Source organism: Felis catus, chromosome A2 (genome assembly GCF_018350175.1).
Source record: "Felis catus isolate Fca126 chromosome A2, F.catus_Fca126_mat1.0, whole genome shotgun sequence".
Lineage (NCBI taxonomy): Eukaryota > Metazoa > Chordata > Mammalia > Carnivora > Felidae > Felis > Felis catus.
Window position 1 is genome coordinate 124,982,309 of NC_058369.1, and position 121,896 is coordinate 125,104,204.

Sequence of the window (121,896 nt, forward strand, 5' to 3'; positions counted from 1 at the left end):
TTGACTCTTTCCTACATTTACAAAGAAAGAAAGCTTGTCAGGTATTAGATCTCTATAGCTCATTTTCTTTGTCTCTCTAAATTAGTCACTTTTCATAATTACGAAATTGTGGAAGTTAGGAGAGACTTTTGAAACCTGACAAGAGTACGAGAAATATTACCCCAGTCCAACCATCACTCATTAATAAACTTCCAAAGTAAATTAGGACTCTCAAGTCATTATTTTTCCTTAATGTGTATTATTATTGTTACACAGACAATAATGACTAAATGCAGGAGGGCCAGACTCTGACAATAAATGCAAATCCATATCCTCTCAAGCAGAATCTCATTTACCCTTAAGTTTTTGGGAGTTACCTATGATACAGTAAAATGCCAGAGCTTCAGGGCAAATTGCCTCATTTGTCAATGGGAGGCCACCTCAGAAACTCAGGTGATTCTGAATTTAAAACTGTGTTCTTTCTCCTTGTCACAGCCAACTTAATAAGGCCACCAGAGTCAAAAGTACTAAGCACATATTCATATCGGGGTGTCTCAAGGGTCTCTTGATTCAGAAGCACTGATCTCGGCTCCTCATATAAAGAGACCATATCTTATCCAGGTCCCTGTGGGGTCAAAAAGTCATAAGTAATAAGAAACAGACAAGTGAGCTCTTATGTTGACAATCACTTTTGACAGTCAGTCTCTTTAAAGAGAAGCAATAAAATCATTATCCTATTAACCCCAGGACCTTTATGATAACTAGAAGAAAGGCTTTCTAAAGTGTTATTATTGCCCTGTTTACTATTATTTTTTAATTTTCACTTTGGTCAGCTGTTATTTAATACCTTGGAAGCTGTGGGTCTCTGAAAAGTCTTTGCACAGCACAAGCCAAACTTGCTTCAAAAATCATTTTTCACCCAAAACCAGAAGGTTGAGATAGAAGACGTTCTGCCAATTTGGCATCAAAAAGGTTGCTGTAAGGCCAGTTAAAAGGACACTCTGCTAATGTAATAAATGCAGGCCATCCTAAGGGGATGAAAAAGCATTTTCCAGAACTTTTATTCGTTGTGTTAAAGATTTAAGCATAAGCCTCTGAAAATCCCTGAGAACGAAATTTCTACCTTCAGTGCATTTCTTTGTTATGGTTTTCCACTTTCTTTTTTCTTAAGAAAGCCTTGAATTCATTTACCCTATCTTATTAAAACAAAACAAAATAAAACTTAGAGTTACGAAAGGTAATTTAAAAGAAATTATCCCATTATCTCTATGCAATGCTATTCATATTTGCATCTCTCTGTCTCTCTCTGTCTCTCTCTGTCTCTCTGTCTCTCTGTCTCTCTGTCTCTCTCTCTCTCTGTCTCTAACAGACCTTCCCTGTTCAAAGGGGAGGAGCATTTCCAGAGCAGATTCTCTGTGGGTGGGAGGGTGGCCAGTTGATCTGGGATTTATTGTCATGAGTGGGGAAAACCACCTTGGGTAAGTGTGAAGATAATGCCTGGCATATATTTGGTATTCAGTGAAAATTTGCTGGCTGGCTGGATAGATGAATGTATAACACAAAGAAGCTGAGTGTGATGGTTAATTTTATGTGACAATTTGGCTAGGCAAATGTACCCAGATATTTGATTAAACATTCTAGATGTCTCTATGAAGGCATAGTTTAGGTCAGATTAACATTTAAATCAGTAGACTTTGAGTAAAGCAGATTACCGTCTGTAATGTATGTGGACCTTATCTGACCGGTTGAAGGCCTTAATAGAAAAAGACTGACCTCCCTCAAGAAAGAGGGAATTCTTCTAGCAGAATTGCCTTCATGAACTGCAGCATCCTTGTGTCTCCAGTTTGCAGTCTACATTGCAGATTTTGAACTTGCCAGCCTATACAATCTTGTGAGCCAATTCCTTAAAATAAATATCATAAATTTCAGTCTTTCTCTGGAGAACCCTGACTAATACAGTGAGTATAGGGGAATTTTCTAGATGAGTATACACATCACTGGCTAGGATTGCTAACACTTAAAAGCAGCAAGGGATGTATGACACAGGCTAAATCCAATGTTCAAATCACATGTGCCAGGGTACCTACCTAGCACCCATAGCAGAGAACAGCAGTGCTGCTCAAAAATCAGATGGGCTGAACATCTTCCAGCCAAACACCAAATTATGTCTACATGGTTGAAATGTAGTGGTACACATGGGATATATGGGATTTTATATTCTGCTTTTCCTCCTAATAAAACATCATTCAACATTTTCTCCTTATGCTACAGAAGCTTCAAAATATTTGTAGTGGTTATAAAACATTTCATCATGTTCTCTATTGTTGGACAGATGTTTCTAGATCAACATTATAGATAATGCTTCATGGAACATCTTCACGTACATATGCTTTCTGATACCTTCATTATTTCTATAGGTAAACAACCAGTAATAGAATTGCTGGATAGCACAGTAGCAAGATTATATTGTCCTAAAGAGAATAGAAGAAGGTAGGAAATAGAGAAATAAAGAAGAAAAAACATTATAAATAGAAAAGATAAAAATATGGAAGCAAAAGTCCAGCTAGATCAGTAATTGGAATAAGTATAAATGAATTAAAGTTGCCTATTAAAAATTACAGACTCTAGGGGTGCCTGGGTGGCTCAGTTGGTTAAGTGTCCAACTTCGGCTCAGGTCATGATCTTACAGTTTGTGAGTTCGAGCCCTGCATTGGGCTCTGTGTTGACAGCTCAGAGCCAGGAGCCTGCTTCGGATTCTGTGTCTCCCTCTCTCTCTGTCCCTCTCCTGCTGTCTCTCCCTCTCTTTCTATCTCTCAAAAATAAATATTAATTTTTTTAATTATTGACTCTAGAATTGTATTTCTAAAAAAGTAGTTATATATGATATATGTGGTTTTCAAGAGGAATACGTAAATGAATGGCACAGAAAGATTGAAAGTAGAGAAAATGTATCCTAACGGTTCCAATGAAAGCTATTATAGCAATAATATGAGGTAAAATAAAATTGAACATGCAAACGATGAACATATGATGTTAGAAACAATATGATAAGAAGATATTATAGTCATGAACCTGTCCATTTCCAATCACATTGACTTCATACATCCACCAAAAATTGTCCAACAGACAAGGAGAATATAAGAGCTCCTTAATCATAAGAGAATATTTTAACACACGATAAATGTGTGTTAAAAGTTGATAAGAACGCAGAAATTTGAACAATTGGAATTAAGCGTGATTTAATCAACATATCCAGAACTCTACATTCAAGAAATGGAGTATACATTTATTAGAGCATACATGGAATGTTGTAAAAAATGTTGTAACAAATGACATTTATTAGACTCCAACAAGTCTCAATGTGTTCCGAAGATTGACATAACATCCAGGTAGCAAATCTATCTATCTTTCTATCTATCTATCTATCTATCTATCTATCTACATGCTTACAAGAATGCTTATTGAAGTGTTTTTAATAGTAGCTGCAAATTGGAAATCTCTATTGCCCGTGATTAAACTGAATGATCTAGATCTAGTGGTGTCAACATGCATAATTTTTCAGAACACAATATTGTGTAGAAAAACCAAGTCCAAGGGAGATATACAGTGTGGTACCATTTGTGTAAAATTAAAAAGAATACCACATATTATTCATGGATACAATTATATATAGTAAAAATATAGAATTATTATAAAGAAAGAATAATCATTTGCCTTGAGAAGAAAGGAAAGGGAATGGAATTAGGGATAGAGGAGATCAAAGAATTTCCACTATAATTCTAATGTTTTCTTCCTTTTAAAAACCTAAAACAAATACAGCAGAATGTTAACATTATTGAATTCTGAGTGCTGGGTACATAGCTACTTGCTGTATTACTCTCTGTTCTTTTCTGTTTGAAATATTTCATGATGAACAAAAGTTTGAGTTACTTGCCCAGGGAAACGGAGTTAGTATTTGGTATTTTAGTTTCAATATTTTGGTGTCCTTACTTTTTACTGTACAAGAGTTCTTAATGTTTATGATTTCCAACTGAATTCCTTCCATTTTTCTCAAGTTTATTTATATTTAAAGAGTGACTTGATTTTTGGTCTTCTACTCTTAAAGTTTATTCTTTGTTTGCATTCTTACTCACTTTTCTCCTTGGCTCCCAAGTGTTTTGGTCATGATTATTAAACAATAAAGAATCATAGAGTCATCCTTCATTAGGAGAACACTTAGTTGTAAGGACAAAATACAAATCTGCCCTTATCACTGACTCAACTCTGAATTAAGCTTGATTGCCATTCAGTGAGCATCGTAACAGGACTTCAGAAGAAAGCAAGTCTTCTTCTTTTACTTTTCAGTCAAATAACAATCACAGTTACTAAGAATCTATGATATAACCCAGTGCACTGTGTGAAATCTAGAGCACAGTGGAGGACCGAAGAAATATGGAACAAGGACTTTTCCTGCACTTAGAAAAGATGGCAGTCTTCCTTTGCTTATCTACAGGAAGCTAAATGCCTTCTTGTAGCAAGGATATAACAGAACTGGAAGGAACAAATGAAGCCTCAATTATCAGCGTTTTGAAAGAAAAGAAAAGTCTTTTTGCCACCAACGGCTGGCCTCAGAAACTCCATCCCTGACTCCCCAGACTGAGTTTAAGCCTCCTCCTCAGTGCTCCCTAGTTCAGGATTGGGAGTCAGGGAAGGTTCATCCTACAATGTTCTTTGTAGCTCTTACCATAGCCCTTAACATGCTAAGGGTCTGATTACTTAGCTGTTCCCTGCCTAGCTCTAAGCCCCATAAGGGTTGGGACTAAGTCTGCCTGGCCCTGTGTCCTATCCCGGCCTCACATATAGGAGATGCTCAATGCATGTTTGTTGAGAGAGGGAGGGAGTAAATGAAGCACACAGTGAACTCCTTGAGGGATGCAGCTGCATTTTCCTATACAATGAAATCACCATGAAAATATGGGAAAAATTAAACTTACCAATAACAATGATAATAGTATTTCAGAGATATGCGCATCAGAAGTTGTCCATCATTGTGAAGGTTTGCTTTTAATACTCTGCAGACATCTTTACTGGGGACAGGGGTGGAAAAGTGGGACAGGACCCAAACTCTTTAAAGTTTATTTGTTTTTTGAGAGAGACAGAGACAGACAGAGGCAGAGACAGAGGAAGGGAGAGAATCCCAAGCAGGCCTCACACTATCAGCACAGAGCCCAACACAGGGCTTGAACTCATGAACTGTGAGATCATGACCTGAGCTGAAACCAGAGCCACTTAACCTACTGAGCCACACAGGTGCCCCTTCAAACTTTTTATTAAAAAAAAAAAAATAGGAATTAAAAGTAGGCTCTGAAAAAAATTAAGATTGAGATTTGAAACCCCTGGATTTATCATTTTATTCTGAAATTTCTAAGGAGAACCCAAGGTCCATCATCAGATGATGAGACGATCTCAGGCTATGGCATAGATGATAGGCGATGTACCATTCTTTCTGAAGCTGCAACCCCTTCCCTTTCTTTTCCATTTAATTCCTACTCAGCCCAAACTATCCATTTTCAGAGTGTAAGTGCTCTGGAGTTAGGGGTGGGTGGAACAAAAACCTGCCCCAGACCACTGCTTCACAAACCTGGCTGTGCAGAAGAATTACCTGTAGAGGTAGGTCAGATGCCAATTCCTGGGCCCCAGCCCCCACCCCCACCCCCAGCATCTGATTGAGTTGGTCTGGAATGGAGTCCAGTAATTTGCATTTCTACTCAACTCTGGGTGATGCCAAAGCTGTCCTCTGACTGCATTTTCTGTAGCTCATTTCTAGACCAATACTTCTCAAATTTCAATGCACGTTCAAATCCCTTGGGATCTTGTTAAAACACAGAGCTCGATTTCATAGATTTTGGGTAGGACTGACATTCTGCATTTCTAACAAACCCCAGGTGAGACCCTATGTGAGGTCAAGGCTGCTGGTTTGATGGAAGGACCATGGGCACCGAATTCATCTGGACCTTTAGCTGCTTAGTGAATTTTCCTGCACGTGGACACCAGTCAGAGCAAAGACGGAGAAATGCTTTTGTTAAAGAGAAAAGTCTTGCTATGAGAAATCTCAGGCAATCCTATTATTTGCCCTTAACTCTTTCCTCTCTTTGAGAATTTTGGTTTTTTAGTGACTTTCTACTGAAAGCCCATTGTGAGTACAGAACTTTGAGAAAGATTACAGTTCTTTCTTTGGAATGTTTCTAATAATGACCCAGAATGTTCATTTGTCTCCGAGTTTATGATATGTACACAGGGATGATTTTCTTCAAAGTTCTGAAATAACATTTGCCTCTGCAATTACCTGATTCTTGTGTAAAGGTTAATGGGCAAACATAATGTTCTCAGAGTGCATAGAAACTCAGGAGTCAGTGTTTATAGTGCATTCTTTAATATCATATTCTTTCTTTCTAGACTATGGCATAGAAGGATAAAGTTATAAGAGCTCAATGCCAATCAGTATTTCCAAATTTAAGTAAAAATTATTTTGATGAAATTTTAGGGGGAGCAGGATTATATTTTGACCCCCCCAATTTTATTTATACAACAGAGATGGAAGAAAATCAACAGACTATAATGTGCTTTTAGCACTTTTAAGGTTGGAAAAGCCATTTAGCTTGTAGAAGATTGTAAAAAATCTGTATCTTAGTTCCCCTATTTTAAAAAAGTGAGTTTATTGACTATGTTGGAAGATTCCTATGCAGAATTAGGGGCTAGTGGGGATCTGTGACCCCGAAGAATAGGGCTTTCTTAACAGTAACTATTTAGACCATGAACCAAGATCTAGCTAGTGATGAGGATCCAATTCTGGGCTTCTCCATTAGAGCTGCACAAGGGAGTCACTCTAGGATTTTCTGGTACCCTGGCCACACGAAAGCCAATGAAGTCAGAAACTCTGAAGCTGAGACCCCTGGCATCACTGAGACTTAACGTTCCCTGGCAATTTTAAGGTGCAGTGAGGTTTGAGAACCAGTGTTCCAGGGACCTGAGTCCTCTTCTACTTCTGAATTTCATTCTGTATTATAATCCTCTTGGATTATGATTCTGGCTTCTCTGAGTTTGCTCAGTCTGAGCCAGATTCACTGATCAGTGTTACATCTACCATTCCCTGCAGTTCTATGTTCTTCTTTTCCATTCATTAAACACATTTAGATTCTCCTCTGACTATTCATTTGAAGGCATCATTTCTTCATAATTTCCACTAATGAAGTTCCATATTGGATTTTATTTTTGTGTGAAAGAAATACGTGTAGGTTTCTTATGTGTTGAAATGATATCTTTTAATGCATCCTCCTAAGAGGATGCTGAATTGAATGTGTGTTCTCATTTAATTATCCATGGTTTCTGGTCTCTAATTTAGTGCCTGACACGTAAAAGGTACTCAGCAAATATTTGTTGAACGTACAAGTCATTGATTCTTCTCTCTTCTTTAACTCTTATGCTCAAATAGTCAATCAGTTTCTGAATCATATTGATATAAGCTCTTAAACATATCTAAAATCTATTTTCTTGGTTGACTTAGTAACCATTGTTACCTTGGTGTAAATTACCATTATTTCTTTGTGTTTCTAGTTTCTATACCTCCTCCCTCAGCTGCATCCCTCTCCCGCAGTGAACACTAACCCTGTCTCCACACCCTAGCCCCCACTGAGCAGCCAAAGAGGTTTTTTTTTCTTTTTTTTAATTTTTTTTTCAACGTTTATTTATTTTTGGGACAGAGAGAGACAGAGCATGAATGGGGGAGGGGCAGAGAGAGAGGGAGACACAGAATCGGAAACAGGCTCCAGGCCAAAGAGGTTTTTAAAAATTATTTTTTTCACAGGGCGCCTGGGTGGCTTAGTCGGTTAAGCTTCTGACTTCAGCTCAGGTCATGATCTCATAGCTTGTGGGTTCGAGCCCCGCATAGGGCTCTATGCTGACAGCTCAGAGCCTGGAGCCTGCTTTGGATTCTGTGTCTCCCTCCCTTCCTCTCTCTCTCTTCCCCTCCCCTGTTCTTTCTCTCTCTCTCTCTCTCTCTCTCAAAACTAAACATTAAAAGAATTTTAAATTATTTTTTCAAATTTATTATTTTGATTTGTATCACATTAATACTTACACAATGCAGAACTTTTTAAAATAAAAATAAAGTGTACTATATTATCCCAGGAAATCTCTTTTTGTTTATATATTTTATTTGCTTTATATAGATTCTGTATTTTTTAAGTCTCATTTCTTCTACATTGACTGGTTGGTATTGTGAATTGGATCTTTTTATAGAGTGTAGTTCCTAAGCAGTTACTGTTGGCATTTAGTAAAACAGTTTTTAGAGCTTCTCTTTTTCTGAAGTTTCCTAATTATAGACAATCACATAATTTGCATGCAAAGTATAATTTTCCTCTTTCCTTTCTAAAATCTTGTCTATTGTTTGTCTTTGTGTGTGATTTTATTTTTTTAAAAAGATTTTTGTTTTTAAGTAATCTCTACAACCAACGTGGGGCTTGAACTCATGGCCCTGAGATCAAAAGTCACATGCTCTCCCGACTAAGCCAGCCAGGTGTCCCATTCTTGTATAATTTTAGAAGGCATAACTTTAGAATATCATTACTTAATAATAGTATTGAAAAGCAGCCTTTGCTTTTGAATTTACTGACATACCTCTAATGTTTCATCACTAAGAATAATTCTGACTTCTTACATTGAGATAGACATCATTCGTTGTGTTAAAGAAGCATTCTTTCGTTTCAGTTTTACCATATTTGTAAAGTTTTAAAACCCAGAATAAATGTATAATTTATGATATGTTGTATTGCATCTGTCAACATGAATACATAGTTATTCTTGTTTCATGTACTAATGTGAAAATTATATCATTAAACATCTTGGTATCAAACCAACCTTGCATTTCTAAAACAAACACCACTCGGTTTAATATGTTATTCTTCTAATGTACTGTTGGGTTCTGTTTAATGATACAGTATTTTTTGCCCTTATTTTTGTAAATAGATAGTCTGTAGTTCTACTGTCTGTGCTCTCTTTGTTGTATTTTGATAGGTCCTTCCTTGCGTATATGCAACCGCTCATGCCATATAAAATTACACGCAATTCCCTAAGTAGGTACTGTCATTTCAGGACTTAATGGCTATATGTGTTTCAAACTTATGCAAAACTGAGATCACTGGTCAATATTGGTCCCCCTTCAATGAAGTTTGCTCAATATACAGCTCACATTCTTAACTTGACTCATCATTCTCCCCTCTGCTGCTTGTCCTTTCTTTAATATCTCTATTATAAAGCTGATCATATGGCATAAAAATTCTTTTTATACCTGTTGCTCTCTATTTTATGTCTTTAAGGGTGGAGATTTTGACATCTTGTCTGTGTATCAGCACAATGCCTCTGTGTAGTAGGTGCTTCGTAAATGCAATTTAGAGCAATGAGTGACTGAAGGGAACTCATACTTACATTTACCTCACCTTACTGCAAGGCTTCATGGGAAGTACTGTGAGTTGCTCTTAGTATGTCACAGAAAAGTCAGCACATATAACCTCAGTTGTGTTTCTATACAAGACCCCAAGTCACGTATTTAAGTTATTTAATCTGCTGTGTGACTTTAATGTGGCATTCATGGCAGGGGAGCATTATACTCAGACATAATGGAGGACAGGATGGTGGAGACAGGACTAGTCATTCTTTTGTTTTTCTTTCATGAAAGTATGTCCAGTTAAATGTGAGTGGGAGCATTCTTCATCCCACAAATGTTTACTGAGCACCTTCTACATGCTAGCAACTGTGCTGGGAGCTGGTGAGTCAGCAGGAAATTAGACAGACAAGAGCCTTCACAAAGTTTGCATCCTCATTGGGGAATGCAAACAAAACTAAACTAATAATCAATGAGATAGAGTAGAGTATGTGTGAGAGGGTGATGAAATGGAGATGGAGGGTTTTTGTAGATACTGATGATCAGAGAAGGAACATCTGAGGATGTAGTCATTGCTCAGAAAGTTGAGAAGGTGCAAGCCACTCCTCCAGGACATTGGAAGATCGTTTCAGCCAAAGGTAGCATCGAGCATGGCATGTTTAAGGAATGGCAGGGAGTCTAGTCCCATCCAAAGGTAGCGAGCTAAGGCTGGAAGACAGAGATGAAAATGTAAAGCAGGAAGGGCTTAGATCGTCAGGGGCATGTGGACCACGATTAGGGTTTATGTTCATTATATTTTTAATGTGACAAGGCATCTGTGGTAACTTTTGATTAGAGGAGCGACGTGATTTATTTTATATTTTAAAAAGAACATTTGGCTGCTATGTGAGGAATGAGGAGTTTATGTTCCCCTAAGTATTATTATGAGAAGTGTTTGCACAAAACACATGAGTGGCTGCTGTGTCCGGAAGAAAGCATATGAAGATATCCGTGCTATCACTGGAAAGATATGGGGGAGAAATTAGAATTTTTCACTGCTGAGTCATAGTAAAGTCTTTTTTGACCACTCATTATCCCTCATCCCTATCTTCTTCCCCAGTGCATGACTTTGAATCACTGTGTTAATACGAGCTATCCACTTTCCTCACCTTTTAACTTTCTTATTCCAATGCCTTACCAACTTCATAGCATCACTGACTGCCCCAGTATTAATCAGTCTTGTTGCTAGATTTTTATACAATCTTAAAAGAGATAGTTTATAGTTTTTTTTAAGCCAAATTGCATCCTATGATTGACTGAGCAGCATTATTATGAGCCATTATAAAACAGTAGACGGCCCAGAGGTACTTGTGAAGGTGGCAGTGAAACAAAGCAACCTTTAAATTGATTTAGCAAAACACTTAGTTACTATTTCATGCTAGGCAAAACAATAATAAATCTTAAAGGAGGAATCCTTCTAGGATATTATGAAAAATAAAACCGGCATAAACTCATTGGTTGCTGTCAGCACTCATTTTTATGGTGTTTACATGAACGTTGGTAACGGAGAATGAGATAATTTATTTGGGACTTTTGGCTGACGTTAGAACACATCAGTAGGGATGCTCTGCCTGTAGCCATGGTGTTAACTTTGTCTCACACACACAAAATCACATTTTGTTTACTGAAAAACAAGGAACCCTCTTGGCTCAATGTATATCTCCCCTCTCCAGCGCCTGTTACACATTGTTAACCGGGTGTAGCCAGCTGGAGCTGGCTTGAAGTGGCTCTCTAGAGGCAGTTGTTAGACTCTCTTCCCAACACCATGCTTAGGGATCAGGGAAGTCATGTGGGGAGCCTGAAAGCAAATACACTGGGAGAATTTACACAACAGAAATTGGAATAGGCTATGCGTCAGGGGTTCTATTCTCCCCAACTCCCCAAGAGCCCGTTGCTAACCACTTACCATCCCTTCACTGCCCTGATGTTCTACTGGAAATTCCGCGTTGTTTAACTACAAACTCCTTGCCTTTCTTTCCTCTTGTTGCCGACAGTCTCTTCTCTTGCATTCTTTATTTGGTGACAGACTTTATAAACCCAGGCTCAAATCTCCAGAGGCATATGTGACCCTTTCTCTTCCCTTTTGCCTGGCATGAGATCCCTTTAAAAATTCTACAGGGTATACCTTCTTCTATCCCATGGGCTTTATGTCTCCCCTCTGGTTCTACTGGCACCATCATCTTCTGCCCCCAAAATCCCTGCTTGTGTCTTTTTTGCTCTTGTAACCTCTCGTTGGGTCATCCTCAATAGGTGCTTGACCCCAGGGGTCACTTCATCAGCTCACTTTCCTGAGGTACGTTTTCTATTCTATCCTTTGTCTGCTCAAACCTGTCAGTGACTCCCCTGATCTCCAAATAAGGTTCATGCTTCATAGCATAGCATACAAGGCAGTCCATTAAATGAGCACAACCTACCTTTCTGGTAATTTCCTAACACTTTTGTTCCTCCTCTTGATGATCAGGAATTTTCAAGTGGCACATGTGGCATTGCAAACAAAAGTATTTTGTACTTTTTTTCTTATTTCTTAAATAACGAGTTTTCTGAAAAGCTCTTCCTTCCTCTTTGGGTAAAACGAGCTCTTTCTTTTAAGATGTAACTCAAAGGAAACCTCCTCCTTGAAATCTTTTCTAGCTTCTCGCTCCCTACCCTCCTTGCCAGAATAATCTCTCTCCTTGCACTCCCCTGGTAATACTGTAATGCTTTTTATAGCACTCATTGATTTCCTCCTTTTATTACAACTTATTTTAGTACATTGTGTAGTTGGAGTAGAAACCCTATCTTTTTCATCTTGGCCTCTAACTTGGAGGTGAGCACAATGTCCTGCTCAGCAGAGATTTGTTGAAAGAATAAATAAAAGGGAAAGGAGGTTTATACTTAACTCGAATGCCCTTTAGCTGCTAGGTGTAAAGAAAATAAAAGCACAGGAAGTAAAAAAAATGGCCTAATAGGCATATTTCTGGAAGTTCCCCAAAAGTCAACTCTCAGGGGGAACATTTTTACTTTTGGTAATGTGTTTGAGGAGGATATCATATGGAGGCCGGAATAGAATAGAACAATGTAACAGAAGGTAGAATCTGAACAAATGGGTGGAAGCTACAGAACACGTTTTCCTTTAATATATAAGAAAACTTCCTGAGAGATAGAAGGCTTCATTGTTTATCGCAGGAATGATACTCCTAAAAAGCTACTGAGCTATTATCACCGACATGATGCAGATGTATGACCATCTGTCAGGGATGTTATAAAAGGAATTCCTGCAGGAAGTAGATGTTCACTAAGGTCTTTTAAGACTCTCGATTCTATGGCTCTGTGACTGTTTATGAGTCATCCAGCCTATTGGTAGGACTTCTGAGCACTCACTGTCCTTTACCAAGATAGATTGCCATAGTGGCTGCTGTTAAGACGTACTATTCAGATGAGAAATTAAAATATTTAGGAAGAAAAGCATCTAGAAAAGCCTCACCCTAGCCCCACAAAAAAAGTGGTGTCTAAGTGTCAGGTCCTCTGACTCGGGGGAAAGTGTTCCACCACTAATTTTATAGAATTAAATTAAGGTTTAAGAAACCTGCTGTATTGTGTTTTTCTCCACAGGAGCTAAGGACCAATTTCTCCAGCACTCAATTTCTGGCTGATTAAAACTCTGGCTTAGTTTTATTTTAGTTCATTTGCCATGGGTCTCCAAGGTCATGGATGAGATAGAGTGGAACTCTTATTCTCCAGAGGTGGGAATCTTGCCCCTCATCTGTAGTCCTTCCTCACCTGGAAACACCATTTGAAAATTTCATTAAATTCTACCCCCTTCTCTGCTAGGTATTTGCACCGGGTTATTGATCTTTATTCAACTGCTGATTTAGAAGGTAGCCTTGATTTTTTTTTTTTACCCCTTACCCTACTCTGATTTGTATAAGCCAAAGGACGTGTGTGTGTGTGTGTGTGTGTGTGTGTGTGTGTGACTTTTTCCAGAAATTTTTTCAGGGATTTACTAACAACTGTAAGTGAAGAGAAGGACAACGTTTCTCCTACATTCTTGACCCCATCTTTACCTATTTTCTTCGTGACATTACTCTATCAGTTACCTAATCCCTCCATCTCTTTAACTTCAACATCTTCTCTTGGACTTCTTTTTCCTCCGGTGCAAAATGTTCAAGTCTCTTTGATCCTAACACACACACACACACACACACACACACACACACACACACAAATGCACAAGAGTTGCCTCTGGCTTCCCTTCATTCTATCATCCCATTTATGTCCTCCTCTTTACTGCCAACCTACTGAAAGAATGGTCTTCACTCAATGTCTCATATATTTTCCTCCTTCGATACTTCTGTCTCTGCCCCATGAAACTATTCCTACTAAGAACATCACTGGCCTCTTAGTTGCCTAATCCAGTGGCCTGTTTCCAGATCTTCTTCCCCTTGGTCGTTGGTTGTACTTAAACCCATGGGATGGTCACTCCTCCTTGAAACTTTTTCAGGCCATTTAACCATCTCATTCTCATTGTCATCTTAGAATTCACTTTATCTTGCCTTGCCTGTATAAACATCTATAAGTGACTCACTCAGAAAAACAGGTTTTGAGCCTTAACTCTTGACCAGGGCTGGTGAAAGATGGCAAATAAAACCTGCCCTCCCTGGAGGGAGGATAGAGAGGTGGATGGAGTGAGGGATAAATCAGACAAGAACATAGTTGCAGGCTGTGACCTGGGTCACTCAAGAACACCATGAGAATGTTTAATAGCAACCCCACTAGTTTGGGGATCTCAGAAGCCTGCCCTGAGAAAGCTATTGGCCTGCATATTGAAGGAGAAGTAGGTTCTAACCAGGAGAAGGGGTGGGGGAAACAGCATGTGTTGTATTAGGCAGTGTGTTGTAGGAAAAAGAACATGGACCTAGCTTTGTCACTTGCTACCAGTGTGGCGTTTAAAAAAAACTCTGTGATCTCTCTGGGTTTAAGTTCCCTCTTCCGTTAAAAATTTTGCAGTCGAAATTATATGTGCTTATATAAGCAACACACCTGGCATACAGCAGGCACTGAGGAAATGTTGCCTTACCCCACTTCTTCCACTTTCAGGGCTATGAATATTCTGGGGCTTTCAAAGCAATATTCTCAGTTGCTTCTAGGAAACAGGCCTCACTTTCCATCTCTCTGGGGTTTATATGAGGATGCTATCATTCTAGCAGAGGGTGGGAAGCTGCAAGAAGGTGGTTGGCCCATGGTGTTTATGGTTTGGGTTTGGGGAATGTCTGGTTTCTGAATCTCTTTTCCATGATTTGAGAATGGCCACGCGCCATCCCCCCGTTGATGAGGGTGCGGTGGGCCCCTCAAGAATAATTCTCCTCTTAGGTCTTATGGACTGAGTTTTCCCTATACAGCCAAGCTGCACAGAGTATGGAGCACAAAAAACCCCGTCCCAGCGCAGTGATTGGATGTGAATACTGGTTTGCTGTGGAGCCCAAAGCAGGAAGATGCTTGATGAAAGGCACCCAGCATCTGAAAAAGTTCACTGCAGCGATGCATCCTCTGGGGGGCGTGGCCACCACTGCTGCCCTTTTATTAACGCACGTAGTGGAGGGTTTGTGGACTTGGCAAGCCTCCACTGCCTAATGTGAACAAGGCCTCTGGAAGGATCGGCCCCTTTGAAGCATCTGGGCTGGTGGTGGCTGCTGCATATGGCTGGGGCGTGGCCTCCAGATGCTGGGCGCCTTCACTTCCTTGGATTTTCCTCACTGCCAACTTGTGAAGGCGCGCTCCCACTCATACCCCTCAGCAGGCAGCCGTGGTCTAGACCCGCAGACCTGTCCCGGCACGCTGGGCCACCAATGGCAAGATTTCATAGAGGACTGCTGGGGCTGGGAGTCCCCGAGGATGGCGCTGAGGGGGATGCCACCCTGGAATGAGAGAAAAAAACAAAGCTCCACTTACGCACCCTTCTCCCTTTGCGCTTCGGCGGGGCAAAGCTAGGAGACCCTGGTTTCTGCCTGGCGCCCACCGCTAGCCCGCATGCGGCTGTTCGGACGAATTTCTCTCTCCTCTGTCACAACCGGACAGTCTGTTTTCTCACTTGACTTTTCTTGAGAACACTCTGAGCGATGATGCGGGGGAAACCGGCCTAGAAAGGGGGAAGGCTGTGCCCCAAGTAACCCAGGCGGCGTTTCCCACAAGTGTGGGAACTCCGCAGCGCTTTTTGCTGCCCCTTGCTGCCTCCCTCTGCGGACTCCCTGATGGCCTATCCTGTGGGAGCACTTTCCTCTCCCCCAGGGTCCAGAGATGAGCAGGGTGCCCTGGGAGCACGGCTGAAGGAGGAGCTCCCCCTAGAGTGCCGTCCCGCACCCACAGGAGCCCCAGACTGAGCCTCCTTAGTCCTGCCGCCTGTGGCCTTGCCCAGTCTCGCCCTGCCCTCCCCATGACTCTGTGAAAGTCCCAAGCTGAAGGCAGGGTCTTCTTTCCTTCTGCATTTCCACAGAGCCCGGCCTGTGTTTTTGCACACGGCAGACAGTGTTTGTCAAGCTGAATGGAACGATTTCAAAGGTGACGTGCGTCTATGTCGGGGGTAGAAATAGAATGAGTTGGGCTTGCCGCACAGAAGAGATATTGAGACTTTATTTTCTCTTTTGTTTTTAATGTTCTTTATTTTTGAGAGACAGTGAGAGAGCATGAGTGGGGGAGGAATAAGGGGGGGGAGGGACAGAGGATCTGAAGCAGGCTCTGCGCTGACAGCAGGGAGCCCAATGTGGGCTCATGACCCTAACCAAAGTTGGACGCTCAACAGACCGAGCCACTCAGGCGCCGGGAGATTTTTCTCGGTAAAGAGCGACCTCTCTTTCTGGAAGATCTTCCAAGTGTGAATATCACCTAGTGTTAAGGCTGGCTGAGGGCTGGGCAAGTTCACATTTAAATAGAGTCCTAGAATGCCAGTACTACAGTGATTCCACCATTTTACTAATTAAGAAGCAGGAACATGGCTGAACATTGTCAACACGCTGCGCTTTTGGCCTCTGATTGTGTTACCACCTCAGATGTGGTACCTCCTGCTTAGGGGCAGGGTCGGGTGCTCTTTTGTATTTGAGATTCTTTGCAAAAACAGAGTATGTGAAGCTAGATCCAGTGCATGGGTAAAGTGAGATTTTGCAAAAAGTACAAAAGCTGAGATTTTTCCCACCAATGCGCCACCTCACCTGCCCTCTGGCAGGGAGTGCCTCAGCTCTTCTAGCCTCTGTGGCAGAAAACCAGGAGACTTTTAGATTATGTGGGGATTTAGTCCACCAGCCAGCCTCACAGTTGTTTTACAGTGAACGTGACAGTGATGAGTTGAACATGTTTAAGGGAAAAGGAATCGGTTTTCTGACGAGCAGCCATTTTTATGTTCTGCTTTATCAGTCAGCCTCCCCCTCAAAAACAAGTAGAGTAAGAAGCAAACGTTGGAATAAGAATTAAGGTTACTTGGCACTCTAACTCTCAGCCACTAGAGGGGGGTAGTGACCAGGCTTCCTCTCTCCCTGGCTGGATTGTTAGCCGTCTTTGCCCAAACTGAAGTAATGAGTTATCCCTGGGAGAGTGACAACCTAGCAAATGTTTGCTAATCATGGTCATCTTTTCCCTCTGTGGAGCCAGTGTTTCATACTCTAGCAAAAATATCTCATTTTTTCCCAAGAGGAGTGTTTTCTAACCATGTTAGTCTGTCCAGCAAATAGCAGGATGGTGCACACACCTTCCCCAGCCATAAGGTACAAGACAACTTAACTATGAGCCGTGGGGAATATATTCTCCACAGATGGTCTTATAGATGGCTTTATCAAAGGAGGAAATATTTCAGGCTCCAGAACATGCACGATGATTGTTTGGTCTCTGCTCAGAGCAAGTGTAAGGGATTCCTGTTAAAATTGGCATCTATGGAAAATCATAAGCATTGCTATCTTTATTTATTTATTTATTTATTTTTAAAGGAGGTGCTTTTTTTTTTAATTTTTTTTCAACGTTTATTTATTTTTGGGACAGAGAGGGACAGAGAGAGACAGAGCATGAACGGGGGAGGGGCAGAGAGAGAGGGAGACACAGAAGAATCGGAAACAGGCTCCAGGCTCTGAGCCATCAGCCCAGAGCCCGACGCGGGGCTCGAACTCACGGACCGCAAGATCGTGACCTGGCTGAAGTCGGACGCTTAACCGACTGCGCCACCCAGGCGCCCCAGCATTGCTATCTTTAAAGGGAGTCTCTGTGCCTGCTGTGTTAGCCACAAAGCAATCTCTAGCTCTAGAAAGGTGTCCAAGGCCGAGGACCATTTCTGGAACTCCTATGCCACCCTAGTATCTGCCAGGCAGGTAGCACCTTTTGCCTCCTGGGGAATATAACCTTGGAGAGTTAAAGCAATCAATATTTTTCAGTATCTAGAGAGTGTAAATTAGGTAAAAAATGTAGAGTCCCTAGGTTTTAAACCGGAACTACATACATATAAGTAGGCAATGTATACGTGACAAGAACAGAGTGCAGGCAATCAAGAAAAGGGGTTCATTGTGAATAATTATGAAAGCAGTTCAGTAGGTTTTTCCCTGTTACTTTGGTAGTCGGATTTTTATTCTTGTCAAGGCAGAAAGAGCAAACGCCCAAGGCCGATGGGGGAGCTTGGGAAGATAACTGAAAAGTCATCATGGGCACAAGCACGCTGACTGATTCTGTGTGGCACCTATGAGTGTCACACCTATGAGTAAGGTTGGAAATTATGAGGATTTGGATCCCTAGAAGAAAGAAATGGGTTTTTTTGTTTGTTTTTTGGTGTTTTTTTGAGACAGAGAGAGACAGAGCATGAATGGGGGAGGGGCAGAGAGAGAGGGAGACACAGAATCGGAAACAGGCTCCAGGCTCTGAGCCATCAGCCCAGAGCCCGATGCGGGGCTCGAACTCACGGACCGCGAGATCATGACCCGAGCCGAAGTCGGACGCTCAACCGACTGAGCCACCCAGGCGCCCCGAAAGAAATGTTTTAACAACAGACCTGATGTGCTGCCTTGTGAGGAAACGTGGTCTTCAGAAACAGGTTGTGTGACTGTCATGGGCTTTTTGTCTTGTCTCATTTTTTAGTATTCGAGGTTGGACCACATGAGCATCAAATCTGAGATCTGGTGATTTGGAAACTCTGCTTTTAATCAGGCTTCTCCTTTTTCCTGAAATTCCCTTTTGCTCATTCTGTAATGAAGCAAAATTCTACACTTCCTTCACGACCCAGTTCCCATGTCTCTCCTACTCTGCAAAGACTTCTAGACACCCTTACCCACCCCCATGGAATTAGTCTTCAGTATCCCATTGCACTGACTTCTGGCCCAGAATACCCTTTATGTCATTTGGAGTTGGAAGGTGTGTCCCTCTGTTCACGTCTGTGCCTCCGTCTGAACAAACAGGGCTCGGTGAGTTCATTCTTCTTCGCACTTAGGAGTGGAATAAAGGTGTAATGCATGTGGGTCTGTGTGGGAGATCTAATGAGGCTGGATTGCAGATAAGTTCAGTATCCACAACCAGAGAAACAGGTAGACTCCCAGATTCTCCTGCCCCGTCTCCTTAGATCGAGTTTGTAAAATAAATAAGCTCATCCAGAAATACCTGGCCTTGCTGTGCTATCCTGGAAACCTAGGCAACCATAGAGCCAATAGCTAAGCCAATATTTGATATCAGATATTCTCGCCAATATTTAAGCCACCATGGTGTCAAACTATGGCTGGCTCAGGGAGGATCTGGAAGGAGCAGTACAGACTCCCTACCAGCTGGCTCTGCGGGTTTGCCCCACGCTTATTAACAACTCAATAAAGCAACCTCATGTGTCCCATTGTTGAATCTTTTGGCCCTATTTTTTTTTTATGTCAAAATGCTGTTTTTATGTGAATTGTTGAGGGTGCCCATGTAGTATTGAGAAGAGCAGATGTAGGCACTAGAAAGCCAGGGATGAAGTTATTTCCTTAGGTCTAATGTGGCATGGCTATCCCTTCTTATGGCTACCTCCTCTAGTAACTTCCATGCAATTCAGGTTAGGGAGGTCGGGGCAGAATTTCAAGGATTAAAGTATAAGTGAATTTATTAATAGTCTCTATTGATAGTCTCTTGGTAGTTAAACACACTTCTGTCCACCCAGCCAGGACTATTTCCTGAATTCTCTCCCTTCCCCTTTTCCCAGGGATGCCCAGGCACTAACCAACCTGAGATGCTTTCGCCTGATTCTGTGAACTTCCTAGATACATGGAGCAAGGAAAGCCATATGACCCCAGTGTGGTGTTCTAGTGATCGTCCGGATGTAGCCATGTTCTACTGTTGTTCTCAGGAAGGCTGATTTCCAAATAGAACAACGTAGTGCAGCCAAAGACCCTTCCCGGTGGCAGAGGGGAGAGCCAAAGCTCTGCCTCTGGCTCCCAGATGGTGCTGGCCATGGCACCTCTTGGCTTGCCCTTCTGTTCTCCCAGAAGCAGCATGGAGAGTTCCCAATGGTTAATCTATCTGTCTTTCAAAACTCTGGGTAGCAAACGCATGCACGCTTACCTCTCTCTGACAGGGGTGGCCTTCATGCCAGAGAAAGCAGAGGGAAAACTACTCGGTCTGCTGTTGCTAGGAGGCAGAGAGATGTTTGATGTTTTGATTTTAGCAGTATTGGAGGCTTGCCTTTTTAATAACACGAAGAGCTATAGGTTGTTCTTATGATATTGAATATATGCTTTTCTGAAACTGTGTCATGAAGGCAGACTTCTCTGATCAAATTCTTTATTCTGCCATTCATTAAATTAAAAAGAAAATCCCCTGGGATACAGCAGAGGAGTGTAAGAAGTTGAAAATGAAAATGCAAGGTTCCTGTGGAAGCAGCTTAGTTCAGAGGTTGCTATGGTGAGCAGCCCCAGGTGGAGGGCTGGGATAGGCACTGGCCGAGGACTGGGGCAAGGGTGGAATTCACGCTCTTCAAATATCAGTGTCCAACTGTGGCCCTGTGGAAGCTGGGCAGAAGTTATCAGACTGTTATTCACTCTTTGGGTGATTTACCGCATATTTACTGAGCTGCCTGTTCAAAGCACTGTTTGGCTGGATGAACGAGATACAGTTCCCCCGCACAGAGGAAGTGGTAATTAGGATTCAGAGGGTATGTGCTAGGATAAAGATGTAGAGGGGATAGGACCCAATAGGAAGGGGCTAACTTTTCTTGGGCCAGTCAGGAAGCGCCATGGAGCAGCTGAACTGAATGTTAAAGGATAGACATCAGATTCTTCCAGTGGGGAAGAGAAGGAAGCACATTCAAGGCAGGAATGGCTAGGTGGAAGGAAGCCTGAGGGTTAATGAGACATTGCCTATGCCCAGGTAAAAGAATGGGTGGGGAGGAAAAAGGGATGATCTAGATCGCCAGGGACCTTGAATTTGAACTTTCTCTGTAGGTGCCCAGTAAGAGTAGGAGTGAGCGTGATCTTGGTATCACTACATCTACAAACCTCTCTGAGGAGAGCGGGAATGGTTTCCCAACACAGATGGAGCTGCACCATCCATTAGAACCTTCTGCCATGACGGAACTTGTGTAGATCAGCACCGTCCAGCATGGTGGCCACTAGCCACACATGGCCATTGAACACCTGAAACGTGACTAAGGAAGTGAATTGAAAATTTTATTTCCTCGTAGTTAATGTAAATTTCCACTTAAACAGCTCCGTGTGGCTAGTGGCTTCTTTCTAGAGCTTTGCACGAGGCAGTGGTTGTGACCTAATGGAGGGGAGAAGACGATGCAAGCTTCCCTGCAGGTAAATTATGATAAGCTGGGTCTCAGGGAGGGAACTGACCCCAGGTGGGTTCTGACAGTATTGTGCTGGACACAGTGAGGAGAGGCCTTTGAAGAGTCTTATTGAGACACGACAACCGTACATGAAATAATTAGAGAAGGGGTCAGCTGGTGTGTGACAAAGTGCTGCCCGGCACGGCACCAGCTCGGGAGCACCCTGCCGTGCCCCTTGGCATCCTGTCTCCATGTCGCTGCATTGCACAGCTACGTGTGCCCCAAGGAACAAGAATCCTGCCTGTACCTCTCTGCTGTCAGGAAAGGTGCCAGGAGCAGGGTGGATAAATCAGAACATCATTTCTAGATACATTCATAAGCTCCTGTGACAGAAAGCCTGCTTTAAAGGGCTTGCATAGGCGGGCCTTTATTCTGTATTACCTGTAGAGCTTTCCTGGAAAAGCTCTATTGTAATGCAACCTGTGTTTTCCCCCTGGAGCGCCGGGCAGCTGTGTTTCCTGACCAGGAGCTCAACATCGAACAGAACATAACTGGGACAGAATAATGCCATGAAAGCAGGGAAACCAAAGCCATAAATCTTACTAACTACTAAGAGTGATAAAATTCTCCTACACATCCTATAACATGAATATAAATGCGCAGTATTGGTGCACACGGACTAGGGAAAGAACAACAATCTTCCATTAACATATAAAAATTCAATTCCACTGTGTCATAAATTAGATTTTTTTCTCATACTGAACTATTAAGTGTGATAAACGCAAATTGAACACTTGAATAACAATTGCTTTGCCCAACCCTGAAATTTGAAGTGCATTTGAGGATGCTTGCTTCTCTTAATAAGTTCCTTCTTCTTAATAAATTCCTTCCAGCAGAAGCATACCTAATTATCCCATTATCCATTCCATCCATCTGGATGTCAAGTCCATAGCATCAGTAGACCAATGAGGTGGGAGTCTGAGAATAACACACGGTGAATAGAATCAACACCTGAGTCGGAGGCACAGACCAATACAGACTAGAAAGTGTTAGCTGGAGAAATATTCAGCAACTAAGACCTACAAATGGATATTTTAATTTCCTCCCATTCCTTATTCTTTATTTTCTCACTCTAGTCCGTAAATTCTGATTGAAATATTAATATGTCTCATGTTACTCTTTTTGTTGATTTATCATTTTAGAAAAGTGATATGTGTTTATTATAGAAAATTCGCATATGAAGAAAATAAAAACAGCCACAATTCTACCACTTAGAGACCGCTGTGAACATTTGGTCGTATCTGTTTTCAGTTACTTTTGTTTTCTTACTTGTTTTCACGCAATACTGAAACACAGTTTTGCTCTTTTTCAGTCAATATTTCCTCCGTGTTTCCTCGTATCTTAAAATGTATTTCCAGAACATCATTGCAATGTCTTCAGGATATAGAGGTCACCTAAATGTATTTAACTAGGCCTCTATTATAGGCAATTTAGGCAATATATAGGCAATTTATTAGAGGCCATCTTCCTGCCTTCCTTTTTATTTCAAATAGCATTATGATGAAAACCCCCGTCTATAGAATCTTTGTCCACATGCATTACTATTTTCTTGGGTGCGGAATTTCCCTGCCAAAGGGAGGAACTTTCTTAGGGCTATGTATAAGTATTGCCCAATTGTCCCCTAGAAAGATCTTCTAATGCAGTCGTCGTTATTACTATGGGTGTTGAGATGAGAAGGCCCTGAAGTACAGTCCTGGTTTTGCAGATCCAGATCTGTCATCAGCCGTGTGACCTTGAGCAAGCCAACACCTCCAAGCTGCAGTCTCCCCAGATGTTAAGTGGGCCAGTAATAAGACCTGCCTCACGTCCCATTGCCGCGTGGACTAGATGAGACAGTCCGCGTAAGAGCTGACGACGGCAAAATGCCCGATGTGAGAGCTAACAATTACATACCCCACCGAGTAGGGACCATCTATTTCTCCATTCTTTCACAAACCCTGGGTACAATTTTGTGTATAAAACTCATCAGCTTGACAAGTGAAAAAAAGACATCTTGTAGTTTTAACTTCCGTGACAAAACACATCTCTCAAGCCTTTAAATATATGTGAAATATTTCAAGCGATGGGTGGCTTTGACACATGCTTTTTCCTCAAATGTTGTTCCTCATGAGTGCCAAGTAATAGAATAAGCTCGAGTCGTCCTTAGTTTTAAAGGGCAGATACATTGTTCACTGCATCTGCGTAGTGAGTGGCATATTGTGGAGGTGGAATACTTATATGCAGTGATTAGTAAATGTGTGCTTCAACATTAAATGCGTGCCTACCTCATTTTCTCCCAACAGTCTCCATGAATTGGATGTAGCTGCCCGCAATTTATTTTAAATTGTATAAATAGCTTCCTAAGACAACCGGTAGAAATAAAAAAGAAGGAAAACATTCACTTCCCTCACCCAAATTAAATTTTGTTTACTGTCCATACAATTTTACAGAGTCACGTTAGATGCTTTTTCAAATCGGGGGACACGTTTCCTCGTGTGGAGACCACCTCCTTCCCACACAAGGACCGTCATTCCACCAGGCCCCCTCGGCGCCCGCTCTATCCCCGTCACATCAGTGGGAGTCATGCCAGAGAAAGGGACCCGCACCCTATGGGCCAGGGAAGAGGGTGGATGAGAGAAGTCCTGGGAGTGAAGCAGAGGTGGGCTGAGAGGTCAGCACCAGCAGCCCAAATGTGGCCGTAATGTGAAGTCTGTGCCGGAATGTGACGGGTGTGGGTTGGTCTGAAATAAAAATCAAAACAACAAAGGCAATCGCAATCGTGGCGTTCAGGAGGGTTCATAGTCAGACATTTAGAGGCCGTCGTCATTTTAAGAACAGGCTTTCGTTTGCCTTTGTCAGAAGCCTGGAGGCTCTGCACAAATTTAAAGGCACAGTGCGGTGTCGGGTACCAGAAAGGGTTTTCTAGTGAGCAGGATTCCATGGGATTTCTGTAATGCACGTGGGAGGAGGTATGAAGATACACAGTCTTGATTATTCCGGAGAAGAGAGAGATCTGTTTTCCTGTCCTGTATCAGTCATTAAATAATTTTCTGTCTTAAGTCATCAGTCACCAAATAATCTCTCACTTGATGACATGGAGAAGGCTCCTTAGGTTTCAGTTCGGTTCCTCTTTTGTCCCTGTTAGTTCATATTTCCAAGGCTATGTCCTCGAGAGTTGGGCTGTAATACCTTTGCAGGGAGACAGTGAGTCTATTGATTCTTTAATATGGTTTCTGCCATTTAATTCTTGTTTGGAGCAGGCAGCGCTCCAGCCCTTACACACAGCTAGCTGGCCGCTCTCTGTAATCAGATGTGTACACACGTCCCATGCCAAGAGAAAATGCTGGCATATTCACAGTGGATTATCATTATCTGGTCACTTTTCAAGATCATCCGTGCTGTTTGTAATCTTGAGTATTATCATTAATTGTTTTTGCTTTCAGCCTTGAATTTGGTTCTGCAAGGAAGAGGTTTTGCTGGCAAGGGTCATGAAAAAAATAAGGGCAGCTTCACGTTCTTAATCTTGAGGGCTTCTTGCATTACTGTTAAGTCAGAATTGTTAGGGAGTAAACTTGCTGGAAGGTGAAGATGAAGGTGGTCCTGTGGAATAACAGGAAGAGCAGTAGTCTCAGGGGATGTGATTTAGTCCACCCTTTTGCCTCTTTTTAACGTGACTTTGGGCCCATGTATTCATTTGTAAAATGACCTGTTTATTTACAAAATAGGGACTGTGCTTTGTCCTGTGTAGCACTCAGTGACAGACTGCATGTGGAAGCATTTTGTAAACGATAATACTGCACACCAATGTAAGGTCATCACTGTGTCTTTGCGGTCGACACGCTTGAAAATTTGTTGGTTTATGTTGAAGCCTATTTCAGTTCTCTTCATGTCCTGGCCCATCATTTCCACATTTGAACTTAAGCTACCGGCGCTTGGGTGGCTCAGTCAGTTGGGCGTCTGACTTCAACTCAGGTCATGACCTCACGGTCTGTGAGTTCGAGCCCCACGTTCGGGCTCTGTGCTGACAGCTCAGAGCCTGGAACCTGCTTCTAATTCTGTGTCTCCCTCTCTCTCTGCCCCTCCCCCACTCATGCTCTATCTCTGTCTCTCTCAAAAATAAATAAACATTAAAAAAAATTAAACTTAAGCTATGAAGACCTTGGCTCAACCTTCTTTATCTTTCGGTCTAATTCGAGGCCTGGACGTTTTGCTTTATTTGGAATTTGTCACCCCACATTCTAAAGAATGAGCATCAGTATTTCTCAAGAGACTAAGATTCTAAGATATTGCCAAAGCGAATCTTAATTGTATGTCTTCAGAAAGCCCTGGGATCTTATACTTTTATCATACTGGGCACTATTTTGGTTATATTGTAGTAGAAACTATTATTCTTGTATTAGAGCTATTCACAAAATGGCAGCACTTTGAATGATGACTGTAGTCTAAGAGCTGCCTTTCCAACATGGCCAACCGCTAGACATATTGATTATTCGCATCCCAGTCAATTAAGATTAAATCAAATAAAAAATTTGGTTCCTCACACACACTAGATACATCCCAAGTGCTCAACAGATGTTGGTCATGGAGACTACTTTGGACAGTGGAGATTATAGCACATTTCCGTCTTTGCAGAAAGTTCTACTGGACAATCCTCTAGAAGAAAGGGAACCTAATATCACCTTCTTCAGAGGTACCCAATAAGGTTTCATGAAGAACTTTTATGCCATTTTTGGATTTCCAACCTAAATTAGCAAACTTTCATGGTCAATCAATGTTTGACATCCCACTTACCTACCCCTTCCTGCAAGTCACGTTTAGGGTGTTTGATAATTTGATATTTTTACATGTTCATTTCTTTCTGTTGGGTTCCTTAGGTCCTGTGTGACAGACATGTGTGAATGTCCAGTCCATAAAAACTGTTACTGCGAGTCATTTCTGGCATATACCCGGGCCTGCCAGAGAGAAGGCATCAGTGTCCACTGGGAGCCTCAGCAGAACTGTGCAGGTGAGAAATTCCTGGTGGACCCATCCATCAGAAGTTCACTACAATCCCCAAAATAGCAATGAAAGAGACTCGCTGATACGAACGGCCACATTCCCCCTTGGCCAAAGGTAAATTCCATCAGTAGTCCAACTGGATTGCAACTTGATAAAACACAAGGGCTTCCCACTAGGCAGGATAGAAAGCACTTAAGAGAAATGCTTTGTGACAAGCACATTTGAACAATGTAAGGATTTCCACTGTTGCAAAATCCTCTCAACCTCAAGCTATCAGCTGGATGTACTTAGCACACGGACAATCACAGCTGTGGCTAAGGTTATATGTGGTGCAAAGAATATTCATGATGATTACAGTCATTTAAGGTCTTCAGGATAAGTGTGTGTGTGTGTGTGTGTGTGTGTGTGTGTGTGTGTGTGAGAGAGAGAGAGAGAGAGAGAGAGAGAAAGGGAGAGATTGTTAAACCCTAGCAGAATATTCTTTTGCCTCTGAGAGATAGATTTTTATAATACTTGTTATAGTCCTTTGATCTCAGGCAAGTTAATTAGCTTATTGGATATCTGTAAAATGGACTTCTTTGTTCATTCAAGAAATATTTCTTACAAAGTGTCTACGTGCTGGGCATTGTGCTGAACACAGTGAGTACTCTGGTAGCTTAAGAGATGAAGCCCTTGTCACTGAGGTGCTGGCAGTCCAAAAGGAGAACCAGGTGAAAATAGTAACTCTGCAAGAAAATACTGGCTAAGTATGTTAAGTGTGATGTAGGAAACAAACAAGGCAGAGCAACAAAAGACAAATGGAGAGGGAATGGGTGGCTATTTAGATGGTGACAAGGGAGGGCTTCTCTGTGGTGATGATAGGAGCCTTGAAGGATTGAAGGGAGTTAGGGCAAGAATTCTATGCAGAAGAAACATATTTTATGACCATAAAGCAGGAATAAAATAGCATGCTCTCGAACTGGAAGGGAGTCAGTGTGGCTCAAGCATGGTGGGCAGGGGAAAGAAGCATAAAACGGGGGTGGAGTAGAAACAGGAGCTGGATCGTGCAGGGCTTTGCAGGTCTTGGGAGGGTGGTAGCCTTTATTCCAAGAGTAGTGGAAGCCACTGATGGACTTTGAGCAAGCCTCATTCTGCTTTCTAAACATCACCCTGTGTCCAGGCTGCTGTGTAGAGAATAGATTGGCCGGGGCAAACTGAAAGCAGGTGACCAGGCAGGAGTGTGGTGGTGAGCAAACAATGGTGACTTGGATTAAGATGGAGGCAGTATATGAGGAGAGAAGAAGAGAGATTCCCGATATATTTTGGAATTTTACAATATCTGTGACGCAGAATGATACGCATCAGTGATATGTATGTGAAACATCTGAAAGAGTGTCTACCGCATAGAAGCTACTGCTGCTAATTAGATCTGGAGAGGAGATGGCTGAGTATTTGTCACTTACTTCAAGGGTTGGCAGACATTTTTCCGAAAAGGGCCAGATTTGCCTGGAATGAAGACACAGGCGGGTTGCACTAATTCTACACTAATCCTAATAACCTTAGCTCTGATATTAGAAAAAAGGCAGTTCTTGGCACTGCTAACTCCAGAATGTCTATATTGGTGGAGGTCACCTGGTTGGAAGAGAGGTCAAGAAGGATTGCCTTGAGGCTGTGTTTTCATTGAGTGGCCATCTTGTTTACTCAGACCAGTGAGTCTCAGTCTGGCTGGGCATTGGAGTCACCAGGGAGTTTACAAGATAAAAAAGAAACCTATGCCCAGATATCCTGTTTTAATTGGCCTTATATAGCTTTTAAAACTTCTCAGGTAATTCTGACTTGTAGCCAGAGTTGAAACCACTGAGTTAATTTTTATTCCTACTTGGGTGGCTTTGAGGGAGTAGGATGACAGGTATTTGGGGGTTACTAAAACTTCTCCAACCTGCCCCTTGACAAAATCACTTGTCTGTGTCCATGAAAAGCACTAAGCCCTTTTACCTACTTCTAACTTCCATTTTGGAATTTGCTCTCTTCTCTGCAAACCCAAGTCCAGTCTTTGTATCTGAGTTCACTTTCTACAGCAAGAATGTCTATCAATGTTGCCCTTATGAAAGGAGTATTGATTTGATAAAAATAACTCACAGTGATACTGGTGGACTGGGTCCGAGGATGCAGAGGGGGGTCCTGCAGGGCCAGCCAAGAAGGTCCTTGGCTTCACACAGGATGGAAAGCAAACTCAAGCCAGCAGAAAGTGAGAGCAGAGTTTATTGAAGATACAGAGACAGCAGATACAGACAGAGCATCCGGGAGACTCAGAAAGGAAGTAGAAGATGAATCTCATCTTTGCTAGGGGTCTGGAGTTTTTATTGATGATTGTGGTCTGCTGCACATGTCCTCTTGGGCATACGGGAACTGGTCAGAACAAGGACAGTGTCCTGATATCCATCATAAGTCATGTATCCCCTGAAGCCAGGGGACCTTGGCATCCTCAAGATGTCTAGTGCCAGTGATCCGGAATATGAACATGATGGCTTCACCCTATCATTCCTTAGGTATTATCTATTGTGTTGAAAGATTCCAAAGAAATCATTAACTCCTCATCCCTTACAAGGAGGACATAAAGTAAGGCATGTGTAGGGCAGGGGTGCAGGTCCTAGCAAGAATAGAAGAAGGAAAGGGAGCAAAAAGTAGATTTTTATGGAGTCCTTCAGGTTCCCTATCTCAATAACATGGTGTGGTTGAGGATCCTAAAAAGTAAGACGGAATGGCTTACCTCTCACCTAATGCATCAGTGTGGGGTAGCATAGTAAAAGGGATGTTTTTGTGGGACCAGGTCCTTTTAGTACACCTTGAATATTCCTAGCTCGCTTTCTCTCCTTTGAGTCCTCCTTCCCTTGAATCTATCAGAAAAAGACTGAGCTATACGGAGCCACGTCCCATCCATCCATCCTGCTGTAATTTAGGGCTCTGCAGAAACTTATAAACTTCATTAGCTGTGGTGGTGCTGTGGTAAAGCTTATATTAGATACAGAATATAGGAGTCCTCTCTTCCCAGCCCACAGCTATACTTAGCACCGTCTGAGTGCACCATTTGAGGACTATGCATTCCCCTTGATTTCAGGGACCAAATCTCAGGAGCTAAAATTACTTTTCTAATGGACGAGGAATATGGCTCTCGAAAGATTTCATTTACCACTTAAAATTAATGGAGCCATCTGAGTGAAGTATAACTCTGTGCAGTTGCAGGGGAACCTTTACACAAATACACACACACACACACACACACACACACACACACACTATGAACTTGCACAGGTTGACAGTTGGCACATGAAAAATAAATTTACGGAGACATGCAGCATCTTTCAGTGGATTCATTTCCAATTGATCTGGAATATTGAAGACTATAAGAGTACCCTTTACTTATTTTTAGCTCCCAGATCTTTTTGACTTATGACAGCACGTAAGGGCACTTAATACAGAGAAGAGAAATTTTCCAGAGTAAAAAGCTTGGAGGTTGAACAAATAAGAAGCCAGCCAGGCAAGAAACTCTGAATGAGCAAGTGACATTTCCAAACGTAGCCTGGATTTTAGCACTATCATGACTACTAGCACAAAGCGTATGCCCACTGCGTGTGGCAAAAAGGACTGACGGAGCTCAAGCTTAGCATGTGAATTACTGAATATAATATACTATGCAAAGGACCATCATAAAGGTCTAGAATAAAAGTTTAATAATGACCGTTTATATTAACATTCACCATTTTCTAAGCACTTCCTTTGCCCCAAGGACTACACTAGCACTTTTATGACATTTTATGTTGTTAATTCTGCATTATAATCTATATGGTAGCATTCTATTACCCACACTTTACGGATAAGGACATTGAGGCTTGGAATATTTAAGTGATTTGCTGCAAGCCACAGAGCTAGAAAATGAGTAGGTTGGGAATGAAACCCAGGTAAATTTGCCTCACAGCCTCTGTAGTTAATCCTTATGGAAACAGACCAGCAAGAGCACTGTGGAAAAATATAGTCAAATATGAGTATATATTTATTTGCATATTTACATAAGCATCAACTAATTTATTCAAATATTTGTTATGTAGGTCTTTCCGATTTCTATTCATTTGTGCCTTATCACTGATAGTTGTCAGTTGGTAGTCTCTGACCGTAACTTTGTTATGCTCTTGCCCTCGCATCTTACCTGGCCATTCTCGGCAGATTTCCTGACACCTCCCTGTAGCCCACACTAATTGTCAGTGCACTTTCAGTAATGCATTTTATAAGTGGAAAAGCATCTGGGATACTCAAAGTGGCGTGTGTCTTTCTATAGCACATCAGATAGCCTGCTGGGTTCTATGAGCAGGTTTTCCTCTGTCTCTATAAATTCCAGGTGCTTCTAGCCCTTTGCTGTAGCAACGGCTTTAATTATACACAGTGAGCTTCTCCTTGGCCAACTGGGTGCCTCCTGTAAAGGATTAGGAGATAAAGTCAGTACGGGGATCTTCAACACTCAGTAGGGGATATGGAGGCAGCGGGGTTCCAGAGGGCACAGAGCCGTGCTTATTGAATTTATTGATAAAGCTAACACCCAGCGCTTTTCTGAGTTACCGCATGAAGTAACACATAATGCTGCTTGGACACATTACACAGTGTCTGCTTGTGTGTCCCCTAGAGAACAAATGCATGCCAACCCTAATCACTTTGGTAGTTGGCTGGTTTTTCTTTTTTAAATTATTTAACCAGATGAATCCTTCTTTAAATGCATATGTTCAAATTGGTCACAGTTAGGTTTTATTTTTATCTTTTTATTTGTTTAAGTTTATTTATTTGTTTTTAGAAAGAGAGGGAGGGGGCAGAAAGAGAAGGAGAGAGAGAATCCCAAGCAGACCACACTCTTAGTACTCCTGACATGGGGCTCAAACCCACCAACCGTGAGAGCATGACCTGAGCTGAAATCCAGAGCCAGATGCTTAATCGGTTGAAAATAATATATCTTTTGTCTTTTATATATATGGAAAAAAAACATTGAATTCACAGAAGAGTCAAACAGGGTCGGAGTCAGTATTCACTTTCTAGAATCATGTAACAGTTGATGATCAATTTGAAGGCAAATCTAATCATGGCATCCCTTAGCTAAAACCCTTCCAAGACTCCCCCTTGCCTAGATTCACAGCCCCTGCCTACTTGTCTGCCTTTGTCTCCCCATCTCTCCCTCCTCAAATTCCGTGCTCCCACCTACCAAATTGAGACCCCCTTCCCCTGATGGAGCCGGGCAGTTTATTGTTGCCCGCATCCCACACTTGCCGTCTCTCTGCCTGGGGAGCTCTTCCCACCACAGTCTGTCTGACAGCTGCTACTCACCTTTTAAGACCTAAGTGGGCTCTGTTCTCTGAGGTCTTCCTAGATGCTGACATCCCCTCAACCTCAAGTTGATGTCTCTCTCTTACTCCTCCATGGTACTTTGCTCTCATGATCTGATATAGTGCATCTTGCATTTTATTAAGAATCTGTTTAGGGGTGCCTGGGTGGCTCGGTTGGTTGGGCATCCGACTTCGGCTCAGGTCATGATCTCACAGTCCGTGAGTTCGAGCCCTGCGTCGGGCTCTGTGCTGACAGCTCAGAGCCTGGAGCCTGCTTCAGATTCTGTGTCTCCCTCTCTCTGACCTTCCCCCATTCATACTCTGTCTTTCTCTGTCTCAAAAATAAATAAACATTAAAAAAAATCTGTTTATGGGCCACCTTTACCTGTTCGGTGGTAAACCCAGGCTCCTGTAATGGGAGGTCAGAGATGATACCTGATTCACACTTGATTCCTTGGCCTAAGAGAATGCCAGCCACGTGGCAGATACGCAGGACATGTTTATTAATTGAAATGGAAATGGCAATGGTGTTTGTTCAATGAGAAAAGACCTTTTTTCCCCCCTAGTGGTTCTGCATTTTCTACGTTCTACTTTCTCCCCGTAGATCGTGAGAGAAATAATCAGTGTTCAGTTGGCCAAAGGTGAAATGTCACAGCAGAGCATCAGGAAGTTAAGTGGTAGAGCCAGAAGGAAGAATTGAGAGGTCAGAGAGAGGATGAGACATGGGAGAGCTTGTGTCTATGAGAGAATGTGGGGAAAGGAAAGAACATGGGTAGGAAAGAGGAAATTCTATCAAGTTTTTGTACTGCAAGTGATCTCTGCACGGTTTCAAGGGAAACAAAGTATCTGGAGGGTGAAGTGAGTTCAAAGAGGCTTTCTGGAAGCAGCTGAGTGGAAAATGAACTCAAGGCCAGCCAAATGTAATCCACACTGGGAAATGAGATGATGGATGGAGCATCATTAAGATTAAGTCATCCTCCAACAGGCACTAACATTTAATAAGCTGCTCCTGTGTGCTTGGCCCTGTGCCAGAACTTTGGGTCATGGTAGAAGGGACTCTGCCCACAGGAGCCTGGGCCTTGGCAGGTTACCCTCTTCCACCGGGGATGATTGTCCTAGTGACCCCTGGAATTTAAAAATCTACAGCTACTTGGGCCCCAATGCAGAATGAGAGCAAAAATCTTCAGGGAATGGGGCTGAGAAATATCTTTTAAAAGATCCTCAGGGGACTCTTATAAGCTTCTCTGATTAAGAACTACAGCTGCACTGGAGATGGGGGATTAAAACAAATAAATAACTGTAATGTGAAAAGTGCTGTGGGGTGCAGAGGGAGGAAGGACATTCTGGGGGAGATCCAGGAAGCTACTTGGAGGAGGTGCCATTTGAATTAAGACTTGGAAAATGATAAGATAGATTGGGAAGAGAATCAGAACTAGAAATTAGAGATGAAACTGTAGTAACTGATAGAGAGAAGACAAAACAAGGTAAGGGGAAGAGTCTTGGAGGTCATCGGAACTTGTAATGCCAGGGGAGTAGGCAAGGAAGCCCAAGAGAGAGGTGTTCTCCAAGTGTTAGCAGAAGAGCCTGGAGAATTCAATGTCCAAAGATAAAGTAGACAATAAGGCCAAATATTTTTGTGGAGAGGTTATAGGAGAATGGGGATGCCGGTGGATATAGTCATGACTGAAAATGTTGGTGGGAACTGCTTCAGTAAAGTGGTAGGTGAGAAAGAAAGACAGATCACCCATGTTGATTAATTGCAGAGGAATTGGATATAATGACTGTGAAGTCTTTTATGAAGTTTGGAGGTAAAAGGAAGAAGAAAGTAAGTCTGATAAGAAATCTTTTTTTGTCAAAGATTAGTGTTGATCTGAAAATGTTGGTAATATTTGGAAGCGGAGCCAACAGAGATTAATGTTCAATGAGAAGGACAAAGAATAGAGCAAGTTCCTGGAGGAGATGGGTCAGAAAACAGGAATGGCCAATCAAGGATGGGTGCAGATGTGGAGCAGGGGCAGTGGGGAGATGAGTTAAGGGTGCTTGTGCAGATGACCTAAAATCATCGATGAGGAAGGGTGGGCACTCTGAGGCTGAGGATGGGCTCCAGTAGGGTTTTAGGTGCAAGATGATGGGAAACAGTAGGAGCTTCCATTGTGCACTTACCTCCCCTTTGGAAATAGTTGCCTTCTCATTTGCTAAAAAGACACGAGTCTCTACTGTGACTGAAGTATGAATGTGAGGGTTGTTTATAGGATTAGTTCTCAATTCTGACTGCATATTAAAATAACCTGGGCTAGGTTTTTTAAGGGGGTTGTCAGGTATCGGGAAGTTCCCTGATGAAACTGATTTTCAGTTTTGAACACCATTGTTCCACGGAAACATAACAACACATGGATATAGTTGTTGTGTGTGAATATGGTATTCAGCTAGGATGTTTCCAAATTATTAGGCATATACAATGTGTAGGGTATTCTGTTAGCCACTGAAAAGCAAAAAACAAAAAGCAAAACAAAAAAAAACAACTTTGAAGGGATCTATCAAAAGCCAAAAGATTATCCAAAAAGCAAGCAAGATTTAAAGGAATAGTTATGTTGATCTACCCACTCACTCATCCATATATCGATGCGGGTCCTCTAAGTACCTACTACACGTTAAACACCACACTACTGCTGAAAATAGAGAAACAAAATAGCCTTTCCCTCTCGTAGCCTAGATTAAGCTGGAGAGAGGATTATAATTTCATGTTGCAAACGCAGAAATGGAGGTGGGCAGTGGGTGCTCTGTGAATACAGTCAAGGGACAGCTCACCCAGGTAAGAGAGGTGGGAGAAAAGGTTGGGGAGTGTCTAGAACAGGGGAAGTTGGGGTGGGTGTATTAACATTCACCAAGCTAGGTGATGGCTCTAGATCAAGGCAGAGCTTAGGTCTCAGGACTGACTTTGCTACAGGCAGTTCCTGGTAGCGTAAGAAATATGATTAAATTGTGAAAAGCCGAAGCAACTTAATACAGTTACACTGTAGAGGTGATGTTAGGGAATGTAGCATTAATGAGTAATACTAAGTTTTTACTTATCTACTGTATCATTTGGGATCCAGGCAGAAAACAAATGGCACACTCAAACTTACTAATGGAAGTAAGTTTAATAGATGGATGTCTTATAAAGGATTAAGTAGGATGTAGGAAAATAACAAAGAAAAGCCCAGGGCCCTGGAAATGAGCTGTTCTTCCTCACAATATTTTGATACCAGATGTGTGGGGCTTTTTTCTCATATCAACCAATTCTCCAAAGTTTCAGAGACCAACTGGATGCCCTGCAATTCAATTCAATTCTGACACTACACAGAATTAGCCCAAGGCTGCACAGGCTTAAGGGCTCAGTGTCACAAGACTGCCCTCGCTTCAGATGCCAGTTGCAAGTAATGGGTCCTCAGGTTAACCTCACTTCTGTGTGCCTTGGCTGCAAAGCAGGGGGAGGGAGGTGTTCTTACTATCCCCCTTCCCTTTCAGACTTAACAGTTTTCTAGACTACTTCACTAACCTCTGGAAAACACTGTGTTTACTATTACTGGTTTATTATAAAGGATACCATTGAATAGACGAAGAAGTGCATACAACAAGGGACAGAAGGGTCCTGACATAGGAGTTTCGGTCCCACCACCCTCCCAGTACTCTGATATGTTCTTCAGCTCTGAAGTTTTCTGAACCTTGTTGTTAGTCATTTAGGAGTTTTTATAAGGGTTTCATTATGCAGGCACGATTGATGGAATCGTTGGCCACTGGTGATTAACTCAACATCCTCCCCTTCTCCCCTTCCTGGAGATTGGGTGGTGGGGCTGAAAGCTCCAGCCCTCTAATCATGCCTTGGTCTTTCTGGTGACCAGTCACATCCTGAAGCTATCTAGGGTCCCCTAGCCACCAGTCATGTCATTAGCATACAATAGACCCTTAATGCTCTAGAGAGTCCATGAACTTTAGGAGCTATGTGCCAGGAACCGGGGACAAAGACTAAATATTTATTTTTTATTATATCATACCCTGTGTCATAACAGAGAGGCTGTTATCATTCCTGGGCCTAAGGAAGCAAGGGAGGGGTTGACTGTCAGAAAATGGGGACAGAGAGAGCTCTGTAGAGTATAAAAACTACTCATTAGGAACAGTGGCATTTGTTTGAGGGGTGCAGTGGCCCGCAGTGATGCCAGAAGGAGAGGGCTAAGGAAATCAGCAACTGGACCTCACTCTTCTCCTTTCCTCCAATTGCCAACTAGTGTTCACCATTCAAAAGTGAGCCAGTTGAAATCATCCCTAGAGATCAACACAGAGCACAGACATAGAGCAGGTTCAAGAAATAAAGAGAGTAGGTCTAGAGGGGCAAATGGAAAGTGTCCAATCCGCTCTCTGGTGTAGTTAGATCTGTTTCATAACTCATTTGTTTTTTTTTTTTTTTCAGCAAGTATGTATTGCTGGCTTCCATACCTAACGCCCTTTAGGAGCTAGCGATGCAGTAGGAGACTCGATGAAAACTGTGCCCTGAAGGAGTGTATATTCTAGTGAGGGAAGACAGAATAAACATGTTACAAATGATAGAAATGGTAGTGATATGTATAAAGAAGAAAAATATGGAAAAGGAATCGAGAATGTGAGGCTACTGTTTTGGATAGGAAGTTACCTTTGAGAAAACACCTCAAAAAGGGGAGAGTAAGTCAGGCATAGAACCAATAAGACTACATTTGATGTTTCAATATAATTGGCTGGCAATAGCTTCCCGTAACCCATCCCTCTATTGGTATATCATGTCATGTATCTCTACCAAGAAAGCATCATATACAGTGGCTTTGTTCAAAACAGGTGGTTGGTAACAGTTTAGTTTATTTAACAGCTTAGGCAACTAGGACAAGGATAGAAATGCCAAAGCTTAATATGGAAATTAGAATCTATACAGAAAAATGATAATTATAGAGCCAAGTATTATAAAGTAGGTTTCACTCAGATGTCTCTCAAAATTCTGTGTTTCATACAGTTCAGGTTTTTAATAATATGGAAGAACTTGTGAGTGATAATTGACTACTCTTTACACAGCACCCCTTTTCTCATTTGTGTTTAACTAGTGTAATGGGTATTTGAGGAGCCTTATTGTAAGTTAGATGTGGTCAAACATGAATGTTCTGTGATAACTCTATATAATTTGAAAGATTCAATATAAGGCCCACTTGCTTGAAAACCAGTCCTATTTTTCAGTTTTACAATTACATTCTTTCCAATCTTTGCAAGGTATTATTTTGCAAACTGCATAAGCTATAATAGAGGTGTTTAAACTGATACTCTTCCATTGTTATTAAATTTGTTTGGAGCGACTTCAAATGAAGGTTAGATTGTTATTGGTATTCTTGGAAAGTCCTTCTTCTAAATCCCTACACGTGTCAACATTCCTACTCATGAGAATAAAGGGTGGCCTCTTTGTCACTGGAAATAACTCAGATGGGAAAATTTGTATGTCATACAACTTCCAGAATGTTTGTTTTCCTGACAAATCTATTCATGGGTTTTCAGGAACTCTTAGAATATTGTCAAAATCATTCTAGCTCTAAGCAAACAAAGATGACAAATTGGTTATGATTTGGCTAGCTTGTCATTTTTGTATTCTCTGTGGCCAGACAGCCACCTACTTCCCTCTCTCCAGTCACTTGTCTCATTTTTCCCTATTTGGTTTTACCCCACTCTTGCTTTAATTTGCCTCAAATTGATCACTATGATTAAAATATGTCGTGTATTTCCAGTAAGCTTGGTAGGGTTTTTTTTTTCCTGTATGTGTAATTCTGTGTATTTGAATATTGATGGGGCTGCACAAAATATTCCTATTTATCACAACTTGATAGCCCTAAGCACAATTTGGAGTTGATTTTTCATACTGTTCTCAATAACCAAATAACCTCATAGACTTCCCGGTAGCGTCACTAATGGGTAGTTTGTCTTCCCTGGGAGTAAAAAGCTTTCCATTTTATTTTACTTTGAAGATCACTAGCCCAGAAGGTGGATCTTTGATGTTGTTTTTTCAAGGGCAGGTGATTCCCAGAGTGTTTGAGGAACGTTGGATGTTTGCTATTTGGACGAGCCAGTGCAGTGGGTGACATGAGCCTGCAGAATGGCATTGGGCCGAGGTTGAATCTACGTGGCTCTTTCTCCACGTCTCACCCGTGTCTCCTTTTCTCAGCCACCCAGTGTAAGCATGGAGCTGTGTATGATACCTGTGGCCCGGGATGTGCCAAGACCTGCGACAACTGGAATGAGATCGGTCCATGCAATAAGCCGTGCATCGCAGGTTGCCACTGTCCCGCCAACCTGGTCCTTCACAAGGGAAGGTGCATCAAGCCAGTTCTTTGTCCTCAGCGGTGACCTTTGTTCTGCTCCTAAGACTTTGAAATCTGGTGTCTTTGACACTGAAGTGGAAGAGCCAATGAAGGACTGCGGTATTTGTGTGCTGATTCTTCAAATACACACAGAGTATATATGTGTACATATATAGATATATAGATATATTCAGAAACATTTCATCATTTATATAAACTATAGGTGGATTATTATATGTATATTTTTTGCTATAAGACATGTATTATTTCTAGGATCCTAATCTGTAAGCCATTGGATACATTGTATAAATAAGCCAGGTGTTTGTAATTTAATAAGGCAGCATGCAGACATATTGGATGGCTTTAACATCACATACATTTGTCATTTCTAAGAAGTTTTCTAAGAGACCTAAATTGCCTGCCTGCATTAATTTTAGCTTTGAATCAAGACTTGCAGTTGAGTGGAAAATGTGTTTCTCTGGAGAAGGGCAGAGTTATCTAGGGGCATTTCATGCTTCCAAAGAAAGGAGTGTATGCCCTAGGGAGATGACTGGTGATTGGTGACAGGACCTAATGGTGCATGTAAAGCAAGGGATAGGTTGTTAGACTTTATTGGGTCATGGTCCAATATTATTTCCAAAACCGATTGGCTAGTTGCCAAGAAATATATATTTGTCAGTAGAGCATAACCAAAGAATTGAATGGTTTCTTGCCATCTTTGCATATTCCTTGAGTCACCTAATTATACATGTGTGTATGATGGATGTGTCCATTTATATGTCGCAGTGAGATTAAAGAATGTTTGGGTGACATGTCAGTTTTATTGAGCATGAGCAGATATTTAGGGAAAGTTTTGCACAACATATGAAAGAATAGCCATTTCTCTGAATCTTAGAGCAATTTAGGATGGGCCAATATGATGAGTTCATGTAAGCCATCTATGTTTTGTGACTATTACATGTGTAAAATGAAAACCATTAATTATTTCTAGAGAATTCCTAGCCCAGTGCTATTTGGTGACTGTTAATACGTCATGATTCTACAAAAAGAAAGCCTTTTTTGACCAGTTTATTGAATATCAGTCCAAACAAAGACTGGTCTCTGTATTTGCTCTAATTTACTGGTAGTTTACTACTGGTCATCAGATGAATTTCCTGACTTTTTTTTCAGTTGAATAAATGAAAATGTCAACAAAACAAAACCCACTAATGTTTCATTTCAAGATACTATGTTCCACAGTGTAGTCAATAAAGGGCTCAATATTTAAAACAATGCATTTTCTCTTTCAAGATGTGCTGTGTTATATTTTATAAGTAAGCTATATCAACTTCAAATTGGCCAATTTTTAACATCTTTATTTGGATATAATAGACAATAGGAAACACCCCAATTTTTTATGTATATATTTTCATCTTTTCTCCCCTCAGAAAGTCCCCCTTAAAATTTCTTGCAGGGCTGGTTTAGTGGTCACAAACTCCTTTAATTTTTGTTTGTCTGGGAAACTTTTTATCTCTCCTTCTATTTTGAATGACAGCCTTGCTGGATAAAGAATTCTTGGCTGCATATTTTTCTGATTCAGCACACTGAATATATCCCACCACTCCTTTCTGGTCTGCCAAGTTTCTGTGGATAGGTCTGCTGCAAACCTGATCTGTCTTCCCTTGCATGTTAGGGACTTTTACCCTTGCTGCTTTCAGGATTCTCTCCTTGCCTGAGTATTTTGTGAATTTGACTATGATATGCCTTGTTGATGGTCGGTTTTTGTTGAATCTAATGGGGGTCCTCTGTGCTTCCTGGATTTTGATGTCTGTGTCTTTCCCCAGGTTAGAAAAGTTTTCTGCTATGATTTGCTCACATAACCCTTCTACCCCTATTTCTCTCTCTTCCTCTTCTGGGACCTCTATGATTCTGATATTGTTCCTTTTTAATGAGTCACTGATTTCTCTAATTCTTAAATCATGCTCTTTTGCCTTAATCTCCCTCTTTTTTTCTGCTTCGGTATTCTCTATAAGTTTGTCCTCTATATCGCTGATTCTCTGTTCTGCCTCGTCCATCCTTGCCACCGCTGTGTCCATCCATGGTTGCAGCTCAGTTCTAGCATTTTTAATTTCATTCTGGCTATTTTTTACTTCTTTTATCTCTGCAGAAAGGGATTCTAATCTATTTTCGACTCCAGCTAGTATCCTTATTATCGTGATTCTAAATTCTGGTTCAGACATCTTGCTTGCATCTGTGTTGGTTAAATCCCTGGCTGTCATTTCTTCGTGCTTTGTTTTGGGGTGAATTCCTTCGTTTTGTCATTTTGAAGGGAGAAAAGGAATTAATGAGGTAGAAAAATTGAAATGAAAATAAATTAAAATGAAAATATTAAAATGAAAAATGAAACACACACACACACAAATCGAATAGATGATGCTAGATCCTATGTGTGTTTTGGTCTGGGTATTGAAAGTGGTTTGACAGATTAGAGAAAAAAAGTGGGGGGGAGGAAATCATTTGAGAATTTGAAAAAATGAACACACTGAAGTAGAGTAAAATGAGATGATGGGGGTAAAATAGAATTTGAAAAAATATACACAAAAGTAAAGAAAAGAATATAGTAGAAAAAAATAAAGAAAAATATTTTTAATAAAAATTAAAAATATGTTTTTTTCTTTTTCTGTATTTAAGAAAAAAGAAAAGAAACGAAAAAGAGAAAAAAGATAAAAAAGAAAAAAACAAGAAAAGAGAAATCGTTTCAAAATGTGAAAAAGTGAATGCACTGTAGTAGACTAAAATAAAACGATGGAAGTAAAATAGAATTTGAAAAAATTTACATAAAAGCAAAAAATATAGTAATAAAAATTAAATAAAAAAATATTTTAATAGAAATTGAAGGTAAAAAATGAAGTTTTTCTCTTTCTGCATTCAAGAAAAATAAAAGAAACAAAAAAGAGACAAAAAGAAAAAGAAAAAAGGAAAATTGTTTGAAAATTTGAAAAGGTGAATACATCGTAGTAGACTAAAATAAAGTGATGGAAGTAAAGTAGAATTTGAAAAAAATTACACAAAAGTAAAAAATATAGTAATAAAAATTAAAGAAATATATTTTTAATAAAAATTGAAAATAAAAATAAATTTTTCTCTTTCTGTATTCAAGAAAAGAATTGTAAAAGAGAAAAAGAAAAAAGAAAAAAGAAAAAAAAGAAAGAAAATTGAATAGATGAACCTGCTAACAGATTGAAGTAGGACTGAAATTGCTTCGTTTTCCCCTAGAAGTCGGAGTATGTAGCCCTTTAGAGTCCATAAATTAAGCCGGCAGTGAGACTTGTGTTCTTGAAGAGCAAAGTTGGCCCAGTTGGGCGGGGCTCAGTGTAACAGCACCGCTTTCCACTAGATGGCGCTGCTAGCCTACTGGGGTGGATTGTTGCGGCATTCGTAGGTGCATATACGCATGCGTGGGAGTGGAGAAAATGGCGCCACCCAGCTACCCAGGCTGTTCTCCGGGATCAGCAATCGTGCACCTGTCGTCTGTTTTCAGCTCTCGTCCACCCCCCACTTTTTCACTCTCCGTGACCAGTCCCTAGTACCTCTCTCCCGAGTTTCATCTCAGATGCGGCTGTTTCCCAGGCCCCTTACTTACAAAGGACTGTGGCTTTGACCCGTTCCGCCCCTCTATGGGAGGGTCTCACTGAGCAATGGCCAAATATTGGCTGCACCCAGGAATGCCCACTGGACCCTGCTGCTGCTGGTGCCCTGAGACTGTGGCCAGGTGCCAGCCCGCCCCAGAAAAAGTTCGCAAGACAGTGTAGCAGCAGTGTTTCAGGAAAATCACACCACACATCTGGCACCGGGCTTCACCCTTAACAACCTTGCCCTGGCACCAGCGACTGTGGCCGCCTTCCAGGGTCTGCTGGGAGCAGGTGCCTTCAACAGTCTCTACCAAATGTCCTTCCAGCAGTGGAACCGCTTTGCCCTGTGTGTCCCGAGAGCCTCCCGGACCCCATTCTGTTCCTGGGGATTCGTCCTTCCCACCAGAGCACTGCCAGGTATCGAGCTGAGGAGTTGCAGACTTTGCGCTCCCCTTGTTTATAGTCTTAATGGAATTTAAACCCTCTCCTTTCTCCTTTTTCCCTTTTTAGTTTAGTCCCTGTGGCTATTTCCAATTTTCCACTTTCTCTCCAGCTGCTTTTGGGGAGGGGTGCTTTTCCCGTAGTCTTCCCTCCCCCCAACCCCAGTCTCCGTCCTCTCCCCACCTGCAAAAGCGGCTCCCTGCCTGCCGCTGGCTTCTCTCTCCCCAAGTTCACCTCTCCACACCATGGTACCTGCTGAATTCTGTGGTTCAGGTTGTGCAGATTGTCGTGTTAATCCTCCAACCAGTTTTCTAGGTGTGTAGAATGGTTTAGTGTTGGTCTGGCTGTATTTCATGATGTGAGACACACAAAAACTTCCATGCTGTTCTGCCATCTTGGCTCCTCCCCAGAAACCCCCAAATTTGTTACAATCAGCATATTGCCATTGCCTGTTACAACATTTGTGTTCCTTTTACCTATATACATGACAGCTAAAATATTAATTTGGATTTTTTACTGGGACATCTTTAGTTGTTCGAGTAAACTGAATAAGTACAGAGTATAATATTGACTGGCTGGGAATGTGTTCTGTGGAACCACCAGAGAATGTGGTTATTACTGTTTTCCGTGGGTCCTAAACATCTTAATATCTGGGACCCAAGGTAGCCAGGTCATTGCTTTAAAGCTGCACTTGGAAAGGGAGTTTTTTAAGGGACTTGGGTTCCAAATATAGTTTCTGAACTTGTCCACACTGTTTAAGCACTTGGGGCCACACTTTTGCTTATCTGTCACACAAAGAGGCTGAGTAGCATATAGGCAGGGTTAAGAATCAGGACACCTAGGCATCCTGCCTCTGGTGAGATTACTTGCACAGACATCTGAGACACTTCGAGTTTGCAAAACTTTTACATTTATAATCTTATGTATTTTCCCCCTGTACTGAATGGAGGTGTGGGGCAAATCAGTTGACCTCTCCTGGTTGGTTCCTTTTTAGATTATCTTTAATTTTTTTATATCATCTTTAAATTCCTTTCCAGTTCACTCTGAGTTTTCCCTCTGTAAAAGAGGATGCAGAAGGGAAAATTGGGAATGGTTACTGTTCATGATTCATCCAAAGACTGAGTGGCTTTGCCCAGTAATGCTTAATAGCCTCTATCCCAGCATTTTTAATTACACCTAACTATGGTAAATAAGATAAAGACGCTTCTTCATGGACCAACTCTGTCAGTTTGGGTGGCATCATTACAAGTGTGTGTGACGTACTTTATCCATGACTAGTTTAACCTTTGTACATTTTTTCCATTCCTAATCCTAGAAAAAAGAGAAGGTAGAAAGGACAGAGGGTTATTCAGGCCTACTAATTCAATCAGGCAGCTGTCTGATGGGGGGCATGGGGAAATGAGCTGAATGGTCCGTTTGCCATGTTCTGGTTTTGGCCATGGGCTATAGGTGAGCATTGGTTTTGTCTAACGGCTGATGATAATGGAGATTAACCAAGCGCTTTGGTGATAGTAGCCCCGCCTTATTTACATGGGGTACTTTCAATGGGTTCTCAAAGGCTAACTCCTATGGAGTTAGAGACTTTGAAATGAAAATGTTGTATTTCGCTCTTCAATGTATATACCTAAACTAGCTATTCATGTTGGTTCCATGGCATATATAAAATTAAAAGATGGGTTAGTATCACTCTGCCTACATACATAGAATCCCTATTTTAATGATGCTATTAGCTATGAATATTGAATTCGATGAGGGACAACGCCGTTGATGAAGAACAGGCATAATTATGAGTCTGATTACATGTAGTAGGTGCTTAGTAAAAGGAAGTCCTTTCCTCACTCCCTGTGAAAATAGGAATATTTCAAGACCCTGAACTAAAAGTTTTGAGCTGGAAAAAAAAATGAATCTTTGACACTGACAGTAGCAATTATTCATTAAAAAGGTGGTACGTTGAGAATCGTCAACTCTTCAGGTGGAAGGTCTCCCTCTATTCACCTGAGCACCTGACCACCAGCTTGTAAAGGGCATCTCTAATGAAATGAGAAGGACCCAGTGGTCGACTCTTCCCCAGCTTTCGTCGAACACGGATAAACCATTTTGACGGGAAAACTTTTTCTTGTTATGAAATGTTTCAGACATATAAAAGATTTAGAGAATAATGGTGCAAAAACACCACAAGTACATTACCCTAATTAAGAAAAATAACCTGGTAGGTAGTCAGTAAATTTTTCTTACATAAACAAAATCAAGCCAAGCCTCACGGTTGCAACAGCTCTGTGTGGAATCATTCCTTGTTGAGTTTCTGTTCACTGACTGCTCTTTGTCACTCACATCCATATGGATCTAACAAACGCTAAAGATGTGAGCTGAAAAGCTCTTGGGAGAAGGAGAATGCCTTAGGGGACAGGTGCCAAGATATTTTAATTAGCTATCTCTTGCAAACATAACCCGCAGGAACAAGCAAAGATCGTCTCCGGTTCTAAATCCTGAAGTGAAAATCTTTTCAGAAACCAGGATTTTAATTCTGAAAATTGAGAATGTTCAAGTGGCCAAGAATGAGCAAAAAAGGAGAAGAAACCAATACTGGTGATTATGCTGACCCTGCATTCATAATCCAGACGTCTAGTCCTCTAAGGGGACCTTTTGGGCTTTAGAGCCATGTCGCTATATTGGGCTTCACTAAACCAATCGAATGACAAACATTTGCATGAGATCCATTTTTTACTATGGTTCCCTTTCAGATTAATTTTGAGAAAGTCAGCTACGAAAACATTACTGTGGGGGAGGAGGTTGGGAAATCTATACGCAAACTTGAGCCTTAAAGGGGAATTCAGAGCGAGCCTGGCTAAGCAAAGTGAGAAACATGTTCCAGGTACAGGGAAGGCAAAGCATTGAGGCTGTGCTGTAAGAAGTGTGGTGTGAAGAGAAAGGTAAAGCACCATGAAGGGAGGGCCTCCTACACATGCCAAGGAGTCTGAGCTTTATTTATGGGGCAGCCATTCCCAAAATGTTTTATGCCATAGTGCAGTCAGAAAACAACATTTGTCTGGGGTGCCTGGGTGGCTCAGTCGGTTAAGCGTCTGACTCTTGGTTTTGGCTCAGGCCATTATCTCATGCTTTGTGAGATAGAGCCGCTCATCGGGCTCTGTGCTGACAGCACAGAGCCTGCTTCAGATCCTCCCTCTCCCTCTCTCTCTCTTTCCCTCTCCTGCTCTCTCTCTCTCTCTCCTTCTCAACATAAATAAATGAATATTTTTTAAAAGTTGGGGTAAAAATTCAGAGCTGTTTGCAGTAGCACTTCCGTGACTAGAGCTTTGTCTCAGCGGGTGAAATGAGGTGGGATTTGCAGTGGAAAGGGCAGGTGGGAGGTCCCTGAGATAGTCCAGGTGAAAGGTGAAAGACCCCCAGAACTCGGAGGTAGGAAGGAAAAAGCAGAGAGCTGTGTCACAGACTGAATGGCAGTTAAGCAAGTTTCTGGCTTGAGTGATGGGCGGTGACTATGCTAGTGTGTCACGTAAGGAACACTGGCAGGGGGCAGGTTTACGGAAATTTCTATTGTAAAAAAAAAATGTTTTCTTTACTTCCACAGACATCCTGAGCATTCAGATGCAGACACGGTCCTTAAGACAGTTACAGTCTAGAACCTGTGAGTTGTGGTAAACCAGAGGAGCACAGAGTTGGCCGTGGAACCTCGGAAAGCCCAATTTGGGGTTTTCTGCTTGGGTATAGGTCAAGGAAGTTTTGCTAGAGAAAGTGACTTCTCAGATAAGCATTGCTAGGCTAATTAGGCTCTACTTATTCCTTCCTAGGCTGAATGCAAAATAGTGCATGTGTGCGCACGTGTGTGTGTGTGTGTGTGTGTGTGTTGGCGGGGATGGTGCGGTCTGGAAGTTTAAGGCACAAGTCACAGCGCAGATAAGGAAAAAAATAAGCAGGCAGCCTGGGAGTGCAGAGAACACCAGGTTTTCGGTCCTGCCGGGGTTCAACAAATTCACGGAACTCTTCTGAGCTGTGCCAGTGTAGCTCACACGCTCTGAGAGACTTTGCAAGCTTCCTTTGATTTCTGGTGGGGTGAGCACGAGCAGAGACTGAGGAAATGTTGGCATTTTGTTATAAGCCCTCTTTGCTTCCTGCACCTAGGTGTGTTTGAGTTTCCTTGATGTGTCTTCTGAGCATCTAGAAAGGGAAAGAAGAGGGAAGAGGCTTCTAATGAGACCGTTCTATCTGACCTTCCGTGTTGAACTGTATAGTGAAGAGGGCCTTTCAGACCCTCTAGGCACTGCTTGCTTTTGTAGACCTGGTCCAAGCAGTAACCACGGCTTCTACTGAGCTGGCTGACGGTAGGAACAGAGGATGCTTAGGGTCCACACAGTGTCACAGTCCTAGTGTCAGCAGGTCTGGTCACACCTACGGGTAAAAGGCCTGGAAAACATAGCTTGCCTAGAGTTCTGGTTGGAACGATCTTGTCATGTTGTAGCCACATTATGTCATAATCCAGCTTATGCCTTAAAAGCTGACATAAACTTCTCTGCTTCCTCCAACTGGAATTTGGCTTACTAAGTAATTCTTCTGAGGGGTTCTTTGAGCGGTGAAATTTTGGGCTTTAGGAAATGTTTGTGGTGATGAAAAAGTTTCACTTTGGCTCCGGGAGTGTAAATACCATTTGTTATATTGCCATTTTCACCATGTTCCGACATGTAATTTAAAGAATTGGATCCTGAACAGCTCCTTCTGGCTCGGGTGCTTAAGCAGGCATGAAGGGGCGAGGAAGGCAGCAGGAAGCTTGGCCAGATCCCTTCCTGCACTGTGCAGGCTGCTTCGGGAGCCTGTGATGTGAGGTGTTCCTGCTGGATCACCTGCACACTTCTGGAAGAAGGCGGTTCAAAAGGATTCTCAGTACAGAGTCCCACTGCCCTCCTGGAAACAGCCAGACTAGGGGCGCTCAGTCTACGGAACTTGCTCGCTCACTTAACTTGTTCTCGGAACTAACTGGCTGTGATAGGAAATTGCAGTGGGAAGAAAGAGAAGATTAAAAGGCAGGCTTATCCATAGCATCTGCCACTCCTATCCAGCCCGAAAACCTCAGGGAGGACGTAGGACAGGCTGCTTGATCGCGCTGAAAAGCATTCTCCACTCTGTTTCCTGTGACGACATTCCGGGAATATCTGTTTTCATAGTCAGAGCAGCCCAGCCTGAGCGATTTCATTTCCATGATGGATCCACACGGCTATGCTAATTTTGTGATTCCCTGAGATGCATGGGGGAGAATCCTCCCAGTGGTCTGCTAATACATTAGGCCATCCCGTTCAAAGGTGCTGGCAGGGGAATTTAGACTCTAAACCAGTTTTGGTTTGCCTGTTGAGATTCCCCCATCATTTATGGCATGAATGTCTTGCCCTTCTTTGCTCTGTCGTTGGCTCGGGTCACAGACTGGTAGGGTTGCTTTGGTTAAAGGAGATAAAGATAGCGGCCAGAGGAGCATCCCAGAGGAACCAGAATGTCCAGCGGAGCTGGGAGGTGTTTGCTGTGTCTAACTGTTCCTGAGGATCGGAGTGGATCCATCGGCTTCACCCTTCTGTTTGGGAATAGAGACGGCAGCAAGGGAGGGAAGGCTTTTTCTGTGATGATTCTCTGAATTTGCTATTTATTTCCTTCAGTTTTACTCTGAGGGGAAAAATATCAAGGAGCAATATGGTATACACATTTTAGTATTTTGCACTAAAATAACTTGGGTAAAATAAAAATTGTTTTCAAATTTTGGGAATTTTATATTTCAATGGATTCAAGTTCTACCCAGTATAATTTATTGAACGTTAAAATTTTCATATTTAGTTGATTTCAAGTGCATACATTCTGAATGCAATTTTCCAAAGTAAAACTTGTTTTCCTTGAAATTGGTTCCATGATTTACTGTCCATATGACTAGTTGATTGGGACGTCTGTTTTGTGACAGCAAATGTATGGAAATATCTGTCTAAATAAGGTATATGCATATTATTTTTCTCCTATAACGGCATTTATTCTCTTTTCATCACTAATGCATGTGACTTCATTTGTTTCTGCTCTTCCAAGTACAAGTGCACAATCCCTTCTCCTGGGAGGGAAGACCAGTAGGAGACAGGGTGAGGCTGTGAGGCAAACTGCAAACATGCAACAGATACAACCGTGTATGTGTACCTTTCTGCAGCACAGCCCAAGAAGGGCTGCAGCATGCAGGAATCATGCAGGGGTAGCCTAACCAATGTTACCATCAGACAAATGGAAGGAAATAATATCCAGTTTTGAGATTCTCATCCTATGAACTGCATAGCCTGACCCACATTATCTCTGGGAATGTGCCTTTTATGACACAGGGGAACAGAGTCCCCATGTCTAAAAACCACCACTGAGCTCCTTCAAAGCTGTAATCTGTCATCTAGATGGCTAGGCTGTTAGGGGTAGGAGCAAAAAGGGGTAAGAGGGCCTGGCCCTTCTGATGGCATATGCTGGCTGGCTGGCAGGGATTTTGTAGGCCTGGGCCTACCTGGTGCTTGGACCCTGGGTGTGAGCAGGTGCGCCAGGTAAGCCACCATAGGTCATGGGCACAGGTGTGTACATGTCTGGGAAGGGGTTCCTGCCAGATGTCCCCTGAGCCTGTAGAAGTGGCCTCCTGCTTTCTGCTCATGCTTCTTCCCTGGTAGAGAGGAAAGTTTTCCCTCACAGATCATGGGATCTCAGCGTTTCCGGCCAAAGATCCCAGAAGCTGGACTAGAGCATGCAGGGCCAATGGCAATTCTTCCTTGAGAAGAAGCAGATAACGGTGTGGCTTCCAGAGAGGTTTTACCGGGAATGCAAATAAACTATCTCGTCACTATTGACTTGTGTCCCCTTCCCTTCTACAGGAGCTCCCTCCTCTCACCTTTCAGTTTTGTCCCTTTATCTTACTTCTCTCCTCCTCTCCCTAAATGGAGTTTTCCCGTGCTTCCCTCTCCTTCTCCCTGATCGCCATTCCAAACTGGCCTGCCCTCCTGGAAGCATCTTATGTTCCAATACCTTCCTGGCACTTTTTAAAAATGTAGCTGACCTAGGGTCACCTGGGCTGGCTCAGTCAGTTGAGTGCCTGACTCTTGGTTTGGGCTCAGGTCATGACTCGGGGTTCGTGGGTTCGAGCCTCACATTGGGCTCTGTGCTGCCAGTGTGGAGCCTGCTTGAGATTCTCTCTCTCCCTGTCTTTGCCCCTCCCCTGCTCATTCTCTCTCTCTCTCTCTCAAAATAAATAAACTTAAAAAAATGTAGCTGGCCTCGTTCTGTTCCCTCAGGAATCAATTTTTTGAAAATATATTTAAGCTGCTCTGAGGTCTTACCCATTATCAGTGTTAGGTACCATATTTCCATTTTCCTTATCTTCAGTCCTCTGGCATTTAACATCTTTAAGCAGTAGTCTATTTCTAATGTAGGCATTTAAGGTGCTATATCAGATCAGAAGGGAAGATGTTTAGAGAGCAGGAGAACATTCTGTTGCCCCCAGCAGTGTAGATGCAGTGTAGACACTATCTCCATAGAGGACTGGCTTTGTTTGCCTTAGAGACCTTTTTGAAACTTATTTTGGTTGTAGAGCATTCCTTCCGTTTTTATGCAGAACATCTATAAATTCTGATGTCAAACATTCATCGAAGAAAGAATTATTCCACTTGCTCCATTTTTGTGTCCTGACCCGCATCCTCCTTCTGATGAACAGTGGCCTCAATTATTTCCCTACAGCAATATGAGTGAATTTTGCAAAATTTTTCCTTCTAAGGATCCTGGATGAAATTCCAAGGATATGGCATCACAGTACAACTCAGTAAACACAATTTTGTTGCAGATCATAAAGATAACGTAGTTCAATCAGTTTTCTCATCCAAGAATAATATATAAAAGTTATTTGCTGTCCCTAGAAAGATGGCTGATCTCTTGAGCCAACTCCAAGTAAATTTGAGTGGTTATTTCTGTGCTGTATTGGAGACTGCAAAGCCTTTCACGTACTCTGTTGGAAAGAGGGCCATGAGCTAGTAGCAAGGTCTTCACAAGAGGAGGACCAGTTTTATTTGCCCTCCTGGACCTCATTGATGGGATCGACTCCATGGCTACCCAAGATCACCATTTAATCATCAGTAAAGACATTCTAAAACACACACACACATACACACACACACACGCAATGACAGAAGTTCACTACTCCTTTAGGAGTCTTTCAGATAGAATTTTATGTTCCATTCGACCTTTTGTTTGAGATCCAGAAATTCCTGAACATAAAAATGTAGTGAAGCAGCTCAAGCTGCTTGTCAAATTGCAAAGTGGAAACCTCAGCTTACTACAAATTGGTCTAATTAAGCCTTATTAAAATTGGTACCCTGGGGTGAATTTTTATCCCCTGCACAAAGGATGACATTGCAGATTTCCACACACTATGCAAGCAAGTGTGATGCTTTTATGGGTGAATTTTCCAAATGGGGGTGGCAAATGTGTCAGGGACAGCATCCCTGAAGCACATGGGAATGTATAACTGCTCAGTAATTGCAGTTTTCATTTGGGCAAATTAAATGGAAGTGAAACAAAAGCCAAGTCCTGTCTCTGCAGTGTCTGTGCAAGCCAGACTCAGGCTGGGGACCGGGGCCAGGCTGTCAGAGGTGCTCCAGGGAACACAGCTGATCATTCTCTCCACCACCTCCCACTGTCCCTCATCTCACTTGGTCTTCTCCTTCCCTGAAAGCTCAGGGGGGATCTTAATGGAGGGAAGAGAATCCCATCAGACAAGGTCCCTCTGCAGAGGTGGCTGCACTGACTTTTTCCGACAAGCTTTCATTCTAATGTGACTGCTCATCTGCTGTGAGGACACAGTATCTGCTGGAGCTAGACCTAAGAGAGCATGGGGAGCTGTCATCACAAGACAGGACACGCCACTGTCTGCTCCTTCCACGGAGCCCCACTTCGTTGTCTTCTTCAGCTGCCCTTCAGGGACAGGAACAGAGTCACCCACCATGGGAACAGTGAGAGATGGAGACTCGTCATAGAGGGGAGTCCGTGAACATGGGGCACTACACCCGACACAGGACCACTGCAAACAAGTAGCCTCGTCTCTTCTGCACACTGTGTTCTCAACCCCAGGCTCAAGCCATCCAGCTGCCTCCTCACCACCTCCACTTGTAAGTCTAACTGGCATCTCAAACTAAAGCTAAACTCTTTATATTCGTTCTTCTCTCTAAATTCTCCTCTCACAGTTCCCTACAATTCAGTAAATGGAGAACGCTTCTAGTTGCAGAGCCTCAGGCAAGGGCTTACTTGGAGGAGTTTTATTTTGGAAAGAGAACCCAGGGAACAATAGCAAAGGACTGGGAAGAGTCACATGGAAAGAGGGAAATCCTGTCCAAGGGAGTACGGCTGAGCTGGTTACTGCTGTGGGCTCCTGGGGGCTTACTTTCAGTGGATTCTCTCTAAAGAGGGTGCATATTACCCACCTGTTCCAAATCACCACTGGCCAAAAGTTGCCCTTGTGGTGTGGACTTCCTGGCTTCCAGGCGGATCCATCCTTCCTGGTGGATCTTCCAGGCTTCCACAGGTGCCCGAATGCCTGGGGCAGAAAGGGCAGGAGATGCAAAGTGCAGTGAGGCCAAGGTGCTGCCGGGCTACGCCCACTGCAGTTAGTTGCCATAGCAACTACTGGAACAAAAAAGCAGGTGGAAACGTTCAGAGAAGGAACAATAGCTTGGAGCCGTCTTTGACTCCACACTCTCTGCATCTCATATTTCACTCATCGGTAACTTCTGTCAACCCTACTTTTAAAATACACCCCAAATCTGACCATCTCTCACCATCGCACAGCTCCTGCCCTGGTCCAAACTGTCAACATCTCTTATTATTGTAAAAGTTTGCTGATGATGCTCCCTCTCCTACCCTTGCTTCCCTTCTCCCCACCCCCACCCACCACCCAATGCACCCTGAAAGCAGCAGCCAGAGTAAACCTTTAAAAGCTCTATCAGAGCATTGCTTGTTTCCTTTCAAAACCCAGCAGCTACTCATCTCAGCTGGAATAAAACCCCAAATCCTTCCTAGGATCTACAAAAGCCTGTATGTTTTGGCTCACTGCCCCCTTTCCCATCTTATCTTATCCTTTCCCCCTCTAGTCCTGCTCCGGACATTCTGCTCTCCATAGACCTCTCTGCTGTCTCCAAATGCTGGACAGGTTTCCAGTTCCGGGCTTTTGCACTTGCTGTTTCCTTTTCCCAGAATGCTATTCCCACAGCTATTTGTATGTTTCATTCCTGAGACGGTACAAGGTGCATTGTGTCACACAGAGGGCTTGGGGGTAGAGGTGGGAGGGAATACCAGACGACCCGTGTGCCTTCCCTGTGAGATTGTCCTCAGGTTCTCGTCTCTTATGTTTTTGTTGTCATTGCTTAGCTGTGCCCATCCTTTTTCTATCTCTAGAACTCAGAAGACTCATTTTTTGTTTTGTTTTCTTTCTCCTACTCAAAGCACCCCTATGTATTTCCAGTGGCATCCGTGGGGTTCCTATAGCCAGCACCAAGAGCATGGGATTTGCAGTTAGGGAGAGCTAGCTTCATATTCCAGGTTCCTTATTAACATGCAGTGTGACCTTGAAAAAGTTGCTTAATCTTTCTGAACCCCTGTTTCATCGACTGTAAAATGAAGACAATCCATCCTCATTAAATTGTCGTGAGAATTTTAATGAGATTGTATACCTCCCCGCCCACCACCCCTTCTCTGCCCTTTGTAAAAATAGATCACTTACAAATTAGATGTTTTAAAGTCTGAGGCAGCCTATTGTCATTTTCAAGAGATAAATCCCTGGCAGGCGAGATGTTTGATTTTTTTAACTGTATATATATATATATATATATATATATATATATATATGATATGGGGGAGTTTATCACACTTCTTTTAGAACAAGCTCCCACAGGTCTGAGGTTGTTTAAAACAGAAATGTATTTAAATACTGACATAGATCATAGGAGGACAAAATTCTCACATGGAACCAGATGAAAGTGTATTCATTTAGAAAGCAGATAGCCAGGAATCCCTAGATGCCCCGGGCTTTCTCTCCATTGTATTTTCTCTGGAAGCCCTGTGCCAGGGGAATCACAGAGAAGCCAAAGTCCCTATCAGAGTAAACTGAAAATTCTATATACAGGAATGAATCATTTTTTGTTTGTCAGAGAACACTTCTGCTTCAATGGCTGTGAACCTAGGACTGTGATCTAAAAGCCTCTAACGGGATATTAACATTCTGTGGGACATGCCGTGTGCATCATCCATTGGAGGGAGCCCTCCCCACTGGCAGATAAGCACACTGAGGGCTAGAGAGGTGGAATGACCCGCCCAAATATATGTAGCTAATAAATGGCAGAGCCACGAATTAAAAAGTCCATTTGATTCGCATGACTTCCTTAGCCACCATGAAGCCCCGATAATCTGGACCACAAGAAGTAGATATTCTACTGAGTTCAAACATCCTGTTTATTACCCGAGGGGGGAAAGAAGATGAGGAGGGTTAAGCCATCAGCAGACACTGCCACGGAACCGGAAGACAGTTGGGGAACCCATCCCCTTACGTGGGGTACCAAAGCACGGGTAGGGAGTTTGGATCGATGGGACATGGGAACATGGATGTTAGAGAGGGAAGACGTAGTGCGTCGAAAAGGAGGACATCAGAGACATACTCTCTCTTCGTCATTGCCCCTTCTAGTTAGAGAAGACAGAGGCTATGATGCTGTACCCTGAAAGCCTTGGTGGACCATTTTCCAGCTGTGGGACCCAGGGCACAGGGTCTGCAGGGGTCGAGTGCTTCGGGGAAGGAGCTGAGGGGACACAGTAAGAGGTCAGCCAGGGAGGTGGGCAGCGCAGACTCCTTATTCGGATGGGATTGGAGGGTTCGTTCTCTACCAGAGCCATTAATGTGCTCCACGAGAAAGAGCTAGAATCTGGCTACTTGCCATGCCTTCTACCCAAAGTAGAAGTAAAGACAGAAAGCACTGAAAGTAGCTGAACGGATACTACAAATAGCACTAGTTATGTAAAACAGGATTTCTGTCACTTTTGCTGTAATTCTCTTGCCACTTCCCTGTCCTCACCCCAGCTGACCCTGAGTTGCCAGAGTCAGAGACGAAGCAAGGGAAAAATAGCTGTTGGCCTTGTGGGTACAGGGCATTAGAGTTCCAAGGTATGAATGAAGGGGGGACACGATTCAGTCCCTAACAGCTGGCTTCCTCTGACACTGCACCGGCAGGGTTCTCTTGTTCCTGCCAGTGGGGAGGCCATGTCTCCACTCGGCCTCTACTCACATCATGGGTGCAGGGGCAGCTCATCGCTACTGCTGGCAGGAGTGGAGATTCAGGCCTCCCACTAGACCTCTGCTGATACCACCAGGCTCAGAGAGGGGGCACCTTGTTGTTGTTCCCCACATGGCCTCCACTGACACTGCAGGGGCTCTCCTTATTTCTACCAGGTGGGTCAGAAAGTCCTAGTTCCCCACTCAGCCTTCTCTAACGCCACCCAGGCAGGAGAGTGAGGCATCTCGTTACAGCCTGATGAGTATAGAAGTCTATGCTTCCCAGCCAGTCTTTGTTCAAAAGTGGCATCCCATCAGTTTTGCTGTATTCTCTATGTTAGAAGCAAATCACTAAGGCCTACCCCACATCTCAAGGAAAGGTATTACAAGAGCAGTCAGAGATCACTGGGAGCCATGTCTGAAATGGCCTACCACAGGGAGTAGAGCATTGGTGAGTAGTGCTTGACTAAGGAATTGCTTAAGTCAGAACCAGTAAAAGGAGATAGGGATTTCCGGGTACAGGAAGCACATAATATGGAAGCAGGAACTTAGGCTATTCTCTCATCAGATGCATCAGGGCATGTCAGGGCATCTCTGCATCTCTGGTCTCTTCAGCTATTCCTAGCCATTTGGCGACTTTTAATTAGTCTTGCACATGGTCCATTAAGGTCTATGTGCTGGCCGCCATATGCTCAATTTGCCTTCTAGATCAGTTCTTATTCTTTCTCATCCTATTTTTCCTCCAGAAGTCTATACCAAAGGGTTCCCTTTCTAGGTGGCTTTAGATGGGTTTGGCTATTATATAGGACTGGCCAAAGACTGGGGAGAAAAAACGGAGTAAGATCTGGTACTTACTTCTCAGTAAACTTTTTGTCTGCCAACTGAAGGGCACATGGCTGTGTTCGTATAACTCTAGATTCTAGTGACTGCCCCTCTCTTACATTTTCTTACCTTTCGTTGGTGATGGTGTCTGAAATGACTAGACCTAGGGTATTGCATTATTCCTTATGGTTTTCCTACCCTGACTCATACATTTATAAATAGCCCATTTTAAAAACTGTCCTCAAAATAATTGATTTGAACATGCCATCTGTTTTTCTGCAGAGACCCTGATCAATGTAGCCTTCTTTGACCTCAATCTACCTCTTGACATTAGGGAGTCAGTTTCTTCTGACTGAATCTATGAATTTCTCTTTCAAATCTCTAAAAGCAGAATCTAATTATTCCAGAAATATTTTTGATTGCTTCTGCCACTTTGGCGTCAAATCTCATTCCTAGTCTAATTAACCCTTGGCTGCAGATTGCGGATGGGATGGGGGTCTCAGGTGCCATGGGAAGTATAGGTTGCCTTAAAAATACAGATATGCTAGAAAGGACATTATTGTCATCGCTATAATGCGGTAAGGGGGCTGTAAGATCCCGTGTGCATAAAATCTTGCTTTCAGTGGCATCCCTGATTTGACTCCAGTCGACATCCTGTCTACTCTTTCTGCCCAATGATAACTGCAGAGAGCCTTTCATATCCTTCGTTTCTCTGATCCTCATCAAGAATCAAGTAGAGCAGCTGTGTTTCTTTGTCTACAATGAGGAAAGTAAGAATCCGATCGGAGATATATCAAACCTAGAATTATACAACAATTAAATGGAAGCATTGGAATTCAAGACCAATTGAACTTATTACTGTTAGTATTTAACATACCACAGATCCTTCTCATATTCTTCACCTTGATCGCCAATTTGTGGAGGGGGGAGGGATGTTATCATTTCTTATCTCTCTCAGGGTGTTTATGTGTTAGTGTGGAATAAAACCCAAGTGGTGAAAAGATGAAGCTACACTGGTATAAATTTAAGGGGAGAGAATTTCTCCTGGGGCTTTTGACATCTCAGCAGATGGACAAGTAGTTGGTTATTCAGGTCTGCTCTTGCCAGAGAGGTAAAGAGAGTGCTCTCTTCTATTAGCGAAATGGTGAAGAAAGTTTAACATCGACAGTTTGAGTCCTGAGGATGGATGGAAGACAAATTCTAAAGCATTCCTTTAAGGAAGGCTTCTCTTATTTTCTGAATTGGACATTGGTGCCAATGTTTTTGTCTACTCCCAACTGCACCAACAAATTTCTCTAATACAGATTTATCATTCTTCGGGTTAATTAATGGACTTCCATAACTAATGAATCAGGAGCTCCATGAGGCCCACGATTATGTTTTGCTCATTTCTGTAACACTGAGGCACCAAGTAGTATCCCACAGATGAATTTGCTCCACGAGACCAGTCAAATAGAGTAGTTCCAAAATTCCCAGGCAAGAAGACTTTGATTATCACAAGCAAGTCATTTCAAAACTTAACCAGAAGAACGTGGCTTTTCAAATTACTTGAGAAATTAGAAGAAATCATAGGTGAATTTCCTAAGGTGGCAGAGACAGCAGAAGCACAGATTTCAAACATCAGCTTAAACAAACCTCATCAATGCCTAGACAATTTCAAAAATGAGCACGTCACATGTTATAAGCCTCCTCCTATATACAGAGGATTATGAAAAGCCTAAGTAGAAAGATGGAATGTAAGAATTGAAAAGAATACGTGCTATGGAGTCACAGACTTCATTTAGACTTTAGTAGCTATGTGACTTTGGCCAACTAGCTTCCCTTTGAGCCTGGTTTTCTTATGTAATGGGAATCATGCTAGCTAATCCCACTGGAAAGATTGGTATAAAATTTATGCAAGTTACTTTGCATGGTGGCCAGCACATGTTGTTCCTCAGTAATTGGGAGATATTAATTAGTGTCCACCGTTGACAAGAAGTGGGCTACTGCCTCTAAAGAAAGCTGCTGGGGACATTATCAATTTCTATCCCATGGTCAAGGAAGGTCATTGTTGGAGGCTTCTCCTATTAGAGATTTTATGCCTGCCACCACATGAACAGAAGTATTTTGGGGTTTTTTTTTCCTTCCACAGCTTCTTTCTCCAGGAGTCTCATGGGACTGAAGCAGGATGGTACAGATTCCATCTCTTACTCTGTTACTGCAGAGCTCATTGTTGTTAGATGGGCCACCTAACCAAAAATTTTCCCAATAAATATGCATTTCCTTCTGATATGACTTTTCTGTACTTACAAGATGCTGCATCTTTGTGTCTGTTGCAAGAGGATTTATTTTCTCATGGAACCCTTGGAGGACCTACAATCTGTGCTGTATTTAGGGAGAAAAAGACATCTGTAAAATCTACATTTGGAATGCTATAGGCATCTAGATATGTTTCAGTTTTGGGAGAAATGAGAAAACAGATGGTTCCAGGAAAGAACTAAATAAACCAATCAACCAACCTCACCTTTCCCCTGTAATACCACATGGAGAAACCAGTACAGAGATGACACTGTGTCACTTTTTCTGGATTTGCATGTGTTTTCTAGGGTATCAGAATTAGACCACTTATTTGCTCTATCATTTACTAGTTATTTGATCTTGGACAAATGACTTGAGTTCTCTGAATTTCACTTTTCATCTGTAAAATGTGTGTAAAGGAAACATGATATGACCCTTGAAATTTGCTGCATAAAGAAAACACAATGTTTTTATGGCAAACCCTTCTTTCCTTATTAATTCTGCACTATTTTCATATGCTAGCAAAGATTTCAACTGACAGAAATGGTTGGGGCAGAGCAGAGAGCTATGGACGTATAAGGAGAAGGGAGCCTCTAATATACAAGGAACCAGATCTTTGCCTAAGAATTTCATCTTAACTTTAAAATTTTCAAGGAAATCTATAATTTCAAAAGTTCAGAGTTTTTTTGTTTGGAGAAAATTTTCCACAGTCTCTACTGATTGTAAACATTCCTATTCAAAAATAGGCCAATAGGGGTGCCTGGGTGGCTCAGTCGGTTTGGCATCCGACTTCGGCTCAGGTCACGATCTCACGGTTCCTGAGTTCCAGCCCCACACTGGGCTCACTGCTGTCAGAGCAGAGCTTGCTTCTGATCCTATGTCCCCCACCCCTCTCTGCCCCTCCCTGCTCTAGCTCTCTCTCAAAAAAAATAAATAAACGTTAAAAAAATGCCAAAAAATAGGCCAATATATCTTCAGGCATGTAGCCTGGTTTCTCATATTATTATTTGGATAATAAATACATGGACATTCCTGATATGCTAAATAATTTGAGAAAACTCAAGTGACCCGGATACCCCAGGAAGAAAAATAAAATTAAAAATAAATGAGTGGAATGTGGCTTATAAGTACAATGGAAGTTTGGGGGGCAGACCAGTTTTTCTGCTAAGGACAAATAAAACAATCAGGATAAAATATGAGAATAATTAGTTTAAAGGCAGTAGGGATCTGTTGAAGCAATGAAGATTGAAAAGTGGAGACTAGAGAGGTCAGAACTGCAGAGAGGTGAGCTGAAAATCTGTTGCTGCTTTTTTCTTGTGGCCATTTGCCTGATTCTGGGCAAGGACCAGAGGCTGAACAACCAGCTGGACTCAAGCAGAGACACAGAAAAATGGATGACAGACAAGCGGGAGGTGCTTTTTGTGGTCTTCGGGGCTAGAATGAAAAATTGGAGATAAGATAAAAAACATTTGAACAGTAGTCTCGTTGTGCTGAGAAAACAGTTGAGTTTAAGACTCACTTGCATAGGGGCGCCTGGGTGGTGCAGTCGGTTAAGCGTCCGACTTCAGCCAGGTCACGATCTCACGGTCCGGGAGTTCGAGCCCCGTGTCGGGCTCTGGGCTGATGGCCCGGAGCCTGCTTCCGATTCTGTGTCTCCCTCTCTCTCTGCCCCTCCCCTGTTCATGCTCTGCCTCTGTCCCACAAATAAATAAACGTTGAAAAAAAAAATTTTTTTTAAAAAAGACTCACTTGCATAAACGCACTAGACTCAGTTAAAAGCCCCGAAGAGCTGTATACAAGAAACAAGGGTGAACCAGAAGTAGACTGAGCCTAACAAAACATGCAGAGTAGCCCAGATTCATCTCAGCTAGGACTGGATTAAGATGATCAGCACCACCTCCCCTTTTCCAGCAAAAGGGAGAATAAACTTTCTTTGGGACTCTACATTCAAAAAAGAAACATTTGAAATTTTTACCAGAGTATTGAACATTATTTTCAAAAATTAAAATGAACATTCTAGAGCTTAAGAAGATCAATGTCTGAAATTGTGAACTCTAAGATAGAAAAAGATAGACATGACAGAAAACAGGATGAGTGAACTAGGTCATTAGAAAATATCCAAATTGGATAATAATGTAGGAACAAGATGGCTGTCCTAAACTCTAAGGCAGGCATTCTTATCTCTTGGAATATGGTCTTTTTTATTTAGGAAAACTCCTTAAAGGGCCTCATGAGTATGGAACGATAAGTTCTTGAGCTGGTCTAGATGGGGGAGAAATGAGAAAACAAAGATATCATTTTCTTTGGAAGTTAAAGGTAATCAAACAAGTCCTAAAAAGAGGGATGGTAAAAAGAAGGCAGGAGGCCAGCGACCCACAGATACTCTGTGGCCGAGTTTGTATTATCTTCACGCCTCCACCAAACACGTGAGTGTAGGTGAACTGGGGAGGAAAGGCTGGGCCTGACCCAGCAGAGTGAGAGCAGCAGCGCGGGAGCTGGGACAGTGAGGAGCTGCTGAGTTTCAAAGCTAGAGCTGGAATTCTCAGCAAGCAGACCCTGAGCAAGCCAGCACCCTCTGGGAAATTGCCTGACATCGCCATGATTATGTACGTGTTGTGGGGTGACGGGGTCACTGAACTTCCCTTGGAGCTGGGGGCTGAAGCCTTTTCATTTGGAGACTAAATTCCCCCATAGAACAGATTCGGAGGCGCTGGCTCTGTGTGGAAGGTGCTCCTGCCCACCGTGGCCATCGGTCAAGCCCACCATTGTCATCACAGCCACAGCCATGCACAGAAAATGTAGTGATGTTTGTTCAGTTCTTCCGTCCCCTCTAGCCCTTCCCCAAACCCCACTTCTCCCTCTGTAGACTGAATGGAGGATGTCAGGTTAGGGAGGGTTATCTGGAATTGAACGTGGAGACTTAATCACCACAGACAAAAACCACTAGTGAGGAAAACGCGTTATTCACACACGAAGCTGTTTTGATGGGATCTAACTTACGGCAAGTGCTCTATCCTTCGGACTCCTTGATAAAAGGCCTCTGTCCTCACGTGTTCTCACTAGCCCCCCCCCCCCCCTCCATCACTTCTTTTTCGTTAGCTCAATCTCACAGGAAATCAGAAACAGGACATAGTGCTTTCCACACCTTTTATGGGAAAGGAAGCGATGAGGCAGCAGGGTTGGCTCCAGGCGAGCTCGCCAAATAGCAGTGCTTTCTTTGGGAGTCTCTCACTTTTCTTCTTGGCTGCCTTTCTCTCGTATCTTTCTCCTCCTCTCTCCTCCTCTCATTGCCATTTACTCGCTGGCTAGTTGAAGTTTCCCTTTCACCCTCACCAAATTGACCGTCTTCCACACTCTTTGTTTACTTATAATTAAGGATCTGACCTGGGCTAGGGTGCGGGCAGCCTGGGTTGGGAGCGGGAGTTTCCCTGCCTACAGCTGAGGAAAGGACAAATAGCCTTCAGGAGGTGGAGGTGGGGAGGTAATGAGAGTCAGAAAGCAAAGCCTGAACACGCAGAAAACCAGCCGGTGGGGGGACTTGCCAGTGCTATCGCAGGAGAGGTTGGGAAGCGCCAGCCAGTGACCAGGATGGTTAGAGAAATTAACCATCTGTTAATTCCATATTGCTGTTTTCATATCGCTTTTCTTCCCCAAAAGCTTCCCTGTAGAATCAGCAATTAAGCCCACACCCTGGCTTTTGTAGCCACCGGTGGGCTCGCCTGAGGTCACCGTGTTCCGCACCAGTGCCCCGCTCTGGAGGGGACCTCCCCAGGTAAACTGGAAGCTGGCTGCTCTGGAGAGGGAGCAGGGGGGTGGGGGATGCCCAGTCTCCGGAGACTGTGACATGGAGAAGGAGGGAACTTTGTCTAGGGCTAGGCAGTGCATCTCTTCTTCCAGGCTGAATCCTCCAGAAAAGGGTCATATCTTTTATTTTTGTGTTCTCGTTTCCTTCACAGGTTTTGACGACAGGGGCTCAAACCTGGGAGTGCAGTAAAAGAATAACGGAATAAATACATAGAGATATCTTCCTCCTAAAGTGATTTATGCCAATATTGCGGCTGGTATGTGCAATGGCTCTTGGCCCCAGGGGTTTGCACACGGTAGCTTCCTTTACCTCTCTCTGCTCCCCTCTGTGTTGACAAGCTGTCAGAATGAGGGTGACCGCTGCATTTTGTGTGTCTCTTTTGGAAGCAGGGGGCCTGGCTGGGGGCAGGAGTCCAGGACGACCATAGTAGAAGCCAAGAGTCTGGGGAGTCTGAGGGCTAGATAATGGAGGGTGAGCTGGAGAGCGCTGGTGGTCTCAGTCGGGGCCAGTTTGGACATGGCAGGTGTCTGGGGAAATGCCATGGATTCTGCCACCACCAGGCTGCCTGACCTTGGGCTGGTCACTCATTCCTTGTCAGATGAAGCCACAGTGGCGGTGGCAATGCAAAGCTCACGTGGGGGCCGAGACCTGGAAGGGACGTGTTTCATGTCACGTGCCGCTCCCCTCAGTTTGTAGTGGCCAGCTGGAGGGCTGGACTGATTCTGTAGGTCAGATCTTGACAGGAAAGGGGACTCTGATCCCTCCACAGAGCCCTCCCTCGGAGGCGAGGAGTTGCCCTCAGGCTGCGCGTCTGCTGATACCGTTAAGCCTACTGAATGTCCCTTAGCGGATTCAGGCCGCCAGATCCACCCAGATCCATGTGTGGTTGTATTTGCTAGTATTTCAAACATCAGACAGTGAGTTCTTAATGAAATGACACGTGAGTGGTGAATAAATCAATTCCACTTTCCCTTCGCGGTGGGCAGGGAGGCAAAGAGGTCTAATAGTTATCAGTATTCCATTTAGAGCTAATATCATTTTCTTTCTTTCTTTCTTTCTTTCTTTCTTTCTTTCTTTCTTTCTTTTTTAATTTTAGTTTCCGGGTAGTTAGCACAGTGTTGTATTAGTTTCAGGTGTACAATATAGTGATTCAACAACTCCGTACAATACCCCGTGCTCATCTTGACAACTGTGCTCTTCACCCCCTCCGCCTTCTTCACCCTCTCCGCCTACGTCACCCATCTCCCCCACCCTACCTCCCCTCTGTTTGTTCTCTGTAGTTAAGAGATCATTTTCGTGTATAAGAAGAAAGAGCCCCAGAGATGAACCCAAAAGGGGCAATGCTCAGAGTTCTCCCAGGACAGTCCAGAGCCTGCTCTCTCCCCGCTGTGCGAGTCCTGCTAACAATAGTTACTCACAGCGCTTATCATTACTTCCAGATTGCTAGAGAGAATGCCGGCTTTACCTTTCTTTAGTTCGTGTTTTCTTTTTTCAGTGGCCCAGTGAATAGGCTTCCAGAGGGAGAACAGTAAAGCGCGGCTCTTGTTGCTGGATGATCACACAGCAGCTCTGTTTTTCCAAACTGATGGCCTGGCTTGCCAGGAATGAATTAAATGTTTCCACAGAAACATTTGCTTTGCTCCTAATCAGATCTTTGAAGTATTTTCCTTTCTCCCACTAGTTTAAGAGGGATTTATTGGCTCCCTTGGTCAGGCAACTCAGGCGAGGGCTTTTGGGAAAGGGAGAAATAGAAAACTATGAGAAGCCCTTCTAGAAATCTAGGGGAGAATGGAGAAGTCTGGGCTGATTGCAGGCTTGGCCTCAGAGCAGCAGACAGAACAGAAAACACATCAGTGCTCCTCCAGGGCTGTGGTGACAGAGATACTGGGAAGCAGGGATTTCCAGGCCATTGGCCCTGGGGGACAACAAAAAAAAGTCACCAATGGGAATCACAGATGCCAATTCCATGACTTGCTCCTGGAGGAAGATCCTAGTAAGCTATAGTTCCTCCAAGCCCATTACTCTGGCTTAGAGGAGAGACTTCCTAGGGTAGCTCACTCGCTGTGACCTTCCACCTGTGGCCTTCTGGCTACCAGTTGCCATGGTGAGCATCTGCGAATGCCTTGGCAGGTCTGGTTACCAGCATCACTGCTACTTTGATGCTTCTCTCTTCTCTGCTCTGGGAGACCCAGTTCTCTTTTCCAGTCTAAAGGTCCCATACCGAGAGAGTGAGAACTTCTGTTATCCCCAAGAGGGCCGTTCTCTCTCTTGAAACACAAAGAAGCACTACCTATGTGTTTTCGTGTCCAAATTCTTTGGCTCTGCTCTCCCTTATAGCTCTCTCTTCTGAGGACTCAGGTGGCCTAGTGAGAACCAGGCTAGAGGCTGCTCTGAGTGTCATGGCATTGGGCTGCAGCCCATTGTCCCTCATGTCTGTGCTGGGGAGCAGTCCCTCACTGGAATTTGCACATGGCTCTCTCCATCAGCTCAGCACCATTCTCTATTGGGACATTATTTCAGCTTGTTTTTCTCCTGCCACATAGGGGGTCATTTTGGGATGAGGTCGACTGTGACTTTCAAAGTATTAAGGACGCATCTTTCTCTAAAACGTCCTCTTTCTCTCGTATGAACAGATCATCACTGGGCTTGTCCTACCAGTACTACATTCCAGACATCTATGAATAGCAGAGGGTTCACGAGCTGGTTAAAGTTGTGTCCTATGGCACTTACACCCTGGCACCATTCCAACTTCTGGAACTTATGGCGGTCATGGCTAATGGAGCAACTCTTTCCTAGCGAGCCTTAGAATCCTTCTCGACACCACGCATCAGACGGATACTTCCAGTCTGCTGGAGTTGGTTCTTAGAATGCCACCTTTCCGTCTTTCTTAGCATAAGCTTCCCATTGAATCTCCCCTCTCTCCAGCCAACACACCTATGAATGGTCACAAGTAACAGATACTTAATGCCACACTGACCCTGATAGGATGTGCTCTCTGCCTGGGGGGAGGAGGGACTTCCAATTTGTCTCACATGCATTAACAAGATATAAGCATGCTTGATTGAGGGCAGGGGAGATGTTAGAGCACAACTCTATTAAAGAGAGAATTTGTCCCTTTCCAGAGTTGATGAATGCACTTCTTCTCACTATTCGTTTATCTCTCCCTCACTGTCTAGGTGGAGGGAGGTCATATTCTAGAATTTATTGGTCCGGACAAGCTGTAACTGTCCTGGGAGGTAGAGAGGGCAACCTGAGACTTATCCAGCAACATCTCTCCTATAGTAAACCCTGTCATAACCGGGCCAACCCCTGGCCATGAGGGCAGCAGTCATAACTCAGGTCCTGCCATGTGGACATTTTTTCCCTGACACAAAAGAAGAGGAGGTGATGAATTGCAGCTCTGTTATTTTTATGAGTTGCCTTGTATACTGGATTCATTAACAGTTATCAAAGGTGTGTGTGTGTGGGGGGGGACTAAAGTAAATGAAACTGGAATTTAATATGTGAAGTAGCTAAAGGATATGTTTTTCATTAATGCACCAAATGAATAACTACAAAAGCAAGGAGAAATAAATAAAATAACATCCTCAGTTTTAGCCTGTCTTATAATCCAAGACTGAATTATGTAACTCATGACTAGGAATCCATTCCTTCTGATTTACCCCCACCATCTCATTACTACATGGGTTCTCTAACCTGATTATTTGGGACTTTAATATTTGATTGCATTTCTTCCCATGCTTTTTCATCTCCCTTAGCACTTGTTTGCAGTTTGCTTGTTTTGCTTGGGCCGCTGCAGGCCAGTCCCATGCTGTACTCAGAGATCATAAGAATCCCAGGTCTCAGGTCTACTGATCTTCCTTTGACATTGGTCCTAACTGAACACTTGCCTAGTCCCTCCAGCCCACAGCACTGTCCCAGGCCTTGTAACACAATTCCTACCTTGCTTCTCTACCCATCAATCCAGATGCTCCAGGGTTGGGGGTCGAGTAAACTTTCTTTGGCCGGGGGCTGAATCTGGAGTCATTTCTCTTGCAAGTGGTAGATGAATGTGACAGCCACCATATGGCTTTACATTCAGGAAGATCTTGGTATAGCTCTTAGATGGACTCCTCACTAAATGCATGGACCTAGAAGTAGTTTCTTCAGTGACTCTCAGTTTCTGTACAATGGGTTAATGGCAACTGTCTTATATATGGATTTAAAGATAAAGTAAGATAATATATATAAGGCTTTTGACTTGGAATAGTTCAGTGAAGTCTAGTTTGCTTTTCTTCATCTTTCCCTAATGAAACCCACAGAGCATGCCAACTCTGTTTCCAATTCCTCTCCTTTAAAGGGAAGATGGTCTGTGATCTACCACTCAGTATTCTATCTTAAAATGGATTTCTGATTTTGCATTCCTAACATCTTCCAATGTACCAAAAGGGCCGAAATTCAATACATTAAGTGAAGTGCTTTTAATGTATGAGACTGAAAGAGAGATTTAGCGTATAATCCAAATATGCAGGAACATGAGGTGCATTCAGAGGAAGATGCTGCTAGATGATAAGAGAGAGAAATATCCATTCTGGCTGGGGCATAATAAAGTGGCTGAGAAGATGGCTAATAGTTTTAGGATGAAAGCTTTTGGCTCCAGACCACCAGTTTTCATTCCACATCGGAAGCTTGGGTGCCCATTGCTGGCTGCTGAGAGAGACTGGCCAGAGCCAGCTGCAATGTTGCAGGGAGTGTGGTCTCAGACAGAAGTCCCATGTCCTGCAGTCAGTCTCTCACACTTGCTCAGCCTCAGTTTACTCACCTGTGAAATGGGTACAATGATAAGTACTGAAAAGGGTGTGAGGACAATGAAATGAGAAAGTAAACAAGGAGAGATGCACCCAGTGGCTCAGTCTGTTAAGTATCTGACTTTGGCTCAGGTTATGGTCATGGTTCATGGGTTCGACCCCTGCATCAGTCTCTCTGCTGTCAGCACAGAGCCTGCTTTGGAGAGAGAGAGAGCTCTCTCTGCTCCTCCCCTGCCAGCGCTCTCTTTCTCTGTCTCTCAAAAATAAATAAACATTTAAAAAAAGGATTAAGGGGGCACCTGGATGGCTCAGGTGGTTGAGTATCTGACGTTAGCTCAGGTCATAATCTCACAGTTCTTGTGTTCAAGCCCTGTCTCGGGCTCTGTGCTGACAGCTCGGAGCTCGGAGCCTGGAGCCTGCTTCAGATTCTGTGTCTCCTTCTCTCTCTGTCCCTCCCTCCCTTGCTCACGCTCTGTCTCTCTCTCCCTCTCTCTCAAAAAATAAACATTGAAAAAGTAAAAAATAAAAAATAAAACAAAGTATGAAAAATAACAAAAGGAAGGAAACCAGGGGGGCTTGCCAGAGGCCTGGCAGTGTGTGACCAACTGATACGAGCTGAAATGCGTGAATGAGTTAGTTTGATTTGTCTTCTTCAAGAATGTGAACCGAATCTGGAAAAGCATATGCTCCTGAATCTCTTCTTTTAACTGTGACTAGGTTTGCCTGTAGAGCTTGATAAAAATGTCTTGTTTTTAGAGTTTTGGGGCCCACGTATTTAACACCACTTGATTTCCAGAGAGAAGTTCAGGGGGACCCAATAAGCAATCCCTAGCACCTTCATCAGGCCCTCATCTGGCCTCAAAAGACACTAGCTTTGTGGGACTTTAACAATTGTTCCTCCAAAAAATGGGATGCATGCTCAAATGTCATTGGGAATAGCTGAGTAAATAAAATGGAACAGATTTCTGACTGCCCGGCTTTCCAGGTATTTAAACAAACCACTCTACACACATCTCCAAGATGGGGCCATGTCACATACATTGTCTCTCAAATGTGTTTGACCATGGTCCCCATACTTTTTGGATGTGGGATATTTTTAGAGACCAATGGTCCTTGGCAAGCTTTGGCAAGTGGCCTTCTAATAATTTTTAGGGATTTGGAAAAAAATGTTTACATTGTAATATTAAGTGAGAAAGCAAGCTACTAAATTTCATGTACTGTAAAATCATGATTATGTTAAAATGTATTTAAGAGACTGGCAGGAAATAGATCAAAAACGTTAGCATATTAACCAAAAACAGTAATCTCAGGAGGGAAGAATTATGGGTAGCTTTTCTATTTATTTTACTTACCTATATTTTCCAACTTTTTCTACAATAGCATGTATTGCCTTTGTAATCCAGAAATTTTAGTTTTCTCTTTTTCCTTTGGCCAAACGATCTCAGGAGGGATTGTTTCTTTTCCAAGTACAATGTTGGATCCACCTGAATGAAATATGCCTTTCACTGCATCCTGAGAAGATGGAAGAAACATAAAAAGCCTTTAGAAGCCCTTGAGGAATTTTGAGGGCAGTAAAAGCAAAGACTGTAAACCAAAGAAAAATACACAAAGCTGTAAGAGCAGTAAGAGAAAAGTGGGGGCAAGGGATATTGAGTATCTAAAGAGAAAAAATAAGAAATGTAGCCTTTCCTGGAAAGGAAAAGAAAGTTTGTGGTAAAAAACAACTGTGGGGTTTCTGTGAGAACATACCGAAGTAAGGAAGGAAGAAGCCAGCCAATGAATAGCCCACAGCCAGATGGCTGTAAGGAGGTTCCTAGCCCACAACCCACCTTCCTGCCTCCAGCAGGACCACCTCTGAGTCATCACAGGATTTGTTTACTTAAGGACAATGTCCCGGGTTAGTTTACACGTGGGTTCCTCAAACCCCTGTCTGGATCCCGAATCAGTGAGGCCTGACAAGGAGCAGAGGGTGGAAGAACAATCTGTGGATAGGGCTGGATGAGGAGTAGGGAGGTGTGAACAGTTTTGCAAGCCCCATGGATTCCAAAAGCGGCAGTTTAATATACTCTGGAAGTTGACCGTCTGGATTTAAATCTTGGCTCCACCATTTACACTTGTGTGGTTTCGGATGCTTCTCTTAACCTCTCTGTGTGAGCCTGGGTGGGAGAGGGGTAGAAAGAGAGGAGAGAGGATCCCAAGCAGGCTCCGTGCTGCCAGCACAGAGCCCGACACAGAGCTCAAACCCACGGACCGCGAGATCATGACCTGAGCCAAAACCAAGGGTCTGATGCTTAATCGACAGAGCCACCCCGGTGCCCCTAAAATGAGAATAATCTTAATAACGATCTCATTTTGGTTTTTTGAGGATTCAGTGAGGTAATATATGCAAGGACTTAGCAGCAAGCCCTTTGTAAGTGGCAGCATCAGTATTAATAAGGAAGTGGATGGCACCTGTAAATAACTGAGCGTTTCCTAGATTATAGCATATGGGAATGCCGTCTGATTTCTGGACTTCAGATTACTTATATGAGTGACTCTGTCAGCTGATACAGACCATATTCAGGCAACACTGAGTGAGGGAATTTCTTGACTCTGCATACTATGCATGTGAGTGCAAGTATCAACTGAGTTTAACTTCTTGTGTTAGGTTTTGTGGCAATAATGCTATGTAACAACCCCAGCCTTCCCATAGAAGCAATATTTATTTCATACTTACAGGTTTATGAGTGAGCTAGGATTCTGTGGTGTTTTTCTGGGCTCAGCTGGGCTTGGTTTCAGGATGTAGGTTGGGTTTAGGTCTGCTCCATGGGGGTCAATTTTGTCAGTTGAAGGTCTATTACTCTCATAATTTTTTTCTTTTTTGGCAACTGCACAAATATATATACATTCGTGTGTGTGTGTGTGTGTGTGTGTGTGTATACACACACATGTATACACGTACATAAATGCACATATATACATATATATACATTTATATGTGTATATTTATATATGTACACTTTTGCAGAGGGTTATTCGTTCATCTAATAATTTATTTGTTGGATATTTTAAAGAGAAATTCTTCATATACATATATACATGTATGTACATATATGTACATAATTTGTTGAATATTTTAAAGAAATTCTCCATATACATATGTATACTTATATACATGCATATACATATATGTTTGTATACATGTACATATACATGTACACACATGTATGTATATATATGCATGTGTATATATGTATATATATGCATGTGTATATATACATACATATGCGTGTATATATATATGGAAAATTTCTCTTTAAAATATTCAACAAATAAATTATTAGATGAATGAACGAATGGCCTTCTGCAACAGTACATGATGTAGAAGCCCACGAATACTGACTGCATTTGGGAGGCATGAATACTGGCCCGTGTTTTCTAGACTCTTCTCTGATACTCAAGTCATTTATCTGTGATTATTTCCTGTTTCCTGTATCAGTTTTACTCCTCTTTCCTTACCATTCTATTTGTCCCAAAGATAGAGTTTAAAGCTGTGATAATTTCATTCATCCACATTTGCATGATTATTTACCATTTAAATGAGTAAATTGACCCTACTTGGAACATTGTTATTCTCTTTCAAGTTTCCTTAGGGAACAATTCTTCTTCTGGGCAACATCATTTGCTAAGTTTAATCCTTATAAACTGGAAAAGCACACATCCCATCCTGGGGGAAGAAGTTCATTTCCTGCCCCTGATATCTGTCCATATTCACTGTGGGCCTGTTTTTCCAAAGCACTGTGTAGAGGGGTGGTCTCACCTCCCAGTGCCGGGATATGCTCAGGCTACTTCTTCTAGAACCATCACATAAGCACTGCATCTCCTGGCTAATGGCTGCTCAGGCCAGCTTGTGAGAGTCACGTCTGTGTTATGCAAGCAGACAAGGTGAATTATTGAACTAACAGCTTTCTCAGGTATGGGCTGTGCAGTGTGATCAATTATGTATAATGTTCACTCAGGCAAAAAATGAAGTGGCTGCAAGCTGGAGTGCTTCAAGGCTGCTGGACACATGAGGCTTGCCAGATACAGTGCACTTCTTTCTGTTTCGGTGCATGTGTGGTGTCTGTCCCCGCACGGCCCCTTTGTAAATTTCATCTGATTTTATGATTTGCCTGATTTGTCTGATTATGGTCATGGCACATAACAGTAACAACGATAGCAACAATGACCATTTTATTGAGTGTGTCAGGTGCCCTGTGTGTGATTAAATCCTCCTAACAAGTTCTTGAAGGAGGTCCTGTTAGAAGCCCCATTTTACAGGGGAGGGAATGGAGCCTTGGAGAGGTTGCATAGCTAGTAAGGAGAAAAGCCTAGTCAGCCTGGCCCTGGAGCTTACATTATACTTTACTGTATACTGCTCTTCGGCACATTTTAATTATTGTTGGCTGAGTGGATAAATGGATGCATGAATAAATGTCAGACTAAATGGTCTCATAGAGGGGATGTGAAGGCAAAATGTTCTGTCTGGAAATGGAAAAAAGGTTTATATTCTGTTTGAATTTGGAAGATAACAGCAGCTGCCACATGGCCCCCAACCATGTGCTCTTGGAAGTGAAGGCAGAATAAATGGAAAGTTCAAACCTCAGCTTTGTTATGAGGATATATCAGTCACAACATATCTCCTGCTTCCCGCCCAATGGCTGGTATAAACCAGGAGTTGAAAATATCTGATGAATAGATGAATGAATGAATGAATGAGTGAATAAATGAATGAATGAGGTTTAGGAAATGTCCCATTTCATAGCCCCAATCAAAAACTATATATAATTTCCAGGTGGAGTCACATTTAGACCTCTGGGTAAAGGCATTTGCCACATACAATATCCTGTTTTTCAGAAAATCAACTTTATTTATTTTTTTTCAATATATGAAATTTATTGTCAAACTGGTTTCCATACAACACCCAGTGCTCATCCCAAAAGGTGCCCTCCTCAATCAACTTTGGAAAGATTTTCTTCCTGCTTTATGTTGGGGTGAGGATCATTGGAGAGCCCTCTCTCAAAAGATTTCTTGCATCTCCAGTGGCTCTTGAAAAGATTTGTTTTAGGGGCGCCTGGGTGGCACAGTCGGTTAAGCGTCCGACTTCAGCCAGGTCACGATCTCGCGGTCCGTGAGTTCGAGCCCCACGTCGGGCTCTGGGCTGATGGCTCAGAGCCTGGAGCCTGTTTCCGATTCTGTGTCTCCCTCTCTCTCTGCCCCTCCCCCATTCATGCTCTGTCTTTCTCTGTCCCAAAAATAAATAAATGTTGAAAAAAAAATATTAAAAAAAAAGAAAAGATTTGTTTTAAACTTTAAGCTAATGAGCAAGACACATGTGGAGCCTATTTCCCATCAATTTCACATGGGCTTTTTTTTTTTGAATGAGTTTATAAGCTTGGCAGAGTATCCTGAGAGCTTGGCTGACCCCCAAATATTCAAAATATGAGTTGAGTTGTTTGCCCAACCTATCTTGTCCTAGTCCTGAAGGACTAGGGGTGGACAGGGAGGTTTCATAACTAGCTTTGACCCTAAGAAGCCTAGAGCTCTTCAGGTTGTCTTTGATTTTTTTGTGTTTTTTGTTTTTTTGTGGGTTTTTTTTTTTTTTGCTGTTATCATTAATTTTCACTGGGTAGCCAATTAGAAGTAGCATATATATCATTTTACTAAGATTCGGTGCTTTATAGCTCTGTCACTTAAATTATCTGAGCCTTGGTGTCCACTTTTATAATAAAATGAGTGTCAAGTACCTACTTCTTGGGATTGTGGTATTACATTACTAGCTAGTGCCAAGCACAGAGCCTGATGGATAGGCTCTGGTCAATAAATATCCCCCTTCTCTCTTCAGCTATGCAAAGCAGTTCAGTCCTGGGTTTGTTGCATAGCATCATCCCAGACTGGGCATGACCAAGCTGGGGGCAGATGTTCAGAGACAGAGCAAGGGTAATGATGTACATGTGCTCTGCGTGCAGGAGACACTCAATAAATGCCTATTAAGCAGCCAAATGAACAGAGCGGTGAGCCAGATTACGAAAAGGCAATGAAGGAAGAGTCATGCTGTTCGTGCACCAAAACATCATGGTCTTCTTCAATTCCACATCACCGACTTGTTTTATATGAGACGCTCTAATCACGAGGATCTCTTGCAGCAGTAGCAGAACTTACTAGCAAGACCTGGGTTTGAATCCTGCTTCTATTATAGAGTCCTATGAATTCTGGCAAGTTGCTTGCCTCTCTGAGTCAGTTTATTCATATGTAAAATGTGCACAGCAGGACCCCTTGCGTTGTGGGAGGATTCAGGAGTTAATTCAGAGTGTACAAGACACTCCCTTCAGTGGAGAACCTTTAGTAAGTGCTCAATAAATGCCAGTTACCAACTTCCTGCTCTTCTCTTCCTCTCTCTTTTTCCTCATAAGTAAAATGGGAATAATTGTAGGGCCTTGCTTCTAAGAGTTGTTACTAAGATTAAATGTACAACATTCAGAGGTGTGCCTTACCAATAGTAAATGCTGCATCGGTTGATGTTAATTTGTTTTCATATGGTACTTCTGTGATGGAAACAGGGTGAAACAAGTCCGTATTAAAAATGTTTTTCTATGTAGATCTAGACAAGAACCACAAATGAAAGGAAATAAATAGCTCATGTATCTTAGCTGCTTTTTTTCTTTTAGGGTGTTAGGGGTTTTGGTTGTCTTTTCCGAGGCATTTCAAGGTTGGTCAGCTTAATTTGGAAATATTTAAATAAACTGTGATGGAAAACATTTTCCATCCTGCCCTGGCCAGATTCTCCACTCTAGGGCGGATCCCAGATGCTACTGATAGCCTCAGTTCAGAGCAGCACTTCACTCACTGACACGCAGTGTCTGAAACTCAAATACGAGAAGACGCAAATGAGGAAAAGGTGCCCGGCATGCACGTGGCCTGATCTAAATGACTTCCATGCTCAGTATGGAAGACTGATCCCTGTATGACTTCCCTATGTGTTGCACAGCTGCCTGATCACGGCTGGCTCCCCAGCGTGGCCACGCAGACTCATTCCTACCTTGGCATGGGTGTAATGGGATTGAGGGATTGATTCGGAGCCCCTGGTTCCATTTCCTCCAGGTTGTATGAGCTCAGATGAGTCAGCTCCTTTCTTGAAAATGTTCGAAAAAACACCTACCTCCAGGGTCTTCCTGAAGACTAAATCAAGGAAATATAGGAAAGCACATAGCAGATTGTAGAGTGTTATGTAAACATGGGACCTTTAATTCTGTGCACTATTTAGATATGTTGCTTGTTTCTGCCTTGGCTTTCTGGCTGTCTCCCCACTTGTGTGTTTCCACAATTGCTCAGAAGTTTCTCTGAGCAGATCCCTTTTTCCTTCTCCTCTGTGGCCCTGTCTCACTCTGAGGTTCATTGGCTGAGGGACTGGGAAGGGCAGAAGCTGAGACTGAAGACGGATGAGAGGCTGGACTACTTACTTCCTGGTGTCTCTCTTGGAAGAGAGTAAAAAAAAAACAAAAACAAAAACAAAAAACGAAGGTAGGAGATATTTGCAGTGATTTGTGCAGAGCTGAAATGGGGCAAGGGCAGGATCCTAAGAAATTTAGGCTTCTACAGATAGGCAGGCAATTGAGAGGGAAACTTACAGGCCAGTGCTAGTGAAGTCTACACTTTCTTCTTTTCACTGCTCCAGGCTCAGTGTTAAGTCATCCTGTGCTTTAATTCTGTTTTCTCTGCATGGATCATTATTATTTGACCTGGTACTGGGGATCTTACACTCAGCAAAGACTAGCACAGTCCTCATGGCATTATTTAATAGTAGAACAACATTTTGAAGGTCTGTGTAATTTACGAAGTGTGGCAGAGTCCAATGTATATATAGAAGTATTGATTTCAACACTGTGACCCACAAGCCTTTACCCTGCATATCGTGCATGGGCCAAATCCAGCCTCTCCATCTCCTTACTCACCTCTTACTTCAGTCTAAACCACCAGTTTCCCTCACTGCACCAACCCAGTGGCTTCCCAGCTGCTGCTCTGCCTTCTGGTTCTCTCCTCCTGTAGTCCCCCTATGATCCATTTTTCACAAGCAGCCCACAAAGAATGACCTTTTAAAAATGTAAATCAGATAATATCGCTCTCCTGCTCAAACCCTCCAATGGCTTAGAGTAAAAATCCAAGCTCTTTATCCTATCTTACAAACTTCTAAATCTGAACTGTCAAATTTAGAAGCCATTGGCCTCATGTGGCTATCCGGCCCTTGAAATAGGGTTAGTCCACGCTGACATGTGCTGTACGTGTAAAATACATACCAGATTTTGAATGCTTTGAATGAAAAAAAAAGGGCATGAAAATATCTCAGTAAGTTTTGTATTGATTACATATTGAAATGATAACATTTTGGATACATTGGATCAAGTAAAATTTATTATTAAAATTAGTTTCACCTATTTTGTAATATATATATGGCTACTAGAGAATTTTAAGTTATGTCTGGTGGCTTGCATTATATTTACTGTGGACAGCACTGCTCTAAATGAATCTGAATCTCAGCTACACTGTTTCTCTTCCTTTTTCATGAACACTCAGTGCTCAATCCTACCCTAGAGCATTAACTCTCAGTGTTAACTCTACATAGAAGGCTTCCCCCTGGTCTGGCCACAGATGACTCCTTCTCTTCATTTAGATTTCAACTAAATGTCATCTGCTTTGAGATGTCTGCTCTAAGCATCGTATCAAAATAGCAATGCTAGCTGCTTTTTATTCCCAGAGCATCCTAGTTATTCTCTGCATAACATTGGTCACAGACTGATAACTTCCTCCCTTCCTTTCCTTATGCCACCTCTTCTTCCTTCCTCACCTCCCCAACATTATATTGATACAAGAAGGCACTTTGTCTTGTTCATTGTTGTATGAGGGTGATAGGAATAGATCTTGGCATGTGGAAAGCACGAAAACAAAATTTGTTGAATGAATATGCTTTTTGAATCATGGAAGCCCTGAAGACCAAATGGCCAAAGAAGCATTTATTGAGCATGTCGTATGTGTCAGACCTTGACAAAATGACTGTATTCTCCAAACAAGAAGATACCTCTATACTGTCTCATTTGGTTGACAAACTGGTTTTGCAGGTGACTGGATGGATGGGTGGTTTGGTGCATGAAAGAAAATGAAGAGTAAGTTCAGTTCACTTGGACTTCATTAGGCTCTGGGTGGAATGAGCAAGTAGCTAGTTCAGTGGTTGTTCTAGTGTGATGTTTTGTAATCTCGGTCAGTTCTAAAAAACATGAAATATCATCTGCTTGGTCCTCCATGACAGAACATATTAACCAGTGTTGTTTATTTCATGACACTCAAACTACGAGCTGTCAAAACCAATCTGCCCATTTAATCAATTTTGGCTTGTTTCCGAAAACTGAAATTTAGTCTTTTACTGTTGTTAGCAGTTATCCCTCTCCCAGTTAATCTGAATTTTCACAGGTCATGGCAGATCGCAAACGGTGCAATTCCATTGCGCTAACATTAACAGGCTCTGAGTAACTGAGAGCTGGATCTATGGAGGCTCTTGGCTTGGGAAGTGCTCTAACTTGTGGGTGCTGACATAAGACAAAATCAAGTTACATTCACAGGGCAGAGCAAACAGGGTGTGAAAATGCCAGAAATATCTTCACTTGTTTAAGGTTTTCCTACTTGATAAATGCAGCAATAAAATGTATATATAGAAACTGCTTGAACTGCCTGCATTGGCTCGTTTCAATTGGGACACCACTTTCATTTTATCCCCTGTTAGCTCTATGGCTGTGCCTCAGTTTACAATCTGCACCGTGATGGAAAGTTCGCCACAGGCTGCCACCATGGTACAAGTGTGTGGTGTGTGGGGTGGGGTGGTGTGTATGTGTGTGTGTGTTTGTGTGTGTATGTGTGTATGTAGGTGAACTGAAGAGTCAGAGAGCCCATCAGTGGTGCCTGGATGCATCGGTACCTTGACTATATCTCAGCCATGTCTGGTGTCATGCCTGTTCTGTTAAGCTAACCCTACTGCAGAACTGGCTTCTGGAAAGACACTTTGCATTACATCAGCAGAGGGTCCTTATTTATCAGGAAATCCTGGGGCAAAGATATCAAGACAGCCCCTTCCAGTTTCAGACCTTCTTTTAGGAGGCAGATCAGTTTCATTCTTCCTTTAACTGGGGGAGGGTGGAGGCTGTGGGTAGCCAAAGCAGAGAAAGCAACTTCTCCCTATGAGCACATAATCCAAAAAGCGTCCTTTCGACAACTTGAGGTAATGCATTGTCACAGCCATTGTCAAGACCACAGTGGAAGGAATGAGAGAAGGCAGTGTGGAAACCAGACCCTGACAAACCTGAAGGAGGCCATCAAAGATGGCTCCTTCTGAGTGCACAGGTCCCACGCAGAGGCTGCCACCACCCCCCCCTCGCCATGTTAGAACCTGACTATGCCTGACATCAGTCCCAACCTTCCGCACAGCAGGCAGAATTGGGTCCGTGTGGGTACAGCTCTTTTCCAACCAACAGGCAGTGAGTCGGCTGCGGCAGTCTTGGCCCTGGAAATGTCACACTAAAATTCATTACCATTATTTCCTCGGGGAAAAACTTGACCTTTTGGGGTGATTACTTTTAGAGTGCCCAGCATTACGGAAGTGGTAACAACACGCCTGCCATGCTCTGGTGAGTCAGCCCACACCTCTTGTGCTGGGCTCAGTTGCAGGCACCACCTGAAGAGAGACTGCAGCAGACTGGGGGGTTGCAAAGAGATGAAAGACGGCTAAAGACTGGGTGTGAGGACTGGCAAACAACTTCAGCGCTAGCACATATTCTGTGCGGTTCCAGGGAGCAGAAACAGGCCCTGGGAGCAGGACTTTAAGGCTATAGAGACTCCATTGACGTATTTGTTTAGAACTGTTTCATATTTGAGTGGACTGCCTTGGGGATAGAAACATCACTGTCACTTCAGGCAGAGGCCAAGGTGGGGATGGCAATAGAGGTAAACTAAGATCTCAGGGATGATCCAGGCTTTGTGAGGACTAGAGTTTACACAATTTTGGGATGCCTCTTAAAAGCTACAGAAATACAAACATGCAATTAGATATAAAAGTAAATGTAAAAAATCACAACAGATTACTGGGACCTTGGAGATTCATGTTTCTTCCCCTTGAGATCTTTCCAGGCAATTTACCGGGGATACTTATCCAGAAACCCTTTTTCTTGTAACCTGTCTTCCCATCTCCATGTAGAACATTCTTCAGCTCTCAGCAAAACTCCCAGCTCTCCAATGGGCCCCTGTAAGGAAGATCCCTGAAGCTTAACACTCATGACTTTAGGGTCCATGCTCCTTGGCTGAGCTCCATCCGGGTTTAGAGTTATGGGAGTGACCAGTGGCTGAGGGGACCACATCCTCCTGCAGGGCGGGGAATGAACAAGTGGCAGATGGTGTAGGAGTCTATGGAGAGAGGGCCAGTCTTGCTCCTACCAGGAGCCTGGCATCGTGCATATCACATGCACCGGTTTTCTCTCCCCTTCCTCAGTTAGCTTCTCTTCATTATGGAGGCAATAAGGCTCTGGGATGTTAAGAGAGAAACCTGATTATGTCCATTCTGTGTTCTTTTTCTCACCAGGCACTGCTAAAGCCTTCCTACTGGGGGGGGGGGGGGCGGTTCACCCTGGTGGAAGGAGAATGATCTCTTCTTAAGGACACGCTGGGCTCAGAGGACAACCTGAGCATCTATCCAATGTGAAACATGAGGCACATGCCAGTGTCAGTGCCATCCATACATGTACGTGTTCCTAGCTCAAGGAAGATGCTTGTAAAACATCTTTTTTTGGATTCTTTTTTTTGCGTGACAAATAACACACTGTGTTCAGGCTGCAATGATGACACAATTACCACTGACATCCATGGGGAAATCAACTGTTATTCAAAACAACAGCCTAGGGTCTTTCATTTCTTTTCTCAGAGATGCTGCTGCTTCTTCTTCTTCTTCTTCTTTAATTTATTTATTTTGAGAGAGAGAGAAAGTGAAAGTGGGGGAGGACCTGAGAGAGAGAGGGAGAGGGAGTGGGAGAATCCCAAGCAAGCTCTGTTCAAAACCATGAACCGTGAGATCATGATCTGAGCCAAAGTCCAGTGCTCAACTGACTGAGCCCCCTGCAAGCCCTCTTAGAGCTATTTCTAATTCCTCCTTAAACCCAAGAGAAAATTTCACTGCCTGTCTTATTTTCTCTACGTATAACACAGCTGACCTCAGTCCTCCTACACATTTATTATGAAGATGAATATGAAAGGGGTTTTTAGCCTTTTAGAGACCCATTTAGATACAGATCACGTACAAAAAGACATTCCTATTTGTTGTGTTGTTATTAGGAAAAACAATCACAAATAATAATAACACTAATTTAGTTACAAAATAATCCAATCTCCCTTAGAAGTGAAAGAATGTACTCTTTTTCTTTTTATTACAAATATTACATAATTAATTTATGTTCATTATAGAAAACTTCTTAGTACAGATAAATCATAAGGAGAAACCCCACCCCACAGTCTCACCTCCCACATATAATAAGCCATTGATTCTTAACTTTTTGGTGCAAATTCTTCCTTTGTTTCCTTCCCTCATGTGTATGTGTGTGTGTGTATGTGTAAAACTTTCTACTCTTTCATAACCTGCTTGTCTGCATGGTAATACATTGTTAACATTTTTTTCATGTTGATAACGTCTGTTTAATCACATCTTTATTTTAAGTGGCTGAATTATATTTCATTGTATTGGTGTGCCATCATATTTTGAAATAATTTTTACTGTTGGAACTTAACAAAAAATCAATCATCATGAACAATATTGCAGTGAACATCTTTTATTTGCTTATCTCGTTGTTTTTTGGGGAAACGTTCCTGGAAGTTAAATTATGGGGCCAAAGTCTATGTGCATTTTATGGCTCCTGATACTCAGGCCAACACTCCTGCCAGAAGGCCGTCCGTGTGCTACTCCCACCAGAGTGCCAGAAAAAGCCAGTTTTCCCATGCCTTTGCCAATAATAGGCATTTTCATTCTCTTTTAACTTTGCCAATTTGAGATGTGAAAAAATGGTATTTTGTATTCATTTGCATTTCTTGCTTCGTAGAGAGCTTAAACATTTTTTGTGTTTCTTAGCCACTTATATTTTATCTATTTCCTTTGTTCTTTTTTTTTTCCTAGAATATTTTTCTTTTATCTTATCTTTCCTGATAAAATAGACTCAGCAATACTTTCCCTAGATAATTTTAGGATGTGGAGGTTCAGATTCTCTAAAAATGTAATTTCCTCAATGCAATCTCTCCTCACTGAAGGAAGGCAGGCGATCATTTTAAGAAGAAAAACAAACTGGCACTGAAATTTCCACAAAACAGATTTGATTTTTTTAACTAGCATTCTATCCCTCAATTTTTTTCATATGGAATTGTTTTTCCTCTCTCTCTCTCTCTCTGCGCGTGTGTGTGTGTGTGTGTGTGTGTGTGCACGCGCGTTGATGACCTTGTACTTTTGGCTTAGATTCAAAAATAAACAGCCTCTCTAACTTTTATGTTCATTTTGAGTCCCAGAATCTTCTATAATAGTGTGTCTACCTGTGTATGTGGTGGGTGAGGATTGGGTATAAGCGACTGTGTCTGGAAGGTGTCTGTTTACATTAATACCTGGAGGGCTTCTGTAGCCCAAGCATTTATGATAGCAGCACAAGCTACTTGTTGACAATGACAGAACCTGTGTTTTGGCACTAGAATAAGAACTGTATACATAATTCATTATACAGACAATTTAAGGAAAATTACACATAACACGTTATAAATGACACATAGGAGCTTCTGATACAAATTTCTAAGTCTCCACCAAGAATTGCAAAATCCTCTGTTCTGCCTGGTTCTTCTGTCTCCTCAGATCTCGTCGGTTTCTATCTTTCCTCTTGCCCCCCAGGTCCTTTTTCCTAGTCACTGCACACTATCATCTCCATAGTTGACCATATGGACTCTTCGCTCATTCATTCATTCTCGAAATGGAGCGGGTGAAGCCACTGGTTCCTCTGATGCTCTCTGCAGAACACCTGTCCTGGTTGTTGGCAGACGGTACTTCCTGGTCCGGAATCTTCCTGTCTCTCCGAGGACGCGGTCTGCCACGATGTGCTTCGACAGCACCGCTTCCCTTTCCACACATGCTGAGGCAGTGGAAACGGTTTTCTAAGGTTTAGCGAAGACTATCTTCCAGGCTGGGGCCTGGTTGAAAAGTATTTCCCCATTCTCATTATTTCAAGATGCGAACACAGTATGTCATTTCAGTGAGATACCTATAAACAGTCTCTCTGACTACTTAAGCAAATAACTCTCAAAATTATAAGGGCGATTCATATCTCCAGGGGTACTGCAAATCTTGTTTACTTAAAACAAAACAAACCAAAAGGCTCTTTAAAGCCTCTAATGAGCTATATATAGCTAATAATTTGAAAATATTTATCAATCCTCTGCTTCCATCTGAGAGTTCCTGTTTCCTTTTGGTAATCCATTAGTTCATATATCTGCAGCTGAAGTAAGGAATACACCGACTTTGCCCAAACATGGACCCTGCACACTTAAAATTATTCCCCCAAGCCATTACTAATACAAGACAGGTTGTATCTAATTGACTTCTGCTGAAAATATTTGGGGATATCAGAGAGATTACATCACAGAACAGGAGGCTTATAATTGCATTGTCAGGAGTCACTATTCCTAATATCTTATCAGCCATTCTCTAACCCACAGAAACCTTTTGATATGTCACTCCTTATGGGACCTGGCTTCTCACCACATTGCTGACTTCTCTGTCTTCCCCCATAAGAACTTTGTCCTATCTCTTCTCTCAATCCCCAGGCCCCCATTTCCTATTAAATGTCCAAGATTCCCATTTCATTATTAAGCAGAGCAATTTATCTTTGCTTTGTCTTAACCCTCTTCTCTCAGACTATGCCAAAGCCTTGTGTTCCATATTCAATAGAGACATTCATAAGAGAGCCACTTTCCATGAGATTAAGCACTCTGAATGCAGAAGTGATTACAGTCACTAAATAAATAAAATGCACCCTCTCCTCCCACTGAACATTAAGCATCACAGCCCGTGGAGACTGGCCCACCCCAGATTCCATCTCAGCTATCAAAGCTCACACATACTCCCCTCACATTCTTCCCCATTCTCCTTCTGCTCTCCTTTGGTTTCACTTAGCCAACTTCTCAGCCCTTCCTACTTTGCTGGGATTTTAATCAATAGACCCAGACATCTGACCTCTCTGCTCACTCTTGAAGAGCAGCTACCAGGGCAAGATGTTTAATGCCATTCTCCTCAATGCGTGTAATCAGCCAACATCCACTTCCTCTGTCTCCATTTCCTCTTGCTCATGGGGCTTCTCGCACTGCTGGAGATAGTCCAAAGGGCACAATATCCAGGTCTTCTCTCGGTTTATTTTTCTCTTTCTTTGACCTGCTCCATTTAGTAAGCGATTGCTTTAGCATGCCACATGGTCAAAGTTGCCTTATGGAAGTGCTTCACCTCATTCTTGAGAAAATCCAGTGTGATGTTTGATGATCGAAGGAAGCCTTAGCCATTGCTGCCAAGTGCTCTTACCCTGTTCTCCTTCAGAAAAGTCATACATCATCTGGCCTGGCCCAGTGCTATTCAGCCTAATGCTGTAATTGCACTGTGATTACCTGCGCTGGCCCTCCTGCCTGCCTTAGACGTGATTGTTTCTCATGAGTATAATTCATTGCCGTCATAGAGGGTTTGGAGGTGATTCATTTCTACTGTCTCCTGTGGCTCCTAAATAAAACATTTTAAGCAAAGAATAGACAAAAGGGAAGGCAGAGAACAGTGATGAATTTTTATATCACTCCCAGCTGACATGTTCCCCTCCCAGACCAGGACTAGTGCATTAGGAGTAAAGAGATCACTCATATCGTGGTATTTTTGTAATAAATTGCAATGCTCACTATAGTGTGATTGAGCCTTTTTCAAGAAGGATGCTATTGAAATGAAAAAGCTCTCCCTCATTTCACTTAAGATTATACTGACCTTTTGAGATCAAGTCTTACTGGTTTTCCTGACATCAAGCTTTCAGCCAGGAGGATGCTGCCTCGGTCTGAGATGCCTGGACCGTAGCACCATAGTGATGCATCTTGGCTTCCCTTACCCCTGAACCCCAGAGGGTGCTAAAGATAGGCCTTGGGGTTGTCTAATAACCCTTTGTTGGTTATTGTCAGGTATGCTGTGTCCTTATTCTTCAGGAGGAGGAAATGCTCACCCTACAAAAGGATTCTAGGCATAAGGTTGGAGGAGGGGAGAGTATACTCTGGAAAGGGGAAGAGACATGACTTGGGATGAAAGGGTGTGAGGCCTCCCAGGCTGTGCTACTCAATGAGTGGCCTGTGGACCAGCAACATCAACATCACATGGGAGCTTGGTAAAACTGCAGAATCCTTTCCTGAACCATAATCTGCATTCTTGATTGGTCTAATCCAGTGTCTCTCAAATGGTGATCCTGGGGCCAGAAGCATCAGTATAACCTGGGGAAAAAAATAAGCTTTGTCTAAAATTATAGTTTTGGAAATGCAAATTTTGTTTCCACTCCAGACCTACTGTATCACAAACTTGAAGGGCCAGAGCTTCCAGGAGATTCTAGGGCACACGTAAATATGAGAAACATTGTTTTTACACCGTTGTCTTTGCTGAGAATTAGTTCAGAAACCCCAGCCTGAGCCAATTAATGGCTATGGAATTGCTATAGGAATGTGTATGGGACTCCAATACAGGTCAGAAAGATGCCGGTGGAAGGTTATCCAAGTTTTTTGAGAAAAGTTTTGTCACATTTAGACAGAGCCTTCGGAATAAATGGTTTCTCTCCCTATGGATGATGCTGTGGACATACAGAGGGAAAATACTGCTACAGCCACCTTGCTGATAGCCTGGAAGGTAGCGGACACAGAGATGAGGACAGAGGAGAGGGGATAGCAGGCAAATGACCTGAGAGCCAGGCTTCCTCTAGTTTGTAACTACGTAAACCATTTCATTTCCTCATTTCAGCCCGCTTAAATTGGCTGTTATTTGCATCTTAAAGCAGCCGGCATAGCTATGATGCAGTAAATAAGCTGCATTGGTCTCGTTCTGCCAATGGCCTCAATACCCTTCAAACCTAGGAGTGATATTCAAATTATTTCTTAACCAGTACAGTCCAGGCACTGCCATGTCAGAAGGAGGGACCACTGGAACATTTGTACGATTCGTTTAGTGGGACTTACCCAAATCATATCTTCTTTCCCATCACTTCTATAGCAATGATGTCACCTCTTCTATGGTATACCATTGGGTAGAGTCCGAGTTTTTCCTTCTTTAGTGGGCCATCTGTGTTTCTCTGAAATCCTCTGGGCTGGCAGGCAGTCATGGGGACACTTCCTGGTGAGAATTCCCTTCTACCATAATTTCAGTACTCGTTTTTGCTTCCCATTGTCTCCATGAAAAAGAAGTAGCTAGCACTCATATCTTAATAAATCATCAAAAGTTCCTTCAACTCTCTTCCTCCCTTTCTTAAATATTCAACTTTAATAAAATTTTTATAAAAATTAAAAATTAACAAAAAATTTATTTTAAAAGATTTATTAAAATGAAATAAGTCAGGACTTTAAAAGTTTACAGTAGAACCAAGTGTATAAATCTACGGTATTAACTTTTTTCAGGACTATTTTAGCGTTGAATCGATTTTGTTCTAATTCTCTGAAAATTCATAATGCCCATATAGTGTACCTATATGGTATTTATTAATGAGGACATGTGATTCACTGGAAAATAATTTCATATATCACAAACCAAATAATATGGGTTTTTAATATATTCTATAAAGAGATACAGAGTGGTTACATTAATTTATTAAACTCAAAATCCAGAGCCTTTACCAGAACAATCATGGGGACTGTGGTGCATGAAATGAGACACACATGTTTTAATACAATTTTTGCATTCATAGCTATTGGTAATAACTAGAGCGTGAGAACCTGAAATTGCAATCTGTTCCCTGATTTCTGTTTCTCCTGTCCATCAAAGACAATCAGTTTAATCTGAGTATAAGATATGAGCAGTGAAGGCACCAATGATTAACAACTAGATCTGTCTCCTGGAAGCGAATGATACTGAGTATATCCTATCTTAGTGTTTTCAAAAAGAAATGTCAGAGTGGGATTCTACTAACTGGGCTTTGGATGTGACCTTGATGACACAAGGTCTAGCTATGTAGACATATCGTGTGGTTGGGCAGAGCTGAGTGAATTATGGTGATAATATTTTCACCACCAAACACCTTGCCTTATCTCTAAGTAATCAGTCACATATTCCGGTCCTACTGACAGACTTATCGTAGAGGTAGCTAAGAGGATCTCCTTTGAGTTTTGATAAAAAGTTTACAAAAATAATAACCTGGTTTTTAAAAGAATCTGTAGAAAATCAATCTCCAGTTTTCCACACAGAGGAAGCACATCACATGAAGACCACCCGTTTCCTTGTGATTTGATAGCATGATGCTATGTCACTAACAGATGATTTTGGAACTAGGTTTCCAAATAAGTTACAGCTGGTATCCAGTCTCTTAGAATGATTAATCAGAAACTATAACTTAATCCATCTCTTTGAATCTTGTTCTTTGCTCCTAAGCTTACGAAGTACATGACTGGTAGAGGTTGGAATTTATGATAGAATTTTCTAGAACCACTTCTTTCTAGAGCCCTCAGGCAATTAAGAATGTGACTCTGTTGTTTCTTGTGCTGCTTGAATGATAGAATCTGGAGCAGGAAGGTGACCCCTTTAATCTCGGGGCCTCAGGGGAATGTGTTTTTATTTCTTTAATCATTAATTCTCTCTTATCGCCTTGATCTTCTCCCTAGGTTTCTTGTAGCACATGTATTGGCTCTCTTGGATCTATTCTCTATATATTTAATATCCATCCTTTCCCCCAGGTTCCACAAGAGTGAGCCAGACTTTAGCTGGATTGATAGGTTCTAGTATTCAGAACATTTCTTGTCTCCATTAGAATTGTTTTAAGCAGTTGTATGTATGGTCTGAATGCAGATTTGCCAAGTCTCAGGTTAGCCTTTTTACACTGATGCAGGTTCCCTCAAAATGTGATGAATTTGTAATCTTTTTTTATTTCATGTGTGGGTTCATGTTCTCTACTCAGTGCACTCTAAGACAGATGTAGATATTCAAAAAAATTTAGGGAAAATGCCTGTGAAAGATAAAGTAGAAAGAACAGGAGAAGGTGGAAAATGGCTCCAACCAAGAGGTCTGACACCTGTGCAGGAGGGGAAGGAAGGAGAAACGGGTTCTCAGACTACAGCAAAGTTCTAAGAAAGTTTAGGTGAGGCAGATGGTGAGTTCTTTAGCCAAAGCCACCTGTTAAGAGAATCTCTTGTCTGGCATGAATGGCCCTGCATCAGTGCTGGAGTAGCCCATGGGAAGAGCTGTCTCCGTGTGAATGCTGAGATAGGTCTGGAGAAGCAGCACCTGGGACTGTCAGTCAATGATGCTCATGCAACAGGAAATCATGGCCACTGTGGGCACTCAGCCTTGATACGTATGTTTCCTTTAACTTACAAGTCTTATCATGTTTGATGATTTCTCTTCCTTTGCTCAACTTTATCGGGTGAGGCATCACTTTTCCGGTCTGGGAAATGAGGGGATTTCACTCAGAAATAGGAGAGAGTCTTTATCAAAGAATACAAGTCCAGACAAAGAGAGAAGGGAAACTTTAGACAGACCTTTAAATAGACTCTGTAGATGTTGTCTATTTAAATAGCATTGTCTCTTGGGGTTAAAAAGAGAACGAGATGCAGAGGCACAGCTTAGCAACATCCCTGTTACATCGAAGAATTTATCTTCAAGTCAAAGCTACCTTGGGCAATGTTCCTTTTTTACTTGGCATGCCCACAGGGCATGTCATGGCCACAGGGGCTGTCATGTTTTATTAAGCATGCTCTCTACCCCCAAAAATAAGCTGGGAGTGAGTGCTGTAGTTAGCTACTTCCCGTACGAGCTTCCGTACCCTTCCCCAGAGACACTATTATCTTTTGCTTCTCATCAACTGTGCAGTAGGCTGCCTTCACCTCTAGCCCCTGCCACTTTGAGGATGGTCATATTTGAGAGTGTCCGGTGGGCAGTACTATCCACTTCCACTCCACACACACTATCCTTTATGAAACGTACATCTCGGGTTTACCAATTCTTTGGTCAAGCCAATCTTTTTTTCCATTAAGTCCTACATGACATCCCCTGTATTTAGAAGGAGCAATTCTCAGTTTCTGTTCTGATACAAAATTTTCTTTCCTTTCTTTTTTTCCTTTTTTTCTTTTTTCTTTTCTTTTCTTTTCTTTCTTTCTTTCTTTCTTTCTTTCTTTCTTTCTTTCTTCTTTTTTTTTTTTTCCAGTAAGGATTGACACAGACTAAAAGGGTTTTGGATTTGGCTGAAGTAATCTATACTCTCTCACACCAACTTGTCATGACTTGTATAGGAGGTTGGACAGGAGAATAGCTAAAAAATAAAGTTTGAATTCTGTGTATATGTTGTGTCTAAGGTGATTGGTGGGGGCAGGGAGAAATGGTAACAGAAGTCAGATGGCATGGAGTGACCCCTGTGCTCCTGAAAGAGAATTCGCTTTGCCTGAGGGAAGGTGGCAAGTTGAGCCAATTACAGCAAGAGGTTCCCCAATGAAGGCTGAGGGTAGGCGAGCAGGTACACTGAGCCAAAGGCACTAAAGTGGTACCTGCTCAGTCACTCTGGTAGGAGGCAACATGGGAGAAGGAAGGGCCCTGGATACGAGATGGAAGATCTAGCTCGGTAAACTCCACAACACGTTTGAGTAGGTCAAACAATACCATAGTTACAATGAATAAACTACATTCTCCCCCTCCGTTCTCAAGAGATTGTTGAACCTCCATGACCCCGTGAGAACTGAGGCAACTGGGGAAGATCAGCAGAGATCATTAATAGAGACAGAAGCCCACCTTGGACATTAGAAGCTATTGGCCTTGTAAACAGTAGAGGTGAGTGCCAATATATTTCTGGATGCACATAAGACACCTCTGAGGGATTCCCAGAAATGCATTTAGGGTGGGAATAGCTTTAAGAGATTGAATTAAAACAGGTATGAAGCAGAGACTTTGAGTTATCTGGATTCACGTATAAATATGAATGTGACCTTACTGAATTTGTCATTATAATTATTTGAAACATACAAAGGAATATTTGCAATATTAATATGAGTTTGAATCGTGATTTAAATTTTGATGACCCACTACCCATATCAAAAACTAACACTATGGGGCACCTGGGTGGCTCAGTCAGTTGAGCATCTGACTCTTGGTTTCGGCTCAGGTCATGATCTCTCAGTTCGCAAGATGGAGTTCTGCGTCAGGCTCTGCGCTGACAACACAGAGCCTGTTTGGGATTCTCTCTCTCCTTCTCTTTCTGGCCCTTCCCTGCTTCATGCATGCATGTGCACTCTCTCTTACTCATAAAATAAATAAACTAAATAATAGATTATTCCTTGGAAGTATATTACATATTAAAAAAACCTAACATTATGGATTACTGCAGCCAAGTCATAATTAGATTGGTAATGATTTGTATAATCTAAATACATGTTTTTGATTCAATGATAAAATGAAAAAGAATGGTCTCCAGTCTCTACTTTTGGTTATTAACAGTAACACATTTTTAGGTAAGTAAACTTATTTTTTGATTAAAAAAACTCTAACATTAATAATACCATGGAATATATTACTTCCCCTATCCAGTCCCTCTCTCCTCCCCTTAGGTAACAATTACCTTTGATTTTGTATTGACATTATCATCCCTTTGCTTTTTGAATGTTGTTCCTATATATTGGTTGCATTCCTGAGCAATGTAATTTTTAGTTGTTCTTATATTTGAACTTTATAAAAATAGTATCAAATAGTCTTTAGTGTTCTGTGACTTACTTTTTTAACTCAACATTATGTTTCAAAGATTTGCCCATGCTCTTTATCTATCCATCATATTTGGATTGTTTGAATAATTGATGTTATTCTATCCCTCATATTTGAATTGCTCTGGGTATGTTTTTAAAAACAATTTTTATATGATCGCTCTTTTACATGTGTCTTTTTGCACATATGTAAGTATTTATTTGGAGTGGAAATTCTAGGATTTAGGCTATATACATGTGCAAATTTATAAGAAAATGTCAAACTATCTAATTAATAATACCAATTTTTTCTCTCTGAGAATGATTAGTTTTTTATGCTCCAAATCCTACCAGGTATGGCATTGTCAGAATTTAATTTTTACCAATATTATAGGTATAAAATGGTTTCTTATTGTGACCAGATGTGCATTTCCATGAATATTAATAAACTCGTGTATATTTTTATATTTGTGTTGCTTTTCCTGGTGAGTCATCTATCAGCAAATACAAATCTACAGGAAGATTTTGTTTTCTTCAAGAGACAATACAGACTGGTCTCCTATGAATGGTGTTTTTTGTCCTACTAAAAGAAATTCCCCCTACTCTGATAAGGAGTATCTATCTCCTTCTTAAGGATGCCCCTATTATGTAGGTTTCCCCTTAAGTCATATGGGCTACCTGCTCCACTGTGGAGAGTGATGCCAGACTCAGACAGATTTTCTTCTGGTAGCAAACCTCTCCCTTTCGTGGTTTCTGAAGTTCATCTCACCACACCATGTTGCTAAACCTATGGTGTGGAAAATGTGAAGCTGGTAGAACTTGGCCTCAGCACCCCTCGCCTCCCTTTCCTGGGCACCTTTGTCTCTTAACCACATCCTTTCTCCACAGTGCTCCCGAACTACCCATTCTCCCCACACACGTTCTTGTGGCTCCTCTGGTCAAAAGAATAGATGATTAAAATTTAGAAGAAAGTCAGCCCATTGGGGCTTTTTCACTTCCCAAAGAGAAGCACAAGAATAGATGTTTCAAGGAGCAATCTCTAAATGATAAAATGATAACATTTCAGGCACCGCATCCCCAAGGAACTCTCCTCAATCACACTACTCAGTTCGTTGCTCCATATGTCAATTAGGAAGACCAGATGTGCTGACAGAAGGGCTAGATCCTAGAGTCTGAGCTACACTGGATCTTGCCAGCCGCCGTAGGAAATCTCCTCCTTCTTGCCTCTTACCTCCAGCCCACCCATCTAAGGAACCTCAGATTCAATTCCAACTAACATGTAAAGTGCACCCATTGCATATTATGTGCTTTCACTCATCTTTTCTCATCTTTTCCCACATTTTTTTTATGTTCTGGAGAGAAGGTGGCTGAACATCTCGGAGTTAGTTGACTTGGAGAAAGCCACATAACTAGTAAGGACTGCAGCGAGGGCTCATCCTAAACTCAGCACTGGAACTTTCTCCATATCTTATAGTTATAGAAATGTACATTTGTCCCTTAGTCTGGAAGGGCTTGCTAATAAAACCATCTAGGTCTTGAGCTATGTTTTCTTTTGACCACTTTTTCAAAAAGAAAATCTCTTAAAGTTTCCCACTTGCAGCGGTTATGACATCTTACTTCTAAGCTCATCATTCCAAGCAGGGAAGACCCCAGAATGTTCCTGCTACCATTCTGATCTTTAAAAGGGGTCGCAGGTTCTCAATGCCTTTGCTTCTTCTCTTTTCATATGACCCTTTGAGTCATAGGAAGCTCTTCTCATACCACATATTCTAGTTGAGTGATTCCCAACCATGGTTCCATAGACTGATTGCATAAGAATCCCTGTAGAATTGTTCTTAAAAATACAGATTACCAGGTCCCCTCCTAAAGGCCCTGATGCAGTAGGCCTGGGTGGTTTTAATGTACAGCCAGTCTGGGAGCTCTTGGACTGGTTGAAGTGTCCCGTCACTATGTTGGAGACTGGAAGTTTGGCTCTCGCATTACTACCACTCCCTGGGGCTCAGTGTGCTTACTTGTGAGCTGGGAATGAATACTTCTTGTCCTTATACACCCAGTGAGGTAATTTATGGAGCAGATTATGTCATGGGTATTAACACACATGGTGGAAATGCTTTACAAGTAAGAGCTTATTTCTGTTCTTCTGCTCAACAGGCATTGCCAAGAGAGCAGCTCAAGCATGTATCAATTCAATATTTAATATCTATCAAGTTTTTATGCAGGCAGGTAAAGATGATGTGACTCCTTCCTCCTAAGGAGCAGAGAATAATCTCAAGATCTCCTAGCTGATCTGCTTGTCAGTCCCTAGTCTGTTGGCCCACTTCCAACTCTCAAACCTTATGGCTCACTCTTTCAGCTTTAATCCCACTTTAACCACAGAGGAAGAGCTTCCTTTCCCTTCAGGGAGATGTCTTCTGAGTTCCTTTGTCTGTAGGTCTTGCTCAATCGGCCTCCGGGATCCTCACTCCCCTTTCAATGCTTAGACTACTCTGCTTCTTCTCAACTTCGAAGGTGCATTACAAGGGTCTGTAGAATTTGTCATAAAAACAGCTTCTCAGGTGCTGCCCCCCATGATTTTGACCACTAGGGCTGAGGTCATGCCCAGAAAGTTGCATTTAACAAGCACTCCAGGGAATTCTGTGCAGATGATCTAAGGAGCACACTTTCGGAAATACTATGCTGCATCTTCTGTGATCCCATGAAGTCAATATGCATTCATTTTGACTCACCAAGGTGGGATGTGTAGCATTTAGACAGGATTGGCCTGAGGATAGCCTTTTTTGCCGGGAAAAAAAGTTTAGCTAAGCACTGTAGAGCCTTGCTATTCAACTTGTGGTCTGCAGACCAACAGCCTCTTCCTACCTAGAAGCTTGTCACCTATGCAAAATCCCAGGCCCCATCCCAGACCTTCTGATCAGAATCTGCATTTTAGCCAGACCCAGGGTGATGCATGTGCTCATAAACGTGACAGAAACATAGCTGTACTGCCAGAACATGGGTTTGGAATGAAACTAACTTGGGTTTTATTCTGTGTACCATCAGTTATCCATTCTATGTACTCGCTTAGTGGCTTCACCACTTTGTCTTTTTTCCTAATGAGTTAAATGGAAATAATAGAAACCACAAACATTGATTTAATCCCCCTTATAATCTTGAAGGTATATTGTCTCAGAGAAATCCTGACAGAAAATAATGCTTCATACATGTTTGTTTCTTAACACTTTCTACCTTTAAGTAGTAGTGTCTAGAATTTATATTGGATATATGGGAATTCATTAAGAAAAGAAATTGTTTAAACGCTACAGGTGGACAATTCAGATATGCGGAATTATACAGAGAAGTCCTTGAGTGATCTGAAGAACTGTCTGAGAAGAGCAAGCCACAGATATTTTTGTGGGGTGAAAAGAAAGAAAAATGAGAATATGCAAGAAAAAAACATGGGGGATGGGCATCGAGGAGGATTGAGTTTTCCTCCCCCACCAGGATTAGGCAGTGTGGAATTGGAGGCTGAGAGAGGAGCCCAGGCAGCCAACAACGACAGCTTGCCCATGACTTTCTGGAAGGTGGCAGTTTTGCTGCAGGTGAATCATGAGAGCATTTTTCACCCAAAGCCAAGTCTCAGCATGGGCAGAGTCAGGGTAAGACCTGACAAAGTGGCGAGCCTCACATTTTTATGATAATAGAGTTTATCTTATAATTTAGATATTTCCAAGAGTGCCCAGAAAAAGGGAATTTGTATCCAGTGACAGGTCAATGAAGCTAATTACTCAATTCATGAAAAATTGCACTGATAAAGCTGCTTCAGTTGTGTTATCTCCATGACTTGTTATCGGGGCACAGTGGAGGGAGAGCTTCCATTTCTATAACTCACACTCCCCATTGATTTCATTTCTCACTCTGCTGCTCAGAGAGAGTGGCCCTCAGTGAGGTGGACCAGGTGCTCCCCTCCAGCTTCTCATCAGGGGATTCCACCTGCCTGTGGTCTCCTGCTGCTCCTACTATTCTGATCTAGGCCAGGCATTCTGTGTTCTTGGCTGAAAAAGACACCTCATTCTTTTAATTAGATCCCTCTAGAAAACATCTAAGGAGATGCATCTTTAGTTGCTGTCAAACACTGATTGTAGAGAATGATACAATCACTCTGTTCAAAAATGAATCCAACTGAACAGTGGCCATTTCTATTTGGTGGCTCTGGAATGTAAGATGACATTGTGTCATATAACAGACATATATTAATTTCAGGGGGGAGGGTTAATTTTGATATTTCACGTTGTACCTTTTAATAGGATGTGTTTTTCACTCTTTGGAGAGCAGTACATGAAACATCCAAAGGGTGTTGATATCACTGTGGCTTCCATCATACTCATCATCATAGTCATCTTTATCATTGTGAGAGAGACTATTTATTGAGCATCAGGCACTTGGCCAGGAACTTTAGCATATAAAATTTAAAGTTGAACATTAAGCATTATCTCCTGATAAACACTTCAGGGTAAATACTTGCAAAATGGTGCTATGGGTGTAAGTAAATAATTTAACCTGCCATTAGAAAAATGAATATAGATCTACTGAATCTTGGAGGATGTCTGCCAAACCTAATGATTTTGAATCCTAAGCCATTCTTTTTGACCATAATCAGATAATAATGCAAGTTATATATGGGTGCCATTTGTATGTCATCATAATAAAAATATCGGAGACAGAAAAGAATGTATATGTTCTTCAGAATATAAAAGAATATGTACCTATTCTCAACTGCAACTAAAAATAGGATCCTTGGCTGAAAAAACTTCTTACTAGACATGTCTCTGGAGGCAAGGGAAACAAAAACAAAAATGGATGATTGGGACTTCAGCAAGATAAAAAGCTTTTTCACAGTGAAGGAAACAGTCAATACAACTAAAAGGCAACCAACTGAATGGGAGAAGATATTTCCAAATGACATATTGGATAAAATCTATAAAATCTATAAAGAACTTATCAAACTCAACACCCAAAAAACAAATAATCTAGTGAAGAAATGGACAGAAGACATGGATAGACATTTTTCCAAAGAAGACATCCAGATGGCTGACCCCTTAAAAGGTGCTCAACATCACTTATCATCAGAGAAATACAAATCAAAACCCCAATGAGATACCATCTCACACCTGTCAGAATGGCTAAAAGTAACAACTCAGGAAACAATGGATGTTGGCCAGGATGCAGGGAAAGGGGAACAGGAGACACTTCTGCACTGTTGGTGGGAATGCAAACTGGTACAACCACTCTAGAAAATAGTATGTAGTTTCCTCAAAAAACTTAGAAAAAGAACTAACCTATGACCCAGAACTTGCACTGGTAGGTATTTATCCAAAGGATACAAAAATGCTGGTTTGAAGGGGCCCATGAACGCCAATGTTTATAACAGTGCTGCCAACAAAGTCAAATAATGGAAAGAGCCCAAATGTTCATCAACTGATGACTGGATAAAGAAGATGTGGTGTATATATACAATGCAAAATGGAATATTACTCAGGCAATGAAAAAGAATGAAACCTTGTCATTTGCAACAATGTGGATAGAACTAGAGGGTATTATGCTAAGCAAAATAAGTCAGTCAGAGAAAGACAAATATCATATGACTTCATGTCTGTGGAATTTAAGAAACACAACAGATGAACAGAGGGGAAGGGAAGGAAAAATAAGATAAAAACAGTGAGGGAGGCAAATCCTAAGAGACTTTTAAATGCAGATAACAAACAGAGGGTTGCTGGAGGGAGGTGAGTGGGAGATGGGCTCAATGGGTGACGGGCATTAAGGAGGGCACTTGTTGAGATGAACACTGGGTGTTCTATATAAGTGATGAATCACTGGGTTCTACTCCTGAAACCAATACTACACTGTATGTTAACTAACTTGAATTTAAATAAATAAATAAATAAATAAATAAACAAACAAACAAGCAATCCAATAATTAAGATATAAGTTAAAAAGAACCAGGGCCAGAAGCAACTCTGTTTCTCACTGCCAAGAATTATTGTTAATCTGTCACAGCTGTTTCCACTAACCCTGACCATCACCTTGTTGTTAAGGAACAAGCTCAGTGAAGACATCAATAACCTGGGTCAGAGTAGCTTCCCCCATGATATACCAAGTCAGAGGCTGGGAAAAGATCAGTACAGACCAGCAGCAGGTTACTGAATCATTTTCAGACAGATTGCTTCTCAAGGTGATAAGGAGGTATTACAGTGGTCAAGCATATCCAAATCATACTTAAAGACTTTTTGCTCCTTAAATTAAATATTAGCTTAAGACACACCAGATTGCCCTTTTGCTCATGAAGCAACCTGGCATGAGAGCTTGGAGGGAGAAGGAGGCATCCAATAAACTACTTAGCTTATGGTTTCGAGGGCAGAGAGGAAATGTTCTTTAAAAGGGGGAAAAATTACACTAGGCCTACAGAAGTAGATCTAACAAGTTAGTGAAGAGAAAGGCTCAACAGAATGTCAACATTCTGGGGACAGAAAATCTTCATTACGCATGTGTTAAAATTTAAACTTTTTTAAAAAGTTTATTTATTTTGAGAGACAGAGAGAGAGAGAGTGAGGCATGAGCAGGGGAGGGGCAGTGAAAGAGAGGGAGAGGGAGAAAGAACCCAAGCAGGCTCTGAGCTGGCACCGAGCCGGCTGTGGGTTTTGAATCTATGAACTTTGAGATCATGACCTAACTGCAATCAAGAGTCAGATGCTTAAACAACTGAGCCACCCAAGTGCCCCTAAAATTTAAACTTCTTGATCACTAGTGTTATCTATAAACCAAAAAAGATAAGGGACTTGGATCTACAAAGTTCCTAAGTTTTGCCTGGATTATGAAGTTGAGGAAACGGATCTCCTAGATATCAGATGAGATCTGGTTTCTAAGATTTTGTTTACCAGATTCATGGACAATTCCCCTAGTCTGCCTTTATTCTCAATTCTAAGTAAGCCCAGGTCTTTCCAGAAGTATATCTTATATGTGAGTGTTCGGGAAGGGATGGTGGTTTTCTAATAAAGTTGAAATTTACTATTGTTCTGGGTTGACTTTACTGAATTCCTTTCTAAATTCTGTTTCATCTGCCACATTACCAAGCTGGCCTGTTTTTATCCAACTTACGGACAATACTTTTCAAACCAGTAATTGAAGGAGTGATAGTAAAATATTCTAATAGACATAGAATATTCCCCAATCCAGTCAAATTTTTAATCCTCAATACGAACCCTGGTCCACTCATGCGCACAGATCAACGTGAAGGCCGCTATGCCAAGATTGCACTGTGGGAAAGATGAGCACCTTTGGTCACTTCAAGATGCCATTCCTTGAAACAACTGGTGTGGCATTCAGCCAAAGTGACTCCATCTACCAAAGTGTTAACCATTCGGCAAAACCAAATCATGGACGACCATCACTTCATTCTGCAAGGACTCCACGTAGAAGCTTGTAAATGTTCATCTAAGTATCTTCAGAACTGTGAGATGCATGGCATATGGATCTGATATCAAGGATCGCTTTTTCTGATGGCAAAGTTGCAACAGAATATTGAAACAAAGTGCCTTTACCTTCTTGGAGAACTGAACTAGCACCAGAAGGAAAACACTTTGCAAAACATTCCCCTTTGGCATGAGCTGGAGGGCTTAATTGACATTTCCTTTATGCTTACATTTTTTAAACTTGCATTTCCTTTAATCTTTAATATGAGGGTTGGCCGGTCTACCCTAACTCCAAAAATGTTTCTCTCTATAGCCTAGGACTAAAAAAAAGTTGCCTGTGTCATAATATTTAAGGAAACAAGTTTTTTGGAGCTTAAGTGTTATAATAACATGTAATGTTAAACTCCCTTTTGAAAAAGTTAGCCCATAACAACTTTTCTTTGAGATTTCATCCAGATACGTTTCAAGAGAGGCATCATAATCACTGGAAAATATGTGCTCTAGGAAGTCAACTGGATGTAAAAGAAGATAATCACTGTGCATGTTGAGACACTGAACTTGAACTAAAATTATAGCTGCTTAATGGACAATCTGATTTGCATCTCTAATCCAATCCATTCAAACCTAGATAGTTTGTCCTTCTGTTACTAAGTCAGAACTCACTTATACCCACAGTTACAGGGTGTTTCTTTTTCTTTTTTTAAAAAAAGTAATTTTTTTAAGTTTACTTATTTATTTATTTAGTGCGAAGGAGAGAGAGGCAGAGAGAGAGGGAAAGAGAGAGAATCCCTAGCAAGCTCCACACTGCCAGCGCAGGGCCGGATGCAGGGCTCAAACTCACGGACCATGAGATCATGATCTGAGCCAAAATCAAGAGGTGGATGCTTAACTGACTGAGCCCCCCAGCTGCCCCTACAGGGTGTTTCTTGAAGTGCTGCTTCTGACTTCGCTTTTAGCCTCTGGGATCATTTTGTTTCTCTTCTATTTTCCTGGATTAAACCTGAATACTTCTTTCTCTCCCTGCCCTGTAAGCTTGCTCTGCCATGTGGCAATGTGTGCCTGACCGCTTCATTTTGCTTCTCTCTGAGAGTCAGCCTCTCTCATCTCTATACACTACAGCCTGTGGTCAGATGCATCAGAACTCCCCACAGATGCCAGAGCCCCCAGTTTGGGGGTCCAGGATCTGACTTTGTGTAAGTCTAGTCCTATGTGCAGTGTTGGGGTTGGTCTGGCAGAGGGAAATCGTTCCACTCAGCTAAAAGATGCAAAAGGAACCTTGAAGAAATCTATTGGGGGGACCTGCCATTGCCATTGTTGGAGGACTGAGCATCACACTGGAACCCTGACTGTAGGGTGGAGGGCATATTCAGGCAGAGAAAACCACATTTGAGAACATGCCCACATGGGAAACAGAATTGCATGTTAACATGGTTGGTGTGGGAGATTTAAATTTAAAAAAATGTTTTTTTAATGTTTATTCATCTTTGGGAGTGGGGAGGGGCAGGAGCAGAGAGAGAGGGTGACACAGAATCTGAAGCAGGTTCCAGGCTCCTAGCTGTCAGCAGAGAGTCCAACGTGGGGCTTGAACTCACGAACCACAAGATGATGACCTGAGCCAAAGTCAGACGCTTTAACAGACTGAGCCACCCAGGTGCCCCAGTGTGGAGGGTTTACACGATGGAAGTGGGTTGGAGTCGAGGAGAAGACTAGGAAAGCAGTAGCAGATGGTGAGTGATCTCCTAAGCTCTGCAAAGGGGTTTGACTTGACCTTGTGCGTGTTGGGAATACCATGTAGAAGGGTGGCAAGATCAGAATCAAATATATTTCCTGGTAAAATTTGAGGAGGGTATAATGAACCTTCCAGAGATCTCAGTGATTAAAGTGACTTCACAGGAATATAAATGTCACAATTCAAAGCAGCTATGAAGTTAGTACCTCCCAGGCCCTCTCCTGCCAATGATGGCAAAAATATCTACATTTAATTTTCAAAATACAACTGCTCTACAAATCATTGTTTGAGTTTGGCCAGTATGTGCCCCGATGGTCACACTAGGCTCTCTTCTGTCCACTTGACTCCTATTTCTATCCCGGCTCTCCTTTTCGTGCTACCTCTCACTGCAGCTTCTCTAAATAGCTTTAAAGCTGTGACCTTTAAAATAAGCACTTAAAAGTCCTGCTGTGATTTACATTCTGTGCATGAGCCAGCTGTTTTTACCTGGACATGCTGTGGGTATGAAAAATTGCTGGAACAATTTGGGATAGAACTCTCTATTTCCAATCGGTAGCAAATGACGATCGGTGAATTATACTTTTTATCTTCAGTGTGTTTCCATTTCTTACAATTCTTACTGTGTCAGAAAAAAAATCAGAATTCACTCCTGCTGCATGTTGATGCACTTCCTGAAAGGTTATTAGCCAAGCCAGTCATACTCTCAGAAAGATGATACGGTCCAACGTATTCTCAAAACTTACAGTTTGAATTTATTTTTCCTTTGCTCCCTTCCGAGCTATTATTTTACTGGCAGTCAAAACAACAACAACAACAACAAAAACACTGGACCCATTGAGCTATCAACTATTATGTTGGAACCAGCATCATTTTCGCTTTCATAAAGGCCAGCTAGAAATGTTCAGCAGAATTATCAACGTAGCAGTGTTTTGCCTTTTATAAATGACTGGAAACAATTGGAAGTCCTAACCAAGGAATTTTTGGACTCGACGAGGTAAGGAATTATGATTTCATCTTATTTTGAAACTGATTATCCTAAACTAACTTCCAGGTCATATCAGAGATTTCAAAGAAAATGGAATATGTTTTACATAAGATTAGGCAATTGGCTTTAGTCAAATAATCCTGTGTAATTGCTGGTTACATCTCCTGAAACACATGGTCCTTGTTACTGAAAGAAAGTATTAGCCTTTAGTAGAGTCTCTGATTATTGTTACTCTTATTACTCTTAGTGTAGTGAGGGCTCTAAGGTGTGTGTGTGTGTGTGTGTGTGTGTGTGTGTGTGTGTAAATAAGAAGGGTGTCCTACATAGAACCCTGACATGACACAAGAGGTGAAGACAGGCTTCCTATGATTTTATTCATAAATGGAGTCCTTGAGTCTTAGGGCAGAGAAGATGGCTGTGTACATCCAATCTGACAGTAGGGCTTATAGGTGAGAACTGTGACAAGAGACATAGTCTCCCATATCATGTCCCCTTAGCTGAGCAGAAAAATTGCCCTTAGCTCGGTGAGAACTTGGTTTTGAGCTCTGTCCAGGGGCAATGGTAGGAGAAAAAAAAGATGTTGGGCATGACGGGTGATGGTTACAACACACATTATTCTTTCTCTCATGTTAAATTTTGTTCCACGGTTTTTGGAAGAATCTGGGAAGGTGACTCTGATTAAGGAGTTGGCACACAATAGGGATGGGCTAAGATAGAATGGCCTTTGCTTGGAGTTCTATAGTAAAGAGGAACAGTAGAGGTTGGCACTTCTTTGATTTCAACTGGAGCAGTGTAGACACAAACAGGAAAGACAAAAAGGACTGTGAGGAACCAACCCCATTCTTAATTTTATCTCTAATTCCCTACTTTGAAATTGATTTAGCATCCCTGCCTGCAGGTTCACTATCCTTTCTCATTCAATATGTCCTATTACATGAACTCCTCACTTCCTCTCTTAATCCTTATTCATCAGTGAAACACCCTTTCATTCTCCTGACCCCAAAACTTGGAATCATCTTTCTTTCCTCCCCTAAAACTCTTTATACCCATGAAACAATATATCTTTAAATTATTCTGACAATAATTCTTTTTTTTTATTTCAATTTTTATTTCAATTCTAGTGAGTAATATATAGTGTAATACTGGAGTAGAATTCAGTGATTCATAGCTTACATACAACACCCAGTGCTCATTACAAGCAACCCTCAGTGTGTTCTTTATCGTTGAGTCTCTTATGGTTTGTTTCCCTCTATTTTTATCTTCCTTCCCCTATGTGCATCTGTTGTTTCTTAAATGCCTCATATGAGTGAAATCATATGGTATTTGTCTTTCTCTGACTTACTTATTTCACCTCTAGCTCCATCCATGTTGTTGCATCTTTATCCTTTCATCAGTCAATGGACATTTGGGCTCTTTCCATAATTTGGTGATTATTGATAGTGCTGCTATTAACATCGAGGTGCATGTGCCCCTTTGGATCAGTATTTTTATACCCTTTGGGTAAATACCTAGTAGTAAAATTGCTGGGTCATTGGGTTCCTGGGAAACTTGGGTTGCTGGGAAACTTGGGTTCCTCCAAGTTTTTGAGGAACCTCCACACTATTTTCTAGAGCAGCTGCACCAGTTTGCATTCCCACAAACAGTGTGAGAGGTTCCCCTTTATGTGCATCCTCACCGATACCTGTTGTTTCTTGTGTTGTTAATTTTAGCCATTCTGACAAGTGTGAGGTGGTACCTCATTATGGCTTTGATTTGTATTTCTCTGATGATAAGTGTTGTTGAGCATCATTTTATGTGTCTGTTAGCCATCTGGATGTCTTCTTTGCAAAAATGTCTATTCATGTCTTCTGCCCATTTCTTCACTGGATTATTTATTTTGGGGGCATCGAGTTTGATAAGTTCTTTACAGATTTGGACACGAATCCTTTATTAGATGTCATTTGCAAATATCTTCTCCCATTCTATAGGTTGCCTTTTAGTTTTGTTGTTTGTTTCCTTTGCTGTGCAGAAGTTTTTATTTTGATGAGGTCCCAAGAGTTCATTTTTGCTTTTGTTTCCCTTGCCTCTGGAGACGTGTCTAGTAAGAAGTTGCCATGACCAGAGTCAAAGAGGTTGCTGCCTGTGTTCCCCTGTAGGATTTTGATGGTTTCCTGTCTGCCAATTATTCTTAAAATGGGTCAATGTCTGGTTCTTTGTTGCCACTGAACAGCCATAATTGGTGCATATGTCACTAATGCTTCCACATATCCCTCTGCAGTTCAGAAATTTAGTGTGCTTCCCCGTCACCTGAGCAGTCAAGTCCAGTCTCATGTCCCCATCAGGGCTGGTTGACCCTACTTCCAAAACGGTGAAATTCTCACCTTTCTCAGTAAATACCCTCAACTCTGGCCAAAGTCTATGCAGATCACATGCAGTACCTCATCAACACCATTGCTTAGCTAATTCCTATAACAGGCAAGTCTTCTTCCTCTTCCTAGGATCAGCCTTGTTATTTTCTACCATCATATAAAGTCTATTTTAATTCTCTCCATATTGCTAAAGTGATCCTTAGTAACTTTTGCTGCCCAAAGTAACTTTTGCAACCTTGAATAGCTCTGAGCTACACACTGGCTCGTAGTGGGCATTTAATAAGCATTTGAATTAAATTACATTTTGCCATATTAATCTCAATCTCCTTCATGTGTGAAAGTATTGTCCTTTAAACTGTAGTAAAAGGTCTTTGAATTTAATAAATACTTGCCAAATTGAATTGACTGGCTCATAGGTTGGAAATAATTTTAATTTTTAAATATGTGCTTAGGCATAGTCTATCAAAGCGGCCATTTAAACACAAAGGAAATTTAAGCAACATTTCTCTTCCACAGGAGTTTGGGTGAGAGGTGGAGAATTGATGTGGTTATTCTTTTTCCCTTTTGGGTACACGCTATTCTCTTAGGAGTCAGGACGATCTCTGTCATTTTTATCTTTCAATGGTATTATTAAGCACATATTCTGATACACAGCACTGTGTGGGAAGACAGCTGAAACGGTCTCTATTTTCTGGACTTCTACATTTTTGTTAAGAAAAGAGTAATAGAACAACGCAAGACTTTGCTCCAAAATGGGTGATTTTGGCAGTATGCTAGAAAAATGCACAGCAAAGAATTATCAATGGGTACAAAACAGAGGGAGCCTTGCAGGAAAGCAGGGTACTAGAAATAAACCTTGAAGCAAGGGGTAGGATTTTAATGGGGAGGGTTAATTCCCTATGAGAATTGATGCAAGTGAGTTATTCTCTGTTTCTCCGTATCCCCTTCTATAAAATGAGGGGCTTGGGTAAGATTATTTCCAGAGCTACTTTTAGGGATCCAAGGTAGGGAAGGGAGAGGGGTCATGGTGGAGGAGGGATGGCAAAATCAGTGGCTGAGCAAGACAGCAGTGAAATGGTGAGGGTTAGCAAAAATCTTTGGGTTACATTAGATCTCAAAGAGGTAGATAGCATGTGCCAGGGGTTCGGGATATTCTGGGCAAATCATTAAAAGTGGGGCTCTGTGACTTCTCTTGATCAGGTATAGCTTGTGATACCAAAATCCTGAGGGTCTTGAAGCTTGGAGTTGTAGATATATGTGTATGTTAAGGGGAAAGAAGAAAATTCTCCTGGTTAGACTGTAAAACTCGTTTTGAAGAAAAGAGTAAAATAAGATCACGCTAGCTACATTTCAAATGCTCAGCAGCCACATGTGGCCAATGGCTACCATATTGGATAATGCAGATGTAGAACACTGCCATCATTGCAGAAAATTCTATTGAACATGCTGTGCTCTAGGTCTCCTGGTGAGTTCATTCCAAGCCCCAGAATAAGGTCATAAAAGAGAAACACTCACCTTCCCCAAGCTATCTTGGGTTTTATGACACTGCCAATATTTCCAGAACACCTCAAAAAATGTCACCAAATTATTTTGAAGTTAATTCATTCCAATTCAAGTCAATTATAACAAAAAAAGTCACACTCCATTTTTTTTCTGTGAAGAGCAAATATTTCTTGTTCACATCTTCTCAGAAGAGCTATTTGAGCAGGTCTGAAAATAGAACCTGTTTGGAGCATGCAGGCTTGTTTGTTCTACCGATTACACCGCCAGCACAGTTTGGAGACAGCAATACGCAGTTGGCCCCTTGGTGCTGCTCAGGTGTTGTTTCATTGTCCGGAACCCCTTTGACATCTCTCCCTTCGGATCTTCCGCCTTTTTTATTTAGACTTTCTGGTGCCTCCCAAAGAGTGGAATCTAAGGTCAGCTGGTGGATAAACGGTAAGTATATCCTTATACAGGAGACACAATCATGTGAATGTCAAGTTGGCATGTTGACGGGACACTTCCCAACTGGCTTTAGTTCATTAAAAAAAAAATAATAATCACTTTTAGTACTAAACTTCCTCTCCGTGTCATGTCACAATTAGGGGAAGGAGTTTCACAGTAGAATTAAACAAATAACAATTCTTCATGTCCAAAGGGCCTAGAGAGGGTCTTTTGGGGGATGAACCTTGGACCCAGCAGGACATGAAGTGCAACAGTAAACAGGTGAGGGAGATGAAGATACTCCTGAGGACTGGAGATGAAAGTAATAATGCAGAGTGTGGCTCATAACCTCCCATCCCCCTCGGGTAGCTGCCATCTCCCTCTTTCTGCTAACCCTCAGCAGATCGCTGCTATGTCACAATGCAGGGACACACACTTTTAGCCACAGAAAATACTTTCTGTGGTATTCCATTTGGCTCATTACAGAACAGACGAGAGAGTCATGTGGCTTGGTTTTCCCCTTCCCTGCCTTGCCTTAGTACAGCCTCTTTGAGCTTTAAGGTACTTCCCTCAACCATGAATATACACAGCAATAAAATTTTCCTCAATGCACTAAATGAGGCACCAAAGATACTAAGATAAATCATATGTGGTCTCTGCCCTTGAGGAGTTCAGAGACCCTAGAGGGTTGTAAAGTATACGGCATGAATGTCACCACTTTCACCTCCCTTCCTGTAACACACAGTGTTAACATGTCACTCATTCATATAAATACCAATTGAGTGTCTACTGTGTATTCACACTGAGCCAGGCACTAGAGATATCAAAATGTGTAAATCAAGTAAAGCCCCTTGCCTTTATGAAGTCTGCATTGAACATTCTTCTGTTGAGCTCAAATGTGGCCTGAGAATCCTTCTCAACACAGTGCTCTGGATAGTACCACTGATTCCTTAGATAAGTAGAGAAGACAATCCAATATCTAAGCCATAATCTGGCAGGAGAGACAGATTCATGCATAAAATAATGTCATGCTGAGTGACAAACACTAGAGAAGTGCACATTGAGCTGTATGGGAGGGGTGCCTGAGTGGCTCCGTCTGTTAAGTGTCTGATTCTTGATCTCTGCTCAGGTCATAATCTCATGGTTCATGAGTTTGAGCCCCATGTCAAGCTCTGAACTGAGAGCACAGAGCCTGCTTGGCGTTCTTTCTACCTCCCTCTCTCTTCCCCTCCCCTGCTTGCGCTCTGTCTCAAAATAAATAAATAAAACTTAAAAAACATTTTTTTTTCAGTTGTATGGGAATATAGAAAGTGGGTGACTTAACTGTGCCCAGGGAAGTCAAGGAAATTCCTGAGAGGAAATATACTTTTTCAGGGACCTGAAGGATGCATAGGAGTCCATAAAGCAGATCAGAAGTGGTTGGCGTGGGAAGAGCCTTGCAGGCACAGGGAGGAGCAAGAGAAGAGCTCAAGGCAGGAAGGAGCACAGGTGATGTTCAGGGAACACATGGTGAACATATGTGGCCGCATGGGTGAAGTGCTGAGGCCAGAAGCTCAGGAGAGGGCAGATTGTAGAGGTTAGGATTAAGCTCCATTGAGAAAGGTTATCTATTGCATGTTGTGAAGCTGGGAATTTATCCTAGTGGCAACTAGGAGTCCAAGAGGCAAGAGGAACACTTTAACTGAAGGGATATGCTCAAACCTAAAATAGAAACAGTAGAATTTAATGCTTAAGACAGCACAGACACTGAGAAAACAGCCTGGGTTTGAATCCACTTGTCTGTTAGCTCTTCTGTGCCTCAGTTTTCTCATCTATAAAATAGACATGATAATGGCATTCACTTCACTGTAAGAATTAAATGAGGAAAGTGCTTAGAACATCGACTGACACGTGAAAGTCCTCTATGTGGGTTTTTTCTATGCTTACCACTCGGTTTTGGCAAATTTGGAAACTACTTTTTTTTTAAGTTTTGTTTATTTATTTTTGAGAGGGAGAGTGTGTGAGTGAGAAGGGGAGGGCAGAGAGAGAGAAGAGGAGAGAGAGAATCCCAAGCAGCCTCCCCACCATCAGCATGGAGCCCAATGTGGGGCTCAAACTCATAAACTGGGATCATGACCTAAGCTGAAGTCAAGAGTCAGACACTTAACTGACTGAGCCACCTGGGTGCCCCTGTTTTTGCAAATTTGGAAGCTGAAGCACAGAAAGACAAAGTAATTTACTGAGGATACAATGCTCTTTTGTGGTGGAGACTGGATATCTATCTATCATGCGAAACCACTTTAAACATGAGCATTATCAAACATTCATCTCTCCCAATGGATCCCAGCAGATACATTTTTTGTTTGTTTAGAGGATGAAGAGGAAATTAATTCTTCTTAAAAACCCTTTGTCATTTCTACTTTCCCCTTTTATCTTAAGATGCTCCAGCTGCTTCCCATATTGTGTTCCTCCACTCTGTTGTTCTTTTATTTTTAACATGTACCATTTCATTTTCCCAAAACGCAGTGCAATTTATCATAACGTAAAATAAATAAATAAATAAATAAACCCGAGCAGAAACACAAAGCATATTTTTCTCCAGGAAACTTCCCTCTTCTCAAGCACAGGGAGAGAGAACCCAGTGGCACCTTCAGCAAACACATGCATCCATAAGTGTATTAATCATATCAATGTAAGAAGCTGGTCCAGTTCTGCTGGAATCATATGCTTATGAATAAAAGAGAAAGCATGTCTTTGTAGATTGGCCAGATATGTCCAATCGCTGCACCAGTCCAAGGCATTATAGTTTGCAATGCTTCCCACATTTGCAAAATAAGCACATTGGTTATCAAATTGTTCTCAAAGGAGCATTTTCCTAGATTTCTATATATAATAATCAAAATATTTTGCTCCCCAAATGAGTCCTATAGTATCTGTGGTCAGAAGTAGAGACTTACCACCACTTTGTGTTAAAATCAGGCCATGTCTGCCCATTCTCAAAGTGACGTGAGTGATTAGGAATGGGGGTCTGTGATCAGGAGCAAGAAAAGGAGTTGTAGTAGATGGGAGAGAAGAAAGTGATATTTGTAGTTGTGAAGCTTTGGGCAAGATAAAGGTTGTAGGGGGTTAGTACATATAGGTCTTAGAGCACTAGGTTTCTGCCACTTGTGGGAGGAAACAGCCGAGGCTTATTTAAGAGAAACTGATGAAATAGGGTATGTGTTTGGTATATTCTAGTATTTTCTAGAGGAAGAATTTCATGAGTGGAGTGCAGGCTATACAACTCCACGGGTCAGAGGAGTGGGATCCTAGATCTATGTGTAGGTAGGTGGTCTCCATCAGTATTGCTATGCCCCATGGTACTCGGAGTGTCCACAGTGCCCTGAGTCGCCAAGGGTGCAGTTAGTCTAGTTGGGAGGTGGGGCCTCACAAACAGCAGTTGGTTTGAAGAAACAAAAACATCAGCCAACTGTCAAGTATCACAGAGCTCTGCAATTCTCAAACCTGGGGCATGTTAGAATCTCTTGAAGATAGATTTTCTTTTTAAATTTAAAGTATAGAAACATATACTTAGTAAAGTACAGAAATCCCAAGTGTATATCTCCATGAGTATTTAAAAAACCATCTCACCCATACATCGCCAGGATCAGGATATAGACCACTGCCAGCACCCTACAAGCCCCTTTGAGGCCCTTCCTAGTTAGTGCCTTCTGGACCCATGAAAGAAATCACTGTCAGACTCGCCTCATCATAGAGCTGTTTTGCCTGCTTCTAAACATTATCTGAATGAGATTATACAGTGTATACTCTTTTATGTGTGGATCTTTTGTCAGTATGATGTCTAAGAACTTCATTCATGTTGCTGCATATGGGAGTAGTTTGCTCTTTATCACAGGTATATAAGATGGCTATGTTAATAGCTGCACACAAATTTATATCTCATTGTATCTTCCTGTTGAATTATTTTGTTTTGTATCTTGTTGAATTGAAATTTTTATTATCACAAATGTCTCCTTCATCCCGAATAATATTTCTTGCCTTAAAATTTTTGTAGTCAGATCTTAGTAAAGCTATGCCAGCCTTTTAAAAATATACATATTAGAGATTGCATGTGTTTTTTCCTATCCTTTTCAACATTTTTGTGTTCTCATATTTAAGGTATAATCTTATAAGATAAGGTTTATTGTTTCTCTCTATGTTTCTATTTATATAGATACATATTTGATATATATGTGATATATATATATACATGTACATAGATATATGTGATACAGATATATAAGGTGTATCTGTATTTAGTTTTTTAATTTGGATAATTTAGTCTATTTACATTTAATGCAATAACTGACATATTTGGATTTAAACATACTATCAGTTTTATATTTATCCTGTTTTATTCTTGTTCTTTTTTTTGCCTTCTTTTGTATCAGTCTAGTACTTTTAAATCCATTTTTATTTCTATTAGTTGTATTGTAATATATTCTTTCATTCTTCTCTTAGTGGCTACCTATAATGTATGCTTGACTTAATAGAATATACCTGCAATTAATACCTTTACTACTTCTCAGGTAATGCAAGGACTCACAACACTTTGGTCTATTTATATCCTTTTCCACTTTTTTGTGCTATTGTTACTGATTCCTTTTATTTTACATTTATTGGAATCCTCATTAGACATTATTCTTACTAAAAAGGGAATAGTCCTCCCATTTTAATATTACTCATTTCTTCCTACATTTTCTTGCTTCCATCTGGGATTATTTCTCTTCTTCCTCAGAAACTCCCTTTACTATCTATCTATCTATCTATCTATCATCTATCTAGTCTTGCTGGAATGTATTTCCTTAGCTTTTTTTGGTCAAAAACTTGTTTTACTTCATTTCTGAAAGACATTTTTGCTAGATATAGAATTCTAAGTTGACAGGCATTTTCTGTCTACACTGTAAAAATACATTCCCTTGTCTAGTGGCTTCCATCACTCCTATTAAACATTCAGGTGTCAGTCTTATTGGTTCTCTCAGAAGGTCATGTGTCTTTTATCTCTGTCAGCTTTTAAGATTTTTTCTTTGTTATCATGAGGTGCCTAGGTGTGCTTTTCTTTGTATTCACGCTGCTTTGGTTTATGGAGATTCTTGAATTTGTGGCTTTATAGTTTTTATAAATTTCAGATTGTCCTTGGACAGTTTTTTTTCCCACATATTTCTTCTGCTCCATTCTCTCTTCACATCTTAGATCCCTATTGCAGAATGTAGGCATTTTCTTTTAAGTTTTATTTTTATTTTTGAGAGACAGAGAGAGCATGAATGGGGAATGTGCAGAGAGAGAGAGAGAGAGAGAGAGAGAGAGTCCAAAGCAGGTTCCATGCTGCCAGCACAGAGCCTGACATGGATCTTGAACCCATGAACCATGAGATAATGACCTGAACTGAAAGTAAGAGTCTGACACTTAGAGGCACCTGGGTGGCTCAGTCGGTTAGGCATCTGACTTCAGCTCAGGTCATGGTCTCACGGTCTGTGAGTTCAAGCCCCACGTCGGGTTCTGTGCTGACAGCTCAGAGCCTGGAGCCTGCTTCAGATTCTGTGTCTCCCTCTCTCTGACCCTCCTCCGTTCATGCTCTGTCTCTCTCTGTCTCAAAAATAAACATTAAAAAAAAAGAGTCTGACACTTAACTGACTGAGCCACCCAGGTGCCCCCTAGGTATTTTTATGTAGGTATTTTTATTATGTTCTATTTGAGTCTTGCCGTTTTTAATTTTACACTTTTTTAAAAATCTAGATGTTTTCTATTGACTACATCCAGCTGTTTAATCCTCTTTGCTGGTTTGTCTGCTGTTACACTCATCTATTTAATTCTTTAGTATTGCCTTATTTATGGTTCTACAATTTTGATTTTCTGTATATTTTAGTTCACTGAAGAAATTACTCATCTCATCATCTACTTCTTGAACACATTAATTGTGGGTATTTTAAAATCCGTGTCTGATAACTTCAATATTGTGATCACCTATGGTCTGTTTCCATTACGTGTCTTTGTTCCTCTTGCCTTGTAGTTATTTGGTCCAGTTTCCTGGCATGCCTCTTAATTTGAATGTCAGACATTATCCATGAAAAATAATATGGGGCTCTGGAAGATTTTATCTTCCTCTAGAGTGGATTTAATATTCTTTTGGCAGGCTGATAGAATACAGGCAAATCACCTTAATGCAAGCAGCCATTGCCATGACTTTAGTTTTGGGAGGCACATGTATTTTCTATCTGTCCTTACTCCTAGGGAGCGGCTCTTGGAGTGTGTGGTGGGGAGGGTCTCAGCTAAAATTCTGGGACATTTATAATGGTCTCATCTCCCTAGCAGGCCCACCTCCACATTAGTGTCTCCAGTACCATAAGACTGCCCGGATTCTTGTTCTAGTGTTTTTTCTAACTGTATTCATATAATTTTTGGAGTTCAGTGCTTAATGCTATATGATACAGGGGGTTGAACGTGAAAGATATGTCACACATGGAAAGTCCAGTGAGACTTGGCCGGCCCTCCTCCGCCCTGTGGCTATGCCATCTGGCTAGCTGCCACGGTTGCTGGAGTAACAGAAGAGAGATGAAGGAGACAGTCTCCTAAGTGCCTCAGACTTGAGCAGAAACCTCACCTGCTCACTGTTCATGGGCCAAAAGTATCTACTAAGCCCCAATGTGACCACAGGTAGGGTGTGGAATGTAAAAAAGTACTTGGAAAACTTATTTGGTCTTAGGTCTGCTATAATCTTTTCAGTTTTTTTTCCCTTAAAGATTGTTAAACTGAATAAAGCTATTGATTTTCCTGTGAATATGGCTTAGGTACATCTCATACATTTTAGACTACCTTCAGTCAGTATCCCTTCAGAAATTTATTTTTTTTAAGTTTATGTATTTATTTTGAAAGAGAAAGAGAGACAGTGGGGGAAGGGCAGAGAGAGAGGGGGAGAGAGATAATGCTAAGCAGGCTCTGAACCATCAACGCAAAGCTTGATGTGGGGTCGTAACTCATGAACTGTGAGATCATGACCTGAGCCAAAGACAAGAGTTGGATGATTAACCAACTGAGCCACCCAGGCATCCACTTTGGATATGTATTTGTCTCCAATCACACATATATGAGATCATCTGCAATTGTCTCCTAGATCTCAGATGTTCTTTTCTGGCTTTTTTTTTTTAAATTTTTCCTCTGCACATAAGTTTGACTCATGTTTAGGTTCAGTGAACTTTTTAGTCTCAGTAGAAAGCCTAGGGTGTTGACCAAGGTGTCTCCCTTCTGGGTGGTCAAAACTCCAAAGTGTCCTTGCCCCTGTATAACCTCAGAAATGCCTGTTACCCCTTGGCCACCAGCGGCTGCCCTCTGGCAGGCCACCTGAGTCTTGCTCGGTGGCTGCACAGTTTAAGATCCTGCCAAGGATGGAATCTTCCAAGACTTCTGGGGCTCCTCAGCAGCTGCCTCCTCTCAGGTACCCTGACCCACAATCCCACATAGTTTAGTGGCTCCATCACCGTTCCTTTCCCCCAACCAGACCTGGCTCTGCACTGCCTCCACTGCCATTTGGAAAATGCCCCAGGGAGAAACCCAGGATGGCACTAAACTCTGTACTTCTCTCCTACACCAGTTGCTTCCTGTGTGGGATGCTACCCAGCCCCTGAGAGGAGTCACAGCACATACTTCATCCACTTTCATCGCTGTTCACTGTCATACCAGCAACTCTGTCATCGTCAAGATTGCAAGTCTGCATCAGGTATATTTTTAAATGTGAAATTCTCATTTTCAGTACCTTCCAAAGGGTGTAATTTTACTTTTCATTTTATGAAATGAAATGGTTCCTTAGGCTTTTTTTCTACTTTTTTCCCCATTATTTTACGTTATCGTTCTACTATTTTGACATCAAATATTATAGCTTATACATTTACAACTTTTTGAAATGGATTGAGGCTTATTTTCAGCTTGATAGACAATTACTTTCAAGACGATTATTTTGTAGGTCAATGAAATGATTATATAACCCTCCTCAAATTTAGTATTAATTTATTTAATCATTTCAATTATATTATTCAAAAGTTGTGCATCCTTATTTGATTTTAGGGTATTTTATCACTCAAGCACGAATCATATTGTGCTAAGTTTTCTTACCATTATTGTGTTTTTATAAGTTTTTCTTTTTTGTCTCAGTTTTTGGTGTATATTTTTTATTTGAATATATTTTATTGGTCAAGCATGAGTTGTTTTGTTCAAATAGGTACTTATCACATTCTGCTGTCATGTTTTAAAATGAGGGAACTGAACTATAAGGAAGTAATTCTAGTTTGCCCGATGACACCCTTCATCAAATAACATTAATCATTCATGCTAGTGTAATGTTATCCTGAATTAATAAGGAAACCACACAGTGGACTTCTATTTAAAAAAAAGATAGGGGCGCCTGGGTGGCTCAGTCGGTTAAGCGTCCGACTTCAGCTCAGGTCATGATCTCACGGTTCGTGAATTCAAGCCCCGCGTCAGGCTCTGTGCTGACGGCTCAGAGCCTGGAGCCTGTTTCGGATTCTGTGTCTCCCTCTCTCTCTGACCCTCCCCCGTTCATGCTCTGTCTCTCTCTGTCTCAAAAATAAAGGTTAAAAAAAATTAAAAAAAAAAAAAGATAGACCAATGTAATTTATTTCAATATGATTCATTGGGTGCCTAGAACTATGTGCCTGCTTTTGCTTTCCTGAATGAATAATACTTCAGCTCACAGGAAATATTTGACTAACTATGGTCAAACAAAATTTACTGAAAATACTTCATTTTTTTAACCAGATTTTCTTTTATAAAGGTAGAAATTGTATTTTCTTGCTTTCCACATAGGTACATTTTAAGTCACATTCATGAAAACTGCCTTAAGACAGCAGAAGTTTTCCACCTGCCCACCGTTACCCCCAATAATAGTTGCTAGGCAGTGGGCAAGGCAGTCAGCTATTAACACAAGAGCCATACTCCTCATTTTCCTTCCTAATAGAATTTCAATACTATATGGGATGCCAACTAGATATCGTTAAAAAGTACTTCCTGGATTCCCTTGTAATAAAAGGTCATTGTGTTGCTTTGGATATTTTGATGTTTTGTTATTGGTTGAATAAAAGTTTATGCCTTTCATTTAATTGTATATGTTCACCCTAAATTATTCCTTTTATTAATACAAAACAATCTTCGCTGTTAAATTTTAGTTTTTTTGCTTTGATTTCTAGATTGTTTAAAATTAATTTTGCCATTTCAAGTTTTTTATTATTTAGTCTTACCCGATAGATCATTGTCTATACTTTTCTTTTGAAACTTCAAGTCTTTAAGACATTTTGTTTTAGATCTGTTATTTTAGGCAGTGTATAGCTCAATTTCATTTTTTAAAACAATCTGAGTACCTTTGTCTTTTGACAGATGTATTCAGCCATTTAAGTTCCTGTCATCACTGGTGTGTTTGATCTGACATTGTCTTATGACGTGCTCTGAGTTCTTTTTTAATGCCTCTGTGCTGCTGCAGTCTGCTTTTGTTTAGTATCTATTTTAAATAAGTGGTGGGGTCTTATTTGCTTTTATTTTCTGTAGAAATCTGTAAAGGACACACACACTTTAAAGTTCCACTAGTGGTTATCTTTAAGTTACAAAGAAAAAAAAAAACTTTTATAGCAGACATTAATGGAGGTGGTAGGATACTACCTGTTTAACAACTCTTTTTCTTTTTTTTTATGTTTACCTATTTTTTTTTTTCAACGTTTATTTATTTTTGGGACAGAGAGAGAGCATGAATGGGGGAGGGGCAGAGAGGGAGACACAGAATCCAAAACAGGCTCCAGGCCCTGAGCCATCAGTCCAGAGCCTGACGCAGGGCTCGAACTCACGGACCGCGAGATCGTGACCTGGCTGAAGTCGGACGTTTAACCGACTGCGCCACCCAGGCGCCCCAATGTTTACTTATTTTTGAGAGAGAGAGACAGAGCACGAGCAGGGGAGTGGCAGAGAGAGGAGACACAGAAACTGAAGCAGGCTCCAGGCTCTGAGCTGTCATCACAGAGCCCAATGTGAGGCTCAAACCCACAAACTGTGAGATCATGACCTGAGCCGAAGTTCGACACTCAACCAACTGAGCCACCCAGGCACCCCAACATCTCTTTTTCTAAGTATATTTTCCTCTTATAGTCACCTAGTGCAGAGGTTCTTAACTGGGACAGTTTTCTTCCCCCAGAAGATAGTTGCCAATGTCTGGAGACATTATGGTTGTCAAAACCCAGGGAGAAAGGGTGCTAGTGACGTCCAGTGAGTAGAGGCCAGGGACCCGGCTTACCATCCTACAATGAAAAGGACAGCCCCCACGACAAAGGATTTTCCAGTCCCAGAGGTCAGTGGTGCAGAAGTTGAGAAACCCTGATCTAGTTAAGCCCTTTCATCTTGCATATGAGCAGTGTTAAGACTCACAGATGTGGGGTGCCCTGTTCAAATTCAGTTAGCTAGGTAGGTGCCAGAATGAAGAAAATAATCTAACACTGTCACTTTTCCCAGTGCAACACCTTACCTCCTTAACAGATGCTTATTTAAAACAAGCCACTCCCGGGGCGCCTGGGTGGCGCAGTCGGTTAAGCGTCCGACTTCAGCCAGGCCACGATCTCGCGGTCCGGGAGTTCGAGCCCCGCGTCGGGCTCTGGGCTGATGGCTCAGAGCCTGGAGCCTGTTTCCGATTCTGTGTCTCCCTCTCTCTCTGCCCCTCCCCCGTTCATGCTCTGTCTCTCTCTGTCCCAAAAATAAATAAACGTTGAAAAAAAAATTAAAACAAAAAAAAAAACAAGCCACTCCCTGTAAATGTCAGATAAGTGCACGGAAAATGAAAGATGACAGCGATCGCTCCTTTGGTAGTGAATCGGAGACCATTTCTGCTTATTCAGCTTTTTAGCTGAATACGATCAAGTAAAACGTGATTGGTACTACAAAGCTTTAGTAAATGAGAACAGCCATGTGATCAGCAAGTGCTTTGGGTTTTCTGCAAAATATTAAATGTAAAATACACAGAATTTGAGAAAAGGAGGTTTACTTTGAGGTCATCCCATTCCACCTCTCATCCATCATGGTCCTCTAGACTGACTCTGCGTGGACAATTTCAGGGAGGGGGAGCTTAAGACACTCAGATGCGGGTTGTAACGGTGATTACTCTAAATGCAAAGGCAGAATAGAAATTACAACTGTGATTACGGTGACCATAAGGTAACAATTGAATTTATGTTCATAAATCAATCAGGAAAGAGTTTGTCAAACAGAACAATGTGGGTATTGTTGAGAGGGAGATTCTAAAAGGGTGTGGGGAAAGGTATGAAGTTCGGAAGTGCTTTGACATGACAGGTGATACAATCACACTTTCCAGGCCTTAAAAGGAGTCTCTGCCTCCAAGGACGAAGGAGCCAACCCATTCTGAGGACCTGAGTTCCTGGATCAGAATTATTGCTTCTGCAGGGGAAATTGTGGGGAGAATTTCAAGCTGTAGGCATGATGGCTGACTTAAACTTCTGAGGTAATGAATGGCTGCAAGAGGGAGGAAAATCCAAAAGGTTTCTAGGAGGGAATCAAGCTGATAAGATCTCTAGAATATTTCCTGTCACCCGTGTGGCAAAGGAAGAGGAGTAGAAAACACTTGTTACTTGGATCAATATTTTTTGGATGTGGACAGAGATAAAGAAATCACCAAAACTGAAATAAAAATGTGAATTCTGGTTTTCAAAACCATGCTAGTGATTTATAAAAGTGGACTTTGTTCCATAATAAATGTATTGTTTTTTTAAAAATATGTATTTTTGAGAGAGAATGTGAGAGGGGGAGGGGCGGGGGGGGGGGACAGGGGATCTGGAGTGGGATCTGCATTCACAGCAGACAGCCCAGACCACTGTGGAGCTCAAACTCATGAACTGTGAGATCGCACCCTGAGCCGCAGTCGAACGCTCAACAGACTGAGCCACCCAGGCGCCCCTAAATTTTTCATTAAAAATTTTTTTTTTACATTTATTCATTTTTGAGACAGAGAGAGACAGAGCATGAATGGGGGAGGGTCAGAGAGAGAGAGAGGGAGACACAGAATCTGAAACAGGCTCCAGGCTCTGAGAGGTCAGCACAGAGCCCGACGCGGGGCTCAAACTCACGGACCGCGAGACCATGACCTGAGCTGAAGTCAGACGCCCAACCGACTGAGCCACCCAGGCGCCCCAAATTTTTCATTTTAATCCCACCCTCCAACCTGACCTCCTCCCCACTTCCCCCTAGTCTTCTCCAACTCAATTAATGGTACTACCATCTACCCAGATGCTTAAGCTATAGCCGTAGAGGTTATTCTTGATCCCTTCCTCCTCTACATCCTCCACAATGAATCCAAAAGCATATTATATGGATTCTAGCTCCTAAAACCATCTCCATTGCAGACACTTGAAACATCTTCACTGCCATGATCCAGGTACAGGCCTCCACAGTCTCTCCTTTGGAAAACTGCCACCTGTTGTTTGATTGCCTAACCCAACCCGTTGTAATCTACTCTCTACACAGCAGCAAGGGGTTGTTTTTGTTTTCAACAGAAATCAAAGGATGTCACAGTATTCTTCCTGGCGATGGCCAAATGTTCCATCAAGAGCGTCTATAATAATGATAATGAGGATGAGGATAATGCCTTTAATTTAGGTCCTGTTTCAGTTGGTACTAAACTGCCACTATGATGTAGTTTTTACTGATTCTCATTCTATGAATGAGGATATCGATGTCCAACAAGGTTAAGGAACTTGCCCAAGATGACAGAATGAGGGAGTTCCTGAACTGTGATTCAGGTCTGTTTGATCTCAGGATGACACTGGCTGCTCTTGCTCCTGCTCTGCTCTTGGGAAAAGGCACATCCTCTCTTCTTCCTTGCCAGGAAATGCTTTTTATGTGTTTCCATAGCTGACTCTTCCACAAGCACAAGGGAGAATTCTACTTCTTATATATTAATACTGTGAATGTAAACTGGCTGTTGTCAGATTTTCAGGAGTTCTGCATTATTATGTAAGAAAATAACAGAAGGAAGAAGAAAAATAATTATGCAATTTCTGAGGCTAAGCTTCAATGATTCTTTTCTTACAATGAAACATAATTTCAATTTTTCTTGAGCAAATGGGGTTTAACAAAGAATACCAGCCTAATAATGACAAAGTGAATTTTAAAAAGCTTCAGCCTGTTTTTCAAGTGAACTTGGAACATTATTATCAAGAAAATTCAGTTTTTAATGGTATTTTGCATTTCACATTCAAATTCAATACAGTGTATTCAATATGTAGATGGGGAGGGCAGGCTTTGGAGAAAGGGAAGCTGATGTTCAATGGTAGACCAGATTTAGGCCAAAAGACCCATGCTTATCACCTACTAGATATATGTAAAAATGTAAGTCAAAGGCTCTCTCTAAGTATCAGTTAAACACACTGAGGAGTGGAGGCTAATTCGTACCTCCAGAAGTTATTGTGGTGATTAAATGGGACAACAGATTCTAAAGTGCCTACCATTGTGCCCAGACCTTAGAAAGATTTCAAAAGAATGGGTTGTATCTGACGTGTAACAGATGCACGGGCAATGCAGGATTATAGAGACTGGAGGAGGTCAGAGTAAATGAGTGATATAAGAAAGACTTCTCAGAGTCGGTTACATTTAAGCTGGCATTTGAAGAATGGTTGAAATGTCAACAGGTGGAGATTAGCGATACCAAAAGTCCAGTACAGTACATGGGTTAAATAAAGCCAGAAAAGAGTAGTAATCCAGGGATCACTAGTGGTTCGGTATAAAAGGTTAACAGAAGGAGAGATGAGGAATTAATAGTATGATGAGATTGGTATATTCCATTTTAACCAAATCTAAAAATACTATCCAGCGTAAGATGCACTACAATTTCAGGCTCCCTTCAGAAAGATAAAAACTCAGCCAACTAGCAGTGCCATAAAAATATTTATTTTATTGAAAGAGCTCTTTTAGAATTGGACGTCATATGTTATTTTCATGCAGAAGTCAGAAAAACAAAAAAGCAGAATAAACTGGCCTAAGAATGCCTACAGCCCGGGGCACCTGGGTGCCTCAGTCCGTTGAGCGGCCGACTTCGGCTCAGGTCATGATCTCGGGGTTTGTGAGTTTGAGACCCGCGTCAGGCTCTGTGCTGACAGCTCAGAGCCTGGAGCCTGCTTAAGATTCTGTGTGTGTGTGTGTGTGTCTGCCCCTCCCCCACTCACACTCTCTCTCTCTCTCTCTCTCCTTAAAAAATAAATAAACATTAAAAAAAAAAAAAGAATCGCTAAAGCCCTACCACTTCCAGAATTCTGCGTCATGTGTGCATTCAGGACAATGTTGTCCTCTGTTCCCCCCGAGAGCGCTGATAACGAGGTATGCCTTAACGGAGTGCCTGCTCTGCTGTTGTCTGTGGGCCTTCCTCCACACTGCCGGCGCTTCTTCTGCAGACTCTGATGTGTGTTCTCAGGCGGTGGCAACCGTATCACTCCCACCACATGGCTGCCAGACATGTTAAGACACAAACTGATTTCAGAGATGTTAAAATGTGGGGGGAAAGTGTGCTTTTTCGAAAATCTTTGAAAGTCAGTGGCTGCGAAAGGCCCTGAGAATGTATCCTGCTTCGAGTCTGTACTTAAATCTGTAGCCAATCAAGAAGCATGGAATGCTTCTTGAATCAGATGGGCTTTGGGTGATTCATTCCAGCAGCAGGGTATGGGGCGGAGGTGCAAGAATGGGGAGCTCTGAGATCTGTGGGCTGGTGAGAGATGAAGATGGTCGCAAGCAAGTGAACAGCTGAGAGAGACAATGGAAAGAAGACAAGAGACTTTCCATGGGAATGCTGCTCTACTGAGCAAGTTCATACTATCTCCCATTGTGATTTGTGCATAAAATCTAGTCTTTTAAGCTAAATTGGGTTTTTCAGCAATCATATGTCTGGGCCCCGAAATGAGAATGGGGAGATTTATTAAAGTAATTTGGGAAGCTCCAGTTGTCCAGACTGACAACAAACGGTTTCCTCCTTTTGATCCTTTAGCGCATGCTAGGCCCTGAGCTACGTACGGAATAAGCAAAGATGGGCATGCCTCAGCCCCTGGCCCTGAGAAGCCCACAGCCTTACAGGGAAGACAGAGGGAACGTGAGTTAGAATGCCACCGGGTGTGTTCTGTGCAGAGTGGTGCAGGGGAAGAAGTGTAGGCACAGAGGACAGAGCATCTGAGGCCTCCAGTGTGGCATTAAGTGGCATAAAGGGAGTAGCAGACCTACTGTTGATCAAGATACACAAAAGCAGAAACAGGGATAGGACAGTGTGGGCTTCTCTGCTCAGAATTCAAATCTCTTTCAGTGGGCAGCTTTACTCCCCATTTCCTTCAGGGCAGGTTTATACATACGGGTTCCTAAGTCAAGCAGTCCTCACGGAGACAAGCAAAGCCCTCATATCATGTGTATGCCCTGTCTCCCTGCAAGGGCCCAGGAAGTGGGAACACAATATGGGCTTGGACAGTGGGTCTTCTCCTCTGAAGTATGAACCGACTTGGAGACCTCCCCTCTCCAGATCCCCACTGCTCTGGGAGTGCGCATTCCTTATGGAGGAAGAACATCCGAGCAGTTCTTTTTACAAGCTGATACGCCTTTGCCTTGTGGGGGGAAAAAATGTCCTTCCTGCGATTTTACTCTGTCTTAGTGAGGAAGTGGATTGAATTTTCTGCTAGATCAACATGTGGGACTCACGCCCAGAAAAATTTCCGGGGGGAGAATGTGCAATAGATGTAGATGCTGCTGTCTTGAGTCATTATGCCAATGATTGGTGTGGTTCTCTGCAGGGTCTATCTCCCTGAAGAAAACCCCAGATTAGACATAAAGATGCCGCTTGAGGCTACTGTTCTGTCAATTACTGAGAATAGCTCTGCAAATTTTATATATATATATATATATATATATATATATATATATATATTGAATGCTAAAATGGGGAGTATGAAAATTGAGAATAAAATTTGCCTAGATTAAGCATCCTGCTGATGCCTAGATATTGGTGAAAGAAACAAATCTCTTTGGTAGAGTTATTACCCATATGTTTACGATATTTTAGATTTAATCTTCTATATTTAATGCTGAAGAGAATTTCTAGCTAGGGTAAATCCAACCATGGTAATGAACAAGTGGCAAAATATAAAATGGCTCAATGCAAAATTATGAGAGAAGTCGATTTCTTACTCACATAGAGTTTGAAATGAATGTTTGTAATTGGCAAGCAGCAATCAGCGACCCAGGCTCTCTCTTGCTGTTTCAAAATTTACCGTGCTCACTTAGGAGAACCTAGCAAGCAAAGGCATCAGGAATGATCCATGGGTGGTTTCTGGGAGATAGGCTTGAAAGGAACCCATATCACTTCTGCTCACATTTCATAGGTGAGAACTCAGTCACCTGTATACACTTGACTATAAGAAATCTTGTGAGGTAGACTCGTTGTATGTTTAAGAAGTAAAGGAAATAGATTATGAGTTGAAGAACAGGTAGCCAGTCTGCCATGGTTTGTCCTTTTCACCAAAGGTGGTATTTGTCCCGCTGTTCTTGCCACATGAAAATACACTCAACCTTCTCATCAAGGAAGGAAACTAAAGCCCCATCCTGTCACCACATCCAACTTTGATCTCTGTGTGATATACAGTCTTCTCCATAGGTCTAGATGACCCAGTGAAACAGTTATCTCTGAATAAGTCATTTGCCCCTCACACATTCCACAAGCAACAATGGAGCATGAGAAGGGTAGCACAACACTCCCATTCAGAAAAAGAAGATACCCGTCTTGCACCCGTCCATACTAATGATGGGATCCTGCTGGGCCGGCACCAGGAAGGCCACCTAATTTCAAAGTTTCTCATTTAAGACTTCCTTCTGCTCTATAAAAGGAACACCATGGAACCTGGTACCACCCTCAGGGTTTTTCGTTGCGTCTTGTCTTGTCTTGTGTCGTGTCTTGTTTTGTTCTGTTTAGTTACACGCTTTCCTCTACCACTCCTGAAGCGGGCATTGGAGAACAGGCCTTTCTTGAAAGATGTATGACTTTCATAGCCCGTTTTGTGTTGTTGTAAGGTTGGTTTCCCAAAGCTTATTTTAAGGGTGAAACTGTCAAAGAAGGTGTTAAGCCCAGAATCATGGTTTCTTTGACAGCAGAAGTCCCTCAAAAACTGTGTGGGCTTTCGATCTATTTGCTTCGGTAAATCTCATGTACCGGCACCAATACCCACATCTTTTCCTAGCATAATTTTTTTAAATGTTTTATTCGGTTTTTTTGAAAGACAAAGAGAGACAGAGCACAAGCAGGGGTGGGGCAGAGAGAGAGGGGGACACAGAATCCGAAGCAGGCTCCAGACTCTGAGCCGTCAGCACAAAGCCCGACGCGGGGCTCAAATTCATGGACCGCGAGATCATGACCTAAGCTGAAGGTGGACGCTGAACCAACCGACCCAGGTGCCCCTCCTAGCCTAAATTTTAATCCGCTTTGTTTCCTCATCTCTCTTTCTCCTTTTCTCTCTTCCCCTCTCTTGTCCATCTTTCTATAAAGTTCATGGTGGCCATATTGACGCTACCTAAAACAATGTTTGGGGGAGAAGGTAACATGCATGATCTGATTTTTGTTATAAAACTTGGCCACTCTGTGTTGTTACCTCTGGACACTTGATGTTACTGGACAGCGGGCCTCTCAATATCACCACTGGTGTAAATAATTTCTCAGCTATTCCAGTGTCTTTTGATTGGGAGCACTGATTGGGTTAAACTCCTCTCTAACTCCCAGGGAATATGGAAAAGGAGCTTCCTGTGTATTGAGAAGTGAACCGGGTCTTACCATGACTCAGTCCCTTTATGAGCTCACAAACCATATGTATCCTCTTCTTTTTCAAAAATAATGCTATCATCTAACTATTCTGCTTAGGGGAAAAAATGCACTCAGAGCTGCCCCAAAAGGAGACAACCAAAGTCATGTCAAGTGTTGCATCCTGTTCCAAGTCTGGGATCTCCACGTTGTACTCCTCTATTTTCTTTCACAGTGAGTCTACACCTATAAACTGCATTGGAAAATTCACCATCAAGAACCCGTAGTGGGAGAAAGAAATGAAACAAAACGGAATTCAGGTAAAATATATAAATATATGTACTTGAGAAAATAAGGAAGGGATTTCTGGTAGAGGCTATGCTTTTAGGCAAGAGATCATGGAGCTGTAGCTGGCTGGTATTGCTACTTTCTCGCTCTCCTACCCAGTTTACTTACACCTTCATTTCTTTTTTTTTATGTTTATTTAATTTTGAGAGAGAGAGAAAGAGAGAGAGAGAGAGAGAGAGAGAGAGAGAGCATGAGCAGGGGAGGGGCAGAGAGAGAGGGAGATACAGAATCTGAAAGCAGTCTCCAGGCTCTGAGCTGTCCGCACAGAGCCTGATGCGGGGCTTGAACTCCTGAGCTTTGAGATCATGACCGGACTTTAATCAACTGAGCCACCCAGGCACTTCTTTGCACCTTCATTTCTGAGAGATGCGAGCCCCTGGCCATCTTTCCTGTATAGCACCACAGTAGTTTTCTATGACCTTCTGCTATTAGGCATGGTAATATGAGGACATCATCTGGGTTTCATCCATATTCCTCTCCAGCTATAGTGTCCAAAAATGTCTCTATGTTTCCTTGATAATTATGATCAATAATTACAGTCAACACTGTGACCTCCTTTTATGTCTATTTAACTTAGTGGCTTGAAGAACCCCAAATGGCCGTGTTCCAATTCAGTGGAATCATTGCTGCGTCTCCTGATAGAAGCATTACTCCGTCATGATCCTACGTATGCACTGGGCCAATGTAATCATTGACTTGTGAGTTAGTGGAATGGTAAAGTTCCCCATAAAGAAATTGTGGCACACATCCACAGAGGAGAATTAACCCTGAGGCAAAACGTACTAGTCCTTGTCAGGTAAAAGCATGCTGTTCTGGTTATTTCTCTTCAGCAGAAAGCAGTAAAAAAACATTTGTCAGTTTAATAATTGTACACCAGGTATTGGGGCTGTATCTCTTGTGCCAATTCTCGGCTATAATCGAGCCATCCCACACGATCAACTTTACGATAACCCTCTCTTTCATAGACCTGTGTAAGTTCTACGCATTTAACTTGAGACAACTAGAGATACGAGGGAAGTCACCACCCCTGCAAGTTTTCAGACTGAAAGTGGCAGTGACTCTAAATCACACAGGGATGCAGCATTGGTTTTTATTTATTTAACATGAAGGAAGAGTTTCAGGTTTCCTACTTTGCCCTTCCTGCCGCAATAGCTTCTGTCAAGGATCTGGGAATCAGTGTAGGAATTCTGCTTGCGGCTGAAGATTTTATTTCCACCTCTGCGCTCAAGAACAGGGAATATATCCCAAGGCAGATCTGGGTCTCAGTCTGCCTACCAGGGAGGTGGGCTAGAGTCATAACTATTATTGATTTTAATAGTCTCCCCCAAATGTCTCTGAGGAAG

The 121,896-nt window shown here is 42.0% G+C and overlaps 1 protein-coding gene and 1 long non-coding RNA gene across 6 annotated transcripts in view; both read left to right on the plus strand.

The window, feature by feature from the left end:
* The window catches only part of BMPER (BMP binding endothelial regulator), a 251,830-nt gene extending 212,664 nt beyond the window's left edge, over nucleotides 1-39,166 (plus strand). For all 4 annotated transcript variants that reach the window (XM_045052595.1, XM_006929299.5, XM_019825682.3 and 1 more), the window contains 2 exons: nucleotides 26,081-26,211; nucleotides 37,755-39,166. In XM_045052595.1, the coding sequence (XP_044908530.1) occupies nucleotides 26,081-26,211; nucleotides 37,755-37,936 (313 nt within the window). In that variant the 3' untranslated portion in view covers nucleotides 37,937-39,166. The remainder of the gene's footprint in view (nucleotides 1-26,080; nucleotides 26,212-37,754) is intronic.
* A 10,056-nt stretch (nucleotides 39,167-49,222) lies between these two features.
* LOC109497533 lies at nucleotides 49,223-120,525 on the plus strand. Of its 2 annotated transcripts, none has more exons than XR_002740553.2 (3): nucleotides 49,223-51,106; nucleotides 109,982-110,107; nucleotides 120,441-120,525. It is a non-coding gene; the product is annotated as an uncharacterized LOC109497533 (long non-coding RNA). The 2 variants fall into 2 exon arrangements; XR_002740554.2 differs by lacking the exon at nucleotides 49,223-51,106 and adding an exon at nucleotides 97,706-98,110.
* Nucleotides 120,526-121,896: the final 1,371 nt, after the last annotated feature.